The following is a 144,179-nucleotide window of genomic DNA, read 5'->3' as shown; positions in this document are numbered from 1 at the left end:
TCGAGCGCTCCAAACATCTTCAATTCGAGTGCTGTATTTGGTTTGTAAATGCCCTATTATCTTGCTATATAGAGGCACTACTCGAGTGCCCCAAACACCTTCAATTGGAGTGTTGTATTAGGATTGTAAATGCCCTATTATCTTGCCATCTAGAGACACTACTCAAGTGCTCCAAACACCTTCAATACGAGTGTTGTATTAGGGTTGTAAAAGCCCTATTATCTTGCCATCTAGAGACACTACTCGAGTCCACCAAACACCTTCAATTTGAGTGTTGTATTAGGGGTGTAAATGCCCTATTATCTTGCTATCTGGAGACACTACTCGAGTGCTTGAAACACCTTTAATTTGAATGTTGTTTTAGGGTTGTAAGGGCCCTATTATCTTGCCATCCAGAGACACTACTCGAGTGCTCCAAACACCTTCAATTGGAGTGTTGTATTAGGGTGGTAAATGCCATATTATCTTATCATCTGGAGACACTACTCGAGTGCACCAAACACCTTCAATTGGAGTGTTGCGTTAGGGTTGTAAATGCCTATGATCTTGCCATCTGGAGCCACTACTAGATTGCTCCAAACACCTTCAATTTGAGTGGTGTATTAGGGTTGTAAATACTCTAGTTTCTTGCTATATGGAGATACTACTCGAGTACTCAAAACACCTTCAATTGGTGTGTTGTATTCGGGTTTGAAATGAATTATCTTGCTATATAAAGATAGTACTAGAGTTCTCCAAACACCTTCAATTGGTGCGTAGTATTAGGGTTGTAAATGCCTGTATCTTGCTATATAGAGACACTACTCGAGTCTTCCAAACATCTTCATTTGGAATGCAGTATTAGGATTGTAAATGCCCTATTATCTTGCCATCTAGAGACATTACTAGAGTGCTCCAAACACCTTCAATTTGAGTATTGTATTAGGGGTTTAAATACCCTATTATCTTGCTATCTGGAGACACTACTCGAGTGCTTGAAACACCTTCAATGTGGGTGTTGTTTTAGGGTTGTATATGTGCTATTATCTTGCCATCTAGAGACACTACTGGAGTGCTCCAGACACCTTCAATTGGAGTGTTGTATTAGAGTTGTAAATTCCATATTATCTTACCTTCTGGAGGCACTAGTCGAGTGCACCAAACACCTTCAATTGGAGTGTTGTGTTAGGGTTGTAAATGCCCTATAATCTTGCCATATGAACCCACTACTAGAGTGCTACAAACACCTTCAATTTGAGTGGTTTATTAGGGTTGTGATGACTGTATTTTCTTGCTATATGGAGACACTACTCGAGTGCTCCAAATACCTTCAATTGGAGTGTTTTATTCGGGTTCGAAATGAACTATTATCTTGCTATATAAAGACACAACTAGGGTTCTCCAAACACCTTCAATTGGAGTGTAGTATTAGGGTTGTTAATGCCCTTCTATCTAGCCATATAGGGACACTACTCGAGTCGTCTAAACATCTTCACTTGGAGTGTTGTATTAGGATTGTAAATGCCCTATTATCTTGCCATCTAGAGACACTACTAGAGTGGTCCAAACACTTTTAATTGGAGTGTTGTATTAGGGCTCTAAATGCCCTATTATCTTGCCATCTGGAGACACTACTCGAGTGCTCCAAAGAACTTCAATAGGAGTGTTGTATTTGGGTTGTAAATGCCCTATTATCTTGCCATCTAGAGACACAACTAGAGGCCTCCAAACACCTTCAATATGAGTGTTGTCAGGTTATAAATGTCATATTATCTTGCCATCTGGAGACACTTCTCGAGTGCTCCAAACACCTTCAATAAAAGTGTTGTATTAGGGTTGTAAATGAACTATTATCTTGGTATCTAGAGACAGTACTAGAGTGCTCCAAACACCTTCAATTGGAGTGTTGTGTTAGGGTTGTAAATACCCTATGATCTTGCCATCTGGAGCCACTACTAGAGTGCTACAAACACCTTCAATTTGAGTGGTGTATTAGGGTTGTAAATACTCTATTTTCTTGCTATATGGAGACACCACTCGAGTGCTCCAAATACCTTCAATTGGAGTGTTGTATTCGGGTTGGAAATGAACAATTAACTTGCTATATAAAGACACTACTAGAGTTCTCCAAACACCTTCAATTGGAGCGTAGTATTAGGTTTGTAAATGCCCTTGTATATTGCTATATAGAGACACTACTCGAGTCGTCTAAATATCTTCACTTGGAGTGTTGTATTAGGACTGTAAATGCCCTATTATCTTGCCACATAGAAAGACTACTAGAGTGGTCCAAACACTTTTAATTGGAGTGTTGTATTAGGGCTCTAAATGCCCTATTATCTTGCTATCTGGAGACACTTCGCGAGTGCCCCAAACACCTTCAATTGGAGTGCTCTATTAGGGTTTTAAATACCTTATTTTCTTGCGACTAGAGATACTACTAGAGTGCTGCAAACACCTTCAACTAGAGTGTTGTATTACTGTTGTAAATGACCTATTTTTTTGCTCTGTAGAGACACTACTCGAGTGCTCCAAATTCCTTCAAAGGGAGTGTTGTATTAGGGTTGTAAATGCACTATTAACTTGCCATCTAGAGAGACAACCAGAGGGCTCCAAACACCTTCAGTAGGAGTGTTGTATTAGGGTTGTAAATGGCGTATTATCTTGTCATTTGGAGACACTACTCGAGTGCTCCAAACATCTTGCTATATAGAGACACTACTAGAGTGGTCCAAACACCTTCAATTGGAGTGTTGTAAATACCCTATTATCTTGCTACATAGAGACACTACTCGAGTGCTTCAAACACCTTCAATTTGAATGTTGTTTTAGGGTTGTAAATGCTCTATTATATTTCCATATGGAGACACTACTCGAGTGCTCCAGACACCTTCAATTGGAGTGTTGTATTAGGGTTGTAAATGCCATATTATCTTACCATCTAGAGACAGTACTCGAGTGCACCAAACACCTTCAATTGGAGTGTTGTGTTAGGGTTGTAAATGCCCAATGATCTTGTCATCTGGAGCCACCACTAGAGTGCTCCAAACACCTTCAATTTGAGTTTTATTTTAGGGTTGTAAATGCTCTATTACCTAGCCATATAGAGACACTACTCGAGTGCTCCAAACACCTTCAAATGGAGTGCTGTATTAGGGTTGTAAATCACTTATTATCTTGCCATCTAGAGACACTACTCAAGTGCTCCACACACCTTCAATTGGAGTGTTGTATTAGGGTTGTAAATGACCTATTTTCTTGCCATCTGGAGACACTACTCGAGTGCTCCAAACACCTTCAATTGGAGTGTTGTATTAGGGTAGTAAATGCCATATTATCTTGCTATATAGAGACACTACTCGAGTGCTTCAAACACCTTCAATTGGAGTGTTGCATTAGGGTTGTAAATGCGCTATTATGTTGCCATCTACAGACACAACTAGAGGGCTCCAAACACCTTCAATTGGAGTGTTGTATTAGGGTAGTAAATGCCATATTATCTTGCTATATAGAGACACTACTCGAGTGCTTCAAACACCTTCAATTGGAGTGTTGCATTAGGGTTGTAAATGCGCTATTATGTTGCCATCTACAGACACAACTAGAGGGTTCCAAACACCTTCAATTGGAGTGTTGTATTAGGGTAGTAAATGCCATATTATCTTGCTATATAGAGACACTACTCGAGTGCTTCAAACACCTTCAATTCGAGTGTTGCATTAGGGTTGTAAATGCGCTATTATGTTGCCATCTACAGACACAACTAGAGGGCTCCAAACACATTCAATAGGACTGTTGTACTGGGGTTGTAAATGCCCTATTATCTTGCTAGATAGAGTTACTAATAGAGTGCTCCAAAAACTTTCAATTGGAGCGTAGTATTAGGGTTGTAAATGCCATATTATCTTGCTCTATAGATACAATACTCGAGTGCTCCAAACACCTTTAATTAGGGTGTTGTATTAGGGTTGTAAATGCCCTGTTAACTTACAATCTAGAGACACAACTAGAGCGCTCCAAACATTTTCAATATGAGTGTTTTATTAGGATTGTAAATGCCCTATTATCTTGCCATATAGATACACTGCTAGAGTGCTCCAGACGCATTCAATTGGAGTGCTATATTAGGGTTGTAAATGCCTTATCATCTTGCCATCTGGAGACACTACTGGAGTGCTCCAAACACCATCAATTGGAGTATTGTATTAGGGTTGTAAACACCATTTTATCTTGTCATATAGAGACACTAGAGTGCTCAAAATACCTTCAATTGGAGTGTTGTATTAGGGTTTTAAATGCCCTATTATCTATATTGAGTCAATAGTAGAGTGCTCCAAACACCTTCAATTGGAGTGTTGGAGCACTCTAGAGACACTACTAGAATGCTCCAAACACTTTCAATTTGAGTGTTGTATTAGGGTTTAGGGTTATAAATAACCTATTATCTTCTCATCTGGAGACTCTACTTAGTTCTCCAAACACCTTCAATTGGAGTGTTGTAAATGCCCTATTATCTTTCTATATAGAGACACTAATCGGGTGCTTCAGACACCTTCAATTAGATTGTTGTATTCAGATTGTAAATGATCTCTTACCTTGCCATCAAGTGACATGACTAGAGTGCTCATAACACCTTCAATTGGAGTGTTTTATTAGGGTTGTTAATGCTCTATTATCTTGCAATATAGAGACACTACTCGAGTGCTCCAAACACCTTCAGTTGGAGTTTTGTATTATGGTTGTAAATGCTCTATTTTCTTGCTCTATATAGACACTACTCAAGTGCTCTAAACACCTTCAATTGGAGTATTGCATTAGGGTTGTAAATGCGCTATTATCTTGCCATCTACAAACACAACTAGAGGGCTCCAAACACATTCAATAGGAGTGTTGTATTAAGGTTGTAAATGCCCTATTATCTTACAATCTAGAGACACAACTAGAGCGCTCCAAACACCTTCAATATGAGTGTTGTATTAGGGTTGTAAATGCCCTATTATCTTTCCATATAGATACACTGCTAGAGTGCTCTAGACACATTCAATTAGAGTGCTATATTAGGGTTGTAAATGCCCTATTATCTTGCCATCTGGAGACACTACTCGAGTGCTCCAAACACCTTCAATAGGAGTGTTGTATTAGGGTTGTAAATGAGCTATTATCTTGCCATCTAGGGAGACAACTAGAGGGCGCCAAACACCTTCAGTAGGATTGTTGTATTAGGGTTGTAAACGCCCTTTTATCTTGCCATATAGAGACACTACTCGAGTACTCCAAAAACCTTCAGTTGGAGTGTTGTATTAGGGTTGTAAATGCCTTATTATTTTGTTATATAGAGTCACTACTAGAGTGCTCCAAACACCTTTAATTGGAGTGTTGTATTACGTTTGTAAATGCCCTATTATCTTGCTATGTACACTACTAGATTGCTCCAGACACCTTCAATTGGAGTGTTTTATTTTGGTTGTAAATTCCCCATTATCTTGTCATCTGGAGACACTACTCTGCTCCCAACACCTTCAATTTGAGCATTTTATTAGGGTTGTAAATGTCCTATTATCTTGCCATCTGGAGAATCTACTAGAGGGTTTCAAACACATTCAATAGGAGTGTTGTATTAGGGTTGTAAATGCCCTATTATCTTGCTAGATAGAGTCACTACTGGAGTGCTCCAAACACCTTCAATTGGAGCTTAGTGTTAGGGTTGTAAATGCCCTATTAACTTGCTATGTAGAGACATTGCTCGAGTGCTCCAAATACCTTCAATTGGAGTGGTGTATTAGGGTTGTAAATGCCCTATTATCTTGCAAATTAGAGACACAACTAGAGCGCTCCAAACACCTTCAATATGAGTGTTGTATTAGGGTTGTAAATGCCCTATTTGCCATATAGATACACTGCTGGAGTGCTGTATTAGGGTTGTAAATGCCCTATTATCTTGCCATCTGGAAACACTACTGGAGTGCTCCAAACACCATCAATTGGAGTATTGTATTAGGGTTGTAAACACCATTTTATATTGCCATATAGAGACACTACTAGAGTGCTCAAAACACTTTCAATTGGAGTGTTGTATTATGGTTGTAAATGCCCTATTATCTTGCTATATTTAGTCAATAGTAGTGTGACAAAATAAAAAATTAACACACAAGGGCTGTTTAAAGTCGAGCCAGCTGGAATCTTTTGCAGTTCCTCAATCTAATGATGACTTGATAGGCTAATTGCAAAGAAAGGAATCAATAATATAAGGGGTTATGCTGCCAAAATACTAACCTTTGCTATTCTTGAGGTCTTATTTGCAATTAGTGAAAGACTAAGGTCTAAAATGTAAAAAGACAACAATTAATGTTGCTAGATGCTATTTTCAATGAAATAAACACGATTTGATAGTTTTAGACACATGTTTTGGTACAAAGTTTGGTCAGAATATAGATAAGATAGCGAGACATCACTCTTGTCTTACTAGATTGAGACACTACTAGAGTACTCTAAACACCTTCAATTTGAGTGTTGAATTAGGGCTGCAACCACCTTTTTTTCTTTCCATCTTGGGACTACTAGTGTGTTGTAAAGACATTCAATTGGAGTGTTTTATTAGGGTTACAACAACCATATTTTGTTGCCACCAGGATACATTATTAGAGTACTGGATAGACATTCAATTGGAGTGTTGTATTATTGCAACCACCATCTTTCCTTGCCATATGGGGATACTACTAGTGTGCTGCAAAAACCTTCAATTAGAGTGCTGTATTTGGGATACAACAATCATCTTTTGTTACTATTTGGAGACATTACTAGAGTGCTGCAAAGACCTTCAATTGGAGTGTTGTATTAGGGTTGCAACTACCCTCTTCTCTTGCCATATGGAGAGAATACTATAATGCAACATAGACCTTCAATTGAAGTGTTGTATTAGGGTTGCAACCACCATCTTTTCTTCCTATCTGGGGACACTACTAGTGTACTGCAAAGACATTCAATTAGAGTGTTGAATTAAGGTTACAATAACCATATTTTGTTGCCATTAGGATACATTACTAGAGTGCTGCAAAGACATTCCATTTGTTGGGTAATTCTTTAGGCTAGCAGGTACATTTTTAAAAATTTTAAAATCCCACGCAGTTTATGGATCGTGCTACACGCATGATTAAGCAAAGTGTTATAACACATACCTCTCCATTAAATGGAGGGAGACAGGTTGCCAACTCCATAGTCACCCTTGATTATTCGCCTCGCTAGTTTCCAAAATAGGAAACCTCAAACTTTGCACACTAAGGTTTAGTCGAGAAAAGATAGAGGTGGAATGCTAGTTCTACAAACCTCTTCCCTTGCGAATTCGAATGCTAGCACACTACTTCAAAACACTTTAAAGAGTATTCGCATAGTGCATCAACACAATCACACACGCTTCTTGATGATCCAAATCTCAACTCGAATCAAGAAGGTAATGAGAGATCAAAATCTAGATCAATCTCGTGCAAGAAGGAGAGAGATCAAGCTCGCTCTCAACATGGAGCGGCAATCCGAGGCTGATGAGTATTTTGGGGCTATAGAATTATGCTTTGATTATACTCTTTTATGCCTTTAAATTCATTACCTTCAATACCCAAAGAAAGGTTTGTTGCAAGCGCACAACCTATCGATGTAGTACTTAGGGTGTCGAACCACAAGGAGTACGTTTAAATACTATGCTTAAACTTTAATAATTAATTTCAGAAAATGAAATAAAGTGCAATAAAAGTAAATGGGGGGGGGGGTTTGTTCTAACAATTCCTAAGTTTTGGGTTCAATACCCGAGAGAGAGGAATTTAAAACAATTAAAGTAAATAAAGGAAATAAAGATTGGTTTCTAACCTAATATATCATTAAGAGTCACTTTCGTGAATTAATGATGTGTCTAAGTAATTCAGACTTCACGATTAGGTCCTTCACCCTAGATACCTAGACCATAAGCTCTTGTTAGTCTCTCATCTCCTCAAGTATTGGTACTTCACAATTAAGTCTATCATACCAATACCCAATTCGATTTGAGATGTCCTGATTAGAGTTTGGCTTCACGGTTAGGTTCTTCACCAAGTTCCTAACCTTAATTTCTGTAGTTCCGGCTTAGATTACAAATTGGTTGGATCCTAATCCAAACCTAGGGTATTTGCATTCATAATTTGGTACTATCCTATTGATGCTAGTTAATTTTGGTTCTTTCGAATCTAAAACGAGATAACTACAATTCAAGTACTAATTATGTAATTAACACAAATGATAAATCACAGAAATTAACATCAAATCCCATAAAAACAATCATAATAAAAACAAATAACCGAATAAGATACAATTAAACAAGTTCATGCATTGACCTAAACCCCTAGAGAGAGATCTACTCCCTCCTGGAGAGATCCATTACAAAAGTTGGCAAAACTAAGAAGAAATAAAATAAAGAAATGATTACACCATTTATTGAATCAAGAACCTCAAACTTGCCGAAATCTTGCTTAGAACTTCTTCTCCTTCCTAGAAAAGCTTCAGGAACTCCAGGAATTACCGTAGATTTATCGCTATATTTTATGGAAATGGACATACACTAAGGGAGAGAGAGATGGGAATGGATGTTGCTTGAATGAGAAATTAACTCCTCCATTTATAGCCAAGGACTATGCCCAAAGTGGGTGTTATATTTGAATTATTTTCCAGGTTGCCTTGTCCATGAAGCGCCAAAAATAGAAACCATGTTGAAAATGTGTAATTTTGACTTTCTGCGGCTCCAGTGCGTCCGCACTGGTGGTGAGTGCGGGTGGCTGACCCGCACTGGATTCTGAGTTTCCTTATTTAACTTGGAAAAATCCTGCGAGATCTCCTTAGTGCATCCGCACTGGATATGGGTGCGGGTGGTTGACCCAAGCTTGGCCCAAGGAGCGCTAAAGCGTGGTGGCATGGCTCAGCTATGGGCTCGGATCCGATTGGATCAAGTCGATCTGGATTGGCCATGGCACGTGGATGTGGATCGAACCAGCGGCGGCGACATGGCTGGTAGCCGGTGACTCCACACAGTGGACTCCAACTCAAGGTGGAGGTGTGGCGCGGCTTGGTGACGAGGCGGACTCCACACAGCACAACTTCAAGCCGATGGGACTCTAGGACAATCGGGGTCTAGTGAAGCAGCGACGGTCCGACGAGTGGAAGCGGCTCGGCCCTTCTCTCATCCAATCAACACGGATCAGATAGAGGCATACATTGATCAGATCTGATCCGGACTTGATATGGCTCGACTTCAAGGCGATCAACACACGGTAGATCGACTTAGATGAAACGGTGTCGAAATAGTGATCAAAAGAGAGTCAAATCTCTTCACCATGGCTGAAATCACTATTTATGGGTACTGTTCATGGTACTGTAGCAGTGACCCGTTACTGTAGAAGTTCATCCCTTTTGTAAGAAAGAGGAATCAAAAGAAGGAGAAAAGAGAATTAGATCCAACAAGTGATCTAATTGAAGAGAGAGAAAGTAGATCTTGCTAGAATGAATTGGCATGGCTTGGATGGAGGGATCATGTGCTTATATAGACATGAAAGATTACGATCATACCTCTTCAATTAGTTAGAAGAGTGCATTAATTAAAGGGACACAATTAGTTAGAAGAGTCCATTTAAATCTAATTCAAATGGAATCCAATGCTTCCCTCATGGTCCCCACTAGTGACTTGCCCTCCAAGCAAACTCTCATCTCTTCATAATGTTGACCAGTCATCCTTTGGTCAATCCAGAAGTTGACCAAGTTTGACTTTCATCAACCTTCCTTCTTTTAGCCATATCTTTTGATCTATAAGTCTGTTTCGCGCGTTCCACATATCCACACGCTCATCCATTAATTTTCTATCATTTGGAATACTCTAATTCACCAAAATAGCAAGATTAATACACCTCATATAATCAAAACACAATTTGTACAACCAGTTACAAATTTGCTTTGATCATGTCCTCATATCTCTCATAGTGTTGAAAAGTATAATAACTCATATTATATATAATTCGTTGTGCATGTTGTCTCCAACATATCTGCATGGTGTCATCAACCTGTATGACATCTCGACTAGGGACCTTATTGGTGTGTCCGGTTTGGATCTGTATAACATTGGCAATCTAGAACAACCAGTTTTCAGTTGATCAATGTTAGCGTCTAGCAACACGCCTTGACTATCCAAGTATACAGACGATATGTATCCAAACAGTATCGTAGATCCAATTTAGACAATGCATAACACTGCCTATGTTGTTTCCAATATCTCATGACTATCCTTTAATGAACGCGAGACATGATGTTTGTCATTCCCGCTGTATCATCGATTACGTTTCTTGACACGTGAGCATTATATTATACTACGTGATTACAGCTAGTCAATCAGGTTGTGCACATATAATATAATCTCTATCAAGGGACCTAGGGATATCATAGCTTATCGCATACACCAGGATGCAAGCAAGGGATATTTAGTCCTGTTGACATATGCATCATACCCAACGTAAGTACTGCACATAGAGAAGATGTCTGAATGACCCCTTTTTATAGAGAGCGTTGGACATCAACCACTAATGCACATTCCTTAAGCAGGCATATTATATTCTCAGACTTAAGACAACAACGCCATGAACCATCAATGACATAAACACATAATCCATTATGATGTTCACGCGTGGTCAAATCTGATGACATATAAACACTTATATGCATCTGTGACATTGAACCGGCAACAAGTATGAGTTGATCCGTAAGCTTAAATCACAATATTCAATCGTCACACTAGTCCCACGTGCAATCAGTGTTCCTTGCTGATTACCTTGGCTAAGGATACTTTAAAGTTCACTACATTTATAGTATGGCTGCCACTCAATCTAAACACTTAGATAAACTATAAGTAATGCAACTTTAGGCAACAAATTGACTCTCGTCAACCATTATATGATCCATATCAAAAGCAACATCATGTTTGCTCTAGGACACTAATTCCTTCACCATTTGAGTGTTGCATTAGGGTTACCACTATTTTTTCTTGCCATCTGGGGACACTACTAGTGTGCTGCAAAGACCTTCAATTGGAGTGTTGTATTAGGGATGCATCAACCATCTTCCGTTGCCATCTGGAGATATTACTAGAGTGCCGCAAAGACCTTCAATTGGAGTGTTGTATTAGGGTTGCAACTACCATTTTTTCTTGCTATATGGAGAGAATACTATAGTGCAACAAAGACCTTCAATTGAAGTGTTGTATTAGGGTTGCAACTACCATCTTTTCTTGCCATATAGAGACATTACTAGAGTGCTACAAAGACCTTCAATTGGGGTGTTGTATTAGGGTCACAACTACCTGCTTCTTTTACCATATGGAGACACTACTAGAGTTCTACAAAGACCATCAATTGGAGTGTCCTATTAGAGTTGCAACTACCATCTTCTCTTGTGAGATAGAGACACTACTAGAGTGATCAAAACACCTTTAATTGAAATGTTGTATTATACTTGCAACCATCATCTTTTCTTGTCATCTAGGGACACTACTAGTGTGCTGCAAAGACCTTCAATTGGAGTGTTGTGTTAGAGTTACAATAACCCTCTTTTGTTTCCATTTGAAGACAATACTAGAATGATGGAATGACTTTCAATTAGAGTGTTATATTAGGGTTGCAACTACCCTTTTTTCTTACCATATGGAGACACTCATAAAGTATTGAAAAGATATTCAGTTGGAGTTTTGTATTAGGGTTACAACAACCTTCTTTTGTTGCCATATGGAGACCCTATTGAAGTGTTGCAAAGACATTCAATTGGAGTGTTGTATTAGGGTTGCAACTACCCTCTTCTCTTATCATATGAAAACACTACTAGAGTACTAAAAAAACCTTTAATTGGAGTGTAGTATTATGGTTGCAACTACCCACTTCTCTTGTCATATAGAGATACTACTAGTGTACTGCAAAAACCTTCAATTGGAGTGTTTTATTGGGGTTGCAACCATCGTCTTCTCTTGCTATCTGGAGACACTACTAGTGTATTTCTAAAGACCTTTAATTAGAGTGTTGTATTCGGTTTACAACTACCCTCTTCTTTTTGCTATTTGGAGACACTACTAGTGTGCTATAAAGGCATTCAATTGAAGTGTTGTATTGGTGTTGCAACCACCCTCTTGTCTTGCTATCGAGAGACACTTCCAATCTGTTGCAAAGACCTTCAATTGGAGTGTTATATTAGGTTTACAACTACCGTCTTCTCTTGCCATCTGGAGACACTACTAATGTGCTGCAAAGGCCTTCAATTGGAGTGTTGTATTAGGGTTGCAACCACCATCTTCTCTAACTATCTGGATGTAGGGATTTCATGTGTATGCCTATTTGGTAAGAATTAAAAAAAAATTTCATATCACCACTTGGCTCAACACACAAATGATATTATTTATATGACAATAGCAAACAAGAAACTTCTTAATAGTTTCATCAAGCACCTAATGTGTACTAAATAAAAACAAATAAATTCATTCATTTCTCACACAAGAGGAGATAAGAATTTATACCTAAAGAGATTGCCAAATCTCTTGATTAGAGGGAAGTCCATTTCCCTTCTAGATCTCTTAGAAACCACTTCTTCGATTGAATCGCCTCTCCACCTCTTGGTTCACCTTGAACCTAAACAACAAATTAGCACACTTCTTAGATAGATGGATGTGAAGTTTAGAGCTTAGATCCAACCACCTAGCAAGAAGAGATGAGAGATGAGAGCCTCCCTTCAAAGTTTCGGCCTAGGGGAAAGGAAAAACGTGGCTGCTCAAAGGGGTTGATTTTGGCAAGGGTTATAGGTAGAAAAATTAGCTTATTTTTCTCCCAAATGAGTCCCTTTAAATAGGAAAGAGTTAGGGCAATATTTGTGTAAGGTTTTAAATTAATTACACAAATGCCACTAGTCTTGTTTAACCATCTCATGCTCTCTTTAATCTCATCTTGTGATTGGTTTAATAAATTAATTTATGAACAAATAATATTAGTCATATTATTCTCTTATACAATGTCTCTATTATTCTTATAATGCATTCAAACATTATACCAAATAATATTTGCACAATTTCACAAATTTATTTATGATCTAAGCATATCATATTATGACATTTTATTTTAGCATTTCATCTCATGTATTTTATCTTATACATCATTATGACATGTAAAATACTCGTTGTTTCTCTTCAGTTGGTGTGATTGTATAGAGGATCTATGTCAGCTTAGCAATAATATAAAACTTTATATTATTGACTATAAGAGGTTCTATCATTGCATTATAGTTATCCAAACGACATAGTAATCATTTACTCAATTCACTAATTTCGTGTCTATCCTTGTCACATGATATTATGAATAATATGCAAAATATGATCGTGTCATTTTTGCATTATATTCGTTTTCTTGGTCTCTCAAGTGAATTATAATTATAACTACATCAGTTATATTGCATACAATATAATTCCACTTTACCAAGGGGCCCAGTAATATCATAACTCAAATTGAGGGACAATGGTAATATTAATATATAGATTTCCCCCACACAAGTTGTACACAACGAACTACTATTTTATTCCTATCGTAAGATAGTATTTAAATAACAATCACATTATATGCTTCTCATGTGAAAAACCTACACATCTCATATTTAAGATTCTAAAGACACAATGGAAACATTAATGACACAAAACACAATCCATATAATGTTCCATTCATTTAGGTCATGTTCAATATATAAAATATACATTTTATATATTCATGTAATTAAATGATAATCATTTATCAACATTTAGAGAACTTGACTGTACTTTAATCTACATGACAATCTTCCTCGGTAATTAATGTTCCTCTTTAATTACCACGATCGTGAACTTATTTAGTGATTAAATATTTCCCATCTTAGGAGTTCTATAATTCAAGACCATGAACATCTTCTTGAATACTTCCAAAGATATAACATTATAAATCTCAAGGAACAAGAATACATAATATTCGTAATAAAATCATGAACAACACATAAATTATTATTAAAAGATAACTTTCAAAACACATATCCTTCACTGGAGACAATACTAGTGTGCTGCAAAGACCTTCAATTGTAGTGTTGTATTAGGGTTGTAACCACCCTCTTTTCATATCATATGCAGACACTACTAGAGTGTTGCAAACACCTTCAATTAGAGTTTTGTATTAGGGTTGCAACCACCATCTTCTCTTACCATATGCAGACACTACTAGAGTGCTCCAATGACTTTCAATTAGAGTGTTGTATTAGAGTTGCAACGACCCTCTTCTCTTACCATATAGAGACACTACTAATGTGCTGCAAAGGCTTTCAATTGGAATGCTGTATGAGGGTTGAAACCACCCTTTTCTCTGGCTATTTGGAGACACTACTAGTGTGCTGCAAAGACCTTCAATTGGAGTGTTGTATTAGGGTTACAACAACCATCTTTTTTTGCCAACTGGAGACATTACTAGAGTGCTGGAAAGACCTTCAATTGGAGTGTTGTATTAGGGTTGTGACTACCATCTTGCCATATGGAGATAGTAATAGAGTGCTTCGAAGACCTTCAATTGAAGTGTTGTATTGGGGTTACAACTACCCTCTTTTCTTGCCATATGGAGACATTACTAGGGTGCTGCAAAGACCTTCAATTGGAGTGTTGTATCGGAGTTGCAACCACCATATTCTCTTGCTATCTAGAGACACTACTAGTGTGCTGTAATAACCTTCAATTGGAGTGTTGTATTAGGTTTACAACTACCCTCTTCTCATGTCATCTGGAAACACTACTAGTGTGCTGCAAAGGCCTTCAATTGGAGTGTTGTATTAGGGTCGCAACTACTCTTTTTTCTTTCTATATAAAGACACTACTAGATTGCTGCAAGGACATTCAATTGGAGTGTTGTATTAGGCTTGGAACTATCATCTTCTCTTGCCATATGAAAACACTCCTAGTGTGCTACAAAGACCTTCAATAGAGACACTACAAGTGTGTTGAAAAGCCTTTAATTGGAGTGTTGTATTAGGTTTACAACTACTCTCTTCTCATACCATCTAGAGACACTACTAGTGTGCTGCAAAAGCCTTCAATTGGAGTGTTGTGTTAGGGTTGTAATCGCCCTCGTTTTTGGATATATGGAGACACTTCTAGAGTGATGCAAATACCTTCAATTGGAGTGTTGTATTAGGGTTGTAATTGTTAGTTTGTAATAATCTAGAAGTCAATAATACGATAATTTATCATATAAAGTTTTATTCATGAATTGGATGTTTAATTATATATCATTTTGTTGCCTTGAGTGTTATTGCATTTATGAATAATTCCGAGTTCATGACTGAAATTGTAAAACTTCATAATACAGATGATATATACTCTTAAAAGTCTTTGACCGAGGTAATTAGCAGGAACACTAATTACCGCTACAAGGTTAGTGTGTAGATTAAAAATGATCAAGTTTTACAGATCACTGACAAGAGATGTCATTTTAATCACACAGATATATGTTCTAGGAACATGATATTTGACAGACCCCGAATGAAACATTAAATGAAATTGTGTTCGTGTCATTAATATTTTCATTCAGTGTTAAGTTCTAAAGTATGAGGTATTCATCTTTCCTACTAAGAGATGTGTATGTGTGATTGTTATCTAACGCTGTCGGTAAAACACAGTCATAACGGTAGCTCTTCGGTATACATAGCTTAGCTGAGGTAGTGATGGTTTACCAAAAGTACTAGTCCCTCATATCTCTATATGAGCTATAGCGTCACTGGGCCCCTTGATAGACTAAGATTATCTGCTAGCGGTATAATTACAAGAGTAATTATATTTGATAATCTGCTCAAGATCAAGAAAAGATTAAGTTTGCAAGGATGATACACACCTACCTTGAAACTGATCTGATAGCTATGAGACAAAAGAATTAACACGAGTAAAATAGTTTACTGGATCGTGGTATTGTACAGTACAGCATCATTTGTGTAATTGGATGGTCATAGTGCAGATGTCAGATGCCTCCTATGATTATAGAAGTTAAAACAGTTTTAATTCTATTTACCAACATAACACATATCCTATTGGGTCACACCATATAAGAACTACTTGGAGAATCTTATTGATTAATTATAAATTGATTATGATTAATAATAAGATGGATATAATTAATTATACGTGATATAATTAAATTATAAATGTCATATAAGATGACAAGCAAAAACAACGGTTAATTTATAATGTGCATGACACGTTGTATAAAAGTTACCGAAACAACAACTGCAAGAAATATAATTGTTCAGAATAATTATATGGATATTAATTGGATTTGGACTGAGGGCATTTTGGTCTTTTCACATGTCATCCTTATCCACATGACATGTCATCATTCTTATCCACCGAGGGTATTTTGGTTTTTTCATTTTGAAACCTCCTTACTATTCACACCTCCTTACTATTCATGGGGTATTTCGGTCATTTGGCAACCGCCATATAACCCTATAAATAGGGGTAGAGGGTAGAGAGAAAAACTACTAATTCACTCGTATCATTTCGTGTCGAATCGAATTGATACTTTCTCTCTTTCTCGGTGTCTCTCCCAAATAGTATTTCGGGTTAGAAAAGGATGTCATACGTAATCCACGTATAATCTTGTGGGTTGTTGAGAAGTATATTTGCGGGATCGGTGAATAGTGTTTCCCAAATTTTGCGGTATTTTAGTTTTGCTTATTAGTGAATCTAAATAACTGAAAATTCGTGAATAGTGTTATTACGCCTTTTTTGGTGAATAGTGTTTTTGCAGAATCCCACAATTTATAGTATTTCTGGCAAAAGAAACAAATCACTCTCCGGTTAGTCTTGGTGGATAACTGATAGAGGTCTCAGACGTCTGATACTCCGAGACGAGTCATTCCCAGATGTCGCTCTTCTCACTCAACTGCATTCCAATTAGAATTTGGAGATAAGGTATAATATGTTATATTAATCTATTTAATTGGTAAGTAGATTAAAGTTTTAGAAATCAATCATGGAGTAGATCTGTAAAAAAATTAAATTGAGTTTTGATGCCAAATGAATACTGAAGGTGGACCGCCTTGGAAAGTTTCCTGACATACCCCATTTAATCCTTGACTTAAGTTAGAAGTAAAAATTTTGTTTTATGTTCTTTCTACATCTTAAGTAAATAAATGGGTTTGAACAGTCAAAACCCCAACAGACTTAATCAATGGATTTGAACAGTCAAAACCCCAACAGTAACCACCATTTTTTCTAGCCATATGGAGACACTACTAGAGTGCTCAATTGGAGTGTTGTATTAGAATTTGGCTATCGTGAACCTTAATATGTGTTTAACCGTGGCAACGGTGGTCAACCGTGGAAACCGTGGAAACTGATGCGTGACGATAGTTCTCTGGAAATTTGGGGGTGACATCTGATCTTATCCATTACGCAACGGTAGAAATGGATTTGTCCTGTTGCACAACGGTTAAGGGTTTCGATTTAATCCGTTATAATGGTTGGCTATAATTAGCTCATTCTCAAGCATGTTTTACCAATATTACAGATTTCTAATTCTAATCTTCAAGTGATGCTTTTGTGTCCAATGCCATGTGCTTCATGACTGCATCCTTGATAAGTATAGCAATTGATCATCCATCCTTGATGTGTACATTGCAATCTTTATAGTCATGAACCTGCACAATATCTCAAGACAAGAAAACTATAAAATTTAAGAAATATATGTTTTGCAAATCTAATCAAACAGACAAGAAGATTATGGTACAATCCTGCAGTTAATTGGTTTTGATTGGATAAAAGTGCAAAATTATAATCTCATTGGACTTTGATCAATTAAATAACTTCACTTATTAAATTTTAATTAAATTGAATATACCGAATTGCAACATCTAATTTCATGAGAATCTTGATCAAATAAAATTGTAATATCTAATTTCATGAGAATAATCAATTAATTCTAAATAAATCAAATTGAACTTTCATTTCTAATGAGAACAACTAATCTTGACCAAAAATACAATTTCAAATAATTAAATGTCATGCAAATTAAATATCTAATTGCAACATTCTCTTCTAATGAGAATAATTAATTGGGATCATATGATCTATAATTTCAATTATGTATTGATCATCTCCTTGACCTAATTTCAAAATTTTGAGTATATGACTCTAATTACACATATTATGCACAATATTAAATTTCTATATTCTTGTGTAGTGCATATATGTATAATTTCATTGTAATATTCATTATTTTAATTATGTCTTAATTTACATTTTTACAAAACTATGGGGAGTGCATGAATTGAAGGGGAGCCCTCTTCTTTGATATATTTGTTATCTATCCTCCCTTTCTCCAATTTTCAAAAAAAGGGGAGAGATATTGCAAGCTCGTTAAATTGGTTTTCGCTAACACATGGAAAATTCAAAATTCAAATTTTTGGGAATATCCAATTTATGCACTTGTGATATATGATTTGCAAATTGTCAAAAGGGAGAGATTGTTGGACTATGCAATAATCAACTTAGTATATTTGACTAGATTTGTAAAACATATATTTATTGAATTTAACAATTTTCTTGAGTTGAGATATATGTAGATTCGTAAAATTTAAAATTGCAACATGACTGTTGAGGCTCTTCCCTTGTCTTTGAGATAATTGACTGCATTATTATTCCGATGAAGGCTTGGACTTCAAAATCAATATCTACTCTTCACAAGTTTTTCGAAAAGTGGTCATATGTCGAAATCGGACACTCGAGCACCGAGATACGTTAGTTTGAGATTGCTGAAGTTCCACAACATTTGATAAGCGTTGTAACGGTTTCTAACCATTGTAACTGATGAGCTGCAAATATACTTATATTCGGCTCACGTTTTAGTGTAAATTGATACCAAATTCCAAGTATTTATTTTTTCTTACTATTGTTTTACTTCATTTATACTTAATTACATTTTAAGGATCAAGTTACTACCGGAAATATGTTTTTATGCAGAAAACGAAGAAAACAAGTCAAATTGTCTGCTGGTGGTCTGCGAGACCTCTATGGAGGGCCGCCGGCCATTAAAAACTTAGCCGCATAATGAAATAGAAGTTTGACGATTCGCAACTTTCAACTCACACCCCGCGAACTAACCTGGTGGGTCGTGACTCCTCTATGGCGGGCCGCCACTTGCCAGCTGCCAGAAACTCAAATTCAGAAAAAGGCAATTAATTAGGAATATGGTGGGCCACCACTCGTTTGGAAACATAAAAACAGCTGTAAAAACGCTCCTCGCTGAGAGATTTGCAAATCAACTATTCTCCTTATATTCGTTAATTGTAATTTTATGGCGTGCTAATATCCTCCCAACTAAATAGCATGCTAATTTTTTTGGGACCCAACCCTCTATTTGTCCAGAGAAGATCTGAGCCGTTGATTCTATAAATCTCAGCCACTCATCAAAACAGATCTCAATCTCAGCCTTCAATAAATAGTTTTGATTTTATACATATGTTTCATGTTGCCAACCGTGTAAAAATCTAAATTTAATTAAAACCGTATCCACTACATAAAAAGCCGCATAGAAGAACATAGGCGACCACGCGTTTTCCTCCTTCCGACGCTTCATTTCAAATTTGTTTAAATTCCGACTTTGGAACTACCGCTCACTGGGCTACATGCTCTGGGCCTATGGCGCTATTTTTTTTTTCTTTACCATTTTTCTATCTAATCTTCTCCATTTGAACCCCTCCATTTATTCATTTTTTTCATCATGTTTATTTCCTATTATTTTCTAATCATATTATTTTCGAGTCCCTGACTCCCTGGAGTCCTTTTATTATTTTTCTTGGTAAATGACAAATGCTTGTTAGCTTTCAAGTTTTATTCTCACACATGCGAATTTTTCTTATAAAATTTAAGAATAAGACGAATAAAATTACTGATCAATGTAATTAGTTTTTTTATTTAAATCTCAGAAATAAGAAATTTTTTAAAGATGCCCGGCATATATGTCATATTTTTCAATTTACATCTGAAAAGTATGGAACAAAAACTAATAATCAATGTGTAGTTTTTTCTTAATGCTATAATGTCTTTCAAATTGTAAGCTCTATCAAATTAACCCATCTTCTATGTCACGATTTAAATTCAAGGAGAGAATTGGAAAAAGAAAATTACAGATGTGAGGTAATTAACAAAACAATAAGTACAAATTTCCTAATAAAATGATTCAATTTAACACTCCACAACTTTAGTAAGGCAACAGATTCAGCCTATATCGTAATTCAGATTTTACCAGAAACCAAACTATTTTAGATCTTTTGAATTTATATATTCACATATCCACTCTGTCAATATCTTCATCAAATTTAACTCCTCAAAATGCCGATATGTATCTTCACAGAGTTTGTTTTTCACATACTGTTTATTTTCTACCTTCAATTTCCTTAATATGCACATGAGGAGGGTTCAAATGCACCCAAATTTTTGTGCATCCAAATGCACCCTATCCTTTTTCTCCGTTTTCAAAGTCCGAATAGTCAATCCGAACCGTTAGATGCGATCTATATATTAAGATGTGCTTGGAGACCAAATTTTACATTGTTTTGAAATTTTTTTACTATTTATTAAGCCACTTTGAAAATCGCTGATTTTATATTTTCTGGACCATTGGATCAGCGATTTTCAAAGTGGCTTAATAAATAGTAAAAAAATTCAAAAAAATGTAAAATTTGGTCTCCAAGCACATCTTAATATATAGATCGCATCTAACGGTTCGGATTGACTATTCGGACTTTGAAAACGGAGAAAAAGGATTTAAAATATAGGGTGCATTTGGGTGCACAAAAATTTGGGTGCATTTGAACCCTCTTCTATGCACATACACTTATAATTTTCTCCACAAATAATATAGTATTAAGCTCTAAGGTTCTCGTTTGCTTATTATGGACGAACACATAATGAAAAAATTAATTAAAAATTATTCACATTAAAAAAAGTGCTGAAAATAATATTTCAATCCCCGTTGCAACGCACGGGCACTTGACTAGTATTAAATAATGAGTAGAACTATGATAATATATATTACATAACGGTCTGCATTATAAATTCATATTTTCAATTTTAAAATTAAAATAGTCAATCTGAACTGTTTTACATAATCTTCATATAAGAATGTACATGCATTCCTACAAACTAAATTTTACATTTTTTGCAAACTTATTACTATTTTTATAGATAAGAGAAAATTACTTGATTTAGAAATTCTTAACCATAAATAAATAACAATTTTCTACCTATCTAAAAAATAGTAAAAATATTTAAAAAAAATATAAAATTTGATTTTTAAGTACATTTTAATATGAAAATTATATTTAACAATTTAGATCGATTGATTAAATTATAAAAGTAAAGATATAAATTTATACTGATGGATCCGTAATATGCACATTACCATAGCCTCGCTCTGAAGTGATTGCTTGTTTGCCCATGAGATTATTTTTTTCAAAATGCCATATAAGCAAATAGCCCAAAATGTTCTTTACTGGGGTGCCCGAAAAACCAAATAACATCCAACTGCAAAAGCACACAATCCAATACCATAATTCACACTTCACAAAACTTAGTTCTGTTGGGACAGCTCGTCATAAATTCTCTTACCTCTTTCACACTATAAAGTACTCAAAATACCCTCTACTCTAATAGATTACCTTCAAACCGAACTCACACATTCCCTCTCACATCTCACATCTCACCTCTCAACTTCCAAATTCTCAAAAAATCAAAACCATGTCACACTTCCAAAAATTTCAAAGTACATTTTTTTTCATATTGCTGTCTCTCACACTTATGTTAACATATGTCACAAATGCGCAAATGATGGCACCATCACCGGCATCATCTGTGAGCGCAGAGTGTGTGAATGCACTGTTTAACCTCACCGACTGCTTGACATATGTCGAGACAGGAAGCAATACAACTAAACCCGACAAACCGTGCTGTCCCGAGTTGGCTGGGCTAATTGATTCGAACCCGATCTGCTTGTGTGAGATGCTTGCGGGAGCTGCCGAGTCATATGGTATCAGTGTGGACAACAAGCGGGCCCTTGCCCTGCCAAAAATTTGCCATATCAGCACCCCGCCTCTTAGCACTTGTGCAGGTTAGTTGATAGGGGTTCTGTAGAGATTGGTAATGTGCAGAGGTGAGTTGATAGAGGGTCTATTTGAAAAATAGGGACCGGCTTTAAGATTTGTACAAACTTACATTGAATGGTTCAGATCTAACTTGACCCTGTCAGGTAACTTACCTAATCTGAATTCAAATTTAAGGGTATTTCTTCGAAAACAATGTATTTTTTTCTTTTTATGTAATTTAAGCAATTTGCTGGGTGCTTAAGTTCCAGTTCAATTTGTTTCAGCCAAAAAAAAAGGTTTGAGTTTAGTTTGTTACTGACCCTTCCCTTCTCCATTTTAAAGTAAAAAAATGAACGCATTAGTATAATATTATCTATTTTTTTAGTTATCATCATCATCCTTATTTTTTACTTTTAGTTCTTTTAGTTAACAATTGATTAAAATTGTTCTAATTTGCAGTTCTAGGAATTCCAGTAAGTGACCTTTCTCCAGCTCCATCTCCTAGCGGTCCACTATTGCCAGCAGGTTGCGCTTTTTTCATGTGCTCCCAACAAATTAAATTAATTACATTCTAAAAAAGAATAATCTGATTATTGGTTAAATTTATGTGATTTCACAAACTTATCAAGTTGCTAAATAATCTTAATCTAAAATAGCTCATGTAATTGTATTATTATCTATTCAATTGGAAGTCTAACTTTCAGTTTATCAAATATGAAATTTCTTTTCAGATGAAAAAAGACCATTTTTTTTTTACTTTTTAGCAACTAATTGATAATTTTTTTATACTAAAACAAATTCATAGGATCAACGGCTACTGCACCCTCATCAGGACAATCAGAAAACGGAGCCACAGGCATCGACTCGGTAAACTTGATTGTTTTGATTGCCTCGTCATTTATCTTGAGCACCATTGCCATTTCTGGAATCTTTTAGACTTCTCTTGCGAGTCTAACAACATTGTTCTTTGTTATTTATTTCCTAATTCCATAAACACATTTGTGATATTTGTATTTACTAGCTATATTCTATTGTCATCTCCTATGTTTATTATTTTATTTTTCTTTTTCTTTTTCAGTTCAGATGTATTATTGAATTGAAATAAATTTGTATGATTTGGGAGGTATGGTTGCATTTAGTGAGATCATTGAGATGTAAAACAACTGTACTCGCATTTAGGCACATTAAATTCTCATTAAATGCTCTGTAGGCATTTAATTTTTCAACCGTATTTCCATGTGATGATGGCTGGAGAATTTATTTTTGCGGTAGTATTAAAGTAGTTTGTTGAAGAATTGTTTCCAGCTTCCACAAGGAAGCCTTAAATGTGATAGTGTGATATATAAGGCTAACTGGCAAAACGAAAAAAATCCCAAAATAATGAGATAATCAGACAACTGGTCGGAAAAGATATCACTTTTCCTTTCTTTGCCAACAACCATTTGTGTTTTAAATATGGTACGGCTTTGTGAAGTATTAGGAATTGGCAATATGGTCTCCTTTCAACCGAGTTTTTAGTTGAAGAAAAAAAGAGAAAGAAAAGGAGAAGGAAATAAAAACTATACTGATTAAAAATCTCTACAACTGAAACTTCACATGAATCAAAATGTTTAGTTTATCCACTTCAATATATTTCAAAAAGACAATTAAAATTATGAAACAAACAAATTCGTTACAAAAATTGGACAAGCAAGGAATTACAAGAGTATTCTCAGAGTCTTTTGCTTGGAAATGTAACAGAAGGGAAGCTAGCCTGTGCTGTCACACATACTAAAACAAAATGAAGTTGTACATAAATATGATATAACGACCTAGCTATGCTTTAATTTTCAAAGTACGATAACTAAACCTATAAATCATCAGGGACACACTTCTTTACATATATTTCACACATTTAATTTTTGTATTAATTGCCTTTACCAACAAGATACATTCAACAAAATAATGCATGCTTACTCTGCTATTACTATAGTACAAGCACTTCTTTGATTACTCGAGTTAGCTATTCATCCTTTACGACAGCGCCTCCTATTTAAAGTAAAAATAAAAAATAAAAAATATATTTGAGTGATGGAAATATAAATTATATATTTTTTCAGATTCAAGTCAGCCAAGTATATATGAAACAAAAAGGTAAAATTACTTGTTAGGCCGAATCAACAAAAACACCACAAAAAGTAGTTCAGCAAAACCTTCTATTTAGCAAGAGGAGGGATCCGATTACCCCAATTTTGAGTTATCACAACTATTTTCTACATTTTTAAAGTCCAAATCGTCGATCCAAACTATTCAACATGATCTCCACAATAAAATGTGATTCCATATCAAATTTTACATTTTTTTTGAATTTTTTTACTATTTATTAAGATGGGTACAAAATTCAATGATCTAAATTTGACTAGTTTTTTTTTAAATACTTAATAAATAGTAAAAAAATTCAAAAAAATGTAAAATTTGATCTGTAAGCACATTTTATTGTGGAGATCGTGTTGAACGATTTGGATCGATGATTTGGACTTTGAAAATGTGAAAAAAAATTGTAGGAACTTTGTGGTAACTCAAAATTTTGGTAATCGGATCTCTCCTCATTTAGCAAACATATCTTTCTTTCTTTTCTCGTTATTCTATAGTCTGACTTGAGATGCATCCTTAACATGTGTATTTTTGACAGTATTTTTAGTTGCTGATTAGTATTTTGACATAATATATCATAACTAAGTGTTTAGTATCTGCGCACGCACACAACACACACGTCACCTTTATCAGGAAAGAAGCTGAAGCTATTGCTGGGGCCGATCCGCTCTTCAAACTTAGCTTGCAACGTTTGTGTAGGCTTTGATTTTCCAGCAAGTACACCAACTTCCACTATAAACGCTCCACACACTGGTCGGTGATCTGAGAACTTTGATTCCCCTCTGAAATAGGATAGTTGCACTATTCCATCTCCATGCCATAGTACCCGATCACACCTGACAATTTTTTTTTTTTTGGTTAATACTCATCTTACAATCACCAAATATTGTTGATTAAATACTTTAGTTGATATATTTATTATTGAAGAGGTTGTCTTGTCAATATCTCTAAATTGATGGTACCTTCAGATTTTTGAGGATAATTAGCTTCAAAAACTTATTGAATACCTTGCAAAGGGTTAATGTGAAACTTATATTTATTGGTTTGCAAAGTTGATGAGCACTTACCATGCCGGGGTTCGTCTTTTCTTCTTAGATGTGACTGTCTCTCCGAGATATGAGTCGGAGTTAGAAGAGTATTTGTATGTAGGTGCAAAATATATCTTCCCTTCGTTCCACCCCTTAAATACCCGTCCCGCTTCTCTCTCAATCTTGAGCTGCAATGTAAAGGATACCAATGATTAATTTAATTAAGGATATTATCATTTTTTAACTATATAGAGAAGCAATATTCATCTTTTGTCCGGAGTACTATGTCCTGGCAAAATATTAACAATAATTATCATGATTCGTACTGATTGGGGTTATATTAGCCAAGTTGCAAAAATGAGGGTTGGTTATATGGAGAAAGTAAGCTAAATTGCTAAAAGAGGCAAAATCATTGTTTCTGACTTTCGAGAAAATTGTGTTATTACAATCCAAATATAATTGATTTTATTGGATTTCCTATTAACATTATTACACACCACGGAATTTTTATGAAATGCCTTAATTACACATGAGTAACAACTCAATGAAAGCTTGTAGGAAGTACCTGATCCTTCTCAAATAGGGCATCCCAGTTGTTATCTTCTAGAAGCTTCCGGGCCTCAGCATAGTTCAGTGCAATCCTGTAATTTAAGTCCCCCAGCCATATAATTCGTCTGCAACAAAGAACAAAATTGAAATCATCAGAAAAAAATACAAAATATAACAAAAAAAAAAAATGATAAAAACACGTGGTTGTATCTTTTGAGTTTTGACCAATTAATAATCCGATCTACATCTTGATTACTATTAGGTTCATTTGTGATGTGACACCTCTAAGAAAATTCTGAAATCAAACCCTAAAAGGATGTAATGTATTTCTTTGGCCACATGACACATTTTTGTAGCAGACTAACAACTAGCAAGAAGGTTGCTGGTAAGATAAGCCACATATAAAATACAGGCCAAATTTTTGTCTCATGATAAATTTATAGGTCAGATTCTTATACAAGCTGTCCATTACAAAGTTAAGAACTGAAATTCTTACTCATGATCAGTAATTCTCTCAGGGATTCTCCTTCCTGATCTCCTACAAATCCTCTGAAATTGTGTATTTTTCAAAATCTCTATAACGTCGTAGTTCCTCTTCAATTCATCCCCTTCTTTCTCTCCTGAGGCCAGGTGACTACATATAAAGCAGAAAGTAGTCTGGTGCAGAGACATGCTCACTGATATACAACCCTACATATGAAATATAAAAATTTATAAAAAATTGTTAGAGATATCATATTATAACACATGTGAATTGCGATATTACAGCACATACCTTATTTCCAAGATAACCCATCAAGCCCCGGCTAACGCAAGACACCCTCAAATGGCCAATATGCTGTACCAGCTCCTTCCTTGCCCAAACCGAAACAAAAATACCCACCAATTTCTTGCATGCAACGAGGTCATATTTCCTTTGATTGACCGGTGTGGCCAAGTACCCCATTCCATCTACTGTACAACTTGCCATCTCATCATCTCCCTCTTCCTCGTCTGAAGACACTGTTTCATTATCAACAAGGTTTTAGACAAAAAATGAACAAAATTTTGTTTTGAAGCTAGTAGACCATATTAATAAAATCCATTATTTACTTAAAAAACCCTGAATATGGAATAATTAATAAGCATTACTTCTGAATTACTAAAAATAAATGAAGGTACCAGTCTCCTGTTTCTTTGAGTGTTTGCATGAGAAAGGGGCAAAGCAAGCATCCCGGTATGATTTTCTTGTCATCTCCACAGGGCAATTGCATGTCTTTAAATGCTTTCTGTCTTGTGCCATGAAGGCTTTACTGAAAGATTTTAGCGATGGTCCTTGGAAGATCAGTGAATTGCCCCCACTAGATGTTTTCGGGTGGTGGGATGATGAGTTGTTGGATGCTGATTTAGTATCTTGCGAGGAATTTCGGGAATGTGAGGTAGGGAATTGGAAATTGTCATTGTTTGGTTCGTCTTGTAGCGAATTGTTCAAAGCTTGGTTTATGAGAGCTAGCCAAATTGAGGCCGGTTCATGGTCTTCTATTACTAGCACATTTCCCGCATTAAGTGGTACAATTTCTTGAAATCTGTTGTTGCAAGAAAATAAAGTTTTTTTTTTTAACAAATTAAATTGTGAAGAGATACACATATTTATGACTTGGCACAGGAACATACAAGCTTCTCTTTTATCAAAAAGAAAAAAAAAAAGTGGCTAGTAAACTTACCCCAAAACATAAATATCTGAATGGTCATTTTCGGGAAGAAAGTCGTTCAAATTCAAGTCCATAGTAGGTGTTTTCCCTCCAACATTCCATGTAGCAACAAATACCCTTTTCCGATTAAGTTAAAAATAGTAAATAAATAAAAAGTTATTTGTACTCAGCACTATAGATTTTATTCTTATTCTATAATATGACTTTAAAAATAACAAAAAAAAGAAAGAAAAACAAAGAAGCCATACCTGAAGGCTTCTGTTTTTACTGGCAGTGTTGTTATATGGTTACGGAAGCTGCTAAAGCGCATTGGTTTGTGCTCTGCATTTCTTTTATCTTTTACAAATAATTAACGTATATATTAGAAAATGAAGTAACTTGAATTAATATATGGTATCTGACCTGTGCCATTCAGGCCGGTACCAGTCTGAACCAACTCTACGATGGTTGGGGATTTCCCAAGCTTTTTCCAGAATATTTTTACAAATTGAATTATGGTTGTTGGAGGCTAAAGGTTACTGGTACGATAAATATGAATAAATAAAGAAGGAAACTACCTGAACCTGATAAGCTTCTGAAGTATGAAGGAGAGGCCGATGCTGTACGATTTGTGTTTTGCTCTTCTAAGTAAAGGAATTGAGAAATTTAGATTACTGGTTATCTTAGTTAAAGCTATGCTACTTTTAAGTAAAATTAGATAAATAATTACCAGACAAGTATCTGAAGGAGGAAGGAGATGATGCCTTTTGACTCAGGCTTTCTCCAATATCAAATCCTGTTCATAAATAGAAAAACTAAATTATAATTTAATCAAAACAGTAAGTTTAAGAGCAGAGAGGTAAGCCATAAAGACCATTCTAAGTCATCAATCAGGTAAAATATAAACAAATATAACCACATATAACCACATATATACTGAAAAGGATAACAATTTGGTAATGTATTGTATGGTATCGTCCCATGCTGCTTTTTCATTATACTCTGTTAAAAAATACATTTCTTATTGAATAAATTTCCATAACTTCAGAGAAAGAAAATAGCATGCAAAAACTAAGAAATCATAAGCAAAGAAAACAAAAATGATAGAAGTCTGATATGAAAAACTATTACGTACCAGAGGATATGATAGATTTTTCATTTGTGTTTGATTCTTTCTTGTCTTTTGACCAGAAAGCCTTCGGCCGAAATGGCTGAAAATTAAATTAAATTTTAATGTTTCTTATTTTCAAAAATGAAGATAACATTGGTATAATCTGTAAAAGAGTGTACCTTCCTTTTTTCCTCATATGCTAGAGCCATTTTCTTATCACAGACTCTGCTTTTTTTTTTTTTGTCTCTCTTTTATTTTGTCTTCTCTCTTTTGTACTGATGAAATTACCTCCTTTAAGGACCTAACATCACCAATGTTTGATATAAAAAATATACCACATTTTGATATCAATCAATGAAACGCACAACAAATTGGTGAAGAAGGGGAAGTATATGTAGTAGTAGTAGTACCTGGTGTACCAGTCTGATGTATTGAAGCCAAAATATATGAAAACAGAGGTTTAAATATGCTCCAATTCAACTGCATTCAGGGGTAAAACAATCAATGAAACTAGAAAAGAAATTGGTTTCTGATGAATATTTCATCATGCAGAAGACAAATAAGGATACTTCAGAAAACATAATGTCTCATAATCTCCTTTGATCAGAAAAGATATTAGATACAACTGCGTACCTAAAACTGGGAAAATGAAACTATGAACAATACATAGAGACCTCATTTCAACTCTTTAGGAATCCAATATTCGTCTAGTAGTCGTACCACACTAAACCAAACGATAACCAACATTCCCCTTCTGTGCTCTTTAGTCTCAAATAACAACGCGCAGTGCCTATCCAGAAAAGGTATAATATAAAATAGAAATGTTAGATTACCCCAACTCGTCCCTACCCACATGTACCTATACTGATTTCTTTCTTTTTATATAGATGTAGCAGTAAAGATTTCTTAACAAAAATAGCAGTAAAGATTTTTTTTTTATTCAGTATATAGTAAAACAGGTTTTCTATTATTTTTAACTAAATAAGTAGAGTATTATAACCTGGTGTAAGAGAATGTGTGGATGAAATATTATAAAATCTTAAAAAAAAAAGTCTTTTAAAGTTCCGTCAGTCGAGTTAATAAAGCATCGATATTGATTTCGGAGAGTGTCCAATGCTTTTTACTGTCAAAAATATAAACCTATCAGACTTTATTCACATAGTTAACGAAGACCAACCTGATGCATAGATAAAAACCAATAGATTAATTGAACTGATATTGAAATGAGATAAAAGATATTACCTTGACACTTAGATACTGACTTGAACGTAACAAATCAAAGGGGGCTAATAAATTTGAAAGTGGAACAAAGTTCCGATGAAAATATAAAAGAAGTGTCCTCAATGATGATGAAAATTGTTATTTTACTTTTGTCATAGATATCACATTTCATGCTTCTACTTGTCTATAGTTTTTTGCGTAAGTTCATTGTTTCAATACTTTCTATAATTTACCTTCAATTTTTTTTCTATAAGCAGACTACTTTGCACAAATTAAACGAAACATCAACTCAGAATCAATTTTTGATAGTGGAATCAATGAGAATTTTTTTTTTTGATATATCTTAAAAGTATAACCAATAAAGTAAATTTATTAGCACGACATAAAAGTTATAATCTAAAGTTAATACCAGTTTGTTACCATTATACGTTAAGTTAATATTTCTGTTCTAATTTTATAATTATAATTATATAGCAAGTTTTCTCAATAAATTATGTGAGCTGTCTGGTTTTGCTAGCATGTGTTGCAAGCTTGGTAGTTCATAACGGCTCCGTATTTATCAAACAAAGGAGAAATTGGATGCATAGTGGGGTCATTTGTGCTCGTTGGGAAATGAGAAAGAGGGAGCCACGACATTTGTCGCCTCCCAAATCTTTCCATGATGTGTCGAGTCTAATTTATGAAAGAAAAATATTATGAGCGAAATAAACGGATTCTTATAAAATTTTGTGAAAGATCTAATCATCAAAATAATTATTATTTTAAGTGGGTCGACTAGCTATAGTTATATTTATTATACCCTTAACTGTAGAGGTAACAGGTAAGAGTCAGAAAATAAAATAAGATGAGATATAATTTTGAGAATAAAATATAATATATAATTATTTTAAAAAAAAATATTTTTTTAATCATGAGTAAACTAAAGTATTTTCTAACTTCACTGCGGTACATTTTGCCAAAAAAATTATTAAAAAGAAACCAAAACACTCCTAAAATAGAGGAATTTTACATTTATTCGGATTGCTAAGTCGATCTGTGGCTCATTTATGGGGATATGCAGATTGACTTAGATCTCCCTCAAAACTTATATATATTCAATATTACAATATATTTTTTATGTTTTGAAAGACCTCTAAGGCAATCTACATCCCTCCATAAATGGACAGCAAATTGACTTAGCGTCACAGGTAAATGTGGAATTCTCCTATTCCGGAGTTGTTGTTTTTTTTTCTGGAAGAATATAAATAAAAATTTCGGACATTTTGTAAGTGCTTGATAAGAAGCATGCTACATGTGTGAAACAAAATGGTATGGTTGCTTCTTTTTTTGAATAAATTGTTCCACCTGTCGCTCTGCACTCCACGTCCCTAATTATGATAAAACACCCTTGGTTTATAATTTTAAATGTCTAATTATGATGCTAACAGCCACGCATGTATTTGTTTATAACTGTACTTTAAGCAATCCAACTAAGATTAGCTGGAACCTCATTTTTTTTTTTTTTTTATTTGTTGGGGACCTCAATTTTATTCATCGAGGTTTAGAGTTAGAGGTTTGACAATTGGTTTCCAGAGATAATCTTTAAATCTCTATTACAAAAGTGTTCCTTACATTAAAAAAAACACTACATTGCAATTTCTGTAAGCAATCTAAATTGAATGAACGCATAGATTCTTTGATCCAACAGCACGCAAGTATTAGAAATCTTTGACAGATCCATGCTCTTTTTCTCAGGCAACTACTTACAAGTTGCAACAATCTCTACTTTCTTTCCATAATCCCAGAATTAATTCGTCTCTTCTCGTAGCGACCTCGAGTACACCCGTCAGGTGTTCGACAAAATGACCTGGTTTGTTGAGGTTCTATGCTAGATGGCAGGGTATTGATGAAGTTGCCGAGAGAATCGGATTGTTGACGTGGTGATAAATGCAGCATTTTGGAGTAATTCGACCGAGGTCTAGAATTATGTTATTCAAAAATACTTTGTTTTATTATAAGAGTGAGGCTATGTTATTTTGCAATGCACAGATTGTTCTATACGTTGAACTCATATCTCTATTTTTAAAGTTTAATAAATAGCCGATTTGAACCGCTCAATATTATTATCGTATGAAAATATACTTGGAGATCAAATTTTATATTTTTTGAAACTTTTTTTACTATTTTTTTAGACAATTAGAAAATCACTTGATCTAAAAATTCTGAACCATCCAAAGGTAGTGATTTTCTACCTACCTAAACAAATAGTAACAAAGTTTGAAAAAATATAAAATTTGATCTCCAAGTATATTTTCACATGATAATAATGGTGAGCGGTTCGGATCAACTATTTGAACTTTGAAAACAGAGATATAAATCCAATGCACAGAACGATCCGCGCATTGCAAAGTACCATATAGATATATTAAAAAAAATCTGAAGTTTTAAGAAACAATTACGAGTAATTCAGAAATAATCTATAAAGTTTGTAAAATTTGTAAATAAATTGTGAGTAATTCAAAAAAAAATCGGAAATCTGTTTAATTTGTAAGTAATTGACTTGTCCATTACGCAAATCTGTTTATATGTTTAATTTGATACTAGTATCGTGCCCGTACATTGCAACGGAAATACAATATAAGATTGAATAGAAAATAAAGAGACTTCTTCTGTTTGACATTCACACAAAATTAAGAAAATATATACTTAAAATGAAAATAAAGACACAAATTAGAAAAAAAAAAAGGGAAATACAAATAATAAATAACAATAAAAGAAACAACAACAAATGAAAAAAATATCAAATATAATATGAAAAAAATTCTTGAAGTATCATTGTGATTTAATATTTATTTTTCTCCACAAGCAAAACAAGTCATTAAACGATTAAAGAAGAAATCATCTGTAAAGAAACAAAATTGGGAAAGATATAATTAAATGATTCAAGAATTTTCTCTACATTTATATTCTTGATGGAAATTATTTTAACAATGAAAATTTCTCTATAAATCATTTCTCTACATGAAAGTTCTAATTATATATTCCTCATTTTATTTTCAAATCAGAAAAATATGATTGTTTCCATCAGCACAAAATCCAGAAAAATATGATTGTTTATATTTTCATTGTCAAAACTATAAAAAAAAGAGGAGAAATGAAATGGAGAAAACAGAGAAATAAGAAAATAATGTAATTGCAGGAATTAGAGATAGCTGTAAAGATAAATAAAGAAATAGATTGCTAGTGATTCATTTAATTTTAATTGTGACAAATCATGTAGCAGTCTGTGTGACAAGTTTATTTTTAACTAAATTTAAACTTCTACACATAAAATAAATATATTTAATCAAAATAAGATAAATTATGTGATTAAGGGTTGATATTCAATTTGAAAGTTCATCTTTCAATCTCAACCATGATCATAATAAGATGGAGATATTCAATTATAGCCCAATTTCGAATTACACGGATGGAGCTTATTTCTGGATTTCAAATGAAGTTCGCTTGACATTTGAGTTTTGGTACTTCCCTGAATTTCTAACAGGCTTTAGATTTTTATTATATCTTGCAAACCTTTTTTTGGTTATTTAAGGCCTCGGAAGAAAAAAAAATTAAAGATTTTTCTTTGAGGGAGTCTATGTTACTATGCATATCAAGGGTTGGTCCGTGCTACGGCTCAATATTGGAGTTTTCAAAATCCTAATGGTCGATCCGAACCGTTCATCTTGTTATTCACATTAATATGTATTTGGAGACCAAATTTTACATTTTTTGAAATTTTTTTACTATTTTTTTAGATATTTAGAAAATCACTTGATCGAAAATTCTGGACCATCAAAAAACAGTGATTTCCAATAAATCTAAAAAAATAGTAAAAAAATTTCAAAAAATGCAAAATTTGGTCTCCAAACACATATTAATATGGAGAACAAGATAAATTGTTCGAATCGACCGTTAGAATTTTGAAAACTTGAATATTGAGCCGTATTACGGGCCAAATCATAATATGCATAGTACCATAGACTCACATATGAACTACCGTAATTCCAAACTTTTTGCAAGGCTTTTGTTATTATATCCTCGCATATGAACTTTCAAAAGTTCTCAGGCATTCGACTAAGGAAAAAAGACAGATGACAACTTTTAACAGTTGAGAAAATTCCATCTGATAGAACATGAGAAGAAAGAAATAAAACTAATTCGGCACAGTACTAATTAACGCAAATAACAGAATAGCATAGTAACATCATGGTCTTGTAATATAGAGTCACAATTACTATACAGAGTAATAAAGTGAATAAAGAAATCATGACACAGATAAACTGAGTTCAAAATTTTTCTCCTCATATGACAACATTAACACATTCACTTGATAAAGATATATCAGTACTTAAACCCAACCATACATGATATCAGCAAGTTGGCTGATATAGAGAAATCACCCCAGTTAGGTGGCCTCGGCCAGTGGGATGTGAACTGTAGATGTGACCGGTTCTCTACAAAAACTGGACCCGAACTTGAGCTCCTTTGTCTCACTAGTTGTTGCTTTGTCGTTTGCATTAATATGCGGTACCTTTTGTAGTGCCAAGCTATCCATGGGTGCCTTCCCTTGCCTACCTTGCAATCTGAATGTTTATTATATGTAAGAGGAATAATGCAAGGTATTTCACCAATTTTAATATGGTATAACCTCTACTAATGCACCAACTTGATGGAGACTAATACAGTAGGACCCATTTGACTATTGATGTCATAAATTGTCAAAATACAACATACAACCCAATAAACCCAATTAATCACGATTACTGCTAAATATCTAACGTAAGACCCGATCTGTGCATTAACAAATAAAGACTTCATATATGATGCCAGATAAAAAATCTATATTTTACCCCAACCATTCCCACAAAAAAGAACACTCAATCAGCCCTCTTTCTCTGTGTTCATATATCTCTACACAACTAACTAAGGAGGATTAATAAGAGTAGTATATGTAAAACATTTGTTCTTTTAAGAGATCATATGTGATATTGTGCTCTCTTTTAATTCAATATATTGTTCATTTCAACTTCGAAGCATCTATAAGATACCTTCATGTTACAAACTATATTATATAATTAATGCCACAAAGTACAAAGCTTAATTGTATAATAACAGAATCCTACTGTCGTACCAAGAGGTACCAGTAACACCCACTGGCAACAAATTTAAAACTAAAGGAGAACACTCATGAACAATGCGTACATGGGTACCACTCAGCACCCATCTGACATGAAAGCCACAGGGTATAAAGCTATATAAAAACAGAACCCTGCTATTTAGCAAATAGGTACCAGCACCAACCAATGAAGTTATAACTAAGACAGAAGGCTCATACACAATGGCTAGATTGATACCACTCATGAGACATGACAGATATCAATCAAAATCTTTAAAATACCCTAAAAGTACATCTTTTCCCAGGAAAGGGTAAAGAAAGTTCAGATCTCAGCATATCCTGGTTATTGAAACATAACTTTACCAATTGAAGAAACAACAACAGATGAATACCTTAGCATGCGTTGATCAACTGTCTTCTGGCTGCTACTTTTACTGGTATGTTGAGATCGACTTCTTCCCTGATGTAACGTTTTACTTTTTGAGTGCTTGTTTTTGTGGCTGTAGTATTCCTTTCTGACGGGCTTTGCACGTGGCTTATAAGCAACCTTTTTTAAAGTGTGGTCGTCAGAGGTGACAGGTGGGTCATACACGTCAGGGGCCCATCTCACCCTCAGAACAGACTCTACCTTGATACCCTCTTTCACACGGCTTCCCTTAATTGCTGATACTACCCTTCGAGGCTCAGACTTCAGAAATAACAAAGTTAACAAATCAACTTGTAAGACGGTGCCTCCAAAATCATAACAAAAGACTAGCAACAATTGAACATCATAATTATTAAGTTGATATAAGACATCAGATTGTTTTAGTATGCATCAGAGTCACATAATTAAAGCTAAAAGAACTTTCCCAAAACACATAAGCAAATATTGAATGAGAGCTGATACTGGTACTATACCCGAACGGTGCTTGTACCGTATAATATTGTAATCTTAGAGCTGGGCTTACATTATTGGAAATACTTGACTTGGTTAGAACATCCTCAGATTTGTTTTCTGCAGTGTCAGTTAACTTTTCTCCTTCTAAAGATGGCGATACTCCATCACTAGTTAATCCTTCAGTTGAGTCTGGATCATTAGAGAGAGACTCAGAGTCATCAGAACCATTTCCGTCAAAAATATTCTCATTTTCATCCACATCATGAAAAATCAGCTCCTGGCTGAGATCAGTCACAAGCTCATCTAATTCCAAACCATCATCAATTTCTTCAGCGCCGCTTATGTCAAAACTGGAGAAGTCCAGTTCCTCAAAGTAATGGACACAGAGGTCGTCGTCTGCACCCGGAACCTCACAACTGCAGTTGCCGGGAATGGAGTTGAGAGACGTATCTTCACAGTTGACTGTGTTGCCCAGGTAGGAACCACCCATTCACGTGCTATTACAGTCGAGATTAAGATATATAAACTCCTGTAATAAGAAAGATAGCTAATCATATATAAACTCAAAATTCATCATGCTTATGCAGACAAAATTCATAGAACAAAAACCTTAACCACATATGTACTTAGTTAGATAAGAATGACCCCCATAGGTACAAAACAAGGGGCAAGCTGCCAAACAGACATTATCAAGAATGTGATAAAACAAAAATAAACATTGCATGTCGGATACTTCCCTATTAACTAGAACTATTGAAATAATGAAATACGGACATATCTTTTATGTTAATTCAAACAAGGATACTTTCTATGTCTTTAGAGCGCATATGAAAAATCCCACTTTTGAAGATGCAATGGCATATTTTATTTCTTCTAGAGACATAACAGGACTAACAGGACTTGGTTTGTAGAATTAAAGCAGTGATATCAATAATAACATATCTAAAGAAAGAACATGTTGATGAAATGATAAGCTTCTTCAAGTCGTAAAACGAACAATTTATAACATTGGTAGCAGACAATACAAAGAACGTTATTCACTGTCCAAAAGGTCAAAATTTTGGAATATTGTCTTTCATTTTTCCGCACTTTCATTCTCTCTCTCTCTCCTTGCTTTGATTTGCAAAACTTAATAATTCTATTTATCCAAATGTTTTAAAGGTATCTTACTTACAATTAGGACCTTCTATGATAAAAAGCCGTAGTCTATCGTCGTTACCATGCCCACTATTCGATTCTTGAGAGATTTTTCCAAACGAACTAGCCGCCGATTCTACCTTCCTTCTAATTTGTTTGCGTCTGACAGATTCTTCGGATTCGATATTTTTACGGATTTTTCAAACGCAAATGTAAAGGTGGATGTGATTGATTGACGATCCGAAAATAGATATTTGGGAATAACGCGTGAGCTTTGTTTCGTGAGTTAAAACAAAAGGAGAAATGGAAGATTGGTCAGAGACCAGGTGGGCGTTCTTATCGTCTTTCCAGCGCAGGAGATCTCGATTCTCTGAGGTAACTTAAATTTTAAGTTTATATTTAGACCGTCCGATCAGAATCCGGACTAATCCGGTCCGAGATACATGAACGGTGTCTCTTCAATATTCGTGCGAAAAGTGGATCAGACGGTCCGGATCTAAATCCAAAATTTGAGATACCTCAGAGGATCCGGACTCGGAGTTCTCTCTCAACCCTTTTTTATTACATCTAACGGTGGATATTGCTCTCTTCAATTTGTTCTGTCACCTGCTCCTTTTAACTCCGCACGTGCCGTCTTGAACTCGCCCATATTTCCTGGAGAAACCGGAGCTCGACTTGTTTGAGTTATTGACCAATTCAAAGAAAATTGGAATGGTAAAAATAATTCATTTACTGTCAATCACACGATTTTGCATTACTAGCTATTTGTGTAAGCCTTGATTTTGACCCAAAGCTGTCACGCTTGTCCATCAGTTTGAATTTCCATACCCAATTGAGTGAGTCCAAATCTGCTGTAATTCCGGGATGAATTACAGGTCCTGAAATTTCAATATCAATCATCTATTTTTTCAGTGCACAGATCTCGAAAACATTATAAAAAAGTAAGTTTTCATGCACACATCTCAAGAAATACTAATGGCTGAGATCGGGATTACAGGATCCTGAATTTCTCCAAGAATTACTGCACATTTATTTTCCAATTGAGTAACCCAGTCTCACCAGTCACAAATGATTTTTCATGCTTTATAGAGATATCTCCTCTTCTTTAGAAATTAAAAAAGGAAGAGCAATTATTTAAACACAAACTTGAGGAAATAAGTTAGAATCTCACGTTGTAGAGCCAACTTCGGTGGTAACGAAAATAAATAATAATAATAAAACTATACTAATATACTGCACTGAAGGAATTTCAACTTGTATGAATCTTTTAGTGAGTTCCTTCTTTCAGAAACTTTCAAATTAATAATTTAAGCTGACATTGAAATTTGAAAGGGACTTGCCGACTTGGTGTGCTTTTCTTTTCTTACCTATTAAATTATTTTCTAGAAGACCAGTGGCTTTATGGAAGAGAGATGATTTTAACGGCTAAATGAATGTCTTCACAGCAGTTTTCTTTGTTTTTGTTATACTCTTCTTTGGAATTTTTTTTTTCCTATCATTGCTTTTTAAATATATGACAACAATGTTTGAATGAGCGTGGTTCAAATGCCTCAATGTTCTAAAAGAGAGGCATGAAATTACATATTTTCTCCTCCAAAGTTCGTAATATAATATTTACAGTTTACTCTTCTAAATTGCAAAAGCTCACAAATTTATCTATTTTATTATCTTTTCAATTAAAACTCGTTTTAAATTCATAAAATATTCATTTTACCATTTATTTAAAAAAGAATAAATATCATCCTTCTAATTGGCCGAGGGCAAATGAGTAATTTCTCTATTTATGACTCTTACCCAAGCATATATGTGAATGTTTATATGTAAGCCTTTGTTACATGGATACGGGTACGGGTGTCATGTCGGACATGACACGGATACGGTGACACGACAATTCTCAAAAATAGAGGATACGACACGGCTATTATATATTATTTTAATTATATTATTAATTCATCACTTGTATTATATAAAAAATTATGAATAAGTATTCAATATAAGTTATATATATGATAAGATAATACATAATAACAACAAAGTTGTTCTATTCCAGTGGTAAAGGCTCCGCTTTAGTCCCTTCATCGGAAATAAATCTGCTATGATTCTAGAGGGATCGCAGGACCCTGTGATTCCAAATTCAACCTTTCACCTTTTGGAATGCACAAATCTCAACAACACTTATTTTTTATGCACGAATCTCCAGACATATAAATGGATGGATTTGGAATAACAGGGTCCTGCGATCCCTTTAGAATCACAGCAGATTTATTTCCCCCTTCATAACCTGGGTTCGAATCCCGCTACATCCACTGATTTTGCTAATTTTGCTGCAGTCACGCAAAAATTGAAATGGACTCGGTCCATGCGTGGTTCATAGCGCAAATCAGATGCTCTTGAGGCATATCCCCTCCGTATCAGAATTTTCAAGCCGTATCGACAGGGGTCAACCAGGTGTCGGAGACCGTATCAAGAGGGTAGGGACACGCCAGCTGGCGTGTCTGATACATATCGTATGCGTGTCAGAGGCGTGTCGGTGTCGGATACGTGTCGAACACGGGCACGACGACTTCCTAGGAGTGTCAGGGTAACATAGGTCATAAGTAGAGAAATTATCAATTTTTCATTGAAACCCGATCAATTAGAATACTGACATTTTTCTGAAACATGCTACATTTTTTTCTTCTTTAAATAAAGAGTCAAATGAGTTTTAATTGAAAAATAATAAAATAAGTAAATTTACGAGTTTTTGAAATTTAGAAGGGTAAATATGATATTATGAACTTTGGAGGAGATAATACGTAATTTCAAAAAATTTGATGAGCATACATGAAATCCCCTATAAAATATTGGATGCAATGTTTTCATATTACTTTAACATTTTGATTTTCCACCTTTTTAAATGCACAGAGAGGCTAATACCATGTTTTCATACGTGTCGTGCTTTAAGAAACCTCTATTTTCGAATTTAAACAAAAATGAGAATATTTCATGCATTTAGTTACTGTTGTGCACAGTGGTAGGGTGGGGCACTTGCCCTGGTGGCAAAAAATATTTGTTCAATCATAGTTCTCTAATTGTACTTACAATAAGAAATAATTGTTAAATATGCCTATAATGCAAAATAATTATGAAATTACGTCCCTCTAAATTTTACACTTATAAATCCTAAATACTGGCTCTAATCGTTAGTTATGATAGTGTGTGTTCAATATGCATATTATTTTGAAACATTTTCAAACTTTGATACTATTTATATAAATATCAAAATCGGGAACGACAAAATTCTTCTTTTTTTTTTTGGTTCTTCAAAATTATTGTTTTGTTGGAATATTATATCTACCTCCAAGTTTTTTTGACCGATTTAAAATATTCAATATGTAAATAGACATTGTGTAATAGTCAAGTATAAATCATAATAATAAATTATGCATTTTATCTTTTTTCAGAATATAATTTAAAAGTTTAAGACGAATGTTGACAACTATCGAAATGTATTTCAGTAAGTAGCAGATCTGATTTTCGAATAAATTGAATGAGTTGATGTAATAGGATCAGTAGCTGTAATTACATCTATTTTCTTGTACGCTTGGTAGCTACTAACAAGTCTTTAAAAAAAAAATGTTGATTTTGTTGCTTTGTCCTGCTTATTTAATTAGTGCCAATAAGCATATAAGGGATCAGCATCCGTTGTTTTTCTCAAAGGAAAAGCAGGAACATGCTATCCTTTTTACTCTCTATCTCTCACTTCAAAGAGAAGGAGAGAGAAAAAGAGGAGAGAGAGAGATAGGCAGAAGAGCAGAGAATAGCAGGAATTTGAAGAGCAGTTGATCCCATTCTGCATATAAGAACAAGTATCAAATCACCCCTGCCGCACCTCTACAATGTTTGAAAAAAAATTGTATAAAGAGGTGTAACAAAGTGTTGTTATTACATAATGCACATTTAGTTATTTTATAGATTATATTTGATTATTACATTATGCATATTTATCTATTTTAATTTGGACAAATTATTGGGATAGTTGTAATATATTTTGACCAACCGACGGAATATAAACTTTCTTGTTCTTTTTTCGTCAGCCCAGAAAGAATGGATTTCACAAGCGTTTCCATCGGTCAAAATAACCCTCCTTAAAAGACGGCGTAAATCAGTAAAATGGTAAAAGCACCATTCTTTTTTTTTTTCTTGTGAAAAAAATCAATATTTTGACCGAAAAAGGAACTAACAATGGCCAGCCCGATGTGTTACGTGTAGGTAGCAAAAAATTTAATTACTTTGTTTCGCCAAAAAAAGAAAAGAAAATTAGTTACTTTTCTTGGGTAGTCTTATTTTTACCCGTTCCTCGGCGAGAATTGCAGAAAGCAACTAGCAAAGAGAGAGTAAATTATAGAAAACAAAACTGATGACAAGGTAACAGCACGGAATTACTCAGTTATATATTAAGAAAGTACGAAGACAGAACACATATTTTACATCAAGAAACAAGTAGCAACATATAAAACTACAATAACATAGTACAAGCATCCTATATACACTTTTAAATTGAAAAATCAAAATGTTAATTTTCATGCCTTTTTGACCTGTTAATTTTTATCCTTGATTTCGACCTCATTTTCACTGGCACCGACTGATCACCCGGGAAGGGTTGATATTTCAAAGAACGAACTGCTTCTTCATATTCTCCAAACCTCTGTTTCTCTTTGTTCTGCCAGAAACCATTAAATTCATAGGAATAATAATGTGTTCAGATTATCTCATTTTCTGAGTTCTCAATATATATGAAATGAAAATCACAAGACATACATAGGCTTTGTGGTAAGTTGCAATTTGTTGCTTACAAACTTGAAATTCCATTTTTAAAGAAGCAAGACGGGACTCGATAGGCACAGTGCACTGCTCCACCATCTGCTTCTGACAGCCACGGACAATTTCTGGCTGCCATACATTTAGTGCCACCGATGCACTCCTACAAAATAAAATTGATTCAACAAATTTGACAGTGAAAATTATATTGACAGAACACTTCGCAAAGGAAAAAAAAAAGGGAAAAGAGAAGCGACGAGGCAAAGGCAATACTACTACAGAGCTGTGCAATTAGCACTCCAACCATTAGTTCAAATTGATAAACAACTTTCTGGAAGGAAGTGCTAAAATACATCTGAATTTATTTGTTCCTATCGTAGTTGCACAATGAATTTCAAAATTTGAGTTATTGATGTTGAAGTGTTTAGGTGAAATTACCCCAAAATCTTAGTGGTTGAAACATAAATCTACTAGAACAAATGAAATTATAAGGTTTCGATTGTCCGTATTGAATTGCCTCCCAAATATTTGCTACAAATAAAAAGCCCTTAAATATATTATTTGGAGCAAATTCAAAATAATATACAAAAATTAAAAAAATTTATATGGGTCAGTTTCTCCTAACACTTAGCTGACTACTTGGTATAGTGTTTTTTTAAGAGAAATAAGACCTGGTTGTTTCCAAATTAGTGATCTCCTCTGCAGTAGCCTTCAATTTCTGATTCTCTTGTACTATCATTGATTCCAAATCAATTAATTTATTCTTGCACATTGCCAACTGACTCTCTGCATTTAGGACCCTCCTCTTCCATTGTGCAAGCTTCCTAGCTTTATCCCTCTCAAACCTACCACAATAAATATAAAAAACATAAAAAAAATATATTGGGAGTAGATGAATAAAATAAATAACTACAATTAAAAAAAAATATATATATATATATATATAGAGGAGGGTTTCAATGCCTCATTTTTTTTATACCTCATCATACCTCATATTTTTCAGATAATTCTGGACCATCAAAAACAGTGATTTTAAAAAATTCTAAAAAAATAATAAAAAATTTCAAAAAAAATGTAAAATTTAGTCTCCAAGCACAATTTAATATAGAGATCAACTTGAACGGTTCGGATCAATGTTTTGAACTTTGAAATTGAAGATATAAACGTGAAGTAAAACACTCGCTTTACTTCGCGAAGTACTGTAGCCCAGCTGTCTCTCTCTCTCTCTATATATATAGAGAGAGAGAGGGGCTAAGCTCAAAACGTTTTTTCCTAGCCCCCGGAACAAACAACTCGGTTTTCCGATTTTCAAATTCCAAATAGTCGATCCAAACCGTTAGATGTTTAATCTATATTAAAATGTGCTTGAAGACCAAATTTTACATTTTTTTAAATTTTGTTACTATTTATTAAGATGGTTTGAAAATCGTTGTTTTTATTAAAATTCTTTATCATTGAAAAACAGCGATTTTCAAAAATAAATACTAAAAAATTCCAAAAAATATAAAATTTGGTCTCCAAGCACATTTTAATATAGATTACATCTAATGGTTTGGATCGAGTGTTTGGACTTTGAAAATCGGAAAACCGAGTCATTTGTTCCGGGACTAGGAAAAAATGTTTTGAGCTTAGCCATTCTCTCTCTCTCTGTATATATATATAGAGAGAGAGAGAGTGTGACTAATATGTTTTTGGTAGCATATGGGTCAAAGTGCTACCGGTCCAAATTTGACATTTCAATATCCAAAATGTCGATCTGAACCGTTCATCTTGTTCTAATATGTGCTTGGAGACCAAATTTTACATTTCTCTGAATTTTTTTACTATTTATTAAGCCACTTTGAAAATCGCTGATCCAACAGTGGCTTCTGATTTTACTGTTTTGTTAAGCCACCGTTGGATCAGCAATTTTCAAAGTAGCTTAATAAATAGTAAAAAAATTCAGAAAAATGTAAAATTTGGTATGCAAGCACATATTAATATGGAGAACAAGATGAACGGTTCATATCAACTTTTTAGATTTTGAAATTTCAAATTTTGACCGGTAGCACTTCGGCCCATATGCTACCGAAAGCATATTAGTCTCTCTCTCTCTCTCTATATATATATATATATTGGGAGTAGTGAAAAGAATATTGTCCATTATGAAATTGTAATATGAGCTTCAATTTAGCTTGCATTTATTTTATTACAATGACAGCATTTTTAATTTGACCACATCAAAAATAGTTTTGCATCTGCTAAATATTGATCTTTATACATGGTGGAGGAATCAAAAGGATAATTAAACAATCAGTCAACAATAGGCACGTTTTTATCACCCACCTTATCGATTCAGTTCTCCCCAAAATAGCAATAAAACTAAATAACCCCAAAATGGGTTGGTTTAAATTGAGAAAATTTGGGGGGTAAAAGATGATTATGCAGACTGACTGCGTTTAGGGTAGGGATCATGATAATCGTATTAACCCAGATTAACCTAGTAAGTCTACAAGCAAAATACATAAATAAATAAATAAACAATAAGGCTAGAGCTCGTACTTGGTTTTGTAGAGGGACTTGGAAGGAGGCGGAGGAGGAGGATCAGAAGGGGGGAAATCGCGGGCGAGGAGGATCGCCCACAAGGTGGGGTCCAGTGACAGGCGGTTGAGTCGGCGGGAAGCGATCGAGAGGCAGCACAGGTCTCTGCAATCCAGTCGGGAGGTCTCCGCGCCGATTTCTAGAATTCGCTGCCATATCTCGTCTGGTAAAATCGCCATGCCTCGGTCGCTATGAAACTAGGGAGGTTCATAAAAGGCTAATGTTGGGTCGGTTCAGGCCCAAATTAAGTCCGGCCCGTGCATGATGAACCTCTTCCATTGTAGCCACTAATCGGAGCAGACATCAGAGACTCGCTACAGGTGCTGTAATAGATAAGCTGATAGAGATGACCTGTATATATATATATTGACCGTAGGTCCGTAGCCCGCTCTATTGCGTATCTTATGAGATATCTCATATTTTGCGTGACCGACGTGTCCAGTGCCTATTCGGAGATAGCGCAGGGTCAATATTATTTTAACTTTGACATTCGTGCATAACATATTTAAACGGTTGAGATTTTTCAAAAAGTTACGCAAAATATGAGATATATATGAGGATGTGAATTCGGCCCGAGCGACCCGTACGTGGCTCCCTTCTCGCTGATCGAGACCGAATCCTCTGAAGTAACTCAAATTTTAAGTTTAGATTCTGACCGTCCGATGAGAGTCCGGGTCAGTCCGGTCGAAGTGAAATACACTGGGATTCTTTAATATTTGTGCTAATATAGATCGGACGGTTCGGATCTAAACTCAAAATTTGAGTGAACTCAGGTGATTTGAATTCCTCGCTGATCAGTACCAAGTTTGTGAGGAAGAAAGAAGACAAAAAGGGTCCGCTTCCTCTCAAACTGGAGAGTCCCTCCACTCTAGAGAATTTTATAATTCAACAGTGCATGTCAAGAAAGAAAGAAAAATGTGAAATATTTTTGAGATTCTTCTCACTTTTAACGTAAAAGATATTGAGTTGAATCCACGGCGGACCTAAGTAAAAGATATGGGTCAATTTATTTCTATTTTTTTGTATTTACATATGATTTTTTTAATATAATTTAGAGGAAAATATCAGGATCATGTAAAATTGATCTTCATTCTCTGTATAAAATTTTTATATAATTAATCTCCATTACTCTATAGTTTGAAAGTCTGACTCCGCCTCTATTTGCATGAATATATAACAAAACAATTTTTTTTACATATGTTTCCACTCATTATGTAAAATTAGAATTTGAAGACCGATTGTTTAAGATCATTTTAAAATAAATTATATTACAAAATTTTAAAATGCTATATACATTATATACATGTATCTATATTGAAATCATTTTAAAAAAATAAGCATAAAAATGCTTATAATAGTATCTAGATATGCATTAAATACTTCGAAAATTTTAAAGAGTAAGGTTTAGGTGATATTAATAGCATAAAGTCTTCCGTGATCGTACAAACTTCAAACTTCGATCTAAGTAGCTCAGTAAATTGGATATATAATAAACTTGTAGAATACCAATTTTTACTATTTATGAAAAAATTTAACTATTTTTTATGATTTACAAAAATGACAAAAAGGGCTTAAAAATAAAATAAAATGGCTAATATTTTAGGTTATTTTTCATTTTTCATAAATCATAAAAAATAGTCAAACTTGGTATTCTACAAGTTTATTATATAACTAATTTACTGGGTTACTTAAATCGAAACCTGAAGTTTATATGATAGATTTTTTAGACAATAGCAACAGAAGTATATAGCATCAAAGCCTTACTCAATTTTAAAATTATATTTTATATCGTTCCTCCAAAATAACAAATCTTCCAATAAGCATTAAAAGTTTTATCTAATCTAATATTGACGTTACAAAATTTTCAAATAATAATGATATGCATAGAAAATTCATATAACTTCCAAAGACAAAAATCTTTCATAAAAAAGAAAAACATGACTTAATTTATTCTCCAATTAATTATAATGCATTAAAGAAATCTTGTTGCAACAGGAAAGACAAAAAGAAGCACATATATAATCTGTTTACAAGTATGTCTTTTACTTCTCAGTAAATAATGGAAAATTTATATACTTTCAATAAATATGCTCAACAAAAAACTCTTCAATATAGAGAGTTGGGATATGGAAGACAGGAAGAGAGATTTCAAATTTTTATTTTTTTTATTTTTTCTTTTGAGCTTGTACGGTCAATGTAACTAGTTTCTGTGTTAACAGGACTCTCTAATTAATTCGTTCAATTGGAGAGGAGCCGGGGGAAAAAGAAAAAAAGAAAACAGCGGCACTACTGGTCTTCCCGATTCATTCGTCCTCTTCGTTCTTCAAGCATTGGGTTTCCAATTTGAAGTTGCAATCTACGACCTCGCCGGATTCGCTGCCACATTTCAGGTTCTCTGATTTCTCTTCCTCTGACCGACATTTGCAATGCTAATCATTACTTGTTCTGATTTTTGCACTGGAAGCATTGCTCTTATGGTCTTCGCTAAAATTTCTTTATCTGTTAGTGTTTTTTTGGTTAGATCCCTGATTTGAGGTGCAATTCATACTTTCAATTTTCAATTCTCCAAGTACATTCTAATCAAGCTACACGTTATTGTCAGATCCATCGGCCCAGATTTATTAGATACTCACTTCAGTACAGAAAAAAGAAAAAAAAAACCTCATTTCTATTAAGGGGTATACATTGCATATTAAACTGCCTCACTAAATTCGAACTAGTATTGTCCACTCAAAGCGATTATAAATAAATGCAGATAAGATGGAGAAACAAGAAGTTGAACTACAGTCACCTTCTTCCCAATCTACCTCTCCTGATAATATAAAAAGTGATGCCAGCGTGCAAAATCAAAATGTTGATCCCTCCACCCAAAATCAACCTGCACCATCTATGTTCTCTTCATGGACCAGGGGTTTTAAAACATTACAACCGATGAGCCAACAGGACCAACAGGCTCAGACCACGACACAATCAGCCTTCACTCGCATAAGCAGTGGTCTTGGATTGAATTTCTCTGCAACTCCGTCAGATTCTAGCGCGAAGAGTGAGGCAAGTGGAAGCAGCATTATCGGGTCTTTGACCAAAGGCATAGTTGACACTTCAGTGAGTGCAGTAAAGGCTGTCCAGGTCAAGGCTCGGCATATGGTATCTCAGAATAAAAGGAGGTTTCAGGTAATTCAAATGCCATAATTAACTTTTAATAAGCTAATTTTCATGTATTCAATTTTTATTTCATTATTCTATGTGTATGTTCTGATCAAAAGCAGTGTCTGATGGCCCTAGATCTCGATTTATTATATTTTAATTGGTTATTTATGATTTTGCCTCTTTTTCTGATACAGGAGGATGGATTTGATTTGGATATGACATATATAACTGAAAATATTATTGCCATGGGCTTCCCGGCAGGTGACCTGAGCTCAGGCTTATTTGGTTATATTGAGGTACTTAAATACTAGTTTAGTTTATTATATTATCGCCATATAAAGATAATATCATGGGCTGAATAAGTAACAACTCAAATGGGTCATTGGCTGATATAGGGCTTCTATCGCAACCACATGGAAGAAGTGATCAGATTTTTCGAATCACGCCATAAGGTAATTTATATATTATTTTGTCATATACCTTTCAGAATATGAGTTTATTCTCGTTAAACTTGTATTATGCATGAAATGGTAGTAAGTAGTTGAACTTTGTCATGAATAGCTAGTAACTTCATTTTTCTTCTGGCAATAGGGAAAATACAAGGTTTACAATCTTTGTTCAGAAAGGCTCTATGATGCGTCACTTCTCGAGGGAAAGGTTTATAGCAATATAGTTTTTTTTACTCTATTGTTTAAGTCTGATACAAGACATTTGAAGGAGTTTCTTAGTAGAATTTTAACATAAATCGAGTCTCAGTGTCAGGATACCTATATAATTGTTTAGTTGCATTATTAATTCTACAAGCAATTGAATTGTAAAGATTAATGGGTGAAAAATCCCATTTGTCTCTCTTTATACACACTTGTTTATGCACCATGAATTTGCTTTTAGGTGGCATGTTTTCCATTTGATGACCACAATTGCCCCCCACTTGGGTTAATAAAGGCATTTTGTGAGAGTGCAAGTTCATGGTTAGAGGCAGATCCCCAAAATGTGGTGGTGGTGCACTGTAAAGCTGGTATGGGACGCACCGGTTTAATGATTTCCAGCCTTCTACTTTATTTAAAGGTAATTGTCCCTGGTTCCTTTTTGCTGTGGGTGTGTGTGGGTGGGTAATGCAAATTTACAAAGAAACAAAATACGGGGTTGTCTTTCTAGTACTGTTCGCAGGCACAAAAGTTTCTTAGAATTTCAGGAAATTTCCTCTGAAATTCAAAATTACCAATAACTGAAGTAAAGTCTAGAAGAAAAAAAAGCGAGCTTAAGATATAATTTAAATTCTAACATGGGAAAACTTCGTGAGTATATATGCATCACTTAGTTATAGCTCTTCCTAGGAGATGCATAATTACGATTTCTAGTTCTCTAAATTTGGTAATCTTCATTTTTCAGCTTTTTCCAACATCTGAGGAGTGCATTTACTTCTTTAATAAAAAAAGATGCATAGATGGAAAGGGACTTGTTCTGCCAAGCCAGATTGTGAGTTTATCTTTGTTGCTGAATTATTGTTTCTTCCAACTTTTGTAACTGTTAATTAGAGTAGGTCTTCTCAAATTAATCTCTGTTTTTTCCCCTAGAGATATGTAGAATATTTTGAGCACATCTTATTGAATCTGAAAGGAGAAGTTCCAGCAGGGCGCAGGTAATATATGATTCCTATTTATACCATGAGCTACTTCTTACGCTCCTTTTGTCTTTTTTTTTCTCACTTGCAAACCAAAATAAGGTCAAAACTTCATATTCATATATATGCCTGCAAAATGAAAAATTCTCATATGCTCTGACAACATGCAAAAATACATGTTCAATTTTTTTTCAAATGACCAACTTCTCTCAAAGGTAAACAACGATCCTCCTTTTATGCACCTTTTTTTAAGTACTGTGTTCAATGACTGTTTTGTGGACCTCTAGATTAAAATAAAATAAACAAATATTTATTACCAGTGAGATGTCAAATTGTAAATCAAAATTCCATACGAGACTTATGTTAAGGTCAATAATAGTTGTGTGTCATGCTCATGAACAAAATGATAGTAATTCCTATTGCACCAGAATGCAAGCTTAAAAGGAGATACATTCATCTTGGTGCAGCATGTATTACACTTAGTAATGGGATTAGGCTTTTGAGACAAACTGATTTATCTAGTAGACTGCATCTGAAAATAGAGACTGATTCATAGAACTGGAAACTAGTAGACTGATACTAATTTATGGACCACCTAAAAAATAGACTTGACTTGACCAATCAACCATAGAGTACAAGGCTGCATCACTTCTTGTGATGTTTGTTGTGTGTGTGTGTGTGTGTGGGGGGGGGGGGGGGGGGGGGGGGGGGGGGGGTGTTAGGTACAGAGTCATTAACCTGCTTAGAGTGTTTTAGTATTTCAGAATTATCTTGTCTGGCAGTGATGTATTTGCTATTTAGTTACCAGTAAGGGTTATATGTGATGTTATCCCCTTTTTCTGTAATTTCCTCCAGTAAATATCCATCGATAGTCTAGAGCTTCACTTTTCAATGTTTTGGCAGTACCCCTTTTTTTGTAACATACCAGCATTACGAAAAAGCATTTTAGGATACAAATGTTTAAAGAAAGCTTTTCAAGACAACACACCAAAACATCAACAAATTTGACGACTAAACTATGATTTGTTCATCTTTTTTAACAGAGCATTTCTAACATATAATTTCTTGCTACATTTTTATCCTCTTCAGATGTATGCTCAGGGGATTTCGCCTCCATAACTGCCCCAACTGGATTAGACCTTCTATAACCGTCTCCAATTACAATGGTAATACTGGACCACAATAACCTAATTTTTCTTGGTGTCTTATGCCTTTCTTGACTAATTTTTCTATTACTCGTGCTTATTTCATTTTTGGCTATGTTGTTCCCATATACATTAATGAAAATTTTTTCCTTCTAATTATATAAATTTTATTTACTGATGTAGGAGTTCTTTTCTCAACAAAGAAGCATACAACTACGAAAGATTTGAATGTAAGATCCTTTGCAGCTTTAACCCTTAAGACTGGTACAGGTCGTTTCGGTATTATAATAACTAGTGTATACCTCCAATAGGTTTCATGTCAGATGGTTCAATCAGATGGTGTCTAAACAAAAGTAATGATAGAGGCCAACTTAAACTAATCATAAGGGTTTCATGTCGCTGTTGTTAATTTTCTTTTTTCATATTTTAGCCTGCTGAATTCTGGTTCAAGTCACCGAAAAAGGGGATTGTGGTGTTTGGTTTACCTGGCGAGCTTGGTCTAGCTGAGGTGACTGGTGATTTCAAAGTTCACTTCCAGGATGGCCAAGGAGATTTCTACTTGTAATTTATTAACTATTTGCATTTTCTCTTAACATTATTGAAAAAGAAACAACTGTACTGTTTATGTTTTTGGGAAAATAAGGTCTGGTTTCTGATTTGCAGAAGACACATGATTTTTGGTTCTTACAAAGCGTGATTTTAAAATATACGGGTAATAAACTAAGTACATCATTACAACATTTGACTTGGGCAAGGGTGCTCCTTTCATCATGTTAGCACAACTGACTTTATATTAACTTTTTTTTTTCTCATAAATAATTGGCTAGATTTAAGGTTTTTAATATTATGTTTGAATAAGTGCACCTATGAATACAGTCATTTCGAAAGCTTTCCTAACAGAGGCTAGGCTCCTGTCAACTACATGGGTGTTTTTTTTGCAATTACCATTTACTGGGTGTGTTTTGTGCAAATGCCGATAATAGTAGGCATTTTCCAAGTACTGTTTTTAGTATGCTGACTCTTCTTTGTGCAGTTGGCTGAATACTACAATGGCAGAAAATAGGAAAATGCTTAACCCGGAAGACCTTGATGGTTTTGACAAGGTACAACCTACTGTAACACATTATATATTGTTCAATATCCCTAACTTTTCTTTCCAAACTTTAAATCAATACTTAAATTACAGAGAAAATTGCCGTCTCCAGGATTTCAACTCGAGGTCGTGTTACTAGACTATGACGGTTCTGGGCCATTAAAACCAACTCTTGCAAATGTTAGAAAAATTTTAAAGCCAACAGAAAAAGCTCCTAGAGAAAGCAGACCAGTACTTCAAAATACCGATAAAAGCATTTCAGATAGTGATGGTGAAGGAAACGGATCAAATAAGAATAAAGGAGTCAAGGATCTGAGTTTGCCTGATGAGGCACCTCAATCCAAGATCAGCCAAGTCCTGCAAGGTATTTCTCTGAAGGGCCCTGTGACTGATGTGAAAGAAAACAGTGCAAGTGGTAACTCCAGTTCTGCAAATGATTTTAAGGCAATTGCAGCTGATACATCAGTGTTTTCCTTTGGAGATGATGAAGATTATGAAAGCGAATGATGTCTATTATATTACAATGTAATTGGATGGTTTAGGAACTTCTGTTATTTTTTGTTGATTTATTCTCCTTATCCATGTAAATTTTCCAGTGGCATGTTGGAACTCTTTATTCAGGAATTCTATTACCAGGTTGGTCTTTGGACCTTTTCATTTCAGTATGAATTTTAGGGTTCATTAGTTGGTAGCTTATGCTAATGTGTTACCTAGGGGGCAACAGCTATTGAGATCTGGTCTTATTTATGAGGCAAAAAATAGTGCTAATCCAGATTAGCTACTATTCCGAACAACTATTTACGTTTGGATGTGTTTGGATTAGCAAAAAGAGACTATTCTTTGTTTGTCTTTTATGGGTTAGCATGCTATTCTACTAACTCAACTAAAGTTGGATTAGCTCACTATTCTCACTAATCCAAGTTTTCATCCAAACACACTTTTGAGAATAGTAGCTAACCCATATAAGACAAACAAAAAATAATGGGTTAGTGTTATTCTTGCTCCATCCAAATGTAGAATAGCTCAAAAGAATAGTGCTATTCTTGTTTCATCCAAATGCACCTGAAGTTAAGCTATTCGGAATAGCCTAGTACGTTTGGATGCACTCTAGAATAGCTAGAATAGCTACTATTTGAGAATAGTAGATGAAAATAGTGATTTTTGGAAGAGTGTGAGAATAGTGTTGATGTGGTGCTATTCGGAATAGCGAAAATATTGTTTGAATTGAATATTTAGAATAGCGATGGAGGGATTAAACATTTGAGAAAATACCAATTGCTATTTCGACTTTTTGTAGGAATAGCAGAATAGCGTTATTCTCGCTATTCCGAATAGCAATTGAGTATGTTTGGATGGATCGAAACAGCGCTATTCTTGCTATTCTCAGTACATCCAAACATAATGATGTCTGGTTGAGTTAGAATAGTTAGAATAGGAAATCTAATTCTTTTGTCTTATTAGAATAGACTATTCTTAAGAGTTTTGAGACTTGACTATTCTAGTTATTTTTGTTTTGCAATCAAATATACCCGAGGAGAACAGAAGCATTGGAACGCTGTTGCGTATGATATAGTAGGAGTTTCTTGTGCTTTTGGACATCTTCTATAGCATGGTAATGCACATTAACTCCCTATCTTTTGGATTGTATCAGTTCTTCTGTTTCTTTAATGAAACAGGCTCAAAAGCCTTTACAAAAAGAAAAAAAAAAAAAAAAAAAAAAGAAAAAAGAAAAAGAGAGAGAACAGAATAAAAAATGCCCAAGCGAAGTAAGAGGCAACGACGAAACCCAACCTATACAAGTCTTATATCATATAGTACCATACAGTACCTGATCTGACTGACTGGTAAAAACTCTGACTCAATTCCTTAGTAGCATGTCAAAATCAAGCTGGTACACAGTGAAGTGAGAATTAATGCGCATTGGTACACAGAGCACTAAATTCTTGAATAATTGTTGATATATCATAATGTGACCAGAGAGAATAAATGTGCAGAGCTACCTAGGTGTGACCCTCTCGCGACCCCATTACCACCTCCTGTGTCTTCTCCTCCTCCCTTCCTGTTAGGAATTGTACTAGCACATTGACACATTGGTAACATGTCGGCTTTCTTATTTAAGCACTGAGTCTAACTTTTGATCCGAAAAAGAAATTTTAATATTGGTACTCTCGGAGCCTGTCTGTCTATATATACTATGGTTCTTTCAATGTCCAAGGAGCACCTATCTGCATGTAAGGTATATGTATATAAGAATAACAATGAAGCCCACAAATAATAACAAAAATAACAGTAATAAAGGAAGCATAATTGCTTTTATTAAATACTGATTGTTTATTTAAAAAAAAATTATGTCCATTGAGTTAGTATAAAAAAAATAAAATGAACAAAATATATATTATTTTCAAAGGAAAAATAGAGAACATTGATCAGATAAACGGTTCTATTTATTAGATATGATTTTAATTCATCAATCATATAATTTTAATATGATTTGTGTATTCCCACTGCTAATCTAAAATATTTACCTCGTTTCACAGCATTATTAGTTTCTTCAGCATTTTGAAAGCTTGTATGGGTACACTAGAAATTTTCCCTTGATAATAAAGTGTAAATAAATCTGGATAATATAAATTTGCTAGAGAGTTACCTATCAACAAATATATATTCATAATTAAATTGAATAACAAATTATGATACAAAATTAGGACAAAAGAGATGTAACAATATGAATATGAACGCAAACTATTAAAGGGAAAAAAAAAGTAAATGTAAAAAAGATTCAATATATCCATTCAGCAATTCCCTATTCATCCTCAGCATGCCTCTAATTAATTCCTGTTATCAGCTCCATTGTTGGTATTCTACTTTGAAAAGAGCTCCTGAATTTCTTTCCTTCCATATTTTTCAACATTAGACGAGCAACATGACACTCCATTAATATACTTTTTTGCATTTTTAGATAGGTGTTTACATTACCTCAAATACTTGTATGGACTAGCTGGTATGTAAATTTACTCAAAAAAAAAAACATGGTATCAACTCTCTCCACATTATATGCAACAGAACAAGTACAAAGTAGCATCCTCTGATGCCCCTACATCACACATTATTGACATAGATCAGATATTTAACTATAAATATTTATTAACCTGTCCTCTTTGACTTTTCATGTTATGGTTGTACACAATTAAAAAGGGTTAAACGTTATAAATTTGCCAGTACATTATTAATTAACAAGTTCGTTATGATTTTTCTTCACGTCTTTTATGAATCAAGTACCAACCCCCTTAAGCGTACACGGTCTCTATTTTGAGATTCTTAGACCTATAACAAATACATCTATGATGATTTCTGGTCATGCTTGATTGTGGAGTAAAGTCAGTGAGAATTAAATTACTTATTCTATCTTATTTTTTATTTTTTACATCTTATTTGGTAGTATGAATCATTGCTTAAATTAATCTATCTAGAAAAGTAAGATGCTGGGAAATAAACTTTTGCTTATGAAAGTGGGCCATAGAGTAAATTAATTCGCCTGAAGATGTTAACTTACTACCGTTAATATATATATATATATAGAGAGAGAGAGAGTGTGACTAATATGCTTTCGGTAACACTTTGGCCGAAGTGCTACTGGTCGAAATTTTAAATTTTAAAATTAAAAAAGTCGATCTAAACCGTTAGATGTGATCTCTATATTGAAATGTGTTTGGAGACCAAATTTTACATTTTTCTAAATTTTTTTTACTATTTATTAAGCCACTTTGAAAATTGCTAAACCAACGGTGGCTTAACAAAACAGTAAAATCAGAAGCCACCGTTGGATCAGCGATTTTCAAAGTGGCTTAATAAATAGTAAAAAAAATCAGAAAAATGTAAAATTTGGTCTCCAAGCACATTTCAATATAGAGATCACATCTAACGGTTTAGATCAACTTTTTAGATTTTGAAATTTGAAATTTGGACTGGTAGCACTTCGGCCGAAGTGCTACCGAAAGCATATTAGTCACACACTCTCTCTCTCTCTCTCTCTATATATATATATATATATATACAGAGAGAGAGAGAGGAGGGATATGTTAAAATGTGATTTCACTAGGGTCCGGCTAAATTGCTGCTGGCAACATTTCAGCAGAAGTGCTGCCGGGGCTATATTTAGTCATGTGATGTTCAAACAACAAATCCAAACTGTTAGATGTTTAATCTATATTAAAATCTACTTGGAGACCAAATTTCACATTTTTTAGAATTTTTTTACTATTTATTAAGCTGGTTTGAAAACCACTGTTTTTCAATGCTGCAGAAATTTACTGAAAACAACGGTTTTCAAACTAGCTTAATAAATAGTAAAAAAATTCCAAAAAATGTAAAATTTGGTCTCCAAGTAGATTTTAATATAGATTAAATATCTAACGGTTTGGATTTGTTGTTTGAACATCACACGGCTAAATATAGCCCCGGCAGCACCTCTGCTGAAATGCTGTCGGCAGCAATTTAGCCGGACCCTATGTATATATATATTTATGGATCTGGACCATTGAGATCCATATATTTGGATCAGACTCATTGAGCCATATCTTTCTAGATTTATTGAAAATCAGGTACTATTTCTGTTTTCGTACGTGTGACTTTAATAATTTCTATAGATAAAAAATTTCCTCCTAAATCAGGGGGCTGATATTCTTAATGCAAGCCAAGGGTACTTAGTCACCTCTATGGTTTTAATTTTTTTTAATTATGTATATTGAAATTCAATAATTTTATTTTCTTAAAAGTTGATATATAGTTCAGGCCCCTCTATGATTGTTACATGTGTGTTCATAGCTATGGTTAGAATTCAATTTTGTGGTTGTGAAAACTTTGATCAAATTCCAGCTTCCACACATTATAGAATTTAATTTCAACCCCCAATCTAAATGTTTTATTCTGCCTGTCCTAAATAATTATGCTTTGTACTAGTCTAACATATGAAAGTTAGCAGCTGACTTGTAGTAGGCAAAGACTTCAGACAGCCATCTATTTTGAGCATTAAATACAAAGAATAAATTAAATTGTATTTCCTTAAAAATACTAAATAAAAAGAAAAAGCTATATATACGTGATAGAACATCCAAACTACGAAGCAATAAAGAGTGTAGACCAGGCTATAATCTAATAAACTGCTACGATATGCAAGATATATATACACATGTCTAATTTATGCAAAGTAATAGTATATATCTATACATAACATGAATTCATTCAAAGAACTCAATAAATACGCAATGGAATAATCAATAAGAACATGTGCAGTACGTTACCAATACGATGGCGATTGATGTTAACATGCAATTAATTAATAGGGGAAAAGAGTGAGATCTACTCACGTGTAATTACATTTAGTAAAATGCTAATAAACTACCATTCTATATCTAAAGCAAACCTTAATAATTTGCGCATTTATTAAAAGTAATCATACACTTGAATTGGATCAACTGTTCTATTTGATATTTCTCCAGCACGAGAGCTAGCACATATATGTTTCTTGTGCCTCCTACAGTTTGATCCCTTGTGTGGCACATGTCACCCCATTATAGTGACAAAGTCAGGATTAATTTGATAATAATTAGCAAGTTTAAAATCCGTGATTCGGATATAATTAATACAAATGTATTTTGTTTTCTTGTAATGCATATAAATATATCAAACTTTTGAAGTTTTAATAAAGTAAACAAATTATGTAATTGGGTACGTTTGGATGACACAGGAATAACGCTAACCCATAAATAGCTACTATTTCTGGTGAGCTATTCTCAATGTCAGCACGTTTGGATGAAAAAAAAAAGCTATTTTCAACAAAGGAATAGCTCGGGTTAACTGTTATTCCGTTATTCCTATGAAATGTTAGATTAGCAGCTATTCCAAACCCAGAAATAGCTGCTATTCCAAGCTATTCCTTGATTCATCCAAATGCACAGAATAATCAAAAATCTAATTAATTCATCTATTCATCTTGGGAAGGTGTTGAAAACAAATAATTTGTAAATTATTCGCAAATTAATATTGTTACTAATAACCCTGTAGTGTCACTATACCTGACACTCAAATTACTACATGACGATTGCCACAGGAAAATTGCTTTCAATCTTTCTGCCGATTTGCACACAAGAGACAAAAAGGACAATTGAGGAAAACTCGGAGAAATTTATGTGATTATGGTAAGACGTCAGTTAATAGGAAAAAAAAATAGAAGTTAAAACCTCCCAAAAGCGCTATTCTCACTGTGTCACCTGGTTCATCCTATATAAACACATTCACATGTTGATGAAGAGTTCTCAAGTCACAGAAAAAGAAAGCTTCATAATAGAGAGAGAGAGAGAAAGGGAGATCAGAGAAAGAGAGAGAGAGAGAGATGGGAAGACCGCAGTGTCCATGTTGTGAGAAAATTCGCGTGAAGAAAGGGCCATGGACGCCTGAAGAAGATGGCATACTGTTCTCTTACATCCAACAGAATGGGCCCGGGAATTGGAGATCGGTGCCAATAAACACCGGTAAATATTCATCAGTTCTTTGTTTTTATTTGCAACAAATTTTTCTTGGTGAATGTTCATTAACACTTCTTTTCTCATTTTTTTTGGTTCTGAAGTCCCCTAACTTTGTCAGTACTGTCTGCCATGCCAGGCAGATTCAAATACTGTGACAACTTTGATTGAACACTGCTGTGTAATTGTTCAGGATAATAAAGAAATGGTGTAATTTTATTTTGTTTAGTGGATAAGTGATGGTGTTATAAGTATCTCATTTGACACTGAAATTTTTGTGAATGTAGGATTGATGAGGTGCAGTAAAAGCTGTAGACTGAGATGGACTAATTACCTTAGGCCTGGGATTAAACATGGTAACTTTACTCCACGTGAAGAAGGGATTATCATCCATCTTCAGGCTTTACTAGGAAACAGGTATTAATGTCTCACTTTCTTATCATTTGAGATAATAATTAAATTATCCTGCTTAAAAGCGCCGTAATTAATAATTAATCAATGAAGTGAACGATTTGTTTGTTACTTAGCAGCACATGGATATATCATATGAAAATCATATATTTTTACCGATATATATGCTAGTGCTGACAAAGTGACAAAGGCACCTTTTCAGTTTTTCTGGACATTGATAAGGCAATATTAGACTGATTGGTTCTTTATATATATACTTGCATACGTCGCCGCCACCGCGCATTCTATATATAGTAGGCATACATATATATGTGGGCCAAATTACGATATCTTATTATGTAGCATTAGAAAAAAAAAAAAGTAATTTAAACTTATAGCATTAATTGTATATGAAAAGTCTACAAACATATATAGCACAAACGTTGTCAATGACAGTGTGTGTAAAAGGAACGTTTTCATTGGCAGCATTTCACTATGCTGCTTCAATTTTTCTAAGTATTGTTTATTTTAGAGGTAAAACGCTTCTGTAGGGGTTTCTCCTCAGTAGAAAAATATTGTTCACTATGCTATGTTTCGAGATTTTGTTAATTTGTTGTCATAGGTTATAATTAATATTTAGTAAATGCTACAGTTAAAAAAATCGGGCCAAAATTTGTGCTAACTCTATTTGTTCATGTTTAAAAGATGTTTTACTTTCTTCTTGCAATTATTAATTAAGGTGTGACCAAAAGATGTAATTGAAGTTTTGAAGCAACAAGAAAAACATGGTGTCTCATTCTAACTGGCATGCACCAACACTTGCTTTCAGTTTAATTTGACTAAAAATCAATTACATAGTATAGGTTATTATTGATCAATAGTTCTCCATAATATCAAAGATATCTTATTTATATTTTTCATTTATTTTTCTTTATGTAGGTGGGCAGCAATAGCATCTTATCTCCCTCAGAGAACAGATAATGACATAAAGAACTACTGGAACACTCACTTAAAGAAAAAAATAAATAAACAGCAAGCAACAAATAGTAGTAAAATAACCACAAGCGGTTCAAGCACTACTCAGAATGAACTTATAAGTACAGATTTATGTACAAGTACTAATCCGATGGAAGTTAGTTCTGGTTCGCATTCTTCTCCTACAAACTATGCCTCAAGCGCAGAAAATATTTCAAAATTACTAGATGGGTGGATGCGATCGTATTCTAACGATAAACGATTGGAGGATAGGAACAATAGCAGCGTGAACCTGGATCAGTTTGGAGGAATTGAGGTGAAAGTTGATCCAGTGTTGCATGATGAATTTGATTCATTGCTTGATAAATGGTTACTTGATGAAGCACTAGGAGGTCAAAACGAAATATAGTTGTTCTTAGTTATTTACTATATTGTTTTCTGTCAATGAGAAAAATACTTTACAGTTTCCTAATTAATTTTGTACTATGAATTCATTAATTTCTTCTTGTAAAAGAACTATGTTATGAACTAGTACCATGTTTAAGCAAATAGAGCTATTTATCCTCTCTATTTCTGTAATGGATTTGTCATGAGATATTTATTGATTTTCTGATCTGGAACTTAATTTTTTGCTTTACCCAATGTTCTTGTAAAGTGGTTTTTTTCATTGTAGGAATTATCGGTATCGGGATCGGTTCCGGCCGATACCGATACGGGATCGAGGTATCGGCTCAGGATCGGCTCAGGATTGGGGTTTCTTTTTTTTTTCTTTATAATTTGCTACGTGAGACTCGGCTCAGGATCGGATCGGGATCGGCCGATACGGATCGGTATCGGCCGATATTTCCTACTATGGTTTTTTCTTTCATTTTTTTTTATTTATTTATTTTGTGAACATGAGTGGTATATATAAACGTACCACCTAGTTCCTATTAATAGAAACATCCTCTTACACCACAACTACTTGTAAACAAACCACCTTCTCCCAAACACAATCAAACAATAATAAAATTATGAACGAAGCACCTTAGTTCAAAGGAAATGGGATATGCGGCATCGATCGTTCCATTTCCGTTGAGCCACCTACTAGTGACACAGTACTACATGCCATCAATCAAAGCAGCAAAAACCAGAAAATAGTAGAGATGCCAGTCAGTCTATTACAAAATGGTCCTCCAAAAAAAGAACACCTTTCTTAAATATGTTTTCTTCTGCAAAAGCTGCACTTCAAACTGTTGTACACCGTACTTTAGGTCACTAAAAATATCGAATAAAACATAATTTAATGTAATTTAGTAATGCCACAAGAAATTTAGTGTTATTATTAAAATGCATTAATTATTAAAAGGTCCATGTAAAACTATAAGTTTTTGGGTTTGCATGAGAAAGAGAACCTGAGAAATGAATGAACATGCTATATATTTGAGTATTTGACCAGGAACTTGCTGTTTATCAGTGAGTCCTGACTACTAAGGCCAAGAATAATAAGGTAACAGTGAAATAAAAAATGTCAACTTTGCATATTGAAATTGATGGGACCATTTAGTAAGACCAGCTATGGTGAGAGCCCCCATGCCCTTGGAATTATTGGAAGAATTAATCGTGCCATATCTTACCTTTGTGCACATGCACATGCTATTTGAGTAGCAATGAAAAGAAATTATGCATTTTCCAGTTTAATGCTGGTCCTCTTTGGCCTTCTATATTTCTGTTATGGAGTACATAAAGAGGCTAACAAAGGCTGGTCTAATCATTGCCATGCAACAAATAAAGGACCAGCTGGTATTGAACCGAACCTTCCGTTAAGATACATGTCATGTGCTTCGTCTTCAATATTTGCCAATCGGATAAAATATAAATATTATATCAGATTTGTTGGCTTTGGGAGCCCTCGACTTATCTGTTTGACTGAATTTACAAAAACATACATAATTGCATTTTACATTTTTCTTTGAGAATCCGTGCAGATTCATGACAATTGAAGGATCAGTAATTACGTATCAATGATGAATTAATGAAATGCAATACAATATCAAGAATGTAGTCATGAAGCACAAGACACTGGATAGCAAAAATACTAACTCAAGATTAAGGATAATTAATCTGTAAGATTGGTAAAATAAGCTTGAGATTGACTTAAGTGAGGCCTATCGTAGCAACGGTCTAGGAACCGTTGCAACGGAATAAATAAATCCTCTGTAAATCCCGTGACGCATAAAATAGGGTTTAGCGTCACGGAACGCTAACCCTTCCAGAGGATTACCGTTGTTGGAACCGTTGTCAATAGTATCCACCGTTGCCCTCCAAACCTCTCAGATTAACCTACCGTTGCAACGGTTAGCACCACTTTTTTTTTTATCAGCTCTCTATAAATAGAAGCTATACCAAGGTTTGGAGTATTACTCTAGCCACCCCCAACTTCAATATTTCGTATTTACAGATCTAGAAAAAGTCGTTGTTGCTTGTGCACTCAAACTTCAATACACACAATCAATCTCAAGCTTATTCAATCAATCCAACAACTCCTAGAGTGATCCTGCATAATCAAATCAATTACTACTTTGAGCCTTGTTCTCACCTAGCAATCTTGAGCCCTCGCGAATTAGATTGTCTTCCTTTGAGCCTTTAGTGCTCCTGTTCGGTCCCAGAAGATTGTAAGGGCTCATCGGTTCCACCTTGTGATATTTTCTCATTGGGTAAATAAAGGCGCACCATCTCGAATGTTGCGGGCCCCGGAGACGTAGGAGTTAGTGCCAAACTCCATAAACAACTCTCGTGTCAAGTGTCTCTAAACTCTATTATTTACTTTATTTTTAGTTTGTGACAATTATTCCAGTTTCTGCAAAGAATAACATATAGACACGCTAAAACCTTATTAATTAGATAAAAATCTAAAAAGGCCCTATTCAACCCCCCCCCCCCCCCCCCCCCCCCCCTCCTCTTAGTGTCTTTGGGACCAATAGGCAGTTGAGACAAATTTTTAGCATGAGAGTGAATGCTTTTAAATCACCTACAGGCTACAATGGCATGCATGTGCAGGAGTCTGAGCCCTCTGGTGAGAGAGAAACGGAAGAATTTTTTCAAACAAGCATCGCAAAGTGTATTGTTTGATAAATTGTACTGTCTTAGATATTTATCAGTGGATGAATTCGGTTTAAAGGCATTGTAGAATATGTATATTTTATACTTCTAATTAGTAATAGAATAGGAATTTCATAAATGAACTTTTATCAATACAATTGTTGGCTTTGCCAACCTTCAAAAAAAATACAATGGCATGCATGTACTGGATTTTGAACCAACGATTTTCTATATGGAGATCAATATCTTAATCAGATGTGCTAAGTGTACAGATTCAATACAAATAATAAACAAAATTATCAGATCGACTTCTACATTCTAAGGGAATGACAGTAAAACAAACCATCATGAAGCTTGGTTGGTTTTGATTTCAGAATATGTGAAATTGCATTTCACATCTCTGAAAAGAAAAAAAAAAAGAAAAAAAATTTGGAACAACAGAAATATTGGAAAGCTACTGTGTATTCCTGTGGACTTGAGTGTATTTTTGTGCTCAGTTATATGATTATATCATTTGATAAGGTCAAATGTATATCCTAAGCCAGTACACTGTGCTCATGAGCTGGTGATGAAATCGACTTGCATGCAAAAATTTAAGGCTGGGAAAACGCCACATTTTCTAATTGTCACAAGTCTCAAGCAGCTTAATCATCTACAGGTTTTGATAGTGTGACAGCACATGGTCTCCCCTTTAGTATTAAATAAAAAGTAAAGAAAAAATTAGCTACTATTTAAGAAGGGGAAAAAAAATCTAAAGAAAAATTTAGAATGAAAAAAGATAAAGATAGAAAACTTTTCCATCTCGTTCTCTTGGATAATACCTAACCGCAGACATATTTGGTCACTTCAAGACGATATGCATAATAGTATCATCTATTCATATTAAATCCTGATTGAACGCTCTTCGTGATTTGTGTTGATGTTAATGCTTCTAATAGCTGCAGTAATTGTTTTAAAGGAAAATGATTGCCGCTCAAAACAAGCATCACGTTTTTTAGAATTCGTTTGCTGATTTTATTATTCATTAAATTCCTTTTAGTCCTTATCATCGTATCCTTTGAATTATACTCTTTTGGTAAAGTATATCAATATATTAGTGTATCATTCTTTTCTCCCTAGTAAACATTTAATTAGGGCGTGAATTTTTTAAGTTATTGGCAGTAATTTTTTTATTTGTTCTTCTCAATAAATGTTAGAACAGGTCAATATTCCATAATTTCATTTTCCGAAAGATACACAAAAGTACAAAACTATTCTCTAGAGAAAAGAGGAAAAAAAAACAGCTAAAGCATTAAGCCCAAGAAAAATAAATCATCAGTTGAAAACTAGTTCATTACAGCAAGCAATAAAACCAATCTCAGGTACCCGTGATAATATTTTCATCTTGAAAATGATTTCTAAATTTTCAATAAATGGCCTCACCAGTCACCCCTCTTTTGTATTCAATGAGAGCACAAGTTCCCCCTTCCACTTTCCTTCTCACCAGAAAGGCCTGACCCATTCCTATTTAATGCCCCTTAAATAGCCCTCGTTGGGTCCCACAGTACAGAGCATTCATCAAAAGACTTTGATTGACTACCTGATTTTTTTTTCATTACAACAGCATTAGAGAAAATCAAACGGCACATTTTTACCCTAATCTAATAGAAGACGAACAAAAAGAAAGAAACAAATGAGAAACAACCAGATGATTTGGTACCAACAAAAAAAATTGAATGACAGGTTGTTTGGTGTGGAGCTACCTCACAGGTGCTTGTTTAACTTCCTCTATAGGGAGCGAAAAAGGATTGTAGGGATGTATCTCTCTCCATGGCTAGGGAAAATTACCTGCAATTTAATTTTATTTTCTGAAATTCAGATAAGGAATCCGCTTATTTTTCAAGGTTTATAATGTAATTGAGTCACTAAACCACTAACACCTCCCTCCCCCACCCCCTATACCACAAAAAAAAAAAAAGTAAACAGAGAAAAAACAAAATAAGTAATAGAAAAAATCCATTCCAGAAAAGAACAGTGGTTATAATAACGTTTAGAAATAGGCCACCTAATAGTCTAAAGCTGTTGAGACTATTTTTAATTGAATGGAGAAGACTCAAGTCCCACATCCATATAGAACTTTTGAGCTTACATAACCCCCCACCTAAAACTATGAACTGTGTACCACCTCAGAAGTCAAGAACTTAATTGTAACTATATATTTTATTGACAGAATCTGATAATTTTGTTATTAATTTTGAACATTTTAGTAAGATATATTAAACTATTGGACTTGTTGTGCATGTTATTTCTCCTTGTCGAGCAAACTTATGTTTTATTTCATCTTTTGGTGTAAAATCATACAAATAGATTTTTTTTTTTCAGGGAGACTGTTATGACATTCTTAAAAAACTTTTTGCTGTGGCACATCCTTATGACTTCAAAATTTGATACAAGTAAACAAGACATCCCAAAGGGGCTTATTTGAAAGAAAAAAATATTATATACCACAATTAGCTTTTGAGCATTTTCGGGCCTTCTAGCCAGATGGATAGCTGCAGCTGCAGCAGCACCTGATGATGTCCCAACCTAAACATATTATAACATACTTACAAATTAGCAGAAATTCAAGATCAAAAGTAATGCTCTCAAGTCAGCATGACTATACACTAAGAACCTCATTTGACACATCATGTCCATTCGTTCAGACTGATAAAGCAAGGCACCGCTATGAATTAACTGGTATGGTTATTATCATAAAATTAACTAACTGTAAATTAACTTACCCACAATCCTTCCTTGATTGCCAGTGTCCTTCCCATTGCCACAGCTTCAGCTGTGGTTATCTATCAATTCAATAAACATATGAATAAATGAACAAACAAACAAAAGTAAAGATAGGATGGCAATATGAGTAAAAGCCCTTTTATTTGAAAAAAGGTCATTGACAAGATATAACTGGATGGGGCAATTAAGCAACAATGGGGATTGGTCTTAACCTAACCAGAAGCGAACAGTTCATGATTTTATTGAGAGTTGAATAGTTTCTTACATTACATATACTAAAAAAGATACAAAGTTAATTCACACTCACCTTCACAACCTCATCAAGCAATTTGACATCCAACATGCTGGGTACATAAGCTGCTCAATGCCAAGACAGATTATCTTAGGTCAGTAGCATAAATCAAATAATACAGGGTACTTCTCTTGATTCTTTTTAGCATATATGGTATGATTTGAAGTACGATGACCTTCCAAAAAAAAAAAATACAACTAATTACCAGGGTTAGAACCAGATATTGCACTGGTCTCAGCAGGTTCAACTCCAATAACCTAAAATGAATAGATAAATAATATTACCCGTAGTACAATATTAATCATATAAAATGTCACCAGTGACTTGCTATCAGTTTTGTTTGTCATAATCATGGACATGACAGTTATTGCAGGAGTTTAATTGACAGTAAGTGGTACCTACTTGTAGTGAATCTGACCACTCTAATTGATGTCTATATTGGTAATACTACTATATTTGGTACTCTCAATTTTTACTGTAATGTTCTCAGTATAAACTGTTTCAAATGAAAGCATTTAACTAAGAGGGGCACTCAAACCCTAACAGAGTATCAAAATATCAACAAATTACCCAGAAAAAATGAGAAATATATTGTGCACCCATCAAAACATTGGAACTATCACATGTGCCTAACCTTTACCTGTTTATTTGGAAGTAATGACCTACCACTACATCTACTTTTGTCTTTATGAAAGAAATGCTGACAAAGGGGGAACAATGTGGGTTTAATTTCAAGAAGTTGATTAAGTCAAAGTTAGTCAAATAAATAAAATATACAGGTACATCCTTCTGTCTTGCACAGGCATGCATAATATTTCTCGCTTTACTGTGGCAACTGTAAGAATGTGAGATTTCTGAGTGTACATAGGATTAACTCTTTAGTTAGTTGTCCTGTAATATAATGTAAAATATAAATCAGCAGTTGATCAAAACAAGAAGAGTGAAAGATACAAACCTTTATATTATCATTCCTTATTTTCAAATATCTTCCTGTACCAGTTATGGTTCCACCTGTACCAATGCTTGCAACCAAGATGTCAACTTGACCCTTTGTATCGTTCCATATTTCTGGGCCTGTGGTTTCAAAGTGTATCTGTATATTATCGAAATTGTCCTTTTAATTAACTATTTAAAATTAGGAAGGGATTTATTGACAACCACGACAACCAACAATATGGTTATCATAAGTAAAAAAGAAAAAGAAAAGGTGAATAGATATTTTCTCTATAGTATAGATAGGTTGTGGTCGAAATTAAAAAAAAAAAAAAATTGCGGATGTGTAGTGAAAGATTGTGTATCAAAATAAGGTGCAACTTCGGAATTTTTGGGTCACTGATCAAGTTCCGCTAAAACTGAATCGTTAATTTATTTAAACCACTCAATGGATGAATAAATGGTCTTCAAATTGGCACCAAATTTAATACACAACCTATCTAAACCATAAAGAAGACATCTGTAATTTTGATAACGTCCAGTTAGTTTTAACAAATAATGTGTGCTAGCATGCATTCAAATACCTTCTTCATAGAATAAATGCAACCAAAAGAAAAAGAAAAAGAAAAAGGCATTACGAAGTTTAACATTTAGGTTTTATAATGGAAAAGAAACAAGATTTTTCCTCCTCGCATGACCTTTATAATAAAACTCTTTTCCATACGGCAACCCAATCCCTATATATATAATCTAATGAACTCCACCAGATATAAATTTACTGAAGTAGCCAAAGCTCAATTAGCACATGGCAATACCTTAACGTTAGCAGGATTTTCAAACTGCTCAAACATGTATGCATTAGGGGTTTTTTCAACAATCTCCCTTGCTTTATCAACAGCCCCTTGTAAGCCCTTAGCTGAATCAGTTAATACTATATCCGCCCCATATGCACGCAAAATAATACGTCTCTCCACATCAATACAAGCTGGCATGGTGACTATTAGTTTGTAGCCTTTGGCAGCGGCAACAGAGGCTAAGCTCACGCCTCTGTTGCCAGTTGTGGGCTCCACTAGTATCGTCTATATGAAAAGGAAAAAAAAAAAGAGTTATACGGAGAAAATGCCATATCACGCCGCCGCAAAACCTTGAAAGTATCACCTAGACTACTAAAAGTATGAGTCCCCTCTGAAATATCTCAAATTTACAGTTAATCTAAAGCTGGGCCAAATATTTTTCGGTGCCTATTTGGAATGCACAGGGTCAGTATTATTGTGCTTTGAGATTGTGCAGAAGGGGTTTGAACGGTCTGGATTTTCCACAGATCAACTCAAAGTTTGAGATATCTCAGGCGATGCGAATTCTATAAGTATGCCACTACAGAAAATTTGTTATGCCACTACAGAAAATTTGTGTTTCCCCTTCCGGTTTACTTCTTAGTATCAAAGTAAACCCTCTTTCAGCATAATATATCCATATTTGGAAAAGAAGAAACTTTTTAAGAGATTAGAGAAATAACACGTGACAATTACCAAACTACCCATATGTGATATTCAGGTCTAAAATCAAGTGCAGATATTACCATGGTGCACATGATACTATTTTTACCACAGATTATTGTTATTAGTTTAATGTATACACTTTCTTGCATTTTTCTTCTATTTTAGTTTAATTAAAATCCTATGCATACATCATGAATAATGCATCTAGTTTTAGTCAAACAGGAAAACAAGATGTAAAAAAATTGGAACAGTACCCAGTATCAATAATATCAACTTGTATGTACTGGTATTGTCCCCCAGTACAATTAATAAGATGACTCGTGACTACTACCATAGTATTATTATAGTTTATTGTTGTTTATTAAAATGAACTGACCCGTTTAGGAGTAATTTGGTGTTTTTCTTCGGCATCACTTATCATGCTATATACAATCCTGCAAAAGTGTAAAGTAAAAAAAAGCTCAAAAATGTTAAACATGAACAACATAAAGTGAGAGAGAATTTATTAAAATTAACAATTCGAAGGGATACCTATCCTTAACACTTCGGCAAGGCTCCATGGATTCGAGTTTGGCTGCAACATTAGCAACACAACCTTTTACAACTTTGTTGAGATATACCATTGGCGTGTTACCAATCAACTGATCCAAAATAAATGTATTTTCAGTTTTTTCCCAGATAAATTAAAATACCACTTTTTCTAACGGTGCAACAAAATGAATTGACAAATGTGAGGAAACAGTTCAACCTGGGTGACATCATCGGCAATATTGACCGCCTGGACCTCTTCCATGCTTTCCAAAGAGACAGCTCTTGCCGCGATGGAGGTTCTTTTTCTTCGCGAGATGGCACCGTCAATGGCGATTCTCACAAAGGTCGGAGTAAGTGGGAGAGGGGAGCGAGTCGGATTCGGATGGGGAACGAAGGACGGAGAGGGAAGAAGAAAAGGCGAGCGAGTCGCCATGGCTAGAGGGTTTTAGCGTGGGTTTAGACTCCAGAACAAAATGAGAAAGTGAGATGAGACTGAGGTCTGAGGATAAGAGCAACGGTAGTGAGTATGCTAATGGATCGGGTTTGGGTCAGGGCAACATATCTGGAGGCCCAAATTTCCCGAGTCTTTACACCGAGTTTTTTTTTTTTTTTTTTAATAATCAAAACTTTAATTTCTAGAAATTTTTAAAAGACAAATGTACTGACCAAATCCGTTCTTATATATGTTATTTGACACAATTAGGGGGAAAAAAAAATCTGAGTTCTGTACTCCGCAACACAGGGAAATCTGTTATATTAATTTTCGAGTTCTATTTTATTTGTGGGAGTTTCTAGTTACTTTTCATATTTAATTTTCCTATCATCTTTAAAGAAAATAATACGAATTTGGTGCAAACTGTCTACAATTGTCTTTATGTACGTGATTTTTAGATTACCTTTGCATATGTATAAACTTACACTCTCCTAATCTCTTTATTTTGTTATATAATGCTCAGGAATTTAAAATGCTTCCCGATGCAAGTGCTAAATTATAACATATGAATTTAAAAAATTTCCTTTGGACACTAATGTCATGCCCTATCAAGTTAGTGACAGAGTTAGAGGAAGAAACAGAGGAAGAGGCAGGTGCAGTAGCACTGTAGCAGTGCTCCAAGCACAAGAAGATACAATTTCTTATGCTTGGTACAAGACTTCTGAATGCTTTGCTTGATTGACTGTTGCTGCTTGGTCATTTATGGACTAATGTTTTAGCTTATTAGTAGAATGGTTGTTATTTTTAAGCTATGATAGCTTTTGGGATGTAAATCTTTTAGGTTAGTTGATGCTAAGCTGATTGTGTTTGTTTTGCAAGGTTCTAAATAGCGTTTATAGCGGTATAGCGGGGAGATCAAAAAACAAAGCTTTAGCAAATAGCGCAGCTACAGCGAAAGCTATCATAAATAGCGTTTTTTATTTCAAAAATTATATTTTATATTGAGATGGGCTACGGTAAGTTGCGAAGTAAAACGACTATTTTACTTCACGCTCATATTTTGCGATTTGAAAGTCCAAACGACCGATTCGAACCGCTCAACATGATCTCCATATAGAAATGTGCTTGGAGACCAAATTTTACATTTTTTAGAATTTGTTTACTATTTATTAAGCAATTTTGAAAATCATTGATCCAGTGGTCTATAAATTTTTAATGTTTTTTACTGTTCACAGCAAAACAGTAGTTTTCAAAATTGCTTAATAAATAGTAAAAAAAAATGTAAAATTTGGTATCCAAGCACATTTCAATATGGAGATCACATCTTGTTGGGGTTTTACGGTGCTATAACCAAAACCCGTTTAGGCTTAAGCTGCGGAATGACCGTAGAACAAAAATTTCTACAGCCAACTTAAGCTCAGGATTAAACGGGGTATGTCAGGAAACTTTCCAAGGCAGTCCACCTTCAGTATTCCTTTGACATCAAAACCCAATTTAATCTTTTTTACAGATCTACTCCATGATTGATTTCTAAAACTTTAATCTACTTACCAATTAAATAGATTAATATAGCATATTTATACCTTGTTTCCAAATCACAGTTGGAATGCAGACCGAGCGAGTAGAGCCTCACCAAGGAAGGAATCGACTCGGAGTATCACACGTGTGATACCTCTATCGGTTATCCACCAGGACTAACCGGAGAGCGGTTTATTTCTTCTGCCAGAAATACCGTAAACCGCGGAATTATGCAAAAACACTATTCACAAGGAAAAAGACGAAAACCCGTAAACATGAATTTTCGGTTGCTCAGTTTCATCAATATGCAAAACTGACATACCGCGAAATTCAGTAAAACACTATTCATCGATCCCGTAAATATACTTCACAACAACTCGCAAGATTATACGTCAACTACGTATAACTTTTTTTTCTCAACCGAAACACTATTTGGGAGAGAAACCGAGAAAGAGAGAAAATACCGATTCGTTTCGACACGAAATGGTATGAGTGAATTAGTGATTTTTCTCTCTACCCCTCCACCCCTATTTATAGGGTTTAGGGTCGGTTGCCAAAAGGACGAATCTGGATATGCCATTTACAAGATATGCCATTGAATGGATAAGGATGACATGTCATGTGGATAAGATCGATGACGTGTCATCTGGATAGGATCGATGACATGTCATGCGGATAATGACGAATCTAAAAAGACCCGAATGCCCTCGGACCGAATACAAATAATATTCGTATAATTATTCTGAACAATTATATATATTTTTCTTGCGGTTGTTATTTTGGTAATTTATACAACGTGTCTTGCACATTTATAAATTAACCGGTTAACTTTTATACAACGTGTCACACACGTTTATAAATTAACCAATGTTTTTGCTTGTTATTTTTACATAACATTTATAATTTAATTATAACACGTATAATTAATTATAACCATCTTACTATTGATCATAACCAATTTATAATCAATCACAATAAGATTCTCCGATTAACTCCTATATGGTGTGACCCAATAGGATATGTGTTATGTTGGTAAATAGAGTTAAAACTGTTTTAACTTCTATAATCATGAGCGGCATCTGGCAACACATCATGACCATCCAATTGCACAGATGATGCTGTACTGTACAATATCACGATCCAGTAAACAATTTACTTGTGTCTGTTCTTCTGTCTCATAGCTATCAGATCAGTTCCAAGGTAGATGTGTGTCATCCTTGCTAACTGTATATTTTCTTGATCTTGAGTAGATTATCAAATATAATTACTCTTGTAATTATACCGCATGCAGATAATCTAACTCTACCAAGGGGCCCAGTGATGCTATAGCTCGTATAGAGATACGAGGGACAAATAGTATTCTTGGTAAACTATCACTTCCTCAGCTAAGCTATACATATGGAAAAACTACTGTTATAACTGCTTTTTACGGACAGGGGTGGATAACAATCACACATACATATTTTTCAGTGGGAACGATAAATACCTCATACTGTAGAACGTGAAACTGAATGAAAACATAAATGACACGAACACAATTCTATTTAATGTTGCATTCGGGGTCTATCAAATATCATGTTCCTAGAACATGTATCTATGTGATTAAAATGACATCTTGTGTCAGGTGGTTTGTAAAACTTAACCATCTTTTAATCCACATACTAACCTTATCGCAGTAATTAGTGTTCCTACTAATTACCTTGGTCAGTGACCTTTTAAGAGTATATATCATCTATATTATGGAGTTTCACAATTTCAGTCATGAACTCGAAATGATCCATAAATTCAATAATACTCAAGGCAACAAAATGATATATAAATAAACATTCAATTCATGAACAAAACTTTATGATAATTTATCGTATTATTGACTTCTAGATTATTACAAACTAACACATCTAACGGTTCGAATCGGTCGTTTGGACTTTCAAAATAAAAATACAGCGTGAAGTAGACACGCGTTTTACTTCGCAACTCACCGTAGCTCATCTCTTTTATATTTCTACTAATAGTAAACATGTCTCATCAAGAAAAAAAATACCAAATTGATTAAGAAGTTCTAATATTCATATTGAACCAATACAAAGTTCAAATTGTCATTCAAAATATCTATAATTAAAAAACTATCGATATATTCAAAATATACCACTACCATATATTAATGCATGATACAAAATTTAATTGATATAGTGGTATAGCCCGCACATGTTTCATTGTATTGATATAGCTTGATAAAGTAAAAAAATTTCATCTGGACATTAAGGCTCATTAAAATTGCAAAATTATAAGCCATGTAGCATAGCGGGCTGCTATTGTCACTACGCGCTACACGCTATAGTGGACCGCTATTAGCGCTATAGTGGCCGTAGCTCGATTAGCGTAGTTTTACTCCGTAACTTAGCTTTTTAGGTCCAAAACCGTTATAGCTAGCTATTTAGAACACTGTTGTTTTGTGATGTATTTTATGATACTAGTATGTACCTATTTTCTGTTCTAATTGTTTGAAGTTGGTACAGTTGAACAATTTGATTTCTAATGAAATCAATGAATTAAAATCCACTCTATAGAAAAGAAACCAAAAAAACATCCGCTTGATAAATATTTTGCCGAGTAGAACTAGGGTGCTCTTAAGCTCACCAAAGTTTTGGTGAGCTTAACTCTAAAACTCATCAAATTAATTTCAAATGACGAATCCGAACCGTTGAAACCCGCCTACCTTACGTGTGATGCATCTACATGTGAAATTTTTAAACATTTGAATTAATTTAGTATAAAGTCAAGCGGTCAAAAAACGTTCAAAAAATGAATGCACTAAAATTAATTTATTAACCTTCTAATTTTGACCGCTTGACTTTATACTAAATTAATTTGAATGTTTAAAAATTTCACATGTAGATGCATCACACGTAAGGTAGGCGAGTTTCAACGGTTCGGATTCATCATTTGAAATCGATTTGATGAGTTTTAGAGTTAAGCTCACCAAAACTTTGGTGAGCTTAAGAGCACCCTAGTTCTACTCTCTTTGCCTCACTTCGTTAAAAAAAACATGTTTTATTATTAAAAAGGTACAAATACTCCAATTAATTAAAGAACATGGACCAAAAACTAAAAAAAAAAAAGTTAGTTACCACCTCAATATTTCGAAATTCAAACATTATCATTAATTCATGCAAAAATCAAATATTATCACGTGCTTAGTACCAAGTGCAACTTGGTGCTGTACATGATGGTGTGGATCCCACAACCTCCAAATTAGTTCAAATTGAATTAAAAATAGAGAAAACTCATACGCATCTCAGAGCAAGAGGTCATGCACAACACCAAGCTACGTGATTCCATATGAATTTTTGAAGAAATCTCAGAATTTTAAAATACCGAGGTGGTAATTAAAAAAATTTCGGTCCAAAACTACTGCGAATAAGAAACGGGCCCTTAAAATGGGCCGACAGTAGATGGCCCACGGAAAACCCTTGTACCGATTTCTTCTTTCCTACACTAAAACCTCAATTCCAGTGGTTTGTTTATTCTCTTGTGAGCAGTACAATTGCAACTTTTGTGTCGATTTGTTGGATCGGTAGTGTAGGTAAGTCGATTTTTGTTGTTCTTTTTTTTTTTCCTTCTCTTTATTTTGATTAGTCTAATATATACTTGTTTTGTTATTTTTCTTAACTTTATGAGATCGTTAGTTAGGACTTAGGACCAACTCATATTTTAAATTTGACATTTCACTTGATTTTGAACGCTCTTTTAAGTGTACGTCGAACAAAGCTGATAATGATATAATCTTACCAGAAGACTTACAACCAAATCTAATTACATCTTTTATGCAAACCTTGCCTAAATGGTATACTTATTTGGGACTAAGCATCGAAGATTTGAATATTTTAAAGAAATTAGAAGATTTTACTTTGTCGATTGTCCTTTTTTTTTTCTTTTTTTTTCTGTTTATGCTTATTCTATTACGTTGTTTTAGTTCTTCTGTCAAATTGCATTAGCACATCGTGATTGTGTATTTTTGTTTCGATGTTTCAATTTTCTCTCTCTCTCTCTGTTTTGCTTTATGCCCAATGATGAAGTGTTGATCCTTAAGAAAATTGAGACAGCTTGATGCCTTTCTGGTGGATTGATTTCTTTGGCATGAGAACATAGCAAGATTTATTTATTGAGATGCAAGTAGAATTTGATTTGGCCCCTTGTTTTTAGAATTCAGATCCAGTGCAATTAGGGTTCTAATTAGCTAGCTATAGCTGCGCAATAGATGTGCTATAGCTGTTTTTGAAGCCTTTTCGCAATAACACAATAATCGCTATTTAGAACCTTGAGTGCAATGCCTGAATGAGTAGAATGAGATCTGAGTTGTCAGTTTTAATCCGACACAAATCTTCTCAAAACACACCCCTGTATCTAAATGGGCACCAAATTCCAATTGCTCGGCTGGGAGCTAATGAGAACTAATTGTACTCAGTCAGGTACCTGGAGGATACGGATTCTTGTTTATATGGGTCCATAAAAAAAAAAAATAAGGATTTACTGGTCCGTGAATATTGGCAATTTGATGTGATGGAATTATTATTATTTTTTTAAATGCTACAGATAAAAAAAAAATCTGAACATATCCCAAGATTTTTTTAGTTACCATCTTAATATTTCAAAATTCTGACCCTTACCATAACTTTTTGGGAAAATAAAAATCTACCATCCACTCAGATTGGACCATCCCTTTTGACAACTGTCAAAAAGTTGGTGATAGAAAGAAAAATAGGGCTGTAACCTTGTAGGAGATTGGAAATTTGAATTTATTAATTTAACCAAGATTTAAATGAGCATGTATCCTCTGAGGTGCCTACTATTTGAAATGGTTGTGCTGCAGCCTGCAGGCTGCCCTTTCTGGTTAAGTATAGTGGGGAAATTTTACAAATTGCCCTTCCTTTCAAAATTTTCAAACAAAATGCCCCTCTAAAATTATTAACAAAATGCCTTGTGGGGCCCTCATTTTCCTCTCTTTCCCTCCCTACCTGTACCTCCTCTAAAGCTAGTAGAGGATCCTACTTAGTACTGAAAAGATAAGTTTGTTCGTTATCTCTTCTGGCTATCTAAGAAATTTTGGAAAAGTGAAAGAGTGAGGCTATGGTAATATGCATATTATGAATCGACCCATGCTATGGATCAATATCTCTATTTTCTAAGTTCAAACAGCTGATCCGAACTTAAACATGATCTCTATGAAAATGTACTTGTAGACCAAATTTTACATTTTTTAGAATTTTTTACTATCTTTTTAGATAGGTAGAAAATCACTTGATCTGAAAATTCTGGATCATACAAAAGTAGTGATTTTCAGATACTGCCCCTTCTGGTTAAGCACTCTTAAGGAATGTGTAGTCATATCAGACGCCTTCTCTAAAGCTTTGAGAGGATCCTACTTGGTACTGAAAAGATAAGCTTGCTCCTTCTCTTCTGGCTGTCTAAGAAATTTTGGAAAAGTGAAATCATAAGCTTTCTGAGGGCATGTAACTTTACTAAACTTGCTTCTATTGAACATAAATTTTGGAAAACCGATGCTTATTGTTTATTTATCTCCTTTAAAATGAGTTATGATAATTCGCTGTCTGATTAGCATGACATGAGACCAGCTTGCTACTGGTAAACTGTTTCTTTTTCTAATTTTGTCCGTATTTTTTTGGCAAGCAGATATGAGTCGAGATCAAATAATAGTATTCAATTTGATAGATTCTCATGCTGTACCTGTAGGATTGAGGCATTTGAAAATTGAATACTATAAAATCATGTGAATCTGACATTTCATTCACATACGTCACTTCATTTTCACTGACTTTTGACTTAATATTTTTTAGTTTGCTTGTGTCCTTTTATTCGTACATGTCAGATCTTATTATTCTTTCTTTAATATATTGTTTCTCTACTTCTTAATATTGCTTCCTTTTTTGTTTTAGAAGATTAAAGCTATTTGTATTTGTTGATAGTTCCGTGTTGTCATTTTGTGTGTATTGAGATTCAGTATTCTATTTTTCCTATTAGCTATCTTATTATATCAATTGCATTTTTTATTTTTGTTATTTTTTACTGTCAATTGTGCTATACTGATTAGCACAATTATGAAAAAAAAATAATCACGGGATGGCTGTTTTCCTTGGATTATGTTCCTTGCAGGAGTTTTTGAGCCAAGCATGCTACCTTCAAAGAAGCAATTGGTGAAACAGGGAAGCAATTGTGGCTAGCTCACTATTCCCTGAGAAGTACACATGTTCAGGCACAGTATAAGGTTTCTGAATAACATTCATATTGTACCTAATACTAATTTTAGACTTTGCCAAATTATTCTTAAATTACAAACTTGTCACTGTGGATTCAGGTGCAACACTAGTTACAGTTCTCGTTGGCATTGGTACTTTTCACCATGTTTGGTTGAGGACTAACCATAGAATAAAGGGTTTAGATCTCAGTTATTCTACCAAGTGAACATTAAATATGCTGGCATAACTAGGCACAAGCCTAAAGTTAGGATGGCCTAAACTAGCATAAACTGCACCACCTCCCCAATTTTTGGCTTATTCTTTTAATATTGAAGCCGTTTTAGTTCTTCTGTGAAGATGCATATTAGTACATCGTGATTGTGACTTCTATATTTGTATTTTTGTTTCGATGTTTCATTCTTCTCTACCTCTTTCTCTCTCAGTTTTGCTTTATGCCCAATGATGAAGTGTTGATCCTTAAGAAAATTGAGACAGCTTGATTCCTTTCTGGTGGATTGATTTCATTGGCATGAGAACATAGCAAGCTTTGTTTTTTGAGATGCAAGTAGAATTTGATTTGGCCACTTGTTTTTAGAATTCAGATCCACTGCAATATCTGACTGAGTAGAATGAGATCTGAGTCGTCAGTTTTAATTTGGCATGAATCTCAAAACGGACCCCCTATATCTAAATAGGCACCAAATTCCAATCGCTTGAATCCACATCCTCTGCATTAACATACCGTTTGAGTTTATTTTTTCAGCCGTGCAATCAGAATTCGGGCCAATCAGGCCTTATGCCTATAACACACGGGTCCCTTTAATATTAGTGTAGTTTTAAATCGGATGGTCCAGATCTTAACTCAAAATTTGAGTTAACTCAGAGAATACGAATTCCAATCGCTCGGCTGGGAGCTCATTGGAGCTAATTGTACCGAGTGCAGTACCTGGGAGGATACAGATTCTTGTTTTATGGGTCCATAAAAATTAAACAAAGGATTCACTTGTCAGTGAATATTGGCAGTTTGATGCGATGGATTTATTTTGTTTAAATGCTAATTTTGGAAAAGTGAAAGAGTGAGGCTATGGTAATATGCATATTATGGATGGTCCTATGGATCCATTTCTCAATTTTCTAAGTTCAAACAGCTGAATCTCCATATGAAAATGTACTTGCAGACCAAATTTTACATTTTTTTAGAATTTTTTACTATTTTTTTAGATTGGTAGAAAATCACTTGATCTAAAAATTTTGGACCATCCGAAAGTAGTGATTTTCTGATACTGCTCCTTCTAAAGCTTTCAGACGATCCTACTTGGTACTGAAAAGATAAGCTTGCTCATTTTCTACTTGGTACTGGAAAAGTGAAATTATAAGCTTTCTGAGGGCATGTAATTGCTAGTCTTGAACATAAATATGTAAAACCGATGCTTATTGTTTATTTATCTTCTTCTTTAAAATGAGTTCTGATAATTTGCTGTCTGATTAGAATGACATGAGAACAGCATGCTACTGGTTAACTGTTTCTTTTTCTAATTTTATTAGTATGCTTTTGACTAGATTGGTCCTGCTATGGCAACAGAAAAGAGAAGCAGACACGAGTCGAGATCAAATAATAGTATCCAATTTGATAGATTTTCATGTTGTATCTGTAGGATTGAGGCATTTTAATACTAATAAAATCATATGAATCTGATATTATTTCACTTCATTTTGACTGATGACTTTTGACTTAATATATTTTTCATTTGTTTGTCCCCTTCCATTTGTACATGCCAGAGACCTTATTATTCTTTTTTTAATATATTGTTTCTCAAGTTCATAATATTGCTTCCTTTATTTTGGTTTTGGAAGATTAAAGCTATTTGTATTTGTCGATAGTTTCGTGTTTTCATTCTGTGTGTGTTGAGATTCAGTAATCTATTTTTCCTACTAGCTTTCTTATTATATTCAATTGCCTTTGTATTTTTGTTATTTTTTACTGTTAATTGTGCTAGATAGATTAGCACAATTATGGAAAAAAAATCATGGAATGGCTAGTTTTTGAGCCAAGCATGCTACCTTCAAAGAAGCAAGTGGTGAAACAGGGAAACAATTGTGGCTTGCTCATTATTCCCTGAGAAGTACACATGTTCTGGCATAGTAATAAGGTCTCTGCATAGCACTTGTATTATACCCAATACAAATTTTAGACTTTGCCAAATTATTCTTGATTTACAAACTTGTCACTGTGGATTCAGGTGCAACACAGCTAATTACGGTTCTTGTTGGCATTAGTAATGCCACTGGGAGTACTAAATTGTTTGGCAAAATTTCATGTATATCCTTGCAAAAATCTCAAAATTTATCCTCACAATGGCCTTTTTTTACTGCTCCAAAATGATCCATTTGAAGGAAAGCATGCTTTTAGAATTGAGGTGGTGTGGAATTAGTTGTTAGTAACCTAAATGACAATGTACTGGGCATGTATCTGAGGGTTAAATTGCATGAAGGACCTTATTGTATTGATGCCTTATTCTTCTTCCTCCCATCTTTTTAAATATTGAAATGCTGCTGCTTTTGTTCTCGGAAGTGTTTCTTACTCCATGTGATTCCGTTGCTTCTCCCTTCGTGATATGACATATCTGGAAAATACCACCTGCTTAGTGCAAGTAGTAGATGCGTTTACTTTGTTTTTTATTTTTTTTGTTTTTTTTAAATAGTTCTTTGTATTGTAAATACCAGTTACAGACGTATTGCAAATATATTAACTTGGTTTTTGAAATTTCTTTTACCAGAGATGCTGTTGCATAGCTTAATATTCTTGTAGTTGGGTTTAATGTAAAACATTTGTTCTCGTATACTGAATTCTCCATTTATATTTTCCTCATTCCTCTGAAGCATTTAGTATGATGCATAGAAACTCTAATTGGGCTGGCTTTACTCTTACCATGAGCCCCAGTTATGCCTCATTCAAGCAAGGAAGCACCTTCTTTGAGTTCGAAAGAAGATAACCAATTGGATGTATGGTACAATCAATTGATACTGTCGTCGACTACTATGTTTTAAGAAATATATTCAATGAACACTATGAATAGCTTGACAATTTGATCAAATATCGTGAATAGTACTTGAATTTGAGAACCCAACATTTTAAGTAGATGATTTATATTGTACAGGCTGATAAAAAATTGGATACATATTTGAACAAACTTCTCAAGATGATCCTTGATTCAAATATCGAAAGTACTCAAATTGCACGAAATGATAGTATTTGCTACCATCATTATACCCAACAAATAATTTGATCAATTACCATGCATGATATATTTTTCTTTTTCTTTTGCCGATAACCATGTATCATATTTGACATGGACATTGTTCAAGTATGATTTAATACCAACACCACATTTAAAGGCCAGTAGATCGCTAGTCACATCCAATTTATCATGCATGACAGCTTGACGAACCTCACATTCAATACCTTCAATACGACAATGCCATATCATATTTAAGGGCACTGTTACCGTTCGCATTGAATTGATGGTACTCCAAAATTTGATAAATTAAATAAAGAAAGAAGAAAGAGCTTGTTGATAGACCAAAAATACTGACATTTATATACGATATGGATGTAAAAAAAGTCATGTTGTGACCAATTCATGGCATGTTCGGTTCCATCACTAAAAGACGTGTGCAAGTTACATACTCTCATTCACGTATTCCGTGACATGACTATTTGTGTTATGTATTATTCTTCAAAACCTTAGCACAACAAGATGTGGTCACGCAAAAGATATAATCACAGCACAACACGTCATGTCGCATGGTCATGCATAATTAGGACCATTAGATCTTAGTTGAATGAGAATCTTGAATAAACTATATTAAATTTTAAAAAATAGTTAAATATGATCAAATGTTACCAGTTACATTTGAACATGTCACACATAATCACAACGTAACTAACGTGTTGTGATCATTCACATACCGCAAATGCCTTCCGAATTTGATCACAATACATAAAAATTTAACTTCGTCACATCACATATTTATATTACAACATATTAGACAGCTTGACATACTTAGCATATAATACCAACACCATAGTTGAGGCCACTAGATCGTTCGCATGCAAAAAATGAAAGGGCCTATTGACAGACTAAGAATACTAACATTTACAGCATCATACAAAAAAAATATCTCAAATAGAGGAGAAAGGCAATTGACCGTCAGAAACCCTTGCGACAAAGAAACAAAAAAAAAATACTACGAGAAACCAAATCCCTTGAGACAACATAATATTTCTATTTAGATCCGAACCGTCCGATCAAATTTGAGGTCAATCTGATCCGAGGTAGAATGCACTGGAAGCCTTTAATATTAGTCCTCCGCATGATCCAGCAACAAATAAAAATAATCCATCACCAAAACTGAACTGTTCACAACATATCCAAAGGGACAAAAGAATCTGATTTGAAAACATGAATTGCACATAATGCATCACATCCCTACACAGCAAAAGAGCCATCAAGGACAGTGCTCATGTATAGAGAGAGGAAGTACACCCCCACAAGAAAAAGAAAGGCTCAGATGATAAGCAATGAATACACACCGGAAAACACCAAAAAAGGAACTGACAAAGCAACAGAGGGCTGATCAGTCCAATAACACAAACTTCACTTGCCAAAACTAAACACCAGAAAAAAGTGATGGGCCCAATGAACAGCACAAACAAAAAAGGGCTTGAAGAATGACACTATTCATTTGGTACTTTTCATAAATGTTGAGGATTGTGGATTTCTAAATTTTAAATAGTCTCCAAGAAGAACTAAGTTAATGTACTTTGATCAATATTCAGATAGAAGCTAAGAAAGAAAATTCTTTGTACTGCAACAGCCGTTTGGGGGGCCACACTAGTTCTCTCTTTTTGGCCCCCTCAATTAATTACCCAGTGTTTTCCAATAGCTCAATGACTAGACAAAATAAGTAAATAGTCAAAAGACATAGTACCAATGCCATCACAAACAGTATAAAAAATTATTGATATACTGAAGTAAAAGCTCCAGAATCTAAAACTGAAACTGCATCTCCTTTGTGTAACCAAGGTCATCCAGGTGTGCAGCCATAGCCTTGTTCATTGGTGGAGGTCCACATCTCAAAATCTATAAATTAGCATAAATAAAGAAAAAATGAATTCCACCATATAAACCAACCTTTAACAGAGATTCCATTTTCTATCTTCAACTTTCAACTAAATTTTTAGGGCAAGATTATACCTGAATGTCAGATGCAGGGGGTGGCAATTGATCCTTGATCATATCCTTGGATACAAACCCAACTCCACCATTCCAGACCTCAGGAGGCTGAATTAAAATAAAGGTAAAGGAACAAAAAAAAAAAAAAATTGAAAAAATTTAGAAAGCAGAAAACTACTAAGACAAAGTCAACTATATTAGAAGAAATCATTAGGTACCTGATTCAGCACATAGTAAATTTTGAATTGGTCTGGGTAGTTCTGAGCCATTGCTTCCAGCTCATCCTACATTAAACTCTCTCATGCCATAATTAGTAATTCACTTCAACTAATGACTTGCAAGATTTTAAAAGAATGAATGTGATAAGCAGAAGTACCTTGAGAAGGATGTCTTCAGAAGTAACATTAGCATAGATCAGATGAACCTTCGTCTTGTCATTTGGGTTTTCAAGAATAGCCCTTGCCACCTAAAATATTAGAGGATGAAGGTATGGTGCCATTTAATATGAATTAATTTACGAGAGAAAAATAAAACCTGAAACAATTGTAGAAACAAATTCAATTGCAGTTTCAAAATTAAAATTACTTGAAACATTGGTGTGATTCCTGACCCACCAGCCAACATTCCAAAAGCCCTTGCTTGTCCTGGCTTGTATGAGAAACGCCCCTAGAAATATACATTCTTGATTAAGAAGCTCACCACAATAATAAAATGTAAAAAACAAGATCAAGGACTCATGGTAATAACAAACCAGAACCACAGCATCACAAATTCTCAATGCATTTAAGCAATAAATCACATAATTGATCAAATAGAACTGTCTAGAATAAGGCGATAAAATAATTATGGCATTAAACAATGGGGGATGAATTGATATACCATTAAATGAAAAAATAAAATGATAATAAGAAATTAGAGCAAAATATGTAAAGGAAAATTATTACCTTTGGTCCTTTCACAGCCAAGTAGTCACCAACTTTCATCTCACGAAAATGATGAGACATTCTTCCTTGTGGATACATCTAATTAGAGAATACACATGTACCAAGTTATACTATTCAATCAAGTAATAGTGAAAACTTGAAAAGTATCAAATACATAATATTGAATATTACCTTGATAACCAGTTCAAAGTAACCAATATCAGAATCAAGTGTGGTTGGAGTGTAAGGCTTGATCACTTCATCACCCACACTATCTTTACCTCTATTGCATTAATAGAAACACCACAAATAAATACAAATAACAAGAAAGACAAAATCAATTTGAGGCGAGATTCTAATTTTGATCCCTTCAACTTCACCAATTATATCGAGGTGAGATTCTGGTTTTGATCACTGCGCTTTACCGTTGACTTAAATCATTGTTTCGGATCAAACCTGATTCTTTGTAAGAACTTTAAAGGCCAAAAGAAAAGTGTGAATTTAAATTAAATAAGAACGAACGCCCAACCTGCAGCTGATGTGTTGCCCAATTGGAAGTCCCAGAATAGAAGTTGGTGTAGGTAATGCAAACTTGAATTTGGCCACATTATGGCTCAATTGCTTCTTTTCTACAAGTTTGAATTCCTTGAAATTCTCTGGGTCGAGAGAACCTGGCAAGTAGTTATTTTTTGACTTAGTTATATAACCTTAATTACAAAAGGATAGCAACACCAGAGAGTAATAATGCTTCTAAAAGGGATACCAATAATAAAGAAAAATGTATGTATTAAAAAGTGTATGCTGGCTAATTCGTAATTAGTACACATTATTAAATTTTCTGATTAACTTACCAAACTTTCATGAAAGATTTTAGTAATATATCAGCACTCGATCTACATTATCGAAGTTACTCAAATGAGCTAACCCTATCTCTAAAGAAGTCCCTATCTCTATTTTAAATTGGGTGGGGGCCCCAAGACAACGGCTAATCTTGACAACCTTGCTAACACATGCTCAAATCATGCCAACAGAATTTAAAAACATAAGAAAAACTTATAAACGTGTCATTTTCCTAATAGATTGGTTCTATATCAATTATGATGCAATTTAAATATATTTGGTATTCCATCAAATGCCGTCAAATACTTAAATATGAATCATTGCAAATTTCATGCCATTTGATGATCAGTGAAACTTGCATAAAATTTCATTATTTATCATGTACATAATATGTATAAAGTATAGATTATAATTTTCTTGTCGGATTTCAAAAATATAAGTTAATATTACAGGTGTCAGGGTTGCCAAACTTATCAGTAGTCTATAGATCTTCAACCTTTTAAATACATTGGATGATCCGTTTCATACTACCAATCAAAAAGTATTTACGCAAATTTGCTTTACTGGCATCTTTATCAGGACCAAACAAAAAGCAACTCAAATCGAATCAAATCAATCAACACGATAGGAATTGCATACAGAACAGATCGATTATTCATCAGACAAGATTGACCTAGAGAAAGACGAACCTTTCTGCTTCTTGTTGCTGTAGAAGTAGAAGGCAGCGGCCGCACCAACCGCCGCCACTGCCACGGCGATCGAGATGATTTCCCCTTGCGTCATCTCCATCTCTCTGCTCTCTCTTTGTCCTTCTCTCCCGCCTCAGTCTCTCTTTTCTCTTTGTGAGTATCGCTCCAGATTTATGGGTTTGGTGAGAAGAGGGATTCTAGATGGGTAGGTGAGCTTAGCGGAGAGGAGACGTTGGGCCGATGGGGCCTTGGGGGAGATGCCGAGGTCTGGTAGAGGAGCGGGACAGTTATCTGATATTCTCACTGTAAATTTCTACGGAAGTACACACAAATGACGTGACCGATACTTTGTTTAAAAAAATTCTGCAATAAACATTCCCTTTCTTCTCCTTTATTAGAGAAAATATCAAAATATACCTACTTATACTAACTATTTTTATGAGCGCATGATTTTTTGTTTATCTTTTTTTATAAAAAATTTCTTTAATATGATAAGTTTAAAAAAAAAATTGTAGCTAAAATAATCATCCTCTACTGCATTTAGATATCTAGATAATATACATATAATTGATTGAATTATGAGGAAGGGAGATGGTTATATGAGATTTTCTTTTTTCATTGTATAGATCATATAAGATTTTTTTTTTCTTAGAAGAAACATATAATAGAAAAAAACAAGTGACTCAAAAGATTTAATTAAATTTATTCTTTTTCGATAAAACTAAAACTTGGTTATCATATGGATTAATACAAAACAAAATGTATTAAAATTCATTTTATATAATCTGATAATTTGTCCGAATGTTACTATCAACATTTGATAGCTAATAAAATCTATGTAATGAGTCACTACAGTGAAAATTTAGATTTTAATATGAGTTGAATTGAGGATTTGCCGACGTAAGTTAAGAATTACATTGTTTCGTTAGAAGTCGGAAGTGCCAATAGACTCGATGGGGGATGCTTCTAGAAGGTTTTGATCCAAGTCTATTTTAGTAAACACTAAAATGGCGGAGGAAATTTGAATATCTAACTGAACATAGACTAATGACGAATCTCCAACGTGGGCCATTTAGTCAGATATATAGTGCGTCTCCGTCTCCTCGCCAGTTTTGGCTTTGTTTGTTCGTATGCTCCGGGTTCATGTCGACAAAAATAGTTGCTATCGGGATTACGATATATCAACCCAGGATTACCTTTGAGTTCCTCTCCAGTATAGGAAGTTCCATAGAATGGTACGGATAGATTTTAACTGTCCATTTTCAGTTCTCAAGGTCAAAGATTGCTTCCAGTGACTAAACTTATTCATCAGGATCTTGGGTTAGTATTGGTGACGATTGATTTAGACTTCCCGATTGGCACTGGATGGTTTAAGATTAGTGTGGAACATGAAGAAGAACAGAACGTAGAGTGGAAGAGATTGAATTTGCGCCAGCAGGCGCACACTGAACTGAATGCTTGTCTCAAAATTTCTGTGGGCAGAAAAGCGGACTTCAGGCGGTTCAGGGAGAGTCCATACTCGATACCACAGTTACAAAACTCGCGACTCGGGGTATATTCGCGTTTGTTATAAAATATATTTATGTGCATGTTCATTCTATAACTTCCAATATTAATTATCATTTCATTGTCCACTACCTCCATTATCTCCACTACTATGGACATTCATTTTTCTCCTTTATTATTGCAACATATATTTCTAGCCTATAAATATAGGTTTTGTAAATAGAGAATGGACACACATATATTATACACAATAGTGGAAAATAAAATTCTGTTATTGCTCTCTCTATCTCTCTTGTTATTTACTTACTTTTATTGCAACTTTATCTTAATTTTACAACACGTTATCAACACGACTTGCTCGTAAGAAGTTGCTAAGTAATCATGAAAATAGCTGACGCAATGATAAGTAATGAAGATCCATGTCTGGTAGACAATGGAACAACTAATACCATATTGAAAAGTAAGAAATACTTTTCACAATTGCATCTTGGTGAGAATACTATTCACACTATATCTGGCACAAGTAATTTAATAGAAGGCTCTGGAAGAACTTGTATTTTGTTACCTGAAGGAACAAAATTAATAATAGATGATGCATTATATTCAAGTAGATCCAGAAGAAATCTACTAAGCTTTAAAGATATTCGAAAGAATGGTTATCATATTGAAACTATGAATGAGAAAAATTACGAGTATCTTCATATAACATCTATTAAGAATGGTCAGAAAATCATAATTGAAAAGATGCAAGCAATGTCATCTTGATTATATAATATTTATATGAGTAAAATAGAATCAAATACGGTTTCTAACCCGAAGTTAGCCGTTACTAACCAGAAGTTACTTGTTACTAGCCAGAAGTTAGTTGTTACTAACCAGAAGTTAGTTGATCCAAAATTATTTATATTATGGCATGACAGATTGAGTCATCCAGGAAATATAATGATGAGGAGAATAACTGAAAGTGCAAATCGGCATCCCTTAAAGGACCTGAAGATCTTATTATCAAAAGATATGGCATGCAAAGCATGCTCTCTTGGAAAACTAATTATTAGGTCATCTCCAAATAAAGTTGAACCTGAAGCTCCTTCATTTTTAGAAAGAATTCAAGGAGATATATGTGTACCTATTACATCTCCATGTTGACTGTTTAGATATTTTATGGTGTGAATTGATGCATCAACACGCTGGTCACATGTGAGTTTGTTAGCAACAAGAAATGTTGCATTTGCTAGACTATTAGCACAAATTATCCAATTAAGAGCTAATTTTTTGGATTATCAAATCAGAAGAATCTGGCTTGATAATGTAGGTGAGTTCACTTCTCAAACTTTTAATGATTATTGCATGTCTATTGGAATTACGATAGAACATCCAGTGACCCATGTTCATACACAAAACGGTCTGGCAGAATCGTTGATTAAAATATTACAATTAATTGCTAGACCATTACTCATGAGGTCTAGTTTACCGTCTTCCGCATGGGGACGTGCCATATTACATGCCGCTGCACTAATTAGATTAAGACCAACTGCTTATCATAAATATTCTCCATTATAATTGGTCTCTAGAAGAGAACCAAATTTGTCCCATCTAAAGGTATTTGGTTGTGCAGTATATGTTTCAATTTCTCCTCCACAACGCACAAAAATGGGACGTCAAAGAAGGTTGGGAATTTATATTAGTTTTAACTCTTCTTCTATTATTAGATATTTAGAACCATTAACAGGAGATGTTTTTACAGCAAGATTTGCTGATTGTCATTTTAATGAATCAATATTCCCAAATTTAAGGGAAGAAAAACAAAAAGTGGATAAACAAATAACTTGGAATTCATCGTTATCTTATCTTAACCCCCGAAGTGGTCAATGTGAACTCGAAGTTCAAAAGATCATAAATATGCAAAGAATTACAAATGAATTGCCTGATGTATTCACAGATACGAATAGAATTACTAAATCACATATTCCAGCTATAAACGCACCTGCTCGAATTGACATTACAAAAATATTTAATGAATCTAATGTGCATAGAAAATGTGGAAGACCACTTGGTTCTAAGGATGTAAATCCACGTAAAAGGAAAGAGCATAATAAAGTAGTTGGTCCAACTCCAGAAGAGGTTGATGGTAAATCTCCTGAAGAAGTCAATAAAACCCCAGAAGAGGTTGACAGTAAAACTCTTGAAGAAGTATATAAAATTCCAGAAGAGATTAATGATATAACTCATGAACAAGTTGATAAAACCCCAGAAGAGGTTGATGAAGTTCCAGAAGAAACTCAAGTACCAAATGATTATGAGATTTCTATAAATTATGTAATAAATGATACTATATTAAATTGAAATAAAACACATGTTGATAAAATCTTTGCATTCGCTATAGCAAGCGATGTTATAAACGAAGAAGATAATGTGCCAAAAACTCTAGAAGAGTGTAGACATAGAAATGATTGGCCTAAATGGAAATATATCATACAAGCAGAATTAAGTTCATTAGACAAGCGGCAAGTATTTGGACCAAAGATGTTAACCCTGTAGGTTACAAATGGATATTTGTCATAAAAAGAAATGAGAAAAAAGAGATTGTGACATATAAAGCAAGGCTAGTGGCACAAGACTTTACACAAATACCTGGAGTTGATTATGAAGAAACATATTCACCTGTAGTGGATGCAATAACTCTCAGATTTCTAATAAGTCTCACAGTTGCAGAACATCTAAAAATGCGACTTATGGATGTTGTAACAGCATATTTATATGGTTCACTTGACAATGACATATACATGAAAATCCCTGAAGGATTGAAAATGCCTGAAGCATATAAGTCAAAACCTAGAGAGATGTACTCTATAAAATTAAGAAGATCTTTATACAAACTAAAACAATCTGGTCGAATGTGGTATAATCGACTGAGTGAGTACCTTCTAAAAGAATGATATAAAAATAATATAATTAGTCAGTGTGTTTTTATTAAAAGATCAAATCTGGGTTTCACAATTATTGCAGTGTATGTTGATGATTTAAATATTATTGAATCTCCTGAAGAGATTGAGAATACTGCAAAATTAATGAAGAATGAATTTGAGATGAAAGACCTTGGTGTAACAAAATTTTGTCTCAGCCTGCAGATCGAACATCTAAAGAATGAAATATTTATCCATCAATTAAATTATGTTGAAAAAATATTAAAGAGATTCAATATGGATAAAGCTCATCCTTTGAGTACACCCATGGTTGTACGATCGCTAAATGCAGAAAATGATCCTTTTTGCCCACAAGAAAATAATGAAAAAGTGCTTGGTCCTGAAGTACCATACTTAAGTGCAATCGGAGCATTATTATATCTTGCAAATAATACGAGACCCGATATCTCATTTGCAGTAAATGTGTTAGCAAGATATAGTTCCAAACCAACCAGAAGACATTGGAATAGAATTAAACAAGTATTTCGGTATCTCTGCGGAACTAGAGATATGGGGTTATACTATCAAAAAGATACAAAATTCAATTTAGTTGGATATGCAGATGCGGGATATTTACCGGATCCACATAAAGCACGATCTCAATCGGGATATGTATTCACCTATTGTGGAGCTGCAATTTCATGGCGATCGACAAAACAAACTCTTACAGCTACATCTTCAAATCACGCCGAACTGGTCACCTTATACGAGGCGGGTTGAGAATATATTTGGTTACGGTCAATGATTCAAAATATTCAAGAAGAATGCAGACTTGAAAACATCAAGGTAAATCCTATTCCGCTATATGAAGATAATGCAGCATGCATTGCACAAATCAAAGAAGGATATATCAAAGGAGACCGAACTAAACATATTGCACCAAAGTTCTTTTCGACACATGACCTATAAAAGGAAGGCGTAATAGATGTTTGCCAAATCCAAACAATCGACAATTTGGCAGACCTATTCACAAAATCTTTACCGACAAAGGTTTTTGTACAACTCACAAAGACGATAGGTCTACATCGATTGAAGGATATTCAATGATATCAAAATGAGGGGAAGCATTATACGCACTGTACTCTTTTTCCCTTAACCAGGTTTTTATCCCAATGGGTTTTTCTTGGTAAAGTTTTTAATGAGGCAGTACATGGTCATGAAGTATCATGTTAATATCGATCTTGAAGTATCATATTAACAGCGTATAATGAAAGATGAACATCCAAGGGGAAGTGTTATAAAATATATTTATGTGGATGTTCATTCTATAACTTCCAATATTAATTATCATTTCATTGCCCACTACCTCCACTACCTCCACTATCTCCACTACCATGGACATTCATTTTTCTCCTTTATTATTGTAACATATCTTTCTAGCCTATAAATAGAGGCTTTGTAAATAGAGAATTGACACACATATATTATACACAATAGTGGAAAATAAAATTCTGTTATTGCTCTCTCTATCTCTCTTGTTATTTACTTACTTTTATTGCAACTTTATCTTAATTTTACAACAGTGTTTTATTTGTATTTTATTTATTTATTTTTAACGTTTTTGAACTGGACTCAAAATAAAACATAAAAAAAAATAATATAATATGTTTTATTTATAGATAAAATGTATATAAAACGCGACTCACGAATTATTCGTCTAAAGAATACGAAAAAAAGCCAATTTTTTTTTGCTGGGTCTTCTTTGAGGAATTTTTTTTTCGGAGTTTTCTTTAAATTTTTTTTTCTTTTTTATTGTACCGAACCATTTTCGAATTACGAATTTTTGATCTCGCTGAACCAAATCCGAACTATTCATTTGTCACTACGCTCCATACTCCATAATCATACGACCACCTTGGAATTCAGATCCAACACAGTATCGAACAAGTCAGCATCTCTACATTAACTCACCTTTTAGAGTTAATGCATCTTGAATCTTGACTGTCTGATGAGAATTCAAGCTAATTCAATATGAATTGAAACACAATTCAGGGGAATATTGAATTAGATTTAAACCTATTAACTAATTAGATACTCAATAAAAAATAATTTTTTGATTAAAATTCAATATTGAATACCAATTTGTAATTTTTGATGATCTAACTTATAATTTTCATTGTCAATCATTATTCAAAAAATATTTTAATTTTAATCCTAAATTTATCCGAATTACAAATCGAACATCAATAAAGAGACACAAATTTTTACAAGAAGACAAAGTCGATCGAGACCAATACATCTCCTGGAACCATATGAGTCAGCTCTTGACACACTGGACATTTTTTATATTCATACCAACACAGATCAGATGATCTGGATTTATTCTGTATTAACTCAAAAAGTTGAGTTAGTGCAGAGGTCACTGCAGAATAAGTTTTTTTTTTATTTTTTATTTTGATTACAACTCGTAGGCACTCTACGCAACTCACCCACTCTACTTGAACTCAGGTTCTCCGGTAAGAAAACTAATAACATAACCAGCTGCGATAGGTAGCTAGGTGCGGATCTTAGTATATTGAAAAGGTGACTAAGCACCCCTGTGATTTTAAAATTTTAGTTATATAGATTGATATTTAATTAAATTTTATTTTTTCGGAACTTTCTATATAGTCTGGCCTCTCTCAATAACGATCAAAAATATTTATTTGTAGTATAGTGGTTAGAGTTTTGTCTTATAGTTGGGATGTCTTAAATTCAAATCTCACTTATCATATTTATACATTTTAATTTTCAGTCCCCTCTATCAAAATTTTCTAGTTCCGCCCACGTAAAATGAGTTTTGAGTCAATATTTTATTCTGACACGAATCTCCAAGTGAATCTCCTATATTTTAAATAAGCTCTTTTGGTGTGACTGGAAATATTCTACGTAATTTCACTCACTCGCCAACTTAATTTTTGTCAGATTCCGTGGATTTCAAAATCTAATTTATATTCTTTTTCAAAACGAATTCGGACAATATTTTCTTTCGTTCATAAATTTAAATTTCATTGCAGGTAAAAAGTTGAGAAACAAAATTAGTTAGACTAAAATAATTTTTAATTTCAGACGGTGCTACTTCGGATCATTGATTTGTTCATTTACTTGATGGGAACTAATAGTTTTTTTTTATGAGGGGTATATTTACAATCAATTTAATTTGACAATAGTAACAATTGAAGAAAATCTTCATCATAGATAAAAACTACAGATGCTTATTATAAATTATAAACTCAGTTGATGCAATTATAAATGTATTTTTTAAACTGCACCAAAACATTTACATGGTCTATCTAAGTCAGAATAATGCCTCTATAATTTATTTATTTTAATACATATTAAGAAACATATTGTGTCAGACTGTTAGCTGCATAAAGTGATAATATAATCCTTCCTATTTTTCTAGTATCAAATTTAATTAGTATGTTCATAAATAGTAAATTAAAAAACCGTGTTGCGAAATTATTAAATTTGGATCATTATTTACTTTTACTAACGAGTTGGTTTTGATGCAAAAACTATTGAATTTTGTGGTACTTGAAATAAAAAGATTCAAACCATTATATTTACTGTATAAATTAAAGTAGAAGGCTATATTATCACCACAAAGGATATTATTATCTCGGAAAAATTGTGTCCATGCCACTCCAAAATCTCTAATTTTGAAAATTGCCACTCTAAAATTTGAGTTCATGCCAATGCTATTACAAACTTCATCTATTCCTAATTTTGCCCCAAATACTGTATTAGTCTATTAAATAAAATAAAATATTAATGATGACAAAAATGTCCTTGTCAGAAATCACGAACCCATCCCGTGCTTCTCTCTCGTGCTTCTCAGAAATCATGAACCTCTCTCCGATGCTTCTCTCTCAACCCATCGTGAGGAAAAATCACGAACCCAACCTCTCATGTGCTTGTCTCAACCCATCGTGATTCCTCCATGGAGGAGGCGATTCAGCCATGGAGAATGAGCCGATTACAACTGGAGAAGGAGGCGTGATTCATGGAGAAGGAGGCTCGATTCATGGAGAAGGAGGCGCTGGAGAAGGAGGCATTAAAATGTGTGATTTTTAGCAAAGAAGCGACAGATGCAGGAAAGGGACAAAACATTTGTATTAAGGGTATAATTGGAAATACGTAAATATGTATATAAAAACAGAATTTTTCATTTGATTTTTAATAAATTTAATAGACTAATACAGTATTTGGGGCAAAATTAGGAATAGAAGAAGTTTGTAATAGCATTGGCATGAACTCAAACTTTGGAGTGACATTTTTCAAAATTAGAGGTGTTGGAGTGGCATGGGCACAAATTTCTCTATTATCTCAGAAAAATTGTGCCTGATATCTCCATATTATATCTAAATTACGACCCTGATTTACACTGAAACCTATGCTTTAAAGCCTATAAATGTGGACTTTTTACTTATATTTCGATGAAATGTGGTACTGCTATGCTTTGTTTGGTATTTTGCAGGAAAAATGGCGAAAAACTGGATCTGACTACTTTTCATACGGCCCGTATGACATTTTGTACGGCCCGTACAAGATCTGCCCAACGACACAGAAGGTTCCACAACAGAGGCACAAAGTCTCCAAGACAAAGCACAGGCATACGGCCCGTACGGGGTCCCCTACGGCCCGTAGGACGCTAATTCGGAAAATCCAGCTGGAATCTGAAATGAGCATAATTTAAGGAGGCCGAAAAGGAGGCCTCTGGGGGCGTAATCTGAGGTATTAAATGAGATATTCCACACCATAAAAAGGGGATTTCGTGGTTGAACCTGGACAACCTTCCCTCGGGGGAGTGAGGGCTTGGCTTGGAGAACAAGTGGAGAGGAGAAAAACGAGAGTTTTGCGACGGATCTTCTTCGTTCCTCGAGTTTTGCCATGAGCTCTCTTATCATTATCTTTACTTGTTTTATTTGCTTTCTTTTCTTTTAGTTTCTAGGGCTAAGATGTAGTTTCTAGTTTGGTTTTGTTTGCATGCTACTTTGATTTTGTGTTGAATGCTTTGTTTTTATCTTGTTGTGTAGTATTTTGATTGCTTTATTTGTGCTTGCTTGAATCGATTAGTCATCCCGTTAGATGAATGCGCACATCTAAGTGTTAGGAGCCAAGTCTATGACATTTAATCCAACCGAATAAAGTATATGAAGTAGGGTGAAACCAAGGAGTACCCGAAAGGTGAAACTTTCCTTGAGGCGAAAGTCCTTGGATACTTTTAGTAAACCGACAAGTAACTTGGATAAATTAGGCCAAAATGCGAAAGTTGAGGTTTAACGCATCTAAGAGGGAAGTATTTGAGTTTGGTAATCGGGTACTAGGCCAAAATGCGAAAGTTGAGGTTAGGTATCTAGATCTGGTCGATAGAAACCCTAAACATTAGCACCAACGCAGAAAACAGTAGCTGCAGCATTAACTCGGGGTCCCATACGGGCCGTACGGGAATCCGTACGGGCCGTATGCCTCGGGGCTGGACAGAAATAAAATCTGAACCCTGGAAACGCCTTTTTATTCTTATTAAACAAAACCCCAAAAATATTTATTGTTTCGAATATTATTATTAATCTTTTTAAAACACCAAAATCACATTTTCAACTTCTAGAGTTTATTTAATTTAAGTAAAGTCCAGTTAAGTTTCAATCGTCCCTGTGGATCGATACCTGATAATACTACGCGATTAGGATTGTACACTTGCAATCTGAGTCGAAAGTGTAATCAAGGTTAAAAGGTACAGCTTGCTGTACTGAAACTTTGTGCATACTTTTGTGTGAACAAGTACTGGCAATAAGTCCTACTGGGCGCCTTTGAGCTCGTCTCCCAAAGAAAAAAAAAGTACTGGCACAATCCGACGGGATGCCTTTGAGCTCGAAAAGTTTCAAAAATATTTGCAGTTATCAACACATGAAATCCGCGACTTTCTAACCTAAGCTTGTTTCAAGCTTGGGGGGGCGAAAAAGGAAAAATCACCACAAACGAGAGCATAATTTCAATGTAAGAATGAAAGATTGATCAATTCAAGTAATTAGTTTTTGCAAATATTAAAGCATCTCAGAATACGAAATTTCATTAGTCAATTTGTGGGATGAATCAAATTGATCAAGGAAAGTCCAAATTGTATCCAAAATGATTCTCTAGGTTCTTAACAATAGCAAGCTCATGTAAATTTTTCACATTTAGGAATTTATCTGCATTTATGTAGTCCAAAGTCCAACCCGATACCTAAGTTGGGATTTTTGCTTAAGGACAAGCAAAGTGTTCGCACAGAATATATGCTACAAAGTTTCAGTATAGCAAGTTATACCTTTTAAACCTTTGTTATACTCTGTCAAATCAGATAGCAAGTGCACTATCCTATCGATGAGTATGCTCAGGTATCGATCCACAGGGACGGAAGAAAATGACCGGACTCGTCTTAAAATTACTTGAGATTCTAGAAGTGAGAGAAATTGGTTTGGTTTGGTTCTTAACAATTCTAATGATTTATGACAAGTTTAAAAAGCAATAAAAGAGAATTAAAGTTGTTTTCAATTGATAAAAAGACGTTTCCAGGGTTCAGATTTCATTTCTGTTCAACCCCGAGGCATACGGCCCGTATGGATTCCCATACGGCCCGTAGGGGACCCCGAGTTAATGCTGCAGCTACTGTTTTCTGTGTTGATACTAATGTTTAGGGTTTCTATCGACCAGATCTAGATACCTAACCTCAACTTTTGCATTTTGGCCCAGTACCCGATTACCGGACTCAAATACTTCCCTCTTAGATGCGTTAAACCTCAACTTTCGCATTTTGGCCTAATTTATCCAAGTTACTTGTTGGTTTACTAAAAGTATCCAAAGACTTTCGCCTCAAGGAAAGTTTCACCTTTCGGGTACTCCTTGGTTTCACCCTACTTCATATACTTTATTCGGTTGGATTAAATGTCATAGACTTGGCTCCTAACACTTAGATGTGCGCATTCATCTAACGGGATGACTAATCGATTCAAGCAAGCACAAATAAAGCAATCAAAATACTACTCAACAAGGTAAAAACAAAGCATTCAACACAAAATCCAAGTAGCATGCAAACAAAACCAAACTAGAAACTACATCTTAACCCTAGAAACAAAGTAAATTAGCTACTCATGTTCATAAGATAACACAAATAACAGAAAATAAAAGAGTTCATGACAAAACAGTGGAGAAATCCGAAGATCCGTTGCAAACTCGCGTTTTTCACTCCTCTTCCTCTTCTCCTCCTCTTGTCTTTTGCTCCAAGAAAGGTGTTCCAAGTTCCAGTAGTGAATCCCCTTTTTTTTTGGTGAGGAAATATCTCATTTAATGCCCTGGATCGCGTGTGTAGAGGCTTCCTTTTCGGCCTCCTTAAATCAAGCTCAAATCAGATCCTGCTGGATTTTTCCGATTTAGCACCCTACGGCCCGTAGGGGATCCCATATGGCCCGTAGGGCTGTGTTTTGTCTTGGAGACTCTGTGCCTCTGTTGTGGAACCTTCTGTGTGGTTGGGCAGATCCTGTATGGCCCGTAGGGTATGTCATACAGGCCGTATGGAAAATTGTCAGATCCAGTTTTTCGCCCTTTTTCCTGCAAAATACCAAACAAAACATAGCAGTACCACATTTCTTCGAAATACAAGTAAAAATTCTACATTTATAGGCTTTAAAACACAGGTTTAAGTGCAAATTAGGGCTGTAAATTAGATATAATATGGAGATATCAAGGCCGGCCTAAATTAAGCCACCTCATATGTTGGTTTAATTTTTATTTCACCTCGTGGCCTAACTTGAATGATTATAATAATATTTTATTTGTATATAATTTGTATATTATTGTTAATAATTATTATTAGTATATAATTATATAATTGATATCTTATATTGTTAATATATTAAATAATTATTATAATAATATTATATAATTAATATCCTTTTATTAATAATAATTATTAATAAATAATTATTATGTTATGTTGTTAATATATTAATATTGTGTAATTAGTATCTTATTAACGATATATAATTATATAATTAATATGTTATATTGTTAATATATTAAATAATTATTATAATAATATTATAATATTTTATAGTTATTATTAATATATTAAAATTATATAATTAGTATCTTATTATTAATATATAATTATATAATTAATACCTTATATTGTTAATGTATTAAATAATTATTATAATATTATATAATTAATATTTTCTTATTCATAATTATTATTAATATGTAATTATATAATTAATATGTTATATTGTTAATATATTAAATAATTATTATTATAATATTACAATATATTATAGTTGCTATTAATATATTAATATTATATAATTAGTATCTTATTATTAATAATTATTAATAATTTATAATTATCGTGATGGGATTCTGGAGGATTTTACTATTTCGGCATAATCTCCGGATTAATGTCGCATATCACGAGACCATTCTAGAACTATTGTGGAAATTCATATAAGCCTTTTCAGACTCGGTTCTGAGACTTTGGGATACGGTATGGTCCGCAGGATGTTGGGCACTATGGCGTGAACGAAACAGACGGCTATTCACAAGTCAGCGCAAGACGGTGGTAGAGCTAGTCGATATTGTTTGCCTAGAGATCACTTCTTGGAAAAACAATATTTAAATTGGAGTGTCTGAATATCGGAGCAATATGGATACTCAGGTTTCATTTTAGGGGATATTGGAATATTTCGCATGTTCTGATTAATCTTGGTTAATTTTATGGGTATGTAAATAGATAATAAGACTTTGTAAATAACTTTTTTCTATTATCAATGAAATCGTCAAGTGTGTTCGGCCACTGAACTTAAAAAAAAAAATTTATAATTATATAATTAATAATTAATATTCTTAATATAGTAAATAATTATTATAATAATATTATAATATATTATAGTTGTTATTGATATATTAATATTGTATAATTAGTATCTTATTATTAATAATTATTATTAATATATAATTATATAATTAATATTTTATATTGTTAATATATTAAATTATTATTTTAATAAGATTATATAATTAGTAATTATTATTAATTTATAATTATATATTTAATATTTTATTATTAATATATAATTAATATTTATATTGTTAATATATTAAATAAATTTTCTAATAATATATAATATATTACATTTATTATTAATATATTAATATTATATAATTAGAATCTTATTATAAATAATTAATCAATTTAGACTTTAAAAACTTTAGTCCTCCACCAACTCTAATCAAACAAGGAATAGTTTAAGCTATAATTTAACTTTAGATCTCAACCAAATATAAATAATTTAGACCGACCTAAGTTGAAATAATCAATTTAGACCTCTTAACTTTAGGCCACAACCAATCATGAAGATAGAGTTTTACTTTTAAGTTATTTACTTATCATCGAGTTATATTTGATTGTTACTACATCTGGACATCTGGTGTACTTTCCAAATGCTTTTTTTTGTTTTTAGGAGACTTTTCAAATACTGCTAGAATTATAGGAAAAGATAAGATGAATATAATAAACAATTTTTCAACGAACGAACAGAAAAAGAAACACCGAGAGGAACTTCTACTTTGTCGCTTTCCTTTCCTTCTTCCCCAAACAAAAACGATTACAGAATAAGAGCCTTCAATCCGTCGTAAATCCCGAAGGTAAGATCCATTTTTTTTTTTTTTCATTTGCGAGACCTATTCAAACAACCAGTTGCTGTTTGGACTCTAATTTTGACTATGGACAATTTATTTTGGGTAGCTTCTACGGTTCCCATTTCCGATCTTGTTTTACTGATTTGTTCCAGCCATGTGCAATTTCTTGGTTCTGTATTCAAACTATTGGAATTTGGATATGAGTAGCCCTGATTTACATTTTTCCCCTTATGTTTCCTTCAAATGTTTCAGATTTCTATATTTTTTTTTTCTTTCAGATCCATACTTTTACCGTCTCAGATAGATTGGAAAGGCGGATTTTCACATATCTAAAATTTTCTCGTATCCCCGTTGCTTTTAAACCTAAATCATTATAAACGGTGTATCTTTGTTGGCTATGGCTAGTTCTTCTTAATTCCAAACTTTGCACGCATATATATGTATGCTACAGTTAGTTTTTGTTTCCTATTAGGTTGTCAGATTACATACAATTTATGTAGTTTTTCTGTTTTTGAGGGTAACGAATTGTTATTTTTCTGAGCTCGAGCTTGTCTTTGTTTTTGTTCCTTGGAATTTCACATTTCTGAGTAATTTTAAGGGGCTTTTTTTCCTGCACTGCTTAGTAATTTGAGGTTATTTTATTTACGTTTTGTGCTTTGAGTATCTTCAAACTGGACCCTTTTTTCTTAATATCTTCCTCTATTATACTTGTAAGATTCTTCATTACATTGTTTCCAAATAATATATTTTCTCATGGCTTCATATAAATTCTGAATTGCAGATCACATTGAATGTTCACCAGATAAATTACAAAATAAATAATTTCTTTCTACATTCATCTGTAATTTCAAAACCCTGAAAATGGCTGATTCTAATACTCGATACTGGTGCCACTTGTGTGAACGGGTTGTCAATACAATAAGGGATCCAGAAATTAAGTGCTCGCTTTGTGATAGTGGCTTTGTGGAGGAGATGAATCCGGGCACTGACATTGAACCCGCTTCAAACCCAAGATCGGAGCGGGCCCTATCGCTCTGGGCTCCAGTCCTTCTTGGCATGGCGGGTTCTGGTAGTGGTACCCGTACCAACACTAGTGGATTTAGGCATTTCAGGACTCAAAATAGAGAATTAGAAGAAGGTGATGATGATTTGGATCGAGAATTTGAAGATTTCATCAGGCGAAGGAGACGTCGGTCAGCTGTTCGGCAGCTACTCCAGATACTGAGAGAAGAATCTGAGACCCGATCCAATCAGGATAGAGAGAGAAACAGAGAACTGGAGAGAGAAAGGACCTCTTTGTTGATCAGTGCCTTCAACCAAGCCATTGCTCTTCAAGGGAATTCAAATTCAAGTTCCAATTCTAGTTCCAGTTTGGATCTTAATCCGAACTCAAGTTCACTCGAGGATTACTTTATTGGGCCCGGATTGGATCTCTTGTTGCAGCACTTGGCTGAGAATGACCCAAGCAGGTACGGCACGCCACCTGCCAAGAAAGAGGCAGTGGAAGCATTGCCAAGTGTGAAAATTGAGGAGTTCTCTTTGGCTTGTTCAGTTTGTTTAGATGAGTTTGAAATTGGGTCAGAGGCAAAATTGATGCCATGTAAGCACAAGTTTCATGGCAAGTGCATCATGCCATGGCTTGATTTGCACAGTTCCTGTCCTGTTTGCCGGTTTGAGTTACCAGCCAATGAGTCGAAGGATTCCAATGGAGAATCCAGTGGAAGTGGAGCAAGGGATGGATATGAAAGCAGTGATGCTGATGGTAACGAGGATAGTGGAAATACAGCTAATGGTGGGGTTGGTGAAAATGGTGGTAATAATGACAGTAATAATAGGCGGTGGGTTCTTATGCAGTGGCCATTTAATAGTCTCTTCTCTATGTCAGGATCTCGCAATAATGGCGACTCTTCATCTGGCAATGGAGGTAATGCAAATTCTGATGAGAATTGAGGTGGAAAAAAAGTATTGTGCATATCATTCTTTGTTACTCTTTGAAATATCTTCTCTTTCTTTATCTGCATTTGTGTTCCTTTTCTTTATCATTACTGCTGTGTTTATCATTGTCAATACCAAATTATGAGCCCCTGTTAGGGTTTTCTTGTGAATTAAACTAATACGATATTGTACATAAGATCTTGTGTTTTGGTGAATTGAATTGGTGCATTCTTATTTCCTTGTGATTTTTATACGATGACTACCATTTACACTGTGGTAGCAACAAATTCACTTTAGAAGATGGATGTTGATTTCTTTGTTTCGTGATTCTGTAATTGAAATTGTTTACAGAGAATAACTGTCACCGGTTGTTTTTACCAATAAGATATGTTTGTTTTGGCATCAACAATAAATTGAGAGATCAGAGATGAGAGTATAATTTAACGAGGAAGGGTTCAAAGATCTCTGTTTTTTGTGCCTTCATCAATCATCATGTCTTTATTTTTTAATAATAAAAATTTCAGAATTTGCATGTCAATTTAAAACCGTTAGATGTGATCTATATTATTTTTTCTATATGCATCCAAATTTTATTACTTTTTGATTTTTTTTTTATATGAATCAATAAGTTGAGAATTAACGTTTTGAAATTATTCATTATCTGTATCATTATATTAATATATTTTTGCAAACTCATAATAATAACAAAAAAATATTTAGAATGTCATAATTTTTTAAACCGATTTTTTTATATATATCCAAAAAATAAATAAAATTTAAAAAAATAACCAACTAGCTATTGAAATTGTAAAACTACCCAAATCGGTTAACCAGTAACCGGACTCAAATCAAATTTCCGGTTAACCTTTTCCCGGACCCGTTGAAATAGTCCCATTAACCATTAACCGGAAATTTGATTTGAGTTCGGTTATTGGTTAACCGGATTTGTGCATTTTGCTTCTTTTTTTCTTTTTTTTGAAAAAAGAAAAAAAAATTTTATTTTTTGTATTAAAATATTAGAAATATTGAATATATTTCTTTAAAAATAGATGGAATACAATATAATTTGATTTATTAGAAAGACTGTAACAAATAACCCGGATCAATACTTTTCATGCCGGATTTTTCGCGGCTGTAAGAAAAATTAATATATTTCTTTATGTGCTATTGGAAAAAAATTAAAATGCTTAGATTCTGAGTTATTGATCCGGTTCAAAAGTCACTTTTAGGTAATCCAGAAAATATTGTGATCCATCTAGTACATTTAATTAAGAAAAAATTGTATCTATTTTTGGAAAAAAACAAAAACTTTAATTTATTTAATGATTGTTTTTCAAAAAGAATTCTCAAAATAGATACAAGTTTTAATAAATTAAATGTACTAGAAACATCATAATATTTTCTATATTACCTAGAAGTGACTTTTGAACCGGGATCAATAACTCGGAATCTAAGCATTTTTATTTTTTTTCAATAACACATAAAGAAATATATTAATTTTTCTTACAGCCGCGAAAAATCCGACCTGAAAAATATTGATCTGGGTTATTTCTTGCAGTCTTTCTAATAAATCAAATTATATTGTATTCCATCTATTTTCAAAAAAATATATTCAACATTTCTAATATTTTAATACAAAAAAAATACAAAACCGGTGCACCATTAACCGGACATAGCATACCAAATATTTTGCTCATTTCCGGTTAACCAATAACCGGACCCATTTCACTAATCCGGGAATTGGATAACCGGAAAAAAAAAATCCGGTTACTAGATAACCGGATTGGGTAGTTTTCGAAATTCCATACCGAAGTGGTTATTTTTTGTAATTTGATTTATTTTTTGGATATAAATAAAAAAAATGGGTTTTTTAAATGTAAATTGTGAAAATGATATAGACTATATCTCATGGTTTTATTTGATATTTTTATTTTGAGTTATAAAAGTTTTAAAAATGAAGACAAAAGACATTTAACACCCTGATCCAATTTAATATTTGGTGCATATTGTGCTCTCAACTTAACGTGGATGTCTCAACTTTTACAGGGAAGGCTTTTAATCATAGAATAGAAAACTCAAAAATTACAATCATTCTTTGACACATTCAGAACCACTGTCCAGCTATTAACTATTTAGTATTCTTTTAAAAAAAAAAAAAAAAAAAAAAACTTTTTAGTATTCTTTAGTTGACACAAGTTCTCTACATTAAAAGGGCCTATTATATGGTAATCCTGTGAGTGACTAGCTTGTATGTTAGATAAACTTCCACACGGAAGAAATCAATCAATTTTATTACTTCAAAAGTTTAAATAAAGAGAACTTCTTCAAAGTATTTATTCTCAAATAAGTTGGAGTAAACTAGAAATGAAACTCAACCGGAATCAATAACATAGAGATTTTCCAAGAGGTCACTCATTCTAGTACTACTCCTGCTCAATTCTTGAGGATTTCATTTTAATGATCATTTTATAAGTTTAAGCTTGTTGAGATATCTCAGTTTGAACCTAACAACATAATTGAATATTAATGCAAAGATGCACAATTAAATTATCATGATAGGAGATGCTGGCATTTCATATCAAGGGACAGCATGATGCCTAAATTGACACCATACCTTCCCTGCTGCTTACTTTTCAGGTAAAGAAAACCTGATATTCAGCAAGAATTTCATCTATTTATTTTGATGAAATTGTCAAGTGTCAAGGTGTTATTTTCAAAATGATTGTATCCTTTGCCTAAAGCACAAGATAGGTAGACATAGATCATAAATGGATATATTGAGTGACCGGTTTGGGTTGATTTCAATTATCAGGTTTGACTAAGGCACCGGGGCTGAGCAAATTATTTGAAGCAAAAATGTTATTGTTAAGCTACCTTGAGGAAATTAAAAAAAAAAATCTCCTCCCAAATAGAAGAAATAAACCCTCAAAATAGGACATAAAGGGAAAAATAAGAAACAAACGTGCAACCTCTCAAAAAGTAATTTCAATTCCAAGTTAGTTGCTCCAGGAACAGGAATCACTAAAAGCTAAACTGTACCAGCTGAAACAGCTGTTTTAAGTTCCTATTCCCCTGGAATAAAACTTTTGAAAAGCTAGCATATGAGAGTGAACATAGAAGAAGTATATTGCTATAAACTAACATTGACAACCGCACAAATTAAGATTTCAATTCTGGGTATTAGATCCAAATCAGGAATGGCTTCCTTCAGGTGCTTTCACCACTGGTTATAAACTATATGCTAGGAGGGTTATTCTTTATTCTAATTGTTTTAGCTGATAATCATCCAGGGTTATCACATCTCTTTTAACTCTTTCCACTAATGTGGATTAATTGCACAAATATTAGGCCATCCTGCAAGGACATTTCTTCCTAATTTCTCTATTTTATTTCTTCATATCGAAGGAGGGACTATCTAATAATGAAAAAAACATAACCTGTATCTATTTCAGCATGGCAAAAAAAAAGAAAGAAAAAAAAAGACTCAGTAGGACTACCCTTGCCATTAAATTTTTCGGAAATGTCTGAGGAAAAGTATTTCATTAAAGATGACCACAAATACAATGCTAGTGAAGCGCGCGCGCACACTGTGGATGTTCCCTATAATGAGGGATAGGGCTGTACAAAATTGCTCGAATTCGCAACTCGCTAGTTAATGGCTCACTTTAACTCGCTCATTTACAACTCGAGTTGACTGACTCGTTTAATAAATGAGTTTAGTTTGAGCTGAGCCTAACTCGCTCATTTATAACTCAGCTTACGTACTAAGTTGTATGAAAAATTATTGGATTTTAAGTTGTTATTTGCTTTGAGTTGACATATTATCTCTGTGTTAGATTGTTTGTATTTAGATAAATTATTACTAGGTCATTTCAATTGTTTGTGTATAAATAAACACATATTAGTGTATAACAATACCTAATAACTTGACTGGTTAAACGAGTTATAAATGAGTTGCGAGTCAACTCGAGTTGATAATGAACTGAGTTCGAGTTGGCTCTACATCTCGTTATTAACTTATTACCATCCTAACTCGAGTTGACTCGCTCGTTTATTAAATGAGCTAAGTTCGAGTTGGAGGTAACTTGCTCAAACTCGGCTCATTTACAGCCCTAATATTGAGGGAAGAAATCTTCAAGCCCTGTAAAAGGTTCCAGGGACCAGAATAATAGATCAGGCTTGCACTAAAAATAAAAGGTAATTTGTTTTATGACATCTTGATGATATAATGTACTTGATATGCGGTAAGACGTAAATGAGAAGGTCAAGGAGATGTTGATCATTTTTCCTTTCTTTTAAGGCGTATTTAACAGTAGCTGTCGCCTATCAAATGATCAATCGCCGCAATAGTTTAGTATTCTCAGAGAATATGTTCTCTGATAGCCACTAAAGGGTGAGAGGAATTGTTCGTCCCCTCAAGCTAGGAATATCTCAAAAACAAGACTAAAACAAGAATCAATAAGATTCTCACAATTTGAATGAAAAAAATATGATTTTTCTGAGATGCTGTGAACACTTCTTGGAGGAATATATGCCTCAAAGAGTTTGAATTGGAGAATATGTGTTCAAAATCAGATGGTGGCGTTTTTTTTTTGGGTCAAAAAAGCTTCTGGGGCGTTTTTAATTGGTTTATTTTAGTCTTATGAAATTGATTCTATACTAAGCATAGGTCGGATCTTAGATAGTTAAAATGAAATATTGGTTGGTTGGCTGAAATGAATGTCTTTTTTGTGAAGCATGAGAGAATATAAATGAAAAAGGCAAAATGTATGAATATAAAAAGATATCTATTGATGAAATTTCGTTTATTTATTTGTTTGTTTATTTTGTTAAGTTATTTCAGAATCTGGCTGCAAATCAAAATGAAAGGTCAATAAGAAGATATTAAAATAAGCGGCATTTTAAATAGGTATTTTGCAATGTGTTTCTTAAAAAAAAAAAATTGCAATGTAACGAGAGGAAGCATTTCAGACATTTTCCCCAATTTATGTAGAGGCACGCAATTTTTTTTGTTTTCACGTTCATCGTGTGCAGTGTTTTAAAATATAGTTTTGTTCGTGCATGTGAAAGGCCACTGTATACCGCATATGCGGCATGCGGTCGTATATATGGATTTGTATACGGAAGTACATATGTGGATTTATTAAGCTTTGTTAAAGAAATATAGATAAAATAAAACTAATTTATATCTAAATACTTGTCTAGTCTAGTGGTTTGTGTTTTTTGTCATATTATAAAAGATATGAATTCTAATCTCATTCACTGCAACATAATTTTTAAGTTTTTTTCAAGTATGTATGGACCACATGTGTCAGTATATTCACAACCACATGAACTTGACTATATGAGATTTTGTATGCAGGAGACCACTACATAAACATATGTAGTAAATGCAGTTGCATTTAAAAACACTGAATTCGTGCCTATTGTAACTCTTAATCGAACAATCGTAAAAAGTTAAGCTAAAATATTATAAAAAAGCTCAAAGAGAATAACAAATTTTGTTTTAAAATAGTCCACGCGTACCAAATATATAGATAATAGTTATCTTCAATGAGATATGAAGATTAAGTACATCAATGTTGTTTTCGCTGTACGTAGGATATTTTAGAGGGGAGGTGAATGATTGTTTTTAATCAAAATTCAACCTTTTTTTTTACTTAATTTGAGGGAACAAAAAACAACAAAGCAAGCATGCAAGTCTTGATGCACATAATGAAGCTCGCAAATACAAACGAAAAAGTAAAAAAATATATATATAAAGAACGAACGAGGAGGAGGGTTCAAATGATTCATATCTTTTATACCTCAAATTTTATATCTCATTTTATAAAATTCAAACTATCGATCTAACCCGCTTAATATAATATTCATATTAAAATATATTTGTACATCAAATTTTATATTTTTTAGAATTTTTTACTAATTTTTAGATGTTACAAAATTACTGTTTTTTTATATATATTTCATAAACAGTGATTTTGTACATATCTTAAAAATTAGAGTAAATTTTACTAGAGGTCACTAAACTCAACTTTAATTTGTCCCAATCAAGTCACTTAATTTTTCATTTGTCTCAAATTGGTTACTATATAACTTTTCCGTCCAAAACGCTAACGGAATATGTTCATTTTGTCCAAAACGCTAATGAAATATGCTCATTGCGTCAAAAATTCTAACGGAATGAGTATATTCTGTCCAAAATACTAACAGAATGAGAATATTCCGTTAGCATTTGGATGAAAAAAAGTTAAAGAGTGACAAATTTGGGACAAATGGAAAGTTAAGTTACTTGATTGGAACAAATCAAAATTGAGTGACTAATTCATAACAAAGTACAAAGTTTAATGACCTCTGAGAAAATTTACTCTAAAAATTAGTAAAAAAAAATTTTAAAAATATAAAATTTAGTCTCCAAGATATATATATTTTTTAATGATTAGTGGGACATCCACTAAAAAATATATTGATGATAATGAAGTATTTATAATTGGAGATCCACTAAGAAAGAAATATATCGATGATAATATAGTATTTACAATGTCATTGCACTAGTTCAAGTGGACTTTAGCAATGGGACCTACCTATTATTTACATCACATTAATTTGAAAAAAAAAACTAAGCTAATAAAATTAAAAAAGCCTGGAAAATGTCCAAACCTCCGTCGTCCTATCTTTTAACAAAATAGTGTCTAGTTATGAACATCAATTGCTACTGCATTTATCAATATATACTCCGACATCTTCTTTTGGGAGAATGTTTTCATGTTTCTTTTCTTCTATATTGCTCATGATCTTACTGCCCAAGCAATATCCCAATGTTGTTTCCTTCTTTCCGACAATCGTTGTCGAGCCTCCCACCACACCTAATTAGTTGGGTTGTTCCCAGTCATCACCGGCAAGTTAAGTTGCGCTCCCAGAGCTCTCCAAAATCTAGAGGTATAGGCACATGTCCACATGAGGTGGTCTCTTGTTTCTAGAGTACCATTATTGCACAAGACACATTCCAAGTATATTTTAATATAAATATTATGTTGAAAGGTTCGAATCAACAGTGAAAAACAAAAATATAAAATATAAGACATAAAAGACATGAGATATTTGAACCCTCGTAAAGAATTAAGAACATGAAAACTTGTTAACAAATTTAGCTAGGCTAACAATATCGGGTGACCAGTTTTGGAATCGGCCATGCGAGAACAAGAAAAAAATCTCTCAAAAATGTACACAATCAATTAAGCACTCAACCTAAGACTTTTTTACAGCTTACGAGTGCGGTGAATTTGAGGCTAAACTCACAAAATTCACAAAATATGAGTGCTTAATTGAGGCTAAACCTTCAAAAATGAATTTGAGGCTATACTCACAAAATATGGCTATGGAAAGCTCAATGACTCAAGTAATCATATTTCTTTTCAAAATGATTCTAGAAAGACTATGTTTAGAATGGTTTCAAACTGTTTTGAACGTTAAAAATGATATCCTATTTATTTGAGAGGACAATCAGCATGTCAATTCATAAACTTTTACTAAGCCGTTTGGATTGTTTGTGGTTAGATAAACTCTTACTAATATATAACTATAACTAATGAAAATTGACTAGTCAAACGAGTTATTTATAAACAAGTTGTGAATCAATTTGAATTGGTAACGAGTTGAATTTGAGTTGGCTTTACATCTTATTATTGTTATCCAAACTCGAATTGACTCATTCATTAACTAAATGAGCTGAGCATGAGTTGGAGATAACTCACTCAAACTCAACTCATTTACAGCCCTATTCCAACCGTTTGTTAATAGCGTTCTAATGGTTTATATAAATTTCTTTGTTGAAGGGTGAATGGTTTATATAAATTTCAAATCTAGCCATTGAAATTGTCAGTAAAATAGTTGATATGTCTGAAATTTTACTATTTAAAATAATAGATTGTTGGAATGTTTTGATTATCCTAAAATAAACCGTTACTAACTCTGGATTTCAGAGACATAAATGTTGTAACTTTTTAATATAACAATTGGCTAATGCAAAAATCGTAGTCATAGGACTGCACTTCTGATTTAATCGTTGCCAGCTGCATAAGCAAATTGTTGGCTAGTTTAAATAACTGGTGTCACAATATTGTGTTAGACTAACCGTTATAACTATTTTTGTAGTACAAAATAAATCGTTATTAAATATTTATGCAAATTCATGATTTTGATCAAGCTCTTGAACAAACCTTTGTAATGATTTGTGTAGTACAAAATAAAATGTTTGTAAATATTTATGCAAAAATCTTTTTTTGACCAAGTTTTTGCAAAGTTGTTGTAATTGTGTTTGTAGTACAAAATAATCTGTTAGTAATAATTTTTTTTATTTTGACTAATTCCTTAAGCTTTCAAAAAAAAAATAGTAATTAATTCACCGTCTATATGTTTCTAAGACTAAGATGGGTGAAAATTCACTTCTTCTTTTTTTAATAATTTTGAACTTATATCTCTAATCAAATCAAATTTCTCGCATCCATCATTTTACTTCTTCTAGTACACATTTAGATGGATCTTTAACTACTCGATTTTCTAAATAAATACTATTAAAAAATTGTGAGACTAATACGATATTATTTTGAAATTGTTAATTAAGATTTGTTTAATCCAACAGATGTAACTAACGGGAAAAAGGAAATAAAAATAAATAAAAAATAAAAAAAAAGAGAGAGAAAAAACTGTTCTATCCTTTTAAGTACAGATTCGCCCTTTAATGGTGCTGCTTTAGATAAGGTGAAGATATGGCCTGTCAAGTTGCAATTTGAAGTCTCAAATTGCAAATTGATAGAGACACACTGGTAATCGTTTTTAAAAGAAACATTAGCAATTTCCGTGTCAATTTCTCTAAAAAAACCACATATCAAACCTGATTTACACATTGCTAGGTGCAGTACGTCTTAATCAAGAGCAATGCACGAATAGATGGAAGAAAAGTTTAAGATATATTCCCCGGACTAAACTTTTGATGAAAGGGGAAAAAATTCGATCAAGTTGTAACACAGTGCATTTGATTATTCTCTTAAATGGGCCCCGCTAGTGTCGACATTTTGCATGAGCAAAATTGAGGGAGTGTATTAAAAGGTAGCTTCTGATTTTTGAACTGGGGTAAAACTTGGTGCCAATAAGAAATTATAAGATTGTAGATTGTATCCACAATTTCAATCTCGGTCTATTAGTTTTTGAAATACGAAGGTTACAGTGAACAATATTTTGCAATATTGATTTAAAAAGGATTAAAAATGCAATACAAATTAGTTATTTTTTTAATTAAAATAAAGGTATATTGACTTTATTCTTTAGGTCATGTTTGGTTGTGAATTAAAGTTATGATGACATAAGTTGCATATTTCAAGTTATGACACACAAGATATTCTTGTTTGGTTGTGGGCTAAAGTTAAGTTATGGAATAAACCATAATATATGGGTTAATTTAAGAGGAGACACGCATCATGATTATGCAACCTAAATAGGTGGGTTAATTTATAACGACATACGTGATTTCTTATGCAGAATAAGGTATTTATTGCATGACTTTTGACACAATCAAATATGATCATAGTGTAAATCTACCCATAGCTAGAGCTAGAGCATTGTTCAAACTCAGTCATGAAGCAACCACAATGACCTACCGAACAAGTAACACAAACTGGTACCATACTATTCGTACAATGCAATAGAACGAAAACAAAACCTGAAAGATATGAAATGAATTTTAATGGAACTGTTCACCGAATTCATATCCAACGCGGTACCAGACTGCAGAATGAGATGCGAGTCATTTGTATTATTCTGACACGATTCTCAAAACGGATCCTCTATATTTCAAATAGGTTCCCAAGTGATTTTAGTTCGGCTAGAAGTATTCTATGCCGTACCGGTACCGCAACCCATACGTAACAAACTAGTCGGATAAAAAGGTTTACTTCAATCATAAGCCCCTAAAAAGATGGTCAGAGAGGTCCTATGGGTCCCACGCTCTTTCAAATGGGTCGACATGAATAAGTACCAATCTTAACAAAGGAGATTAACCGGAATTTATTCTGAACACAAGATTCTTCCTTTTGCTTTAAGATGGGTAAGTTGACGGAGCCATTTTGGCTTCACGCTTGCATGATTAACAAAGACAAAATGAAAAAGTATATTATTAGTGCGCTGCATGAAGACAAACAAGCTCTGTCAATATCGTTAACCTTTAATATGACGGTAGTAAGTTGAGCACGAATTTATTTAAGTGTAGTATAGATTAGGTTTCCAGTATAAGCATGGCTGCCCCCTGACACGAATGAATAATCAGTCGACGATAAAGGGGCTCCTTCATTTTCTTAATTCAAAAATTATGCACTGTACATCATGCATTAGTGAATCAAAGTTGGGTAGATTTAAAAATTAACGGGATGCTAAGATAATTGTTAGCATTTGCAATTACCACATCCATATTTCCAATAATTTGCAACAAAATAACCACAGCACCATTTTTATTCTCTTTTTTGCTCTTTTGGCAAACACTTTTTTTTTTTCTTCTGAACATGCACTGTCGATAAATATACAAAAATCAAATAAAATGTGAGAACTGAAGTTTGTAGGACCTCAGTGTAGTTAAGAAAGATTAATTTCTTCTAATGAGTTGTCATAAAGAAGGTTGCATGGATGATTTGTTCCATTGATTCCATATTCATCTTTTCTTTTCTTTTTTAAAAAAGATTCCATATTCTTTTTTTCCCTTATAAGGAGTGCTCATAGAGAACTCTCCTTATCATCAGCCCAAGGCGTGCGTTCAGTCTTATAGAAAATCTAAATTATCCTTCCACAAAAAGGAACAGCGCTTCGACAGAAGAGGTGAGGAGACAAATCCCAAGTTCTAGCAGTCCAAAGGGTTCGCAATTTCAGTAATTGGTACCAACCCTTTATCATACCAGTCTTTCAGTAAGTTTTGCACTGAAACGCTTTTCAGCTGATATGCCTGTCCCCATGGAAGCCTAGTTTTCAAATAGGGACCAAATAAATAAACCCAACTCAAAGGGGCCAAGAAACAACAAGAAAAGTATTTTTTTAGTTCCTTTACTGATCAATAGTCCTTTATACCAAGACACAATGAAATCTAAGGTAGCTTTTAGTAACATTTTCCTATTAACTGTTCCTTTTCAAGTGTCTAGTCAGTACATACTGGTATACCTCTACCTATATTGAACTGTTTCTGGGCCAATTATTTTTATTTAAAGACAATTTACATGTAGCTGCGTAAAAAACAAGGATCAACAATACAAAGATACCTTGTAAAATGAGAAATACCATGCATGACCTTGTAAACGTATAAATAACTCTATTAGACTCAATGGGCCATGAAAAATTTTCCTTTGGGTAAACAGGATAATGAGGTACAGGTTTGTGATCCTAATGTTTTTCAAGGTTTACAAGGCATCTACCATTCAAAACACTATAGTCACAAGTTTTTCCCTTCTAATATTGGTGCAGGAAATGTATCATCAAAGTCATGGAGGTGGTGATATATTCTCACCGAGAGGAGCCTTTTCACAAGAAAGACATCTATTTTTACATGGTGGAAATTCACATGCTGACTCAGGCCTTGTTCTTTCCACTGATGCAAAACCTAGATTAAAATGGACCCCTGAATTGCACCAACGGTTTATTGAAGCCGTCCACCAATTGGGCGGAGCTGAAAGTGAGTTCAGATAAATTTTCAAATTTCTATAATATACTTTATTCCTTGAACCTTTTCATATATTGCATGCCATAATTTACTGTATTTAATAAAAATAATTGCATAGTAGGAACATGATAATGAGAAATGGGACAAACTGACCATGAGTTTCCATGTCAAATGTTATAATCCTAAGCTAAGGCTTACTTTAATTTTAGTTTAATCTGGCTTCAATGAAATGACCTCACAAAAAATCAAAATAGTCAAGATTGAACAAAACATTCAGTTTTTTTTTTTTATTTCAGGTCTTAGTAAGTAAATATTAAGTGCAATTTGCAACTTAACTTCATTGATCCTTATGTTACTTCAAAATTTTCAATTCACAGAAGCTACTCCAAAGACAGTCATGAGGCTCATGGGAATACCAGGATTGACCCTGTACCATCTAAAAAGCCATCTTCAGGTACCAATAAAAAAAATTACAAACCAAGCTATTACTTAATTTTCTCATGCAACATACACTAAATTACTTTGTTGCTTTGTGGCTTCTAGAAGTACAGGCTAAGCAAGAATCTTCAAGCTCAAACAAATAACGGGCCAACTAAAAGTGGTACATAACATAAATCAAGACATTATAAATAAACTTTATTCATATATTAACATATATTATAGTTGGAGAGGTTATTTGACCAAATCCATGTTGATATATTTACAGCTATGCCATGTGTAATACCGGATGATAAAGCACCCCTTATGAGTGCACCCACGATAAGCAATAGCAATGTTCCACTGCAGTCAGAGAGGTATGTATTTCAAAAACTAATGAAACAGTTGTAGGAACGAAATGTAGTGTTATTTAACTAGCTGTTTGTTTGAACCTGTAGAACAATACAAATAAGTGAAGCTCTCCAAATGCAAATTGAAGTGCAGCGACAGCTAAACGAGCAACTTGAGGTAGACACACTCTTGACAAAATGTACAAGTACAGTATGGTACCACTCTGCCATCTGAACTGAAAAAGAATTTGCAACTTATATTTAGGTACAGAGGCACCTCCAACTCAGAATAGAAGCCCAAGGGAAGTACCTCCAAACTGTCTTGGAGAAAGCACAAGAGACACTAGGGAAACAGAACACGGGCCCAACATGTCATGGCGATGCAAAAACGAACACCTCTGACCTGGGGTCCCAAGTGTCGACTGAATGCTTCACCAACAGATTCCAAGATTGTTCCATGGAAAGCAGCCTGACTACATGTGAAGAATTTGGGAAAGTTAATTACAATTCAAATTTAAATTTGAAATTTGAGGACAGTGCACCACCAGGCTATTACAATCCTTCACGAAAGGAAAAAGATAGAGATGTGAATAGCAATTTTGGCCTTGCAAATACAGGAACTAAGTTAGATTTGAACTCTCATGAAGAGAACGAGAATACTGATTCGAGATGTCGGCACTTTGATTTGAACGGTTTAAGCTGGAATTGAAAAGATTTCAAAAAAATTCTTTAAGCATGTATTATACTTATAATATGCAAGCTGAGTGCTTATGTGAGGCTTTGATGTACATGAAGAGGAGAAATGAATAAAGTAGAATTTTATTATCAATTGAAGGAGCTGCAGTATCACTTACACTCTGATCAGATCCAAAGCATTCACGCTTTCAATTCAATTGAATAGAATTGGTTTAGAACTGAATTACCTTTGATCCGAAAGAATATAATAGTGAAAAGAATTCGTTATGCAAACAGTTCCAAATATCCAATAAATTCTCTTACTTTACCCATGGTACCATTGCAACCCTAGTTAAGGTTTGCTAACAGCAAGGAGGAAAGAACAATAGAAGGGAATAAACATTAACAACATGGAAGTGATGAAATTGGGAGTAAGAGAAACAATACCTAGTTGGAGCAAAGAAAAAGGGCAGCCAGCCATTTCACAGGCCAAATTTGAAATCTTGCTACAACCTTGGCATGATTTCACAAGCACCATTTTTCACTGCCAAATTGCAGCAACTCTTTCCTTCTCCTGTCCGGCTCTGCATTGCTGATTAGCCCAACCGCTTGAAAGTGAATTTGATCTCATGTTCAAGGGTTAGTGATTTTCTTCTGATCAGAGCCTACACTTGTTCTCTTTCAGTTTTGTACTGTTATGGTGTCACCTGTTTAACTCCTGACAGATTCAGTATGAAGCTGCACACATCCAAGAAAGATATGAAGTTCCAACTGGTAGGCTGGTGGAGGGGGGCAATTTTTACCATTTTTTCATGGCACCTCCCACCAGCTACTTTCTGGTTAATTGGAACCTAAGTTTACATCTCCTATTTTGGACTTCTAACGGTTCATAAAATAATTGTATTTACTTTAGGTATCAATGAAGGGGCTTTATTCACCTTTTTGACAAATTCTAGAACTCTCATACTCCACCTTCTGTGAACCTTCACTGTTTAAAAAACAAGAAGTGAAGCAAAGTAAAATAAATGCACCAAAAAGCGCATAGCTTGCCAGAAAACCAGTGAGAAATAATATAAACTTTTCAAACCATCAAAAGCAATGCATAAGAAAAACTAAAACAATTGCCTGGCATGTTAAAAAGAATAAAAATCATCTGAATAATTAACACCAAAGTGCATCAATGATTTCCTTTATAGACAATTAGACAATTAGCTCATAAGAAACACAATTCACAGCTGCCAAACTTTAGAGCTACATGGTGATGATTCAGGCTAAAAGTACAAAATAAATCAAACTATGCAATCCACGTGCTCCAGTGCACTACATCTAGTATTATCAATCTAATAGAAAATCTTTTGTTTTATGGAACTAAAGTTTAGTTTATCAGGCAGATGATCCTCTGAAATGAAATCAGCATGCTTATTTTGATCAACCAAAATGAAAGCAAGACGAATAAAAGAAAAAATTTGGATGTTATAATAAACAAGAGGTCTGATTATGTTGCTTTATATCTGATGAGTACACTTATTATTCCATAAAGAACAAAGAACATATACCCCCTTATTTTATCACTAAATATAACCTTTCAAAAACTATATTGCTGGGTAATAATATAACATAAACTGGTACCAACAAACTCTATCTATCTACTTTTTAACTCGCCGAACCTTGCGTGGGCCCCACACCTCCATGCGTCCTTTGGGGCACCCACAAGGGGACCTAAAAATTAACACGGTGCGGCCATTCAAAGGTGCCATCTTTCTTAGCTCAGCCTCAAGCTCCTTGTGATCAGTGCTGAGCTCGACAGTGTGGGCCTCGATCAATTCCCTTGGCAATGGCTTTAAATGCTTCACACACTCCTCTGTCTCTAGCTGTATGTCGAATTCCACAGCTTTGCGCAATCCTCTGCAATTTGGATTCCCACATTTTCTCACTTGCTGAGTTACGAATCCCCACAGCAGAATTGTTAATACAAAAGTCACGGTCAAACCCATCAAGTAGGGTTTTGAGACGAATCTGAGGAAGTAGTATGATTTGTTGAGGATAAGGGTAAGGTAGGGAAGGGTCAAGAAGGCGAGAGCAGAGAGAACTAATAGGAGGAGCAAGGCGTCAATTGCAGCAAACGGAGAGTGCTCGCAAAAGGGGTGCGACAGAGGATTCCAGAAGCTTCTGGAAGAGATCCGGCGGGACCGGGAGGAAGGGCGCTGCTGATCCGGCGAAGGGGAGGAGGGTTTCCGGCGGTGTTGCTCGAAGGCACGAAGGAATTCGATCAGACTCCTACAATCGGCCATCGGATTGAAACAAACGAATTCGATCAAATCGAATTGGATTGGACTTGATGCAATTGGTGGGGTTGATTGATCGGAGATCTAATCGATTGGGGAATTTGTTTGGCTTCTGTCTGGTTGCTTCAGGGTGTTGAGATAGAGAGATTGGGATCACATTCAGTGACGTATGGAGAAGAGAAAGCGGCGAATTACTGGGCTAGAGGTGGAAATGGAAAAGACGAAAGTCAACTGAAGGAAACCGGAAAACTACGGAAATTGTGCTGCTGCACACATTTTTCAGTTGAAATTTGTGAGCCGGGTCATCGTAGAAATAAATCACGGAAAAATAAAGTAATAAACCCACATGTATACACCCGACACACGAGAAACCGAGGATTTATGCAGGGAAACCGTACATGTTAAGGTAAGTTTTGACGCGCTAGTTACTAAATAGCAATCGAACTCGAGAAATTTCTAGTAATTCACATATAGGACGTGGAGATCGATTACTGGAGGAAAGTTTTCCCGATCGGATGAACATATATCCACGTAGAAAATATGTGGAAAGTAGTAAAGAGAAAAGTGGAAATTAAATAATCACTTGTGGGGTAAGGAGCAGACCATTAATCGGCTTGCACGGGATCTCGTTGATTTCATTGATTCGATATGAGAGAGGAGATGATGGCAAGACTCGAGAAAAAGAAAAAAATAAATGTTCCCGTGGCAAAGGGAAAAGAAAAAATATCCATGGCACTTTGCTGCACCCTCGGACTACCTGATAAATGATTAACGTATTGAGTGAACTAGGGTGTTCTTGGGTTTATTAAAATTTTTTTGGTGAATTCAAGTCTAAAATTTATTAAATCAGTTTTAAATGATAAATTTAAATTATTAAAATCCGTCTAATTTACAAGTGATGTGTCTACATGTTAAAAAAAAAAAAGTAATCTTGAAATTAATTTTGCATAGAGTCAAGTGATAAAAAATGTTCAAAAAATAAATGCATTAAAATTAATTTATTAACTTTTTAATTTTGACATCTTGAGTTTATACTAAATTAATTCAAATGTTTAAAATTTTCACATGTAGACGCATCACTTGTAAGATAAGCAGATTTCAACAATTTAGATTTGTTATTTGAAATTGATTTGATGAATTTTAGACTTAAATTCACCAGAGAATTTGGTGAACTTAAAAACACCCTAGTTCTACTCTAACTTATTTATCGACATTTTTTTAGTTGAGGATACGGAGCAAAAGCAAACACCTATGCTTTCCTACCAGATAATATGTTTGCTATTAAATGAGTGAGTCTATGGTACTATGCATATTACGATTTGTTACTGTGCTACGGCTCTATATTCGAGTTTTCAAATCCTAACGGTCGATCCGAACCGTTTATCTTGTTCTCCATATTAATATGTGTTTGGAGACCAAATTTTACATTTTTTGAAAAAATTTTACTATTTTTTTTAGATTTATTGAAAATCACTGTTTTTGGATGGTCCAGAATTTTCAGATCAAGTGATTTTCTAAATATCTAAAAAAATAGTAAAAAATTTTCAAAAAATGTAAAATTTGGTCTCCAAACACATATTAATATGGAGAACAAGATGAACGGTTCGGATCGACCGTTAGGATTTGAAAACTCGAATATAGAGCCGTAGCACGGTAACAACCCGTGATATGCATAGTACCATAGACTCACTCCTATTAAATTCTATATATCGTTCCTGATTCTATATACATGTGTATATTATCGTACTCATAAATTTTCTCGCACATCGTAAAAACTAGAACTGTGATAATACCAACATTAACGTTTACGTACCGAGCTTACTAATGTGTTTCTATTAACATTTCAAAATCATCCAATCAAATATGCTATTCTTGTTGGATGATGACATGGTAGCAGAAATACTACACAGGACGTTAAAGTTAAAAAATAAAAATAATCAATCTTTGATTTAGTAACAAAGATAAAAAAAAATTATATGAGAGATCATAATTAAGTTCGAAATCCGAATAAAGAAAATTTTATGGTAATAACTAATTAATAATAAGAGTTTAAAAAATATGTTTGATGGATTGACCTCCAACCCTCTCATTAAAAAAAGATCAAAAATAAATTTTACGTATACCCTTTAAAAACCTCAAAACTACGATATTTTCTTCTAAAATTTAGGATATTACATTTAATTTTTTAAGTCTCAAAAACTCACAAATTTATTCAGTTTATTATTTTTGTATTTAAATCCATTTGATTAAATTTATAATGTTTTAAAGATATCCTTTATTAAAAAAAAATGTATATGAGAAATTTTCAGTCTTTCTAATTGGCTGATTTGTGTGACTGATGAGTCATCACTCTATTTATAATGCATAAACAATGGCATTTAAACATATACTTGATGCATAATTTGTCCTAAAAAATCCGGCTAAACTGAAGATTTACATTTATCTTGAATATGCTACATATTTTGTATTTTTAAAATAAAAGATAAAATGGTAACTTCAGAATTTAAAATAAATTTTAATAGAAAAAAAATATAATAAATTAAATAAATTTATGATGTTTTGAAATTTATAGACAAATATGTTATTATCAATTTTAAAATGATCCACAGTTTTGAATTTCAAAATATATAATGCTCCCATAAAATTAAAAAATGTTTTCATCTAATCAAAAGCAAAATCCCTACAACTTTTGTTCCCTTCTCCCTCTTCCTTCATGCAAAGCAAAACAGTGGAACTATTATTATTCTTTTCCGCCTCTCTCTCTCTCTCGGTCTCTCTTTCTAAAGTCGAGCGTTAAAATTATTTTTAATATACTCGTCTCGTTCTCCTCGCTCTCTTCTTCTATCTTTGGAAGAGCAAGCATGCATTAATTGACAAAATTGGATGAGATCCGCTGAAATTCAATTTTTTTTTTTTTAAGGTGCAATAGTGTAGGAAATTATTCACGCCAATACGCCATTACCAATTTCGTCCCGTTAAATCACGTGTATCAGTTATATGACGTGATTCAAGTGTCATGTGATCCATTCATTCATATAATTTGGCTTTCTTTGATCGAAAATGACATGTCACGGGCTCACGGCACATCACACAAACTGATCCGGTCATATCACGTCACTAATTTTTTCAACATTATTCGTTATTTCTAGTTTATTTTACATTAGTTTCTTATATTTTTTTGCTTTAATTTCAAATAAATTTAAAACCTAAAAAGGTTTTATAAATTTCATGCGTGATCACACGTGATGTAGCTATTTACGTGACATGAATGTCTTCTATCATTTTAGTTACATCACATCATGTGAAAACAAAAATAGTCACATGCTATGACGTAATTAACAAAGTCACAACGTGTTACTCACATTGTATAAATGCAAATTACAACATTGATTTTAAAACTATGGAAGGAACTTCAAAGTCCGATTTATGATTTGTATAATATATAAATGAAAATCATAGCTTAATATAAATGATAATGGATCCGTTCTCTACGAAAAGACGTAGTTTAAATATCTGTTACAAAAAAAATTAAAAATAGATTTCAAGATTAATAAAGAATCTTATTTAATAAATTATAATAAATAACTCCTTTCAATGTTTTTATTCACAAGTTCGTCGCAAGGAAATGATAACTTCAATTATAAAATAAATGCACTTAAAATCATAATTATACATCTCACTGATCCCATTGACAAAACATATAAAAAAAGAGAGAATTTCATATATAGCACTCAAAAACTGTGAAATTACGTATTTACCATCAAAATTTCTATAATTACTTATTTACCATCTAAAAATTTAAAAACTCATATATTTATCCAATTAATAAAAAAATGAGATTAATTAAGTTTAAGATTACATAAAATATAATTAATAATTTATTTAGTCTCTTCTTCTTCTCTACCCCTTCCTCTTTTGTACATTGATTTTTCTCCTTTCTTTTTTGACGTAATTTCTCATTTTCGCTTAAATTATCTCCTCATCTCATCTCTCCCACTTAAACACAGAGAGAAGGGGCAGCAGACTCGGATATAAGAATTCTAACTCCAGCTTGATCGTCTAAAACAAGGTAATCACTCTAACTTTTAATTTCAACAAAATAACTCATACTGAATTCGACGCTGATATCGCAACCCGTTATCAAAGCAGTAACTGAGTTTGAGAATTTGTGTTTTATTACTAGTTTAGTTTGGAATATCTTTTCTTACTCTTTTATATTGAGTATAAAGAAGAACGATTCTAAGGAAAGAAAGAGAGTGTACTAAGTTAATCCTCGATTAATTATAGTTTTAAGAAAATTAAACATAATTAATCTGAGTTTTGAATACATTTAATATATACTAAATTTATATTGGGTAAATTTGTGACTTATTAGATTTTTAGATAGTAAGTATGTAATTATAAAATTTTAGATGATAAATATGTAAATTCACAGTTTTTGAGTGGTATATATGAAATTCTCCCTATAAAAAATCAAGAGCCTTGGGTTTCATACAAGGTGCAAAGTAACCATCGAAGGCTCCATCTTCTTTCCTCTTGATGCTTCCACAGTTCCACCATAGCATGGACTCTTTCTCTTTGTCCTTTCTCGTTGTGCATCTTTGCTCTTTCCTTTTCAACTTGATAGCTACAGGTTCTGTATTTCAAACAAAACAAAATAAAATAAAATAAAATAAAAAGATACAATTTATGGATTATCCGCGGCTCGTGCAAACCACAACACGTCAAGTAAGAGGTCTTTAGGCACTCTAATGATTTAAAAAAAATTAATCATGTAAATTAATATTTAATTTAATTTATTTATTTTGAAAAATATATAGTTCAGCTCCTTGAAAAATAATAAATACATGTTTCTAGCTTAGTGACTAGAATTTTGCTTTATAATTATGAAGATTTGAGTTCAAATTCCAATTCCAACTACAACTTATTATGTATTTTTATATTTTGACCCTCCAATCTGAATTTTATGATTCTGTCCATTTTTATTTAAAAATAAACAAATTGTATTCATTTCGAATCAAGATTCAAAAATAATTTTTTTCAAAAAAAAAGAATAGAAATTTTGTGGTATTTTCGATATGTAGCCACTCGTTACATAGTATGTAGCGATCTTTATATGCTGTAGAAGATCAGGGATGAAAGCTCCACTTTGGATTTCGATAGCCTCTGAACTTGCTCTGCCAAACCACAAATGCGCGACATTAGACGTTACCGATGAGAAGTACAAGTCTTGAAAAGGTGTTTGGTTGTCCTGTGACATAAACCTGTGCATGCAGTTGTATTTCAGTGCAGATAGATGGTATAATAATCCGAAATTTTTATTTATACCATATTAAAAAAAAAAGTCATATTTTGATGAGATTTTAAAAAATATTAGGGCCTCTAAGTTAATATGCGGCTCTAATTTTGAGAGGCCTCCAAACCAATTAATATGCGGCCCTTTAGATAGGTAGAAAATTAAATATCCGAATGATGCAAAAAATTTTAGATCAAGTGATTTTTTACCTATCTAAAAAAATAGTAAAGAAATTTCAAAAAAATATAAAATTTGGTCTCCAGACACATATTAATATGAAGAACAAGATGAACGGTTCGGATCGATCGTTTGAATTTTGAAAACTCGAATATTGAGCTGTAGCACCATAGGTCTCTATGCAACTCATAGCACCTTAGCCTTACCCTTTTTGAAATCCCTCTAATTTAGGTGTTTTGTTTTGTTTTTTATTATGGTATAAATAAAAATTTCGGGTATAATAATTGTTGTTCGGTATCGGTCATGTAAATACAGTACCCTAGGTGTAGCATTTGATGCTGGTAATGTAGTGACCTACTAGTGGTTAAGACAGTTGAATTTATTTTAAAAAAATGTTCTAGGATATAATATTTTATGAAATAGTTGTTATACATTTAATTTGGATGATTGATTTTTTTGAAATCAAATTATATGATTATAAGAGTAATTTTGTTATAATTCGTGAATATTTTCTTATTAAAGTCCGTAACTAATATTAAAACAAACTGCTTTTCCTACTTATGTTGCTTTTCCTACTTATGTTAATTTAATTGGTTGATAAAAATTAATTAATCATTTTTTTTCTCATAAAATGTGATGTATTGGAACATTGCTTTTTATTGTATGTATAAACAAGAATAAATTGACAAACAATTATTATTTCCAACGTTGTGACATTCTTTTCCAAATCATATTAAAACAAAAAAGTAAACATAAGCATGTTGTTTGACGTATAGATAGTTTAACAATATTTCGTACAACTGTTTGGTGGTGCATAAAAGACAATTTATTTATATATTGTTTGATGTATAGTGAAACATAAATCAAATATCACACAGACACAGATCTTTAATGTTGGATTTTAAATTTAAATATTTTTAAATCGTCAAAAATAGATAAATGTTAAATAATTATTTATTTTCATGTATGACACCGTTACCACATTTTTAGCTACAGTTTCTGCGCGACTTATTTAGTTGTATTAAAGGTGCCACAATGTAACCATTGGGTATTTGGGTGGATTAGGTGTACATGATTTACTAGTCTAGAGAAGATGACTATGGACTTTGAAAAATAAGAGATAGAACACTTGCTATGGGACAAAAATACGAAGAATAAAGTGTTTTTATTTGAACCGGTCAGCAACAGCAACATCGATCACAGAAGTATAAAATGTTATTATATTATACTTACTTTTTCAAACAAGTTTTTGCTTTCTAAACATTCTATAATTTTTATAATATTTGTGAATGTACTAACATTATCTAGTTTTTACAATATTTATTTTCGTATTGTGTAATGGTCAAGTGTACATTGGGCAATAGTCATATGTATATTGTATACTTGTTGACTGTGCATTGTAAAATAGTCGAATGTGTATTTTGATAATTTGATTAATAAGTTCGAAAGATTGAAGTAAAAAATGTGACACATGTAATAAGTATTTGTTTCATAAAAGTAGAAACATATTCCCGATTTTTTTATTTATATCAAAAAAATAAATAAAATTTAAGTGTATTTCGAATACTGCTCAAACCGAAATTTTTTTTTTTCCGGTTTTAGCACCAATTACCGAAATTTTTTTTTTCTAGAAATTCATGCTTAAAACCGGAAAAAAAATTCCGGTATCCAATTCCGGAAATTTTATTTCCAGTTTTTAGTTCCAAAACTGTAAAATTTATTTCCGGAAATGGGATCCCCGTCCTTTTTTATAAACTCATTTACATATATACATATACATATATTATAAAAAATGAGTTTATAAAAAAAATCCAAACGATGTTTATAAACAAAATACCGATCGTTGTATACCTACTAAAAACTTAAACTGAATTTTTGAGGCACTAAACGACATTATTTTTTAAATTATGATGCTTCGGAAGCTCGAGAGTTTTCCCCGGCCAATATTCGGATTCGTCTCGTCCTCCCTTTCTGAAAAGTGGTCATACCCCCAAATTCGACTTTCGTAGCCAAAGTTATGTTAGTTTGTAATAATCTAGAAGTCAATAATATGATAAATTATCATAAACCTTTGTTCATGAATTGAATGTTTATATCATTTTGTTGCCTTGAGTATTATTGCATTTATGGATCATTTCGAGTTCATGACTGAAATTGTGAAACTCCGTAATATAGATGATATATACTCTTAAAAGGTCACTGACCAAGGTAATTAGCAGGAACACTAATTACCGCTATAAGGTTAGTATGTGGATTAAAAGATGGTTAAGTTTTACAAACCACTTGACACGAGATGTCATTTTAATCACATAAATACATGTTCTAGGAACATGGTATTTGACAGACCCCGAATGAGACATTAAATAGAATTGTGTTCGTGTTATTTATGTTTTCATTCAGTGTCATGTTCTACAGTATGAGATATTTATCGTTCCCACTGAGAAATGTGTATGTGTGATTGTTATCCACCGCTGTCCGTAAAAAGCAGTCATAACGGTAGCATTTCCATATGTATAGCTTAGCTGAGGAAGTGATAGTCTGCCAAGAATACTATTTGTCCCTCGTATCTCTATACGAGCTATAGCATCACTGGGCCCCTTGGTAGAGTTAGATTATCTGCATGCGGTATAATTACAAGAGTAATTATATTTGATAATCTGCTAAAGATCAAGAAAAGATACAGTTAGAAAGGATGACACATATCTACCTTGAAACTGATCTGATAGCTATGAGACAGAAGAACTGACACAAGTAAATTGTTTACTGGATCGTGATAATGTACAGTACATCATCATCTGTGTAATTGGATGGTCATAGTGTATACTACCAGATGCCTCCTATGATTATGGAAGTTAAAACAGATTTAACTCTATTTACCAACATAACACAGATCCTATTGGGTCACACCATATAGGAGCTATTCGGAGAATCTTACTGATTAATTATAAATTGGTTTTAATTAATATTAAGATGGTTATAATTAATTATACGTGTTATAATTAAATTATATTTGTCATGTTAAAAATGACAAAGCAAAAACTAATGGTTATAATTAGTTAAACTTGGTATAATTAAATATAATTAATTGTACGTCATTTAGAATGACAAACAGAAACACTGGTTAGTTTATAAACGTGTTTGACATGTTGTATAAAAATTACCAAACGAAAACCGTAGACGAATATAATTGTACATGACAATTATACATATTTGATTTGGATATTTACTATTCATAATGGGTTTGGGTTAATGGGTTTAGAATCAATTAAACTAATCTAACCAATATGAAGTTGCAAAATCAAATTTGAATGCCAAAAGGGCATTTTGGTAATTTTGGCAACTTGAGGGGTATTTCGGTCTTTTGCGAACCTCCTCAAATGCCTATAAATAGAGGGGCATAGGTGAAAGAGAAAACTCACTAATTCACGTGTTAATCTGATTACTTCGTTAATTGGAATTTCTCTCTTTCTCTGTTTACGGTTTTTCGATCGGTGAATAGTGTTTTACCGAATTTTTGCGGTATTTCAGATTTGGTTTATTAGTGAATCTGATTAAGCGAAAAATTTTAGTGAATAGTGTTTTTGCAGAATTCCACGGTTTATAGTATTTCTGGCAAAAGAAATAAACCGCTCTCTGGTTAGTCCTGGTGGATAACCAATAGAGGTATACACGTGTGATACTCCGAGTCGATTCCTTCCCTGGTGAGGCTCTACTCGCTCGGTCTGCATTCCAACTGTGATTTGGAAACAAGGTATAAACATGTTATATTAATCTATTTAATTGATAAATAGATTTAATGTTTTAGAAATCAATTATGGAGTAGATATGTAAATAGGATTAAACGAATCTTCTTGATTCATTTAATCCGTAGCTTAAGGTAGATGTAAAAGTTTTGTTTTACTCTTTTCGCACCTTAAGCATATAAATGAGTTTGAACAGTCAAAACCCCAACATAATTAATCAATGGGTTTGAACAGTCAAAACCCAACAAGTTATGGCTGTTTAAAGTTTTTTCGAAAGCTGAATTTTGAAAATTCATAACTAACTGTAGAAAAATCCAAATAAATAGAAATTTGTGTCAATTCTGTGTATTTTTGAATGCAATACATGCTGGTGTAATTACTTTTACAGTTTGGTCCCTATATCAGTCCAGACTTGCTGATTTACTAGCAGATGTCAAATTTGATATACATATATTATACATATAATTTTTTTATTTATATCCAGAGAATTTTTTTTAAAAAATAACCAAACATGAGCTGGAATTTCAAAAGTATCCAAACTGACAAAATTTTTTCTGATCTTAACATCAATTACCGGAAAAATTTAGTGCCTCAAAAATTCAGTTTAAGATTTCGTTCAACGGTAGGCATACAACGATCGATATTTTGTTTATAAATGTCGTTTGGATTTTTTTTTTATAATATATGTATATATAATATAATATATGTATATGTATATATAATATAATATATGTATATATAATATAATACATGTATATGTATGTATATATATGTAGAGGTTGGCTAAGATTAAAGTGGTAATTCATGAGCTTTGGTGCTACTAATTCGTTTTTTAATTTTCAAAGTTCAAACGTCGATCCGAACCGTTCAAGTTGATCTCTGTATTAAAATGTGCTTGGAGACCAAATTTTATATTTTTATGAATTTTTTTACTATTTATTAAGCCACTTTGAAAATTGCTGATCTAACGGTGGCTTATGATTTTACTGTTTTGTTAAGCCAACGTTGGATCAGCGATTTTCAAAGTGGCTTAATAAATAGTAAAAAAATTCATAAAAATATAAAATTTGGTCTCCAAGCACATTTTAATACAGAGATCAACTTGAACGGTTCGGATCGACGTTTTGAACTTTGAAAATTAAAAAACAAATTGGTAGCACCAAAGCTCAGGAACTACCACTTTGATCTTAGCCAACCTCTATATATGTATATATATGTAAATGAGTTTATAAAAAAAAAGGGAAATTCCATTTCTGGAAATTTTTTTTTTCCGGAATTGGATACTAGAATTTTTTGTTTCTGATTTTAGGCATGAATTTCCGGAAATTTTTTTTCAGGTAATTGGTGCTAAAATTGGAAAAAAAAAATTCGATTTGGATAGTATTCGAAATACACCACCAGTTTGGTTATTTTTTAAAATTTTATTTATTTTTTGGATATAAATAAAAAAAATCGGAACATATTCACTACACAATGAATAAGTATGCATCGAGCAATAGCTAAATGTGTATTATAAAATATTCATATACAAATTCTAAATTATATAAAAAAATTAAGTGAAATGTATTTAAGGATGAGCCAATGATATAGATATCAGATCCGTTAAATATTTTTTCAAATTACAAACTTAGTTATCGTCAATTTTGAACATCGGTAAATTAAATCCATTCATGGGGAAGTTCTGGGGCATTGGTAGACAGAGATAATTTCATGGGCCTCACTGATTCAAGCAGGGAAGGAGGAGTGTGGGATCTGGACACGGCCTAAAATATTAGAAAATTATTAAACGGTTTCAATGCAAAAGTTTAGTCTTTAGAGGGCCCATAAATTGCAAATAAAAATGACAGGCTTTCCTTTCATTCTTAAGTAATGCGAAATAACTTTCTTTTTTTTTTTAAAAAAACTTGACACTGCCAAGGTACAAGTGATGCAAAATAACTCGGTACCCTGGCTATCACCCCCGGTTCCGGACGTGCAATTTCTAAATTGCTGTTCTTAACTGGGGCATAAATCTAAAAAACGAACTTCCTATGTCTAAATAGGCACCAAATTCTAAGTGTACTCAGTTTGATGATTGGGACGATAGAGATTTGGCTATAAGAGATATCTACTTTGCATACCTTTTCTTTAGCTTATAATTTTTTAATAACTGCGGACTTAGTGCATCGGTTTGAGCTCTTCTCAGTTGAGAGATGAAGGTTCAATTCTCAAAAATAACATATAAAAGATACTAGAATGTAGCGGAGCCCTTTAATTAAAAAAAAATATTCTAATTTATTTTAAGATCAGTAGCCGGTAGATATTTGACTTTGTATTGATTTGCATCATTTTTCTTTTTCCTACTTTATAAAAAGGAGTCAACTGAAGCATGAATTCATTTGGATAGGCTCATCTATGATTCAAAGCACTTCTTTTTACATTAAACTATGTATTTCGGAAACCTAAGGACTCGATCGTATGGATATGTAAAATACAGGATTTCCAATCCTAACAGGAAAAAGAGGGAAACGGATACTCAATCTCAAGTGAGTAAACAGAATTCCATACTCGATCTCATAGATACATATAGAATTCTGTGAAAAGCTGTATTTTTCTGTTTAACTAACAATATGATTGTCTATCCTTTTCTACATCACTTGACCAGAAACCTATCGCCTATATCCTTTCTTTGCCTAAGGGGCCTAATTTCCAATAGTTCAATTTTGTTGGGCCATTCTGCTCATAGTGAGAGAGAGTGAGTGAAATTAATAAATGGTCAAATTCATGTTTTTTTTACTGTCATCGTGTCATAATAAAACAATGTCTGAAGGAAATAAAAATCAAGAGTGAGAAGATCTAAGTTCCTATTAGCAATATAATATCTTCTTCTTTTTTTAATTAGCGCAAGGCCTGCTAACGAATATATTAGATTAAAAAAAAGTTTATACAGAGTTTTTAATTAAGGAGCTATCACAAAAGTCTTGAAAAGAGAACAAAACCACAATTCGTGCATTCGAATTTTCGAAATCACCCATACGCCTTCAGCAGTACAATTATTGTGTCATGTTTTCAACTTTCTCCAATTCAACATCCCTTTCATTAATCAGACTAACATTCTTTTTTACTTTTCTTGTTAACAACCAGACTTATGATGAGGGAATAGGTTCATAGTGATGTAAGATTCCAGGCACCAAGTTACGTTAAAGTGTTTCCATTTTTACTATATTTTATTTTCGCTTTCAATTCGTTCAATATTATTTAGAAGCCAAAACTTTTATATAAGTAGGGATGGCAAAAAAAACCAATTGGCCCGGCAGCCTAGTTTTACATGCCCGGCCCGCGCTTTACCCAGTCGATCCGACACTGTGTTGGGCCAGGTGAGGGCGGGCCTAGAGACGGGCCGGGTCGAGTCTGAACTTATGTCGAAATCCACAGGCAGCCCATGGGCCTTTATGTTAAAAAAATAATCAGATTAGCTGCCTTTATTTGCTATTGAACTATAAATTGTTTTGCTGCTCCAGTAGCAAAATCAAATTGTTGTTTGTTATTAAACTATGAATTTTTTTTTTCAATAGAAAAATCACATTATGAATTGTTTTGTTTATTGTACGGTTCATTTGATATGGTTGAATATGGATGGATCAGCGGGTATGGGCTGGCTAGGTAGGCCCATGGGCTGGGACAGGCAAGGATGGGCAGGCATGGGCTTGGAGGAAAGGCCCATGGGCGGGCCGAGCATAGATTTTTAAGTCCATCAGATTAGGCCGGGTAGGTGGGCTATCAGTTTTCAACGGGCAAGACGGGCATGAACTTAGTAAAATACCCGTGAACTCAAACCATTGCCATCCTTATATATAAGCCACTCATTTACATATTTAACAAGACTTCCTTTGTTCCTCAGAGAATCTAATTTAAATGTTAGTGGACATGTAACAAGACTTCCTTTATATTACTTCGAAGACTAATTTCAATGCTAGTGTACCTCTAACAGGAATTGTACCAAAAAAAATAGGTGCTTTTCTTAGGATCCATGGAGCTCTTCAAATCTAAAATAAGAAATTAAGGTAGTGTTTGATTACTACTTAACTTTAAGAAGAATAATTAAATTATTTATTCTATCGTATTTCTCATATTTTACATTGTGTTTGATAGCTTAAGTTATGGTTTAAATAATATATTTGAAGGAGTATGATATTAGAAAATGAATACCTGTTTATGACAATGAGTATTACATGCAACATAAGTGTAAAGTTAATCTACCTAAAAAAATAGAATAACTTATCGAAAATTAACTCAGATTTTACTTCATTTTATTTTTATTTAACTCTTTGTTTACAACTTAAATATTAAATAAGAGATTTATTCCACCTCATACTTTACAATCAAAGAATATCAGTAATTAACAAGTAACAATAATGGATGTGAAATGAACAAGTGGCACCAAACCATCAACTGTATAATGCCTGATTTTTGTGGGTTGTTCTTATCCTCTGCAGCATGCCACCGATGCAGTGCCACAGGGCGTCCGGATCCAAATTGAGAGTCTTTCATAATGCAACAACTGGCGCTTCTCCAATCTCCAGTAGATAAATGAAATAATGGATTAGTAATTTAGTATATATTATGGAATAAAACAGGGGTCTGGTCCCAGGTAATAAAGGCTGAAAGCTCTGATCTTGGAAGATTATAGATACCAGTTAGGTCAAATCTTATTCTTTCTTTTTCTTAATGAAAGATTATAGTACAGAGTTTACTCGCGACCAATGATGGGGACCGTGGATATGACGCCTCGTTGTATCTCAGCCGTCCAATTTCTTCTGCTTGATAGCGGTTGATAGCGGCGCGTGGCGTGGGACTGAGGCTGAGTCAGATCCAAATCAAAATCCACCGCAATTATTCCGCATCAATTTTATCCGTAGCCTTTGTTATACAGTATGTAAGTAAATTCGTGTTGTGCTGTGATAAGCCACTTTGTAATTTGAATTACGTGGAATGTTGTATTGTGATTAAGATTCTTACGTATCGTATTGTGATTAAATTTAAAGAATCGTCTGTGACACGTTAGTCGATGTCACACACTAATTACACATGTCATGTTTGTTATGTTTAATTTTTTTATATAAAAATAGTAAAAAAAAAATTCAAACAATGTAAAATTTGGTCTCCAAGCACATATTAATATGGAGAACAAGATGAACGGTTCGGATCAACTGTTTAGATTTTGAAAAGTCAAATTTGGACCGTATGTATTTCGGCCCATATACATTCAAATGCACATTAGTCTCTCCCTTTCTCTCTATATACATAGAAGTTGGCTTCTCTACATCCATAAGCATATGAGAGTATATGTTTATAAGTTATTTTTTTGTTTTCAAAATTCAAAAGTCGATCTGAACCGTTAAATGTGATCTCTATATTGAAATGTGCTTGGAGACCAAATTTTACATTTTTTTGATTTTTTGTTTACTATTTATTAAGCCACTTTGAAAATCGCTGATCCAACAGTGGCTTAAAAATCAGAAGCCACTGTTGGATCAGCGATTTTCAAAGTGGCTTAATAAATAATAAAAAAAATTAGAAAAATATAAAATTTGGTCTCCAAGCACATTTAATATACAGATCACATCTAACTGTTCAGATCGACTTTTTGGATTTTGAAAACGAAAAAATGACTTATAAGCATATATATCCTCATATGCTTATAGAAGTAGAGTAGCCAATTCCCCCCCCTCTCTCTCTTTATATATATATATATATATATATATATTTTAATTTAATTTAGTTTATATACATATTGATAGTTGTAAATTACTAATTAATCAAAATATAAAAAAAATTGTATGTAAACGCATCACTCGTAATGTAAATCGGTTTGAACGGTTTGGATTAGTCGTTCAAAGTCGATTTGATGGGTTTTAGAATTGGTGTTATATAGGCTAAAATAACATTGATGTTATATTAGCCAAACTCATTAATCAATACTATATATTAATCTAAGTTAGTTTACTATTAAACGATATCATAACTTAAACATCAATGTCAGAAAAGATACTTGATTATGTGTCCAGATCTATTTTCTTTCTGGTGCTCCATTCGGCTCAAAACGATACCAAGTTTTGGACAGAAAAATCTTCATCAAATAAATGGAAGTTTCAAAAGCAATGCATATGTCAATTCAGAAATTCATTGCCGAAGCCTTATGTAACGGGTGATACCAAGAATAGGGGTGTTTATTGGGTCCGGTTTAATCGGTTTTGAACCAAACCGAAGTAGTTTGGATCAAACAGTTCGGTTTAATGGTTCGGTTCGATTTGTTTTTTAAAACCGGATTATAACTTTAGTTCGGTTCGGTTTGTAATTTTTAAAATTGAAATAACCGAACTGACCAAACTTTTATATATTATGAATTTGATCCAGACCGTCCCGATTTATTTCTTAATACCCCGGTTTATTTCTTAATTAATTGCTTTAAATACTTCGGTTTATTTGTTAATATTCCAATTTATTTCTTAATACCGGTTTATTTCTTAATATACTTCAATTTATTATAAATCAATTGCTTTAAATAATAAATATATTTCGGTTTGAACCGAACAAACCAAAATAAATCTTTGATTCGGTTCAGTTGCAATGCTAAATTGGTTCGGTTCAACTGAATTATAACTTTGGTTTGCTTAGTTCGGTTCGGTTGAAACTGAACCGAACTGATGAACACCCCTAACCAAGAATAAAGTTCAAAGAAATTCGAAATCAACAAGTAATATATGCTGCTACTGTGTTTCTTATCTTTAAACAGGAACGTGCTCAATTAAGACACTCCAAACTAATGGTGGTACAACCAATCCATTAGACTATTATCTAACCATGCATAATATTATCCAAGGGCAAAGTTGTCATTGTAACATTCAATCAGTTCATAATTTGAATTAACTTGAGCTGTTTAAACTCAAAGGTGAAGAAGTTCTGATGAGTATGCACCCAATTTTGTCATCTATATTTTTGTATTTATCAATGATAATGATATTTATATATTAAATAGCTGTCATCCATATCTTTATCCAATTAATATTGACAAAAAAAACATTACATGTACATGTCCATATTTAATAAGAATTGAGTATCTCCAAAATTCTTGCATCCTATTTAGAGAAATTGTATTATGATTCCCACTAATTATTATCCTGAAAAGATATTATATGATTCTTACTAATTATTATTCTAAACTTCTTACAACACTCTGTTGGATTTATTTTATGCAGAACCGTATTGCATATATAAATTCTAAATTACCATGATCCTCTAGTGAACCATAATATGAAATTTAAAATTACCTTGATCGGTAGCCATGATTTTCCAGAGATGCACAATCACCGTTAATCACCGGAAGCCCTTAGAATTCCAAGTAATCTCTCTCAAGTCCGATGGAGAGAGCGAGAGAGGCGGTAGTGGCAATGTTCTCTTTCATACAAGGAGAAATACCCGATTCAAGTTCTGAACTTAAACTCCTCTTCTTAATCACTCTATATTAATCTCTTTTCAGTTTTCTTTAGAGAGAGAGAGAGAGAGAGTAGAGAGAGAAAGACAGAGAGACGTAGTTAATTAGTTAAAAGGATACATACCCTTTTTATTCCATTAGCCGTATAGGCACTTTCATTTTAACCAAAATGAATAGGCGCCTGTTGTCTTTTATTTATTTATTTAATTAATTAATTAAACAATTTTATTGGATCCTTAGTGGGTCTGAATTCAGAACTTGTCTTATTGGATATTTCCTTATTTACGGAACATTGCCATATTTGATTGTGTTCCCCAGGGACCAATAGCATAATTGTATTATTACCAAACTTTATATAATTTAGACCATCACTAAATCATAAAGTTATTAATACGCATTCTACACATTAAAGACCCCACTTCTCATGACACATATTGAACCCGATAAATAATACTTAATTTGATCACTTCATAACGGGTCTAATTTTAACAGTCTATTATTCAATATATATTTATATTACATATAAGCCCACATATATTGTAATTAATTGAAATTAATTCCAACAATCTCCCACTTGGGCTATATGTATATCTGAATAATATATATTGATAAAAACTGAATTGAGTACTCAAACTGTGCTGTCATAACCTTTTGTGTCATCAACCAATTCTGTCCATTAATCATATTCACAAGGACTTAAGCAGTATTTGCCTCATGAATCGAAACTAAACCAACATAAATCACAGTGTAAACATAACTGAATGACATGAATCATGAAGGGGATGTGTAGTTTGGGAATTACATGCAATGTGATCCACATGCCTATCTCCAATTTGGTCACTTCATCTTAATTTGACTTTGAGGTCAATCATCAATTCAGAGTGCATAATAAACTAAATAACTGAAAGCTGAATAACTGAAGTCTGAATAACTGCATGAAACATACAAATTACAGAATATCATATAAAAGTTAATTGCATGATATCTGAAAAAGTATATCATATAAAACATGATACATAAAATACAAACTCCCACTAAATCTGACAATCCTCTTTAACATAGATACCCATGTGAGTGACATGCTCGTGAAACTGTTTGGGTACTAGTCCCTTAGTTAGTGGATCTGTCAGCACAGAATTTGTATCAATATGCTTAATACTTATAAGTCAACTCTGAACTCTTTCCTTATTCGGCTCCGATCCGGTAACCGGTTTCTTATCCTTATTGGGCTTCTTCTGCGAACTTGTAGTTGCAGTATCTGAATTGACTTTACGTTTCTGTTTCCCTTAGCAACAAGTCGAGCTTTATATCTTTCCACATTACCTTCTGAATTCCTCTTGGTCTTAAATATTCATTTGCAACCAACAGGCTTCACACCTTCAGGTAATGGGACGATATTCCAGACTTTGTTGTCATACATTGACTTTATTTCCTCATTCATGGCCTCGATCCATTTCTGAGAATTGACACTTTCCAAAGCTTGACGGAGACTGAGAGGGACTTCCTCCATCATGCCAATGTCGAATTCATGTTCTTGAAGAAATGCAATATAATCCTTAGATATTGCACTTCTTCTCTCTCTGGTGGACCGCCTTAAAGGCACTATTTCTTGAAGTTCTTGAGGTGGTATAGGTTCTTCTTCAACATCAACATTGTCTTGAACTGGATTCTCTTCCATTTCTGGAGGTTCATACACTACAGGTTCATTCACAGTATGATCCTGAACCAATGAGTCTCCAGATATTCTTATTACAATCGGTACCATTATTGGCGCCTCTTGTATAGGAGAATCTTGTTTCTCTTCAAAGACAATTTGATTTGTATTTCCCCTTTGAACCATAACATCCTCAAAGAACTTAACTGTATTTGTCTCGAAAATTGTTCTGTTAGTGGAATCAAAAACTGGTCCTCTAAAACTTTCAGGAATGGTTTTTTGCATGACCCGGAGACACAAGCGATTTAACCTCATCCATCATGCATGTGTAGTTTGTTCCTTTTTAGAACTAGTCGCAACATGCACTGTAGGTTTAGCCTCCTGCGTCGCTATGTCCAGGTCAAAGCACCCAATGATAATCTCAAGATTATCTTTCCAATCCTTGTAATTAGAACCCGTCAGCATCGAAATGCTATTGATGTCGGCTATAAGATCAGCAATTTTTATTTGCTGAAAAATATTCGCAAAGAACAAATCAAATAACTGAATAAAAATAAAAAAATCAAAATAAGGCATATTCCATCAACTAAGTATCTTCGAACAATAAGTGCTCTTCGGAGTCAGTTATTATTCTAAGATAAATAGGTGTAGTAATCGAATATAACAGTCAATTTGATGTCAATTAGTCAACCTTCCTTTGAGCCGATTAACTAATTACATCTAAAACTTAATGACTATTACTTATTCATTACCACAAGTATACACATATAACACTTAATTATTGTCTTTCCTTTTGGGCCAGTCCAATAACCAAGCATCATATGTATATTTACTGTGTATAAATTGACAAATGATTAACGCTGGTATGAGAGCTTACTTTGGTAAGATGATATCTTTATCAATCATTTTCCAAAATATATCTAAATCTGAAGCCTTCATAATGATTTAATATTTTCCGAAAAACAAATTTAAAAAAATTTGACTTAACTGAATTATTACTCTGTTTTGGTTCGGACAGTATACTATATAACCGAAATACCAAATTTTAGTACACCTTTGTTCTGGCCAAAATTATAGCTTTTTGTTATGGCCGAAAAATAGAAATCAATTTGTAACTATAATTGATTTGACCAAAATAATTGTGCAGCGGAAATACAAATTAATGGCCATTCAAACAAATTAATTTTGGTCAAACTAATCATTATTCAATCATACCAAAACATAGTTTCGGTAAGCCTCAAAATTCATGTATCAAATAAAATCAAACTATTGACCATGAATTATATGATTCAAAAAATTTCGGCATCAACTGACTGGATTAACGGAGAGTTAATCAATATAAAACCAGAAACATATATGTCATAAAATTTCCATATATATATGTTACTGATTTTCGAAAATCAGAAACAGATACGCCATTAAGGCATCAAATTATAAGTATTGATTACCGAAAATTTCCAAATCATAAATATCCGAAACAAAATCAAAATTTTAATGGTTCAACTAGAGTAGGCTCTCATACCACTTGGATTTATTTTATGCAGAACCGTATTGCATATATAAACCCTAAATTGCTATGATCCTCTAGTGAACCCTAATATGAAATTTAAAGTTACCTTGTTCGGTAGCCATGGTCTTCCAGAGATGCACAATCACCGTTAATCACCGGAAGCCCTTAGAATTTCAAGTAATCTCTCTCAAGTCCGATGGAGAGAGCGAGAGAGGCGGTAGTGGCAATGTTCTCTTTCACACAAGGAGAGATACCCAATACTCGATTCAAGTTCTGAACTTAAACTCCTCTTCTTAATCACTCTATATTAATCTCTTTTCAGTTTTCTTTAGAGAGAGAGAAAGTAGAGAGAGAAAGACAAAGAGGCGTAGTTAATTAATTAAAAGGATACAAACCCTTTTTATTCCATTAGCCGTATAGGCACTTTCATTTTAACCAAAATGAATAGGCGCCTGTTGCCTTTTATTTATTTAATTAATTAATTAAACAATTTTATTGGATCCTTAGTGGATTTGAATTCATAACTTGTCTTATTGTGCATTTCCTTATTTACGGAACATTGTCATATTTGATTGTGTTCCCCAGGGACCAATAGCATAATTGTATTATTACCAAACTTTATATAATTTAGACTATCACTAAATCATAAAGTTATTAATACGCATTCTACACATTAAATGCCCCACTTCTCATGACACATATTGAACCCGATAAATAATACTTAATTTGATCACTTCATAACGGGTCTAATTTTAACAGTCTATTATTCAATATATATTTATATTACATATAAGCCCACATATATTGTAATTAATTGAAATTAATTCCAACACACTCGTCTTCTATGGTCCTCTTTTTACAACCCTCGCACTTGTCACTACGTCAATCTTCATTGATATAAATACTTGGAAGATAAGATATTCATACTCTGATGCGGAACTTGCTTCTAGTCCCTCAATTAAGAAAATGAAATTGACTTGATAGAAAATGAGTTGAAAAGAAAATGTACAAATTTATTCACCAATAATAAATAATAGTAAAACAAATACACAAGTCAAAATTATTTTTCAAAATTCAAGATGAGACATTGGATCCGTCCTATATGACACCCCTTGGTAGCCACCTATTATTACTACTATCTTGGATCTCAGATAGGAGCAGAGCCAAATTTTAAAGTTGTAGAGATCAAACGTGAATATAAGTCAGTTATATAAAATTTTCATGCTACAAATAAAATAAAATTTTCATTACTCATAGCATTTTACTCTAAATAATGTAGACAATAATGCATTTTTTGGAAATAATGAATGTCAATTGACCTCCATTCTTCTACTTCATCATTAATTGGAGAAATACTTCAAAAGTTGACATTTTCATAATATATGTTGGAAGCTTTAAAGTATGCATATATATCGTCAGAGGAAGACCCATGTGTATAGAATGAGGATCAATTAATTTTTATTTATTTTTAATTTTTTATCTTTATATATAATTTTTTTAACTATATACAGTTTAGAGTAAAATATTATAAATAATATGTGTTTAACTATAGTATAAATGTTTAACTCTGCCCCTATATATCATGTACAATTATTGGATCAATGAGATTAATTATTGTATGTACTAGTCAACTAAGTATGATTACTAAGTTTCAGTCTAAGATATTCTCTTAATATATTATACTGTTGACAAGGATCGAAACCCAATAATTTCTATATGGCGTCAATTTTTGGAAAACCTGACTATTTGCCAAGTGCTTTAATATTGATTTTTGAGTATTTCAATGTCAAATAATAGTGCTAGCTTTAACATGTTTTATTTTAAAATAATTTTTATAGCTCCGTATAGTCCGTAGATGGTTACAATTTTAAGCATTAAAAAAAAAAATCTAATTTAATCAATATTTTTGTTCTTCAGTTATTAAAGAAAATTATAAAATGAGGACATTTAATTTTGGTTTTCCAACAATATTCATCTAATTATTATATTTTTATACCAAACATTAAAATTTAAAAATAGTTTGACATCTTACTAACTTCAACTTTATTTCGCTTATCAAACACAAAAGTAAATTTAAAAAAAAGTTTCTCAATAACTACGTACTTTTATTATAATTTTTTTTTTCTTAATCATGGCAGCATCTCTCATAAAAAATATAAAATTTGAAAGTCTTTTGTCCTTAATCATGACGACTTTGAAAGGTGCAGGGATGTCAATAATTTCTTGTGAACTTAAAGTTCACGGTTAAAGATATTGACAATATTGATTTTGTTTTATACAGTGTACGTACAATAGAATCAAAATAAAATAATATATAATCTGTGTGCTGCGTAAAATCAAAATAGCATTGTTAATAACTTAATTTACTGACGTTTCGCCTTAATTTTTTATATGAATTGATTTCTCACCACTCACAGGATTTATGCTTCTTTTGATCGCCTTGATCTTGCTTCTCCTCTTTATCTTCTGTATCCTTGTTGATATGCTTCATTGCAAAAATGAGTCGGATCAGACTGATCCAATCTGATCCGTTGGATTGAATAACTGTTAGCATCCCTACACCATCCGGCAGCCAAACATGAATGCTACTAGTGGTAATGGATGTAAATAGGTACATTTCGATGGAAACAATTTGGATGTCTCCATTAAATTTCAACTATTAATTTGATCGAGTTTTAGGAAAAAAAAATACTTATCTGCATAAAATCAAGCAGACGTGTTAGTCAATATATCTCAATTTGTCAAAAAGTCAATTAATTTTTTATATGTCTTCAATTAGGTCGCACTTAAAAAAAACATTAAAAAAAAAGTCAATTTACTGAATTTGCATTAGCAAAAAAAAAAATATAATTACACCCAAACAGTATTCAATCCTACTTACACCTAAAACTCATTAGCTCCCTTGAACAAAAGGTTATGATGATGACGTTTCTCTTCCTTCCTTCTATCTCTCTTTTTCTTTTCCTCCTTTCTTTTCTTCTTCTCTCCTTCCTACTTTCTATCTCATTTCTCTGTGTTTTATTTTAAATAACTTGGGCACAAAGACTCGTCTGGATACTCCTACCTAGCTTTGATTATAACAGCACTGTTTTGTGCTAATGACAAGGCTCATAACCAGAGGTGGACGCAGGATTTTTGTTAGGGCGGGGCAATAATCGGATGCAAATAGCTTATCGGGTTCAAACCCAATAGTTTATCGGGTACAATTCAACATAACAAAAAAAAAATACCAATCAATATAATAAAAATCCTAAATTACTTGAAAAAAAATCAACAATTCAACATTTATAAGGAATTTGAAATCAACATTTTGGTTCAACTTGGCAGCCTCTGCCTTTGAATTCAAAAAAAAAAACATTTTGGTTCAACTAATTGTCGTTATTTGGGATCAACGCCTATTTGGGCTCCGCTAATTTGTTTCGCTCAGAGTTTATATGGGCTCTGTTCCATCTATTAAAATTCCAGAATGGGCTACAGGGGGGGCAATTTGAATTCCAGGGAGGGGCAGAGGTCCGAAAAGCAGATTTTTAGCAATATTTTTGAAAATCCAGCGGGGGACAGCTGACCCCCCCTGTGCTACAGTAGATCCGCCCCTGCTCATAACCTACCAATCCGAGCATGAGCATAGAAAATTTTGCAGGCTCACTATCTACTAATCTGAGCACAGTAACCTTTGGTTATGCTTTTTTTTTTTTCTTCTTCTTCTGATTTTTCTTGTCTACTTTTATAAGGAGGTTTCAATTGTAATAGTGTAAGTACTAGTACAAATAATGTATGTACTAGCTAGTACAAAATGATGTGTAATTGGTTGTGTTATGATTAATGAAATATCGCCTACGGCTTTCGATCAAAAAAGAAAAGAAAAAGAGAAGTGTTTCCGTTTGTTCTATAAAACATTTTAGTATGAAGTACTAATAAAATTCCTTTAATTTATTTTCGGTATAATGATGGATTTCAAACATCTAATTTCTCACGTAATACTGTTTTTGTTACTAGACTAGATAAGATATTATTATTTGTTTTAAAACTGGTGGTCATGCATGCTAGATATGATAGAACAAATTGACATAAATGCCGCTCAGATATTAACATTAATTTAAAGGTTTACCCCATATTTATATATCCATGTTATCTTTGCTAATTAAATAAGAGATGCATACATCACAAAATTTCGATGATACAGCTCCAGGCCTCTTGCTACATCGCATAAATAAAATTTAAAAGTACACAAAATCTATAATTATACCCATCAAATATACTAATAAATGCATCTAGTTATATAGAGTATACTAATTAATTAAGTTCTCCCTGGGCTTCTTGGATCGTGCCGTGGGTTTGCGCCTGAACCCGGGTAATCGTTTATCTCAATATTCATTCTCGCCATTTTTTCTCCAAGATTTCTTTCTTCCTTTGTTGGTATTGCCTGTAATTAGCATTGGACCATTAGTCAGTTATTATTATGTTTTTTCATATTAATTGTTCCAGTTATATTTGTTACAGTATTATGATATCATCACCATGACTCTAATTTCCCCTATTTTTTGTTTTTTGTGATGGATGAAAATATGAAATAAAAAAGTTCAAAGTGATACTTAGTTACGTACATTACTAATGGAAATTAATAATGTAACTGAGTAGTACTATTTCTTGAATTTCTTCGAATGCAGAACAACATATAACGAGTATTGTCTAAAATATAATGCCATATATACTTGCAATATCTGGTACCAAGCCCTGTACCGGGGCAATAATGGACCGAAGGCTAGCTGGAATGATGCTAAGGTTCAATGAATTAACCGCAAAAGGTACTAGTGACTAGTCATTCTACTTTGGATGCTATACAATAGATATCATTTTGATATAAAAAGCTAATTGCATCTATATCCGACAGAACATCAAAAGGAGCATATTCGTTGAGATTAGATCTTCAAGATATGTTCAAAGGTATCTTTCATTTTGTCTTTCCAATCAACTGTTTTGTGTACTGTTCACACTTCTCGCAGCATATGAAGACAATATCTCGTGACTTCATTATATAAAATTAACAGCGGCCAAAATCTAATCCCAAGAAATTGTTCTTAGTGAAGTTTATAACAAGAAAAAGACAGATGCATTTATGGACAAACTTGCAAAAAGAAAAAGAAAGAATTTTTTAAGAATAGTTGGTTCTCTAAAAGGAATTTTCCAAGCTCAACACGTGGATCCACCTGAAGACGACGTAATATGAACAAAATTTATACATCTATCCTTATACCTTTGCTAGCGATACCAACGAGGTCTTTTTTATTAATTGTATATTTAATGGGCACAGAATAGGGGCAAACAAAATCTTTAAGTAATTCATTTATTTATTAACATAGAGACAGACCTGAATTGCAATCTCTGCAGCTGGTAAATTTTGATTCTTCAATGCAAGGTTTCCTACAATGCACATGCATGCATGTCTTGATGTTAAAAAAAATCAGGACACAAAAGGACCAAAATTTCAGGAAAAGGAGCTCAAAGTTAAGAAGGAAAGCTCAAAAGAAAATTCAAAGAAGCAGAGCATTACTTGATAGAGGCACAGCTGAGAGAGGTATGAGAAGTTGTGACAGCATGAGAACTAGTGCGAAGAGCTTTAGCAAATACCTTCTATTCTCCATTATCGTTCTCTTATCTCGAAGTAGATATAAAATACAGCTAGCTAGGCCTTACTAGTAATGGAGGCTAATAGCAATCTAGTAGGCAAAGGGTGTGTAAACCAAAATTTATACAAGTACCTAAAGGGAAAAGGCCCCACTAAGTCTCTCTCTCTTGAAATCCACTCTCTCTCTCTCTCTTTTCACATAGCAAAGTCAACTTTGTTACTTATTTTTATTTGTTTGTTACGTTTGTTCTTCTATGATGGCACAATATGGCCAATAATACACATACTAACAGATATGTATCTATCCTTGAGAGCTTTTCTCCTTGTCAGTCTTCCATGTGTGCTGTGCTGTGCATCAGTGTGTTTGTGTGTTGGAGGTATTTATCATGGACCACTTTGACTGGGCATAAAGGCAAATTGATAAAACCCCCATAAAGGCATGAATTGATAAAACCCCACAAACACACATGCATAGTGTGGAGTTAGACCTAACTGATATATGTGGAATGTGGATGCCTTTTTCCAATGTCAATGCTTCTCATGTGCAGCACTTCAGCTATATGATATATACCACAATGAACTAAAAGGAATTTCACAGCTGTATTGCAATGTTTCATGAATAACCTCTTTTGTGAGGATATGTTTTGAGCAAAAAATTCATGACCAAGTACATCCCCCACCCCCACAAAAAATTATATTAAATAAAAAAATAATGGGTTGGGCTCTTAACTTTATTCTGAGATTTTTGTTTATAAGGGAATTCAAATGTTGATCAGAGCTCCTTAACTAGACAGGCACTTGTATTTCAGATAAAACCAACATAAGTTACTTTGTAATATAATTTTCTCTAAAGTAGTTTTCCCGCTTTATTTGCGAAGCTTTTAAAAGCGCACATAGTACTGCTATTAGTTATGACTTTATGCACGGTAATTAAAGCGAGAGTTTCTATGGATTAAGCACCAGTATTCGGTTTTGATTTGATATGAGGCCAACTAGATTACCAAAATAAAATGAGTTGATGACATAAATTGAGTGAATAATCATGTAAGATTTTGAACTCGCACCAACTAATAAATGACAAAATAAAATGAGTTGTGTGAGTGTACACAGCATTTTTCATTAAAGAACTTCCATCTATCTGATAATTATTTTTCTATTGTTTTTATTAAATTAGTTACCTGAAAGCTGATATTCGAAGGAAACGATTGGTCCATAAATTCTTTTGTATTATACATAGTATTCTCATTGTTTATAAAGAATCTTCAATTTCAGTATTTTCCTGTCAGAAAAATTTCCAGTACCTGTCTAATTCCTAATTTCAAACTCAAAATATGCTTCTGTTGTTATATATTCAAAGTTTGTGAGCTGAAGCTAATAATTAAGATTCTACTGGTACAGCTTAGAAAAATATAGTAGACGTTTGTTGGGAAAAAACTGGAACTGATAAGAAAAATTATAGTGTATTGAAGCTGACAATGAAGATAAACCCAAATCCCCGGACCTCCTGAGTCCGGATCCTCTGAAGTAACACAAATTTTGAGTTTAAATCCGGACTGTCAGAATTGTTTTGGCACGAATATTAAATGGCCACCGTACATTCTCCCTCGGGCCTAATTGAGTTGCTTAAGAGATGAAAAGTACAGACTCCTCTAATATTTGTGCCAAAAGGCCCAAAACAGATCTGATGGTTCGGGTCCAAATTAAGTTAAAATTTGAGTTACTGGTACGGCTACTGAAATGCTGGTATAGCATTGAACATGTTTCCTGGTAATCACTGGATTCGTCCAGTATTACTTCAATAAAGGCTGATACTGACAAGTGAATGGATTTGTTCTGTACTCATAACAAAGGGTTAAATATATTGATCTAATAATTAGAATCACCTGAGACGGTGTAAGAAGACGTGGGACCCACAGAATTAGACCAGTTAGATAAATCTCCCAAGAAATATACCTATAAGACCATGTTGTAATCAGTTAATGAAAAACAGTAATAACAAATCAATTTTCACCCAATTATCTCTCTTTTAAATCCTTCATAACCGCAAGAATAAAAAGAAAATGCAAGAGCTGCAACTCGGCTGATTGTGACAGGATATACTCGGCCACAGAGAATTAGACTGGAATTCGATGGATTTGTGGGCCCACTGAGCGGAAAGTGGGAGGTCACGTTTCAAACGACGGAAGCAAATGGGAAAGAAAGTCTTCACTCTTCACTAAAAACCAAAATTTGATAGCAACCCTCCAGAAAGGGCGGTTTCTCCAAAGAGAAAAACAAAATTAAAAGAAGAAGAAAAGTAATATAGAGTTCTGGTTTTAAGAATTCTGTTGACTACCTGGGCTCATTGTTAATCTTTGTTTTGTTTTCACATCAATTTTTGCTGTCTGTTTCTGGAAAATAAATAAATAATATACTTCTCTCACTACTAGAATCTCCAATATTAGCAAGCGTAGGAAGCGTTATTAGCAAGCGTAGGAAGCTCCCTTGCAATAGAAATAGAGCTTTTGAATTTCGCTGATTAAATTAATATTGTTGCAACGGGAGGCGCTTGCAAATAATCACACTTGCTAATGTCTTCCACTGATCCTTGCTAATGTCACATATTCCCCCTTGCAAATAATAAGACCCACCCCAAACACCCCAGATATTATTTTTTTATTAAAACCCGTTGCAATTACCAGTTCTGTTACGCTTGCAAATGAGTCGTAGACGGGTCCCACACATTTGTTGCAAGGGCAACCGTTGCAAATAATGTTTAGGATTGTATTTATATTATTTAATTGTGAAGGCCTAAACTATTTGCAAGCGTCCCCGTTGCAAATATTTTTGGAGTTGATTTTTATATTATTATATTCTGAAAGACCTTATTATTTGCAAGGGCCACGTTGCATAAGTTCTTAAGATGTTATTTATAATATTTTATTGCGAATGCC

The 144,179-nt window shown here is 33.5% G+C and overlaps 12 protein-coding genes and 1 long non-coding RNA gene across 22 annotated transcripts; 5 read left to right on the top strand and 8 right to left on the bottom strand.

Moving 5' to 3' along the window:
- The first annotated feature begins 21,703 nt into the window (after window positions 1-21,703).
- LOC144575638 (non-specific lipid transfer protein GPI-anchored 2-like) lies at window positions 21,704-23,312 on the top strand. The gene is made up of 3 exons (XM_078325849.1): window positions 21,704-22,178; window positions 22,612-22,677; window positions 22,958-23,312. Exons 1-3 carry the CDS (start codon window positions 21,809-21,811, stop codon window positions 23,086-23,088), a joined length of 567 nt encoding a protein of 188 aa, XP_078181975.1. The 5' UTR covers window positions 21,704-21,808; the 3' UTR covers window positions 23,089-23,312.
- A 476-nt stretch (window positions 23,313-23,788) lies between these two features.
- LOC144575554 (type I inositol polyphosphate 5-phosphatase 10-like) lies at window positions 23,789-29,191 on the bottom strand. The gene is made up of 14 exons (XM_078325745.1): window positions 29,054-29,191; window positions 28,823-28,944; window positions 28,668-28,743; window positions 28,263-28,328; window positions 28,111-28,176; window positions 27,802-27,889; window positions 27,566-27,670; window positions 27,024-27,427; window positions 26,638-26,864; window positions 26,359-26,552; window positions 25,879-25,987; window positions 25,353-25,501; window positions 24,910-25,121; window positions 23,789-24,180 (listed from the first exon to the last, which is right to left on the bottom strand). Exons 2-14 carry the CDS (start codon window positions 28,850-28,852, stop codon window positions 24,155-24,157), a joined length of 1,752 nt encoding a protein of 583 aa, XP_078181871.1. The 5' UTR covers window positions 28,853-28,944; window positions 29,054-29,191; the 3' UTR covers window positions 23,789-24,154.
- Window positions 29,192-34,076: 4,885 nt separating this feature from the next.
- LOC144575561 (uncharacterized) lies at window positions 34,077-37,315 on the bottom strand. Of its 4 annotated transcripts, none has more exons than XM_078325757.1 (4): window positions 37,056-37,315; window positions 35,952-36,410; window positions 35,394-35,689; window positions 34,077-34,468 (listed from the first exon to the last, which is right to left on the bottom strand). In XM_078325757.1, the coding sequence occupies exons 2-4, from the start codon at window positions 36,369-36,371 to the stop codon at window positions 34,291-34,293; spliced, it is 894 nt and encodes a 297-aa protein (XP_078181883.1). In that variant the 5' UTR covers window positions 36,372-36,410; window positions 37,056-37,315; the 3' UTR covers window positions 34,077-34,290. The 4 variants fall into 4 exon arrangements, with proteins under 4 accessions (XP_078181883.1, XP_078181890.1, XP_078181904.1 ...); XM_078325764.1 differs by having other exon boundaries at window positions 37,052-37,287; XM_078325778.1 differs by having other exon boundaries at window positions 34,077-34,460; window positions 37,056-37,287.
- Window positions 37,316-41,431: 4,116 nt separating this feature from the next.
- LOC144575460 (F-box family protein) lies at window positions 41,432-44,623 on the bottom strand. Its single transcript, XM_078325612.1, has 4 exons — window positions 44,360-44,623; window positions 42,490-42,663; window positions 41,819-41,981; window positions 41,432-41,720 (listed from the first exon to the last, which is right to left on the bottom strand). The coding sequence occupies exons 1-4, from the start codon at window positions 44,575-44,577 to the stop codon at window positions 41,574-41,576; spliced, it is 702 nt and encodes a 233-aa protein (XP_078181738.1). The 5' UTR covers window positions 44,578-44,623; the 3' UTR covers window positions 41,432-41,573.
- A 1,984-nt stretch (window positions 44,624-46,607) lies between these two features.
- Window positions 46,608-52,069, top strand: LOC144575448 (phosphatidylinositol 3,4,5-trisphosphate 3-phosphatase and protein-tyrosine-phosphatase PTEN2A-like). 2 transcript variants are annotated; one of them, XM_078325599.1, is made up of 13 exons: window positions 46,608-46,788; window positions 47,154-47,569; window positions 47,740-47,841; window positions 47,941-47,997; window positions 48,137-48,202; window positions 48,437-48,613; window positions 48,938-49,024; window positions 49,123-49,187; window positions 50,259-50,335; window positions 50,498-50,544; window positions 50,745-50,875; window positions 51,348-51,417; window positions 51,501-52,069. In XM_078325599.1, exons 2-13 carry the CDS (start codon window positions 47,159-47,161, stop codon window positions 51,912-51,914), a joined length of 1,704 nt encoding a protein of 567 aa, XP_078181725.1. In that variant the 5' UTR covers window positions 46,608-46,788; window positions 47,154-47,158; the 3' UTR covers window positions 51,915-52,069. The 2 variants fall into 2 exon arrangements, with proteins under 2 accessions (XP_078181725.1, XP_078181730.1); XM_078325604.1 differs by having other exon boundaries at window positions 46,769-46,933.
- A 5,600-nt stretch (window positions 52,070-57,669) lies between these two features.
- On the top strand, window positions 57,670-59,930 carry LOC144550213 (transcription factor MYB60-like). The gene is made up of 3 exons (XM_078298530.1): window positions 57,670-57,937; window positions 58,216-58,345; window positions 59,258-59,930. The coding sequence occupies exons 1-3, from the start codon at window positions 57,799-57,801 to the stop codon at window positions 59,700-59,702; spliced, it is 714 nt and encodes a 237-aa protein (XP_078154656.1). The 5' UTR covers window positions 57,670-57,798; the 3' UTR covers window positions 59,703-59,930.
- Window positions 59,931-63,654: 3,724 nt separating this feature from the next.
- Window positions 63,655-68,888, bottom strand: LOC144575435 (cysteine synthase-like). Of its 3 annotated transcripts, none has more exons than XR_013518444.1 (11): window positions 68,610-68,888; window positions 68,393-68,502; window positions 68,238-68,295; window positions 67,178-67,441; window positions 66,385-66,522; window positions 65,635-65,686; window positions 65,445-65,494; window positions 65,137-65,196; window positions 64,859-64,939; window positions 64,074-64,201; window positions 63,655-63,953 (listed from the first exon to the last, which is right to left on the bottom strand). XR_013518444.1 is itself a non-coding variant. In XM_078325590.1 (11 exons), exons 1-10 carry the CDS (start codon window positions 68,823-68,825, stop codon window positions 64,142-64,144), a joined length of 1,089 nt encoding a protein of 362 aa, XP_078181716.1. In that variant the 5' UTR covers window positions 68,826-68,888; the 3' UTR covers window positions 63,655-63,953; window positions 64,117-64,141. The 3 variants fall into 3 exon arrangements, 1 of the variants encoding a protein (XP_078181716.1); XM_078325590.1 differs by having other exon boundaries at window positions 64,117-64,201; XR_013518446.1 differs by having other exon boundaries at window positions 63,923-63,953; window positions 64,059-64,201.
- A 12,481-nt stretch (window positions 68,889-81,369) lies between these two features.
- CBR (NADH:cytochrome B5 reductase 1) lies at window positions 81,370-84,629 on the bottom strand. Its single transcript, XM_078325574.1, has 9 exons — window positions 84,287-84,629; window positions 83,287-83,428; window positions 82,950-83,040; window positions 82,779-82,856; window positions 82,420-82,500; window positions 82,211-82,300; window positions 82,053-82,118; window positions 81,856-81,942; window positions 81,370-81,741 (listed from the first exon to the last, which is right to left on the bottom strand). The coding sequence occupies exons 1-9, from the start codon at window positions 84,384-84,386 to the stop codon at window positions 81,649-81,651; spliced, it is 828 nt and encodes a 275-aa protein (XP_078181700.1). The 5' UTR covers window positions 84,387-84,629; the 3' UTR covers window positions 81,370-81,648.
- Window positions 84,630-98,254: 13,625 nt separating this feature from the next.
- LOC144575387 (E3 ubiquitin-protein ligase SIRP1-like) lies at window positions 98,255-100,577 on the top strand. Its single transcript, XM_078325503.1, has 2 exons — window positions 98,255-98,415; window positions 99,191-100,577. Exon 2 carries the CDS (start codon window positions 99,271-99,273, stop codon window positions 100,357-100,359), a length of 1,089 nt encoding a protein of 362 aa, XP_078181629.1. The 5' UTR covers window positions 98,255-98,415; window positions 99,191-99,270; the 3' UTR covers window positions 100,360-100,577.
- A 10,543-nt stretch (window positions 100,578-111,120) lies between these two features.
- LOC144575391 (myb-related protein 2-like) lies at window positions 111,121-113,635 on the top strand. 4 transcript variants are annotated; one of them, XM_078325536.1, is made up of 7 exons: window positions 111,121-111,207; window positions 111,844-112,051; window positions 112,417-112,493; window positions 112,583-112,640; window positions 112,746-112,833; window positions 112,915-112,984; window positions 113,072-113,635. In XM_078325536.1, exons 2-7 carry the CDS (start codon window positions 111,847-111,849, stop codon window positions 113,513-113,515), a joined length of 942 nt encoding a protein of 313 aa, XP_078181662.1. In that variant the 5' UTR covers window positions 111,121-111,207; window positions 111,844-111,846; the 3' UTR covers window positions 113,516-113,635. The 4 variants fall into 4 exon arrangements, with proteins under 4 accessions (XP_078181662.1, XP_078181669.1, XP_078181654.1 ...); XM_078325543.1 differs by having other exon boundaries at window positions 111,159-111,244; XM_078325528.1 differs by lacking the exon at window positions 111,121-111,207 and adding an exon at window positions 111,448-111,474.
- Window positions 111,217-114,360, bottom strand: LOC144575423 (uncharacterized). Its single transcript, XR_013518443.1, has 4 exons — window positions 113,929-114,360; window positions 112,551-113,275; window positions 111,887-112,045; window positions 111,217-111,347 (listed from the first exon to the last, which is right to left on the bottom strand). It is a non-coding gene; the product is annotated as an uncharacterized LOC144575423 (long non-coding RNA).
- Window positions 114,361-114,954: 594 nt separating this feature from the next.
- LOC144575412 (uncharacterized) lies at window positions 114,955-115,988 on the bottom strand. The gene has a single exon (XM_078325554.1). It carries the CDS (start codon window positions 115,770-115,772, stop codon window positions 115,128-115,130), a length of 645 nt encoding a protein of 214 aa, XP_078181680.1. The 5' UTR covers window positions 115,773-115,988; the 3' UTR covers window positions 114,955-115,127.
- Window positions 115,989-139,715: 23,727 nt separating this feature from the next.
- On the bottom strand, window positions 139,716-141,502 carry LOC144575327 (uncharacterized). Its single transcript, XM_078325422.1, has 3 exons — window positions 141,172-141,502; window positions 140,989-141,041; window positions 139,716-140,043 (listed from the first exon to the last, which is right to left on the bottom strand). The coding sequence occupies exons 1-3, from the start codon at window positions 141,260-141,262 to the stop codon at window positions 139,918-139,920; spliced, it is 270 nt and encodes an 89-aa protein (XP_078181548.1). The 5' UTR covers window positions 141,263-141,502; the 3' UTR covers window positions 139,716-139,917.
- Window positions 141,503-144,179: the final 2,677 nt, after the last annotated feature.

This window comes from Carex rostrata, chromosome 2 (genome assembly GCF_964058835.1).
Source record: "Carex rostrata chromosome 2, lpCarRost1.2, whole genome shotgun sequence".
NCBI lineage: Eukaryota > Viridiplantae > Streptophyta > Magnoliopsida > Poales > Cyperaceae > Carex > Carex rostrata.
This window is presented reverse-complemented; position numbering and strand designations above follow the sequence as displayed.

Bases quoted from the DNA above. Each gene is read 5' to 3' on its own strand.
- LOC144575638 (XM_078325849.1), top strand. From the start codon at position 21,809: ATGTCACACTTCCAAAAATTTCAAAGTACATTTTTTTTCATATTGCTG. The intron at 22,179-22,611 runs GTTAGTTGATAG...TCTAATTTGCAG, and splicing joins GCCTCTTAGCACTTGTGCAG to TTCTAGGAATTCCAGTAAGT. The intron at 22,678-22,957 runs GTTGCGCTTTTT...ACAAATTCATAG, and splicing joins CGGTCCACTATTGCCAGCAG to GATCAACGGCTACTGCACCC.
- LOC144575554 (XM_078325745.1), bottom strand. From the start codon at position 28,852: ATGGCTCTAGCATATGAGGAAAAAAGGAAG. The intron at 28,744-28,822 runs GTACACTCTTTT...TTTAATTTTCAG, and splicing joins CATATGAGGAAAAAAGGAAG to CCATTTCGGCCGAAGGCTTT. The intron at 27,428-27,565 runs GTAAGTTTACTA...TTGCAACAACAG, and splicing joins TCAGATATTTATGTTTTGGG to ATTTCAAGAAATTGTACCAC.
- LOC144575561 (XM_078325757.1), bottom strand. From the start codon at position 36,371: ATGGGTGGTTCCTACCTGGGCAACACAGTCAACTGTGAAGATACGTCT. The intron at 35,690-35,951 runs GTAAGCCCAGCT...TTATTTCTGAAG, and splicing joins AGTCAAGTATTTCCAATAAT to TCTGAGCCTCGAAGGGTAGT. The intron at 34,469-35,393 runs GTATTCATCTGT...ATAAACATTCAG, and splicing joins GTTGATCAACGCATGCTAAG to ATTGCAAGGTAGGCAAGGGA.
- LOC144575460 (XM_078325612.1), bottom strand. From the start codon at position 44,577: ATGGCGATTTTACCAGACGAGATATGGCAGCGAATTCTAGAAATCGGC. The intron at 41,982-42,489 runs GTCTTATTTCTC...TTTATTTTGTAG, and splicing joins ACTAATTTGGAAACAACCAG to GAGTGCATCGGTGGCACTAA. The intron at 41,721-41,818 runs GTATGTCTTGTG...GGTTTCTGGCAG, and splicing joins CAACTTACCACAAAGCCTAT to AACAAAGAGAAACAGAGGTT.
- LOC144575448 (XM_078325599.1), top strand. From the start codon at position 47,159: ATGGAGAAACAAGAAGTTGAACTACAGTCACCTTCTTCCCAATCTACC. The intron at 47,842-47,940 runs GTACTTAAATAC...TGGCTGATATAG, and splicing joins GCTTATTTGGTTATATTGAG to GGCTTCTATCGCAACCACAT. The intron at 48,203-48,436 runs GTTTATAGCAAT...ATTTGCTTTTAG, and splicing joins CGTCACTTCTCGAGGGAAAG to GTGGCATGTTTTCCATTTGA.
- LOC144550213 (XM_078298530.1), top strand. From the start codon at position 57,799: ATGGGAAGACCGCAGTGTCCATGTTGTGAGAAAATTCGCGTGAAGAAA. The intron at 57,938-58,215 runs GTAAATATTCAT...TTGTGAATGTAG, and splicing joins ATCGGTGCCAATAAACACCG to GATTGATGAGGTGCAGTAAA. The intron at 58,346-59,257 runs GTATTAATGTCT...TTCTTTATGTAG, and splicing joins CAGGCTTTACTAGGAAACAG to GTGGGCAGCAATAGCATCTT.
- LOC144575435 (XM_078325590.1), bottom strand. From the start codon at position 68,825: ATGGCGACTCGCTCGCCTTTTCTTCTTCCCTCTCCGTCCTTCGTTCCC. The intron at 66,523-67,177 runs GTATTGCCATGT...GATAATATACAG, and splicing joins AAAATCCTGCTAACGTTAAG to ATACACTTTGAAACCACAGG. The intron at 65,687-66,384 runs GTTTGTATCTTT...TATTCATTTTAG, and splicing joins TAAGGAATGATAATATAAAG to GTTATTGGAGTTGAACCTGC.
- CBR (XM_078325574.1), bottom strand. From the start codon at position 84,386: ATGGAGATGACGCAAGGGGAAATCATCTCGATCGCCGTGGCAGTGGCG. The intron at 83,429-84,286 runs GTTCGTCTTTCT...ACTACTTGCCAG, and splicing joins CAGCAACAAGAAGCAGAAAG to GTTCTCTCGACCCAGAGAAT. The intron at 82,301-82,419 runs GTAATTTTAATT...CTAATATTTTAG, and splicing joins GAATCACACCAATGTTTCAA to GTGGCAAGGGCTATTCTTGA.
- LOC144575387 (XM_078325503.1), top strand. From the start codon at position 99,271: ATGGCTGATTCTAATACTCGATACTGGTGCCACTTGTGTGAACGGGTT.
- LOC144575391 (XM_078325519.1), top strand. From the start codon at position 111,742: ATGAGGTACAGGTTTGTGATCCTAATGTTTTTCAAGGTTTACAAGGCA. The intron at 112,641-112,745 runs GTACATAACATA...ATATATTTACAG, and splicing joins TAACGGGCCAACTAAAAGTG to CTATGCCATGTGTAATACCG. The intron at 112,985-113,071 runs GTAGACACACTC...ACTTATATTTAG, and splicing joins AGCTAAACGAGCAACTTGAG to GTACAGAGGCACCTCCAACT.
- LOC144575412 (XM_078325554.1), bottom strand. From the start codon at position 115,772: ATGGCCGATTGTAGGAGTCTGATCGAATTCCTTCGTGCCTTCGAGCAA.
- LOC144575327 (XM_078325422.1), bottom strand. From the start codon at position 141,262: ATGGAGAATAGAAGGTATTTGCTAAAGCTCTTCGCACTAGTTCTCATG. The intron at 141,042-141,171 runs GTAATGCTCTGC...TGTGCATTGTAG, and splicing joins CTCAGCTGTGCCTCTATCAA to GAAACCTTGCATTGAAGAAT. The intron at 140,044-140,988 runs GTCTGTCTCTAT...TGCTAATTACAG, and splicing joins CTGCAGAGATTGCAATTCAG to GCAATACCAACAAAGGAAGA.